This window comes from Melanaphis sacchari, unplaced genomic scaffold (genome assembly GCF_002803265.2).
Source record: "Melanaphis sacchari strain LSU unplaced genomic scaffold, SCAv2.0 Contig43_pilon_pilon, whole genome shotgun sequence".
Lineage (NCBI taxonomy): Eukaryota > Metazoa > Arthropoda > Insecta > Hemiptera > Aphididae > Melanaphis > Melanaphis sacchari.
This window is the reverse complement of record NW_020271284.1, coordinates 2,126,196-2,229,719: the sequence shown is the minus strand read 5'-3', so window position 1 is coordinate 2,229,719 and position 103,524 is coordinate 2,126,196. Positions and strand designations below refer to the sequence as shown.

Here is a 103,524-nt window from a genome sequence, read left to right as displayed (position 1 = left end):
AATAATTATTATTTGGTATTTAATAGTTATCTATCACAAATACCTGATGAACTAATAAAACAAGTAGCAAACATGTACTATATAACAATTTTGTTTAAGAAATGTGAAAATAAAAATATATTTTGTTATCTAATAATTTATAAACTAATAACATATAAAACAAACAACTATGTTTTCAAACATACAATTTACAATAAACTTAATTTTATTTAAATATTATTCTAAAAATGTATTTTCTGAGGAATTTTAAACCTAACTATAGAAAAATAAAATTATTGTATTATAAATTCCTGTTGAAACAATTAATAGGTACTTTTAACATTGTTAATCTCCTTGTAACTATTTGGAATTCTTTCATCCTGATATACCAAAATTATTGACTAAAAATGCAGTCGCTGAGTTAAATGAAAATTTGTCTGTTTAAATGTTAAATTTACTAACTGTAATTCAATAAATTCTATCAACAATAGATTTATAACAGCAATTACGTAAATCGAACGAAGTACACCAGAAAAATATATTTCAGCATAAGTTAATAAATGGTAGTTATTTACAGTATTTAGATAGTTTTATAACTATTAATAATTTATTGGATTAATGAAATAATAAATCAATGTGAAATGCTTATATATCTTTATTATTAATATATATTTATATAATAAATTGAGATGAAATTAATTTAAAATAATTTAAATTAATTAAATAGGTACATAGTTTTATAATTGAAAATTACAATAATTGTATAAAAAATAAATTGATCAATAACATATTGACATAGGTACATGACTTTATACTAAACTAAATTTCAGACTATAGAACAATATATTTTTTTTACATACACAAATTAGGCAAGTTTGTTAACCATGATAATTTTTTTTTTTTATAAATGTTTATGTATGATTTAATTTTTTATAAACTTTACTGCTTCTGACTACCAAATTGCCAATTTTTTATAAAATTATTTTCTTTTAACAATACATATTAGTGTGTGTACCTATTAATATTGGATTTAAGTACCTATTGGACATAATACACGATTGTTAATAGTATGTATAAAAGTAAATAAATATAATTAATTAGAACTTCACTATTTAAATTTATACAGGAAATATATATTTTTAGGGAGATGCTAACGAATTTTACACCAACAAGCCAAATGTATGATTATAAACGTTCCAGTTCACTTGAAATTCTGAAATCGAGGTTAGCGCTGCCGTTCCTGTTACTTTTCGTCGAACTTGACGGCCACCTTTCCGCGGAGGTGTCCGGCTTTTACCCGACCGAACGCTTTTTTCATGTCGGCAAACTCGTAAACGCTGTCGACTGGAACAGTTATCTTCTTCTCAGCGGCTAATTGGGCCAGTTCCGCTATGCCGCGCTCTGCGAGCATAAAAAATCCCCATCGGATCGTGGAGCCTTTGAACACCGCACCTGAACAGACGTTCGGCACAACTAGATCGTACGCGTTCTTCAACATACCGAACACCACTCCATACGAGTCCGTATTATGTAACACAGGACTGCGGAGGGTGATGAATGTAGCCCACGACCAAGGTTTCAACAGCGGCGTGTACGCGCCACCGATATCTTCATATGGTATCCCGGCCGCATCCAAAATCAGGTCGTACCTATAAAATATTATTAATATTACAACGGTAAAAATTAAAGACAAGTTGGTACTGTTCTACTGTACATTAGATATCAAGTGGGTCACTGTAATAGGTGTTTTAAATACTTAAATTTCAATTTCAATGATATATGATACATCATTGTATACGAAAATGATTCAGTCATCCTATATATTACTAAACATTTATATTTCAAATGCTTATAGGTTTGTTAGTAATTTATTGTACTATTGGTAATACGGTATAACTTCACTCAAAATCTAAAATACTGCGTTAACCAATTATTATTTAACAACTATTTTACATAAAACGAACAAAATACAAGTTTAATGCAACAATACAAATAATACAATATAATATAAGTAGTAAGTACCGTATACATAACTACCTAAGTCAACATTTTTCAGTTTATACATAGGTACATAATTTTTATTTTATTTTTTTGCATATACGTCACATTTTGTCGTCTATCATTGGTAAAATTTAACTCATTTTAACAAATTCAAACGATTTTTTATGCCATATTGCAGCATTATTATTAACAATACTCCAGCATTATAAATAAATAATATAAGACATATTAATAATATTTTCATACTTTCCATATTGTTCTAACTGTTTTTGTGCATCTACGGTAGTGTAATCAATGATATTATCTGGTCCAAGTTCTTTCACTAAATTTATGGCATTTGTACTACACGTAGTAGTTACCTAAATAATAGAAAATATAATTAATTAATAATATTTCAAAGTTCAAAGGATATTGTTTTTAAAAATAATTCATTTTAAATTAAATGAAAAAGATATTGCATAATATTAACCAATGGTTTATTTAATTATTTGTATGTTCATTCATTATTTTTAGCTAGCTATTTATGAATCTATTTACTCCGACTTTTGAATTTCTAATTATTACAACTAAAGTTTAAATACATAGTACCTTATAATAAATTGGAAAATAATTGGTTAAAACTTTAAATGGTTACTTACTTCAGAAATCTCTGATATTTTAAATAATTAATGAACTAGGAAGTTATATATTTACAACAGTCTTACAATTTTCAGCGAAAATAAAATTTAATTTTCTTGTAGTAATAATTTTAAGTATAATATTTTTAAAGAAATTTCTACGATTAGGTATTTGATTGAATAAATATTCAATAGGTGTTGTGTATTTATACAACACCTGTACTTAATGAAAATGTAGATTCGTTTTTTTTTTTATCATTTAAAAATTAATAAGAGTAATTTAAGCTGTTCACCAAATTTTTAAATTATTATCTTATAGACATAATATAATTTTAAAAAATGTTTTTGTACTGATAAAAAAAAATAATTAATAATAATACTTAATATAAATAAATTATAAAATATCTTCAGACATAATGACCGAATGATGACGGTGTTTTAATTACTCGCACAAGTTATAAACTCTTACTATTATATAATAATGTGTAGATGTATTATAAATAACATGACAATCAATAAAATATAAATATTTTTTATATCTACACAAAACATATAGTAAAGCATAGGTCCATATTTGGCTGAACAAAAAATATTGAGCTATTATTTATAAATGTTCAAATAAATATATTTTGATGTAGTATTTTTATATTTTTCAAATTAATGTAAATGTAAAAAAAAATATTTATTTTAAAAAAAAGTTGTTAGCCAGTAGTAGCATCAACTCTTATTCTAATAATAACCATAATAATACAATAATGTTTTAATGGTAACTATAGAATTAATTAAACTGAATATTTCCATTGTTTATCTTTATTATATTTAATTGTTTAGTCAATGTTTTAAAATGAATAATTCTTATAATAAATGGAAATGCACGAAAAAAATGTCAAGTCATACTAGAAAATCAATTTGAATGCTTTCCAAAATACAGTGCAAACCACAATAAATTATTACAATATTTTTTCACTCCAAATTCTGGAAAACAAGAAAACATTGATATATCAAAGTATGAGGTAAAACCACTCCTTTTTTTTAAAACTGATTTGATTAAAGAAGTACCAATATCTAATGCATTTCACGAAAACGCAAATAATTCAAATACACCAAAAAATTAATTTAATGAAAGCAATCGAATGGAACAAAAACAAAAATTGAAAAATCCTATTTATGTTAAGTATATAGATAAAATCTCGAAAAATAAATACCTGATTGATTTGAATTAATATCTTTGATTTATAAAAATACGTACATATAATATAAGTTTAGTATAGGTAATAGTACATAATGAATGATTATAAGTTATAACTTATAGTGTCTTATAAACTTAACATAAATTAACATATTATGTAGGTTATTATTATTTTGTAAATTAAGAAATTGATTTTGTTGTTCAATAATGTGATTGGATTTTTTGTAATTTTGTGTATGATTTAGAAAACTGGAACATTCATTTAAATCAAGGATAACTACTATATCTGGATTTTTTGGTTTTTTGATTAGCTTTTTTATTAATAATTTATATAATATATTTTCCAGTTATTTAAGCAAAATATAGAACTATAGAGTGAAGAATATTCTATTTTTAGGATCGTTTGGTTTGTTAATAATTTAAATAATAATTGGTTGAGGTGTTTTTTAAATTGTGAATACTGATTACTAAAATTGATTAGCTAATTAATGGAGACAATATCACGGAATATAACTACTAAAAGGAACTAATATTTTTAGATATTTAATATCATCATTAAGCTGAATTGTAAGATAACTTTTGCTTATCAGCTAAGATTTAAGGCTTCTACTGTGAAAACTAAAAATATAATAGTTACTATCTACCTATTTGTTTGAAGTTTAATATTTCTATCGTTTTATATCATAACTAATTCTAATTTCGCATGCGTCAGACATCAGAATAATATATGTGTTAGTAATCCAATCTCCATGGGTATAAACGAATAAATAATTTATCAACTTATATTACTTTGAGTAATTAATTTCTTTATTACTATTATATTATTATACACTAATTTCGCAAAGAAAAAATAATCTATATTTATAGAAAAAAATTTAATTATTCAAAAAATTCAAATGCTTATAAATAAATAATACAGCTTATATAAAACTTTTTTTTTTAAATTCTAGTAAGAAAAATGTAAGTGAAATCTTGTATCGATTTTTCAAGCATTTATTATTAAAATTAAAATGTTATACATTTTTAATTAAAAAAAATTTTAAAAAACTTAATTAAAATTTATGAAAAAAAAATTCTTTTTTTGATATTTCCAAATTTTAAGAACGACTTATGAAGAACATTGTATAACATTAATAAGTTATTAAAGAAAAAACAATAGTATCGACATAAAAAAAAAAAATGTATAATATTTAAATGTCTATAAAACAAAACAACACGACATAATAGTAAAATTATGGGTTTGCAATATACGAGTACCTAATACCTATTCATGAGTGATCGCTCTATCGTTTTCAAACAATTAGTTGAAGGGTTTAATGATATTTTTTTAATGATTAAACGTTTTAAACTAATATAATAATTAGCTATACCTAATCTATCAAATATTATAAACGTGTGGTGATAATTTAGCCAAGTCGCTACATAATATATAGTGTAATGTCAATTTTTACGCCTATACAGTACCTTGGCGCCCCACGACTTGAGTATCTGTATCGCACTATTACCGACACCGCCGGATCCACCAATAACCAGTACGTTCTTATCGGCAGCGTTTGAAGCATTAAGACCGCCGGCCGACGTCAAGGCGCACCATGTGGTTAGGCCTGTGTACAACAAGCACGCAGCTTCCTCGTAGGACATGTAATCAGGCTTCCTGGCTATCTACAACAGCATAAAAAAATTGTTTTAGTTTATGTTTGGTACTATATCACTATTCAAATTGAAAACAAATATACAGCAGTTGTTTAACACGGGCGAATGGGCGACCGACCATTACCTGAGTTATAGGAACTGTGACAAACTGGGCGTGACAGCCGTGTTGGAAAGGAGCTACGACACCCAAAACGGCGTCACCGATAGCTAGGAGTTCCGAGCCGACTTCGGCTCCTTTTGCAACTACTTCACCAGCAAAATCCCGTCCCAAAGTTATCGGGAACTCGACGGGCCTGAACAGTGATTTTTTTTTTGCCTGCCGGATCCTGCTCAATAGCACTTGACCATAACCCTCTAAGAGTAAAAATCACAATCATTTATATATAATTAAAACACACGCATAATACTATAATAAAGTAAGTTAAAAGTTTAACCAAAGGCTTAAGTTATAGAGTGACTGCGTATAATATAATAATAACTTTATAAAGACGTTACCCCATGTCCCACGATTAACGTGATTTAATTATTTTTTATAATACATAGATTAACTTATTTCAGTAATTTTGTAAAAAATAATGGTTTTATTTTAAGTTATTCAAAACCAGAATATATGTACGTATCATTAATATATAAAATAATATAATATAATAAATAATATAATATATACCTATGGAATTTAAATTTTTAATTTCAAATACTAACATTTACCATATTATTGGAGAAATAAAATCTAACTTTTTAAATTAATTTTTAGTGGCTACTGTTTTGAATAACATATATTTTAAAATCAAAAACCCCCATACCTATATTGAATCATCAAATATGTGATATATTTATTACATGTCAGTTAGCCGCTATAATCGGCTTGAAAACTATTTTGAATCTTAACTCAATTTCCTCATTATATTTTGTTTTTAATGAATTACACTATACTTTTTTATAGTTACGAAAAACTTTTCAGTAAGTGTAAGCCGTAAAAACATAATTAATTGCATAAAATACCAAAATCCAAGAAATTGATAAAATTTAGAAAGAAATTCAGCACACATAAGATCTTTAAAAAGTTTTTAATTTGTTGTTCACCTTTTATTGACATTTGCGACATATGACGTGATACTTCCATTATGTAATTATAATGTATTTAATGTATAGGTATAATATAGTATAAAATAATATGCATTTTTTTTGTGACAAATAATTGAGATTGAACTGACAAACTAACTGCTGTTGATATTATTGTTTTAAGGAATATACTCGTAAAATATGGCGAGGTAGACATTTTATAACCGTAATTCGGCCAACACCAGGCAACACTAGTTAATAAAGTATTAGGTTTAAGTATGACTATATAACATGCACTTCTACTGTCTACTTACCGGCCATGAGCACGTCGATGGGATTGACAGACGATGCTCTAACACGCACCAAAACTTCTTTAGGCCCGAGGGACACGGGTAACTCTGCCTTGTCGTTGAGCACGGCCGAGTCTTCAAACGGTGCGTAAGTGTCGATTTGCCACGCCGTCATTCGATCGGGCCAAGTTCGTACACTGTCAGTGGCAGAAACGTCCGTCTTCGTCATAATATCGTTAATTTCTTATTGGTATTTAAAAACTACAAATAAAGCTTGAGTTGACAGTCGGCGGATGAGCGCTAACCGAACGACAAGTAAGTTTTTCCTTTGGACGAACTATGGGCGAGAAGTCGCACGCTCGCAAACGATACTAACACCGTGATTGTTATTTCACACGGCGGACTGACAGGAAAAATGAATCACGCAACAAATTGTGTTCAGACCGTGGTGGTAGTGGTAGTGACGAAATATCAAGCAAGTAACTATATCATTATAATAACATATTATATTATGGCTATAGGTGTGCCAAGAAACTATGATATTGTAATTATTATAATAAAGCTAGCAGCGCTTGTACCTACAAATTAAGATAAATTTAGTTTCGATAAGTGGCGTCACATTCACATGCGTCTAAGTAGATAATATTAAAGACGAATCAATTTGTATTTTAGACTCAATACTGACTTAAACGTTTAATATTTAATGTTTATGATAAAAAACGAATTATGTACAAGAATATATAACTCTTGGTTACATGGTTTCACCCTATCCCTACTCTACAAATTACAATAATTGTACCTTAACATAAAATAAATACTCACTTTATTATACTCACTTATAGATTATTTATCGCAATATAAAAAGTAACGATAATCGTATTGTTAAAAATGTGTTTATAGAAACATATAAATTAAACACTAAGCATCTAAAATGTTAAAAACAATTATTTATGTTTATAAATATTGTGTTTAAATTTGTGTTATGTAATATTTCGTTATCGTCATTCAATAAAATTTATAGTATTACAATTGTGACAAACCGAACATTAGAGAACAGTTTATAATAAATAATAAAATAAGCATCAAGAAATGAATTACGACAATAAACCTACCTATAACTAATAAGTAATATCTAATAAATAATAATAGGTACCTGTATGGCTACATACGCGTATTTGTAAATACTAAATGTAGTTTTAAAATAAAATCACTTTGCCTATAAAAATTCTAATAATCATAATATTATTCACGTGATCATGTAAATTATACTATTCAAAGCTAGAACGTAGGTAACGCGGATAGACAATTAGATAGGCATTTATTATAGATACATAATATGAGTACCTACTATAAGCCGCTGCAGTCATTAAATAAGATAGGTATTATTTATGATATAATTATTACCAATTAAACTATATAATATATTATTAATTTATACCAATATGTTCATATAGGTATATTATTGAAATTAACATTAAGTACATATTATCATGTACCTATATATAATATAACATGCTTCATTACAATATTTTTATTTCTCGTAAAACTAAATATTACATAATTTTATAATATACCTATAAATTATACTATTGCATTATTTCTTCCGAAATGAATAATGGAAATTGTTTTATAAATAAATCACTATATATTTATTATTTAATTAAAATAATACTGAACTAAATAATGGTTCTTTAAACATGATTTAATGAACCATAATTCTTGATTGGTTCATTACATTAAAAACGTATAAATACAACCTGATATTAAGACGTTAAGTCACAGATAAGCCGATAAGGACAATTTAAATAACAATATTATTCAATAATAATTTACGTTTTATGTAGGTATTAATCTAAAGGTACGATCGTATGGATATTATTTCATAATTATATAATATCTAAACTTATTATAATTTTATGATGTTATTGTCTACATGACTTGACTATTAGCAGTGTATTACAATTGGAGGAAAATTTAAGATAAAAAACGAACTTACATGAAAGTTGAAATGAAAAATCTCCAATCAACGCGATAAATAAAAAAATTCGTTTATTCTGAACTTATACTTTTATTTTTATCAAAGAATAATAATTCAAAATGTATATAATACATTGATATTTGATAACAATTAAGTGTGATAAGATATGTTCAAAGACCGTGGTATGCAAAGTGCATACGAGCAGGGCGCCAGGGCTAATCCGATGACTAAATATATTTATATTTATTTAGCCACGGTTAACAGGATTGAAGAAATACTGTTATTTTTAGAAAAACATTTCTTTAATATGCTTTTGGAACATGTTAATACTATGTTCGTGGTTAGGCGCGAAAGATATATTTTAATTTTTATTCCAAGGTTAATGACAAGGTAAGTGTAATAATATACTCGTATTATGCGTAACTGCATAAATAAATCCATTACTACATTATTAATATTAAATATTGATACCTAAAAACTTATCTAGATCAGCTTAAAATTATTAAAAATTAACCGTGATTTAAAAAAAAAATTACATCCTAAATCTATGATATGTCTAATAAATAGTCCCTTAAAATTCGTATATTACCAAAGTGCAATAATTTATTGTATTATTGTAATATAATAAAAATTAATTAAAATGTTAAGTTACATGAATACTTAGGTACTAATAACTAATTGACTAAAAACCATAAGTACTCACTGAACCATTATTTAAAATTTATTATTTTTTATCGTTGCCCGTTGCAATTCAGAATATATATATTATCAGATAAATGTTTTTATCCAAAATAAATTTTAACCTAAAACTAATATGCCATTATAGTATATACATGTACATGTATACATAGTAATTAATAATGATTTATTCATTCAAGGTATTTATAATTGTAAAATTGATTATTTTATGCAATTTGCATTTTTTTTTTTATTATTATTTAAGAAATTTGAGTAGCAGTTTTGAAATTTAACAAGAAAATTAAACCTAAAGTTATTTATTTTCAACAATTTAAATTTAAATAGTTAAAATAACTTTTTTTATAAAACTAAAAACAATTTAATAATAATATTAACTTTAAAACAAATAATTAGGTTTAACAGTACTAATACTAATTTATTATTATTAGGAATATTTTTCAGAAAAATTATATTCATGAAAATAAATAGATTTTAAGACTATTAACAAATAACAAAATTGTGTATAATGATTGATAAATATTCAATATGGTAAACATCAAAAGAGAATCTAACTATAATAAATAACACTTAATTAGTTAATCTAGCTTTTTCCAAACTAGGTTTATCAAAAGTTATAACAACTTTGCCTCTTAGATGTCCGTCTTGTACTCTTTTGTATGCATCTTTAAGATCTATAAATTTAAAAGTTTTTTCTAGAGGAATTAAAATTTTCTTCTCTTCAGCTAACTTAGCAAGTTCTTTTACACCACACTCAACTGGAATGAAAGCACCCCACCGTATTGTAGAACCTTTGAATACTGCTCCAGATAAAATGTTTGGAACTAGAAAGTCAATTGCATTTTTAACCATGCCTCCCACTAAGCCATATGAATCTGTGTTGTGTAAAATGGGACTGCGAAGTGTAATAAAAGCAGCATAAGACCACTCTTTTAACAAAGGTGTATAAGAACCAATTTTATTATATGATATTCCTGCTGCATCTAAGATTAGATCATACCTGAAATAAAATAAATATGTAATTAGGATTATTATTTTAGTTTTTAGCAGTACCTAGTTGCAACTCAATTAAAAATTAAAAAAATATCAAATAATGTTATAAATACAATAATTCAAACACTACAATACTCTTAACAATGTTTTTAATATTGTTTTTTATATTATTGATATTAGAATTTAAATTCAATATAATTATAATATTAATATGATGTCATACCTGCTGTACTATTGCAGTTTTACTAATGTATAGCATGGAAAATTTTATGTTCAACAAAATCCATTTTATGTTGTTAGCTTTAATATTATACTAAACTTAATCTTTATTAAACTTAAAGACAAGAATTTAATCTAGGGAATCTCATAAGAGTTTAATTAATATTATAATTTTAAAGTGAGTTATAGCTAAGTAAAATAATACAACTTTACGAAATACCCTGTATTATATTATTACCTTTAAATTTGATAAAAAGTAAATTTACTCTAATATTAAAACTAACACAAAATAGATTCTGCTGAACACAAATTAATAACAAATATATTAATAAAATGGAGATAATACATGCATGTATGACATTTTCTTAGTAATAATTTATAAATATAATGTTGTATACACACTTTCCATGTTCTTCTAATTGTTGATTTGCATCTTTAGCTGTATAATCTATAATATTATCAGGTCCAAGACTTTTCACTAAGTTTATTGCAGTTGAATCGCATGTTGTAGTTACCTGAATAAAAATTAAACAGTTAAATAAGAAATATCTTTACTTAAAAAAAATTATAAACATAAATGATACAATACCTTAGCACCCCAATGCTTTAATAATTGTATAGCACAATTACCAACACCTCCAGATCCACCAATGACGAGTACATTTTTGTTGGTAGCTTTCATAACATACAAGCCGCCAACCAATTTCAAAGCAGACCAAGCAGTCATGCCTGTATACAGAAATCCTGCTGCTTCTTCTTTAGTCAAATGATCTGGTTTCTTAGCTACCTAAAAAAACATTGTCAGTCATGAAACACTGGATACTTGTTAAAAACCTATGATTAATATTGTTTTGTACAGTACCAGACCTTCAGGAACAGCGACAAATTCTGAATGACAACCTTGATGAAAGGGAGGCACTACACCCATGACCACATCACCAACATTATAATTCTTGACTTTTACCCCTTTGGCTATGATTTCTCCACAAAAATCACGCCCTAATGTTAGCGGAAACTCAACAGGTTTGTGCAGAGACATATTCTGAGCTTGGCGGATGGTGCTCAACAGTACCTGACCAAAACCCCCTAAAATCCATGAAACGGTGAAAATAATAATAGTATTTTACAAAGGTTACATAGCCACTGAGCTACCCTTTTTTTCCATCACTCACCGGTCATGAGTACGTCGAGTGGGTTGACTGACGAAGCTTTGACACGCACCAACACTTCATTGGCCGCCACCATAGTCGGCGACCGGGCGTTACTGGTTAGTACCAAATCGTCTATGGAACTGTACGAGTGAGCTTGCCAAGCAACCATTTTCGATGCCCAAGCAGTTTCGGTAGTTGTCGTTTTTGACTTGTCATCTGTCGTGGGTATATCAACTGTCATATCGTCGGTGGTGGCGCTATAGCTGGTGTTGAACGTACGACGTCGAATTGTCCGAGCCACGAATGTGTTCCTCGATGGTGAAATTGGAAATGATCGAAAGACCAATCCAAATATTGAATTTGATTTAGACATAATAATATATTATATTATTCGATTTCCGCCAAATTCGTGCTGATGATGCCTCCTCCGGCCGTTATCAAACGGTTATCACACCGGGTGCTATATTATTATAATGATTATTATTATTGTTATTTTTCATTTTCACTATTCACTATTATCAATCGCTCTGATTTCAGCAATTAAAGTCTCTACCTAATAAAAATTAATGAATTCATATAATAATTATATATGATATCAAATAAATAATTTATTACATTTTTTACTTGTTACGTAACCGCAAATAGCCATCAAAGCAATTATTATTAGTTACCCATTACTTTATAGATATCTACTTCCATAAATATTAAAATATTATGTACCTACCACATTTACGGACATAGTGGCGCCTTACTATATATATAAGTTATAACTTAAAAGTTTGCCAAATTGTGTGTAATCAAGAATATTCATAATAGACGTATGATAATATCATAGGTATAGTTACGCAGAAATGAAGACAGAAATAAGTTTTTCTAAGTACAAAAATAATTTTTCCTGATATACTGTGATTATAGTGATTATACTAATAAGGTACCTATGTAGTATATATTATCTAGTGACATTATAAGTTATAACATAACAATGCAATAACAATATAGTTTTCCCAATGTGAATAAGATATCTCAAGTATAAAGTAATTTAAAGTTTAATTAAGTCTTATGTTTTAATGTTTTATTGATACTTTTAAATGTACATAGTATACATTTATTTGTTCATTTTATTAAATATTAGCGTGCTGTCAATATTACTGTATTAAATATTCATTGTGACTTGTGAAAAGTGGACCAATACCACTCTTACTTTCTTCCTCCTCTTATTATGTTTAAAAAAATAATTTATTGAAATATTTATAAGTTGATTAAAACATAATTTTATTGGAATTTAAGCAAATGACTTATCCTTTTTTTTTTTACATATTCATAAATTATTACCTTTTTTTACATGAGCAACAGATAGCAGTATATAATATATTAATATATATGTAATTTCAATAACATTCCTTTGAACCGACCAATAAATCAAATTTAATCCATGAAATTATTTTAAAGTTGATGCATTATGCATAATAGTACTGAATGAGGTATGATGTGTTCCTAATTTCCCATATTAATTACAGATCTGATCGATTTTAATTTTAATTAGTGTGAATAAAGTGTGTGTGTGTATATATATATACCATGTATTTGTAATTCAATGAATTTTGATTATTTTATTATAATAAGAACAGTAAGAACACTTTTAAAAATTATATATTTTCATTTTATGTGTAGATTCACTTTTAAACTCTGATAGTTAACATAAAAGGTTATATGAATTTATTTATTGGTTTCTTTAATCGTGATACTTAATAATTGTATGCTGATGATACAGGTAATAAATACGAAAATAGTGAAATGAGTTTTAATAAAGATTAAATTATTATTTATTTGAACATTAATCAATGTCACTACTCACTAACCTACAAATGTTTTATGCATTTGCTAGTTATAACTTATATTATTGTTTAAAAATTATATACGTTTTAAAATTCAGCAAATTTCCAAAAGGTAAACATTCATTTGCGAATTGCGATCATTGTGTGTACTGCACCTTAAACGTCTGCTGATTATTATTATTCCATCAAACAACGAGTGATGTTTGGTTGGTTATCTTAAGTAGATTTGGTAATACATATTTTCTCTATACCTCCCCTTCAAGGTCCCTATGTCAAAATATAAATGCTTTTACATACACAATTATTTTAAACACGTTTTAACACAAAAAAAAATCCCAATAATAAGTCAACAACAGATTTATAAAATAACATTTTGATAACTTATTGAACAAATACCTTTAAATATTTGATTTTATTAGTTAATTTTTTACTTTATTTTAATTATTTACATAATGTTTGTATACATGTTTTTAATTAGATGTTTACACTGTAAAATCGGGGTTAATTTTAAGAAAATGCTTGCCTCTTGCCTTTATACGATTTTTCAGCGTTTACATTACGTCTGCTATAAATCAGATAATATTATGAGAAAATATATATTTAATTTATATATATTTATTTCATTCAACCAATTTCTAAACATAATTCATTATAAAGGCTCATAAAGACAACGCATAATATAATATCATCTAATTATTTAATCTATTTATAGTATACATTATGATTTATGATAATATGATGTTATAGGCAAATAATTTTTATTAATTAATAAACGAATAGCTATAATAAGTGGGTTTTAAGCAATATTGTTAACTAGGTATTCGAATACAAATATTAAAATATTTTTAAACTATCAGATACGTTTTTATAAATATTTTTGATATTTTTTAAATTTGAAATAATGTAATACAGTGCTTATTTATTAGGTATTGCAATTTAAAAAGAGCAGTTATTTTTATAGATCTAAATTATAAATTATATCTGACTCTGCTATCAGCAGGGTTTGACTTTTAGGTGTATCGTCATAGAGTAGGTTATTAGTTATTACAATGGATGTATTAAAATTGTAATTCAATGATAAATCATTGTATACAAAAAACGATTCTGTAGGTCAGTCTATATTTCTAATGATATTTTATAATTTCTTTACATTACTTAACATGTACCTATTATTAATTTATTTTTATATTAGTAATTAATATGTTGAATTAATTTTTGCTAAAATAACATCTCATATTTTTTTAAATATTTTATCATATATTTTTCGATTTTTATTATTGATATATAAGTCAATACCATCGCTGTACTGTGTAATTAGGATTGTTTGATTATTTTGAAACTCAATTATGAGTTATATGATAATAAAATATGATGTGCAATAACCGTAAGATTTAAATAGTTTAATGGTAGTGGTTAAGTATGTACCTATACAAATAAATAAACCAGAGAAACAACCTAACAAATGTCAAATTGACATCGGTAATAAATTGCTTCTGAAGTGTCCACTTTAGTACTCTACTACATCATTCCAAAAGAATACGAATTTTGAATTAGGTAATAATTTAAACGATGGTAATTTTTTTATTTTCATGAATTGGTTTTACGGTGCTTATTAAAGGGTATATTACTTGTATGGGTTTCATCTCGTACTTATAATAAGCGAAAGGATGAATTATTTAAAACAAAATTACCTATCCAACTGGAGAAGAAGAATGAATACATTGTTTTCTCAAAAATCCATTAAATTTAGAAAGTTAGAAAAACAAACAATTGAATTTTAAGAAGAATAAAACCGTTATTTGTATCAGAATCATGAAATCATGAATTATTAATATAACAACTCTATCAACAAATTCGTACAGAACTATCAATGATTATGATGAAGGCTGAAATAATAGATTTCCCGTTTTGTTGGTATTGTTGGTAATAAATATCTTAACACTTGAAAATTACTAACAAAAATATGTTAAAATTTTGGAACCGACAGGACAAGAATAGTACTAGCTCAAATAAGACTTAAGAGAGATTAATCAGGGGAAAAAAAAAGCTGATAAATAAATGGAAGTTTGATTAAATATTTCATGTCAACGTCTTGCTGAAGGTAAATTAGATATTCCTAATTTCTTAAAGCAAATAGGTCAAAAGTAAAAATATGGTCAAGAGGTATTTTAAAAATAACCTAATATATATTTTTTTAAATTTATATATTTAATGAAATTTATTCAAAATATTTTTCAAGTTATTATTATATATATATGTAGTAATTTTTACAGTGAAATATAAATTTATAAATGCTTCTTTTAACTTTTATTTAATTTATTATAATCAACACATTTTTAATATATTTTTTTTTTTTTTTTGTGACTATTCCATTCATCAATATAATCAAGTACTAACAATAAATATAATTTGCTACCAGAAATCACATTAAAAATTGTAACTTGAAGCATTTTTTCTGCTCTGAAAATGATAAGTGATTAGATGCATACATAAGAAAGAGAATTTAGGGGTTCACTCCTTCTCAAAATGTTAGGAAAATTATTAATTAGGTATGCGTTTTTATAGTCTTAAAGTGGTTCTTGTCAATGAACTTCTTATTATATAAGTATATGAAAATGTAAGACTTTACCCACTTCACACCTGTGAATGTCATGTAAAAGTCAATCATGATAAAAAATTATATATTTTTAAGTAGGTACATTAATTAATCCACTCAAAATCTAAAATGAATCGATACTTTAAAATTTGTATAAGTGAGAGATTACGTGTTAATGGAATACTTAACAAATTTACACCAAAATTGAATAAGCATACTAAATTATTTTATTTTATTTATACCTGTTGTAATTTAATTATGCCCGGGTTAGAATTTATACCTTCTTAAACTTTAGAAAATGGGAATAAAAATGTGTGTATAAAATACGAACTATCTTAGGTAGGAAAACTAGGAACTAATTCGACTATAGCTAGGTAATGGATACCTTTCTAATAAACGGAAACCAACATTCACCTCACCTTATATAAAATACCTAATTTCAAATGGGAAATACTCCTACTGCTCTACTCTATAGTCGCCCAATATTTAATTATATTATCATTATTATCTTCATTTTTCTTGAACACAATTTAAATACACCGCACAGGTGGTGACCTACGATTTAAAATATACGAGCTGCCGTGGTTGGGTTCATCGACTGTCACCTTAACAACATAAAAAAAAACTTAAAATCATAAATGGCTAGCAGTTAGCATCTACATAGACTCTTTAATAGGTAATCAATAAAATATGCTACACTAATCACCTGCTACTTACGCTATAAAAACAAAATGATAAATTACATTATTTAAAAAATAATTACTTATATAACTATTTAAGTAAATAAATGTAACAGTATATACTTATATTTTTCGCATTAATATGTAGCATCAGCTCGTTCAGCTATATTTAAATTACTAGTATAATGAGAGGTAATATATTATTAACATAAATAAAATAACAATAAAAACTACATGCATGTAAGGTTTTTCAAAGTCAACACATTGTAACGACACAGTTAGCAAGCCCGGAATAAAAATCCACCATTAACTATATTCTTTTACACTTAAAATATTTTTAATTATTACTTATTCATTTTTATACATAAAATAATAATTATTTCCTATTAATTAAATATAGCAGTTTATATTTATACTAGAATATTATATTGTATTTAATAATACTTTGAGCAATTAATCAAAAGATTATAATTTTAATTTGTTTATTCAATTCTCAAATACTATTCGGCCATATGGAATCCATAAATTGTTTATAACATGATTGTAAGTTGCAACTACAATAATTATTGTTTGAAGATTAAAATGTGGTTCTGCACACATCTTATTTTTCGTTTGATATGATTCTTTGATAAACAGCTCTAAGGACATTTTCACAGTAATTATGAATGTCATTTGTGTGTCCTTAAACACTCATAATGTTATTTTTTTTATCCAAAACTATGTTTATATAAAATTTGTGTCATTGTATTTGTATAATTGATTACAAAAGTTACAATAGGTAATGATATTGTGGAAGTCATTCAATTAAAATAACATGAGAAAATAAATATACATATAAATATTATTTTAAAGTCTGGCACTATATTTATTGAATTTTAATTAATAAAATACAACTATTTTAGATTAATCATAAAAATTAAACATAATAAAAATATATATTTTAAAGTTCAATAAAATTACTATAACAAATAACTTAATCAATATTTATTAATATAAATTATAATAAATATTGTTAATTGTAGATGGCAAAATCACCAAATGAAAGATCTATGAGTAATAATAATTTAGTTATAAAACAATAATATCCTAAAAAATAATTATAAGGAACTATAATATATTGAAAACACTTTTACTTGGTATATTGGAGTCAACTAAAGCAGTTTTAATTTAACTACAATTATTTATAGTTCTAATTTATACAATATTTAATTAAAAAAACATTGAATATAAAATATACTAACAAATATATATATATTTATCATATCATATTATATTTTGGTTTAGTAGTAATCTATTCAATGTAACGAGTATGGTATGAGTAATTAAATTAAATTAATTATGCTACATTATTATAACATAAAAACATACTATTAAGTGCATTAACGTTCAGTTCATCTATTAGCTCCTTATTTTGATATAACTTGTTGAAAATAGTCATGTTTGAACATTTATAGAAGAACAAATATTCTTACGGTTGTCCTCCAATAATAGGTTCATCAGTAGGATAGTGTACAACAGTTCTCAATCTTCTAGGCACAGCTCTCAATAAGTTATTGTAAATGCACATGCCGATAAGCAACAACAGGAAACCAACAGGCTATAAAGATATAATTTATTATAAATAAACATTAATATATTTTTATTTTTTATTATTTATTAAAGATGAACTATTACTTAACTTAAACACTTTCAATGTGGTACAATTATGATTAAAATAATAAAATACTACCTGAAGTGGATCAAATGTTTGCCAGCCAACAGCTAACGAAAAAATCCAAATGAAAAATGTTCGAACAGAATCCAATACCATCCTAGTAGTTGCAGATATTTCCTTAGCAACACTTACACCGGAAAAGTTGAAATAAGCAATGCTTATTATGTTTCCTGAAAGTAAAACACATAAGAATAACAATATTAGCAATCATAAATTATAATGTATTAATCATAAAAATTTACCTATTAATGCAACCAGAATCCACTTGTTGTTCATTATTTGAATAATAGCTTCTGGAAAATCTTCAATGACTCCACGAGAGTTATTACCAGCAAGCGGGGGACTAACATGGATGTAATAAAATGGTACTAACAGCAAACTCATAATCAGGAATCCAAATACACCTTAAATAAGTAAAATATATAAATATTTTTCATACTTCAATTATAATTTATTATCGCAAGGCTATGCAGAAGATGTAACAGGAGTGAACTGAACACAATAAAGAGGTATTGGTGATGATATCTAAAGGACAAGTGTGAAATATTACATATAAGCAATAGCAGCAATAGCATACCCCACTAACAATTATGTGTTGCATATTGTTGGTATAAATAAAATATAAATAATTACACTTTTTGATTTAATATAAAATACTACTTTTTACTAAAATTGTAACTAATATTCCATATTCAAAATAAACAACCATATCACTTATCTTATTTTATTAAGAGCATCATACTAAAAGTTTATGTTAAATAATAGTTGTTGATAAATTATCATTTATTACTATTAATATATTTTTTTTGAAATTTTATTGAAAGAAATTTTTTTATCTTATGTAGCAATAAAATTTAAGGTAAAAACTTAAATTATACAACAAAGAAATATAAATATACTTTTTATTTAACAAAAAACTTAAAAACTAAAAAATAGGAGGTAAAATTATTTGGTTAGTCATTTTTTTTTTTTTGAGAATACAATGCCGATAGGGACCCAGTCTGTTTCTGCAATGAAGAATAAATCCAGAAATACTTTTAAAAAAATCTAGAAAATAGATCTTTTAAATATTTAGTTTTTATGTTCTTACAATGCACAAAAAGTACCTCTCTATAATAATTATAGAGAGCTACTTTTTAAATTATTTATTATTGATCTGCTTAGGTAATGTGTATATTTGTTATATATATGTGAAAAATATTATTAAGGATAATCAATTATATAGTATAATCAGGCATCATTAAATTATATAGAATAATAATACCTTCCCAACCAACAGCTTGTAAAGGTGGAATATCATTTGTAACAACATATTTCTCTTCGTACACCATTTGGGCAGCTGTTAAAATCTGAGCAGCTAAGATCAACAAGTCACCTAAAAATAAAAGTAAATAATAGATGTGTTATTTGATATTGGAATGTCTTATTTTTCAAAAAGGATCAATATATTCTAGTTTATTACCAATAATTATTTCATTAACAGAGTTTGTTGATGATTTAGATGATGATAATAAGTCTGATGCACCAACTGTTGCTAATCCAATTATTATAGTAAAAATGCCCAACCAATGACGAATAGATACTTGTCGATGAACAAAAATTTTTGAAAATATAGCAGTAAAGATAATTACAGCACCTTTATAAAAAATAAACAATGTATTTTATTGATTATAAATCAAAATCTATTAAGAGTACATTACACTCATATGATGTGTAGTCTCTGTCTTACATATGTGCAACGCAGCAAATTTAAATACTTAATGTTAAATTTAAAAAGAATATTATGAATTTTGTCCGAAAAAGTTTTATTACATACATCTTTTTTTAAAACAATAAAATGTTTTTGAAAAAAAAATTTTGCTTGGACACAATTTAAATTCTTTTCTACAAATTTGGTAATAATTAGATTTGATTTAATATTGACTATAAACTAACTGCAATAAGAATATGTTCTGTACGTGTAAGATAGAAACAACACATCTGATTGAAAATATTATTATATTTTCAGTAATTGTAATGGTGTTATTGTAATATTAAGCTGATTACAATAATACCTCTTAACATTTGAAAACTAGATGCATAAGTCATTGTGAGACCAATGTACATGAGTGTAGTGGCTACCATATCAAACATTGCTGGGACAAAGAATAAAAATGGATTGAAATGTTGGTTGCCTTTAACTATTGGACTGTCCTCAATGGAATACTGTAACGAAAGTGTAATTAAAATTATTTAAAAATTCTATAATTGAAATGTATACTTACTTGTCTTTTTAAATGATATCTATATGCCAATTTGAAGAATAATAGACACAAAAATTCTCCAAAAAACATGGTTAATGATTGAAAAAACGGGTGGTTAAAACTACGTTCCTTATCATCTGAACCTTTAGCTTGAAGTTTATCAGCCCATCTAAACCAATAATTACATAATATAATATTAAACAATATATTCATTTTTGTGGAGAAGAAACATTTTTGAAAAACAACTACTTTATTGAGTGTAAATTTCTGGTTGGTTATATATTAATATATTGATATGAAAAGAGGAATATACATATGAATATATATATTGGGTAAAATTACACATCTATAAATTTTCAAATTAGCCATGGCACTGTAGTTTTTTTACATATAATCTAATACGTGTATGCAGTTCTTACATTTTAACAAACATAAATTAATGTAATTAGATATAATAATATAAACTATTACCGTTTTTAATGAAAGAATACAAACAATAAAATAGTAAATATTTGTTTAAATCATAATATAAAAATTAACTCTTCATTTAATCTTCATACTACATAATTATAGTAGTCAGTATTTGTAGCTTTATGAATAAAATAAAATAGGCGTTATATAAATTATTTATCCCTATACACTTATAGTTTATACGTGGTAATGAATTAGTGTTTAGTAATCTCTATGAATCTAAAAACTGTAATTTTCACTAATATCACAATTTTTTCTATGTTTAGTTCATTATTATTTTTTATATGTGCATTGGATACTTTGTCATTTTGCCATTGTGTAAATAAAACATGTTATAACCTTGTACCATTAGTTCAATGACATGCATAATTATGTAAAAGTTTACATTTAAATAAACTTGATAAAGTAGAAACAGAGTATACATAAATATAACATAACTATAGAAAATCAAAAATAGTCTTCAACATTTAATTAGGTATCAGACTAATTTAAACTATGGAGTATCATTAATGGATGCTTTCTGCTTTCCTCTATTCATGATATTCATGCTATATAATAATAATTATGAACAAGTGCTCAAATACTTTATAATTAAAAACAAATTTTTATATTTTAAGAAATAATAACTCAAATTTACAATTATTATAATTATTTTATGCAATAATAATAATAATAATAAAAAGAAAAATAATCTTTAATTGTAATATTAATTTAGACTTGAAGTAGACATACAAATATGACTATATAAATGAAACAATTTCTTTATTATCAAACTATAAATAGATTAATGCTTTGTCATGTTACATTATATAATATTGTACAAAAAAAAAAAAAAAATAAGTGTACAATTTTTACTTATGAGAAACATTTAAAATATATTATATTGTCTCAAAAATATTTAATAACCTTCAACAAAAAAATTGTTGAGAAAAGTTAACAAATATTACTATAAACTGAACCATAAAGTTGAATTATGTACAATTTCTCATTAAATTGAAAGTTGTACACACATCATGAACAGCAGTACAATTATCATTTAATAACAGGTCAAAAGTCAACCTGAAGCAAATTATCAATTAGCCATTAACTGTGGCACCTAACTCAAGACACCAATACGTTATAAATTAAATATCAAATGATTGATTTACATCTAAATGGTATGTGGGCAAAGCGAACTTAACAGGATTTAAACATAATATGACAGTGATGGGTATGACACTATTTATTAATTAATAACATTGGATTTACTTGACACTGAGCGTATTGATGGATCCAGTAACGACCATTCCGATGGCCAACAAAATTTGATATGATGAGTACATGATTTCTGCGGCGGATACGAATTATAGCAGTTGCAACAGTCAAACAGTCAAATTTGTGTTTCTAACCTGACAGACACAAAGAAAATAATGAAATAAAATTGAAACATTCCAATACACATGTCAGGGCAGAGTAATCTGCGACGCGATAAAAACAATTATATGTCACGTTTTGAACACGATTTTTTTAATCTACCGATTACGAAAAAAAAAATCACGTACGAATAAATGTATCGTAATAATTAATAATACCTACTATGAATCAATTATGGGCACGTACCTTGTATATGTAGAAATCCACTGGAAACCTCGACCCTCGAAGGACGGATCTATTCTGTGTTAGATGTTTACAAGTCAATACTTGAATATTGCTGAGAAGCAGTAGTTTTATAACGTGGACGGTATTTTATCGTTTGTTAGTTGAAACTGATTGTCGTTCAGTGGAACAGTCACAAACGTGTTGTCACGGGGAAATGGATAAACGATGAATAGACAATAGCTTATAGATCTGTAATCACTATAATAATGCGATCCAAGCGTGAGCGGATAAAAAAAAAAAAAACTAAAAACTAAAAACAGAGACAGACTGTTATCATTTAACACAGCTGTTGTAGATATATATTACATAATATTTGTAATGTTATTATTTTTTTATCCACTGTCCGCATGACCTATAATCGGGATTATTACGTTTACGTTCAAGAATGTTTTGGTTCAAGGTCACGGCAACAACGACAAAATGTTATTGTTCCATAAGTAGGTATTTATATGTTGTTAATAATTAATTATTGTGTACTACCTATTTGTAATTGGTTGTTCCGTGTTCGGCCGCTATGGTGTGCCATACAAATAGACCAAATTGTTTGGGGTGACTCAAGTCCCCTATGATATTGATTAAAAAAAAAAAACACATCCCAACTATAGTAACTACACCGTCACAATGTCACACCAACATCCCACATCGCGCACAATTACAGTTTTTATTGACAATTGACATACAATATAATGTAAAAATTATTTTACCTTCATAAACTATATCTATTATTGTTTATTTAACAATTTATTTTTGTTAAACCGTATTAAAACGTTCACCGTCAATTCATAATTTTTATATTTTTTATTAACATCATAGGTATATTTGTTGTTAAATTTCCATTAACCGATGTATAGAACTGACTATAATAACCATATTATTATCATGTTATGATTGTTCGTTTATTATTAATGGTTTTTATTGATTCAGTTTTATTCGAGAAATTTTATTATATTTGTTACACTTATCTTTGTCTTAATTTTAAGACAATCGTGGATCACATTGATGTTTTCGTTCAAAAATTAATAAATACATTCATCTCCTTTTAAAAGATGCCATTTTCTGCAGTCCCAGTAGGCGTCACTGCCCACTGGCCCGTAGAGAAGCAAAAACAGGAGTGTGGCCCTTAGATCATATTATACTGATTTGGCTACGAGACAGAATCATAGCTACTAACCTTAGCAGAGTTCATAAGCGTAGAGATTCCTGATCCTGAACTTGACCCCCTATTTCACGACATTGCATAGTCTACCATGGTTTACGGCCCATGTAGAAAGTAGAAATCTAATTATAAAATCACCACGTATGCTCGACGGTTCGTGCGTCAAGTACGAAGTATCACCCACGTCCACTTTCTGAAAAAGCGCTAATTGCAGATGATGATGGATATTCTCAACATCGAAGGTAGTCTCCATCCGATTACGATTTTATTGTTGAAATGAATAGAGTGAAAATCAATTATCGGTGGGACGTACCGTATAACCCTAGCTACCTATTTTGTTCCGTATTTACATGGCTCGCATTGTCGTGATAGTGCAAAACTCTATAGAAGTACATAAATAAAGACCGCGATCAAGCAGCGTTTGATTTAGAAAACGAGTGGAATGACATCTAAGTATGAAACAGGGCACTATAGTAGTTTTGAAAGTGCTTGATGAATCTTATGCACACCTATCGATTTGAGATTTTTATAACGAAAAAAAAACTAGTAACAAATAACTCTTTACACTGTTTATTACAAAAAAATGAGAATGAAAAGTAACTGATGAATTAAAAATTGTCTTCATGATATACTTATATCCTAACCTTGTCAATAATTAAAAATGACCTAACAAAATACTGTAAGCAGCTAATAAGCATAATATACAAAATATTTCGTTTTTTTTCGACTAAATGGACGCCTAATGGCTATTTGTACAGCAGAATGGAACCCTTTTTTTATTATCAAACTTGTTTTTACATTTAGGAATGACAATGAAATTGATTACCAGTAGCATTTTACAAAAACTAAAAATGACTAGTCTAAGAGAAGAAGAGTCGACCGGCAAGTCACCTTTGAAAGAACAAGAAATTACGATAATCGAAACGATAAAAAGTGGCAGTGGCCATAGGGCGTGTGATGATCGCAGCGATAGTGACTTTAGCGAATGTCCGTTTATGTCGTCCTGACAGCGATGCTCATCTGGCCACCCGAATGTCCATCGACTATATCCGTAGAAGCACTAATCAGAATTGTTCTGCTCCACCTGGTCTAACCTGGTCGTCCTTATTCTCCTGTCACTCGTCGAACTTTTTTTCTAACCTAATCTAACCTTGCCTCTCATCGTTCACAACTTGTCGTTCCTCGTCTCGCAACCCATGGTTTATCTTTTCTAACCACTCATGGTCCATCTTCATAGCCACCCCTGAATCTTCTTCACTTACAACTCATCTCTGTTCACGACGTACCACTGTCCTCAGGTACTGGAATCAGTGGCTTGTGAAAGACAAACCGTATGATCTTTGACAGCGGGAGACGCGACGGCAGTACAGTATATGCATGAGTGGCAGCGACTGCGTTCAGCGCAAGGAATCTATTCGCGTGCTGACGGCCAACAATCTGAAAGAGGCTGTCGCCTTTTGGAAACAATGAACAGTGAATGATTTAAATTATTTTATGACAATACATGGTGATAACGTCACCCTTTTCGATAGGGTGTATAATAATAGGCATTTATCCATTACAGTATAATAATATATATGAATAAATCATTTAACTAATAAAACTGAGCACATGTTTGCAAAACAATGTAGGTACTGTAAAACGCTAAGGTTATAAATTGAATAATAAATTATTATGATATTGTATATATTTAAGTCTAAATAATGCAATTAAAATGTACTTATGTAGTTATTATTTAATTATCTTAACTAACCAACTCACTTGTGCTCTTTAGTGTATTTACTATATTTATAAATATACTGTCAAGAAAAGTACACGTATACAGTAGGTACTAAATTTCATTGTTGACAAACACTTCTGTGTCGTTGAGCATGACAAGAGGTTAAATTATGGTTTTATGGTGAAGGTGCAAAGGATAAAACAATTTAAATCAAATTATATGATACAATATATTGAATCAAAAACAATAATAAATTCAACATTATAATAGTATGAGAAAATTATACAAGGGGTTTAATTAGAATAGTCAGAATTTAGTTTAAAATGTCTGCTATTTGGAGGTTCTGTCAAGAGAGGTTTGACCAGACTATCATCTACGGACTAGAAAAAAATAAAAAGAGTGATTTGTGTCATTTATATATTTACACTAGTATGTAAAATTTTATTTATTTTTAATTTAAAAACAAAATATACTTAAATTTAACTAAGAAATTTATATAAAAATCTTAAAAATAATTATCACTTGTTTTATAATATGAAGAATTATAATAAAGAATCAATTAATTGAAAAAACATAAAAAAAGTATTCTGAATCTATTATCAGAAAAAAAAAATGTTCTTATAAATAACAAAATATATTTTAATATTTAATACTTATAAAAAAAAAGAAAGTAAAGCTGACTTAAGAATATTAAAGATTTAAAGAACTGTACTCTTAACGTATGAAATAAAACTAATAGTTAAATAGAATAATAGTAAATAACTATTTAAATTATTATTCTCTTATGTCATTATTTGGCTCTAATATTGAATTAGATTCATTTCTTTCAAATACTCTTATTAGTTGAGAAAGTGTGATATCATCCCATCTATCAAGCATGGCACCGGAAAATACATTAGTGATGTTTTCTTCAATAGAATCTCGAATAATAAAGTTATGTACAAATGTAGGTCTAAAAAATAATAATAGTAATAAATATTAATATATATTCTTTTATTTTATATTTTATAATTTCAATATAAACATACACATTACAAATTTATACAATATTCATATTGTATAAATGTGTATTATGTTTACCTTTGATGTATGTTATTATAATAATTATTTTAAAAGCAAATGATTTTAATAATAAATAACTATACTTGGTTTGTCCAATTCTATTAATTCTCCCAATGGCTTGAAGCTCATCAGCTTTGTTAATTATTGGCTCCATGAAAAATACTCTAGTTGCTTCAGATAAATTCAATCCTTTTGAACCCAGGCTTAATTTCATTAATAATGCATTTATTTTCTTATTTGACTAATAACAAATAAATATAAAATGTAATACTTAAATATTTTATGATACTTTTTTATTTTCATAATTTTAAATATTTATATACATAGATATAGTATATCAACATTAACATTTATATTTTAATTTTCTACATACTTTAAAATCTCTTAGTGTTTTTTTGTACTTATTTCCTGTTTTTAGTATTCTGAAATTGATCGAATTTTGTTCTAAAGCTTCTCCAAGAAGATTTAATGCTTTATCCCACTAAAGAGAAAAACATGTATTGTTTTTTTAAAAAAAAAATATTCATGCGACACTATATAATATTCTATAAATATAACACTTACATTTGAGAATATTAAGACTTTTACATTTGGATCCTGGGTAATCAATTCCATTAGTTTTAAAGTTACACTTTCTATTTTAGTAGAAAAAGAACCTTTAATTACTATGTTTGACACTTCACCTTCTCGGTTATTTTTTACATAAGATATAGAATCCATTGGGGTATTGTTCCTACACATAGGACAAGCTATATCAAAGGCATCTGAATGATTACACATGGTTGCTAAACACTGGTTACACACACTATGACCACATAATAAGACTGCCCACTGTTAACCAAAAATTAAAATTTAATAATTCTAAAATTACATCTAATTAATTGTGTTATACATACTCCTGCATCACCATTCAAACAACAAATTGGACATGTATCAACTTCAGTAGAGTTTTCTTTTTCTTTTTTTAAATTTTCTAAATAAAGTAATGTGCCAATTTTTTTTTCTAAAACAGATACAGTTACTGGAATATCTGCAGTTAATGCCATCATATTAAAATCCACCTGAAAAAATTGAAATTACTAAATACCAGGCAAATTTATTATGTTAAATCTAATCATGATACATATGTATATACAAATTACTAACATATTGTTCCATAATAACATCATTTTCATCTTCTCTTTTAGACTTTTTTTTAGGTGGACCATCTTCGTCAGTTTCTGTGCCTAAATTATCTCCAAGTCTCAACCTTGACTTAGCCATAACTATTTCATCATGAGCAGAAAGACTATCACTGAGATGAGTCCACAATAGCCGTAAATAACGGAATTCTTTACGTACTAATTCTAGTACTTTTATGTGTTCAGCTGCATCTTCCAAACAGCTTTTATTTATAATTTTAGCCTGTCCATATTGATAGAGTTCTGTAAAATATATTTAACCATGAAGAAGTCTAAACAAATGTAATGTAATAGAACAACTAACTCAAAAGTAAAAATTCTTTTTGAGACATCTTCCAAAGACCTTTACTAGTACTTTCATACATGGTTTCTTCATCTTTTTCTTCAGTCTTATCAATTAGCATATTCTTTTGTTTATTAGAAACACTAAATAATAGAGATTCATATACTTGTAATTCCATTTCAGCTTTACATAATAAACACCTCCTAAATATAAAATCATAATTAAAATAAAGAAAATCATAAAATTAAAAATTATGTATACCTATTTTTTGAATTCCCCTTTTTTGTTTTTAAACGTAAATGACATAATAATGCACTTTGAACTAAATCATTCATAGGTGTTTCTTCTAATTTTTTTAGTATAGATATTGTGTCTATTCTTGCTGTATCTAGGTCAGCAAGCCAAACACCAAGAATATTGTAAACGTCGTTGACAGACTTCAATCTAAATTATATCAAAAATATATAAAGCATTTGTATTATATACATAAAATATAAAACAATACAAACCTATTTGCAATATTTGGAACACCAGGCACGCGATAATCTTCCAACTCCATTTGTACTTTAGCTAAAAAGTCATTAGGAGAAAAAATCCAATCTAACATGTCTGACCACCAGTCTGAATAGCCTAATGTTTTATTCTCAATGGCTTTAGCTACCTTATCCGAATAAAATAGTACAGTTCTACGAGTTGATTCAATCTAACATCAAAAATGAATATATTAGGTATATTTAATAATTTACCTACTAAAATTATATTTATAATTTTCATAAAACAAATAAAAACTGTATTGATATATGATTTTTTTAAATATTAATTTTATTTATTTATTAAATGTTTAATAATTATTTCAGTTAAACAAAATTAATGGTTTATTTATCTTAATTGTTTAACTTGAAACATCGTATAATATTAGCTCTAAACTGTGCACAAAACTGTTAAAAAAAATTGAGCAAGTTGCAAGTATGAAGTGAAACTTCTTTCAGAGTCGTATAATCAAAAGGCACGTGTGTGGGGAATAATACTAATTCAGGGGTACATGGTTTTATGATGTTAACTTATAGGAAATTTTCATGAGATTATGAGAAGAATAATTTAAAAATAAACCTCTGCATGTGCATAGTTAGTAAAAATCAATTTAAATAAATAAAAATCAAGCCAATAAAATTTTTTTTTGTTAAAAATTATTATTTTTACTCAAACAATGAAAACTAAATATTATTTTTGGGGATACTGATATTATTTTCGTTATATCTTTATTAAGATAAATTTAAAAAAAGAGAGAATATAATAATAATATATCATGGAAAATATTATGAAAAATGTTGTTTAGTGAGCCATCTGTTGATAGTTGTAATTACGTGAGCTTGGTGACAGAGTGTATTGGATCCGACATTTTAATAACTTGACCAAATTTTTTTTTCATACTCTCTGTAAAGAAGTTTCACTTCAAAAATAAGCTAAATATTGATGATTTTAAAATTTCTTTACAACTTTTTTTTTATAAATTTTAAAGTTTTAGCCGATCCGTACAAACATTTTGTAATAACTGTCAAAGTATTAAAACCCATGCTGCAACTACTGTTGCCATATAACAGCGAGCTATACTTATAATTATAAAATCTATGGCAGCAATGAAAACTATTTTATTTTTAACTTTTCTAATATTTAGCTCATCATTTACACCAAACACTTAACATTTAAAAACTATGCAAATTGATTAAGTAGAACTTTAGATAAAGCTGCTCAAAAAAATCACCTCAATATAATTATTATATTGGTTAAATTTTTTTTATAATATTATTATGTAAACTTCATTAAAAACTATTTAAGGAATAATTATTAAATTGTATACTTATCACTAACGTTTTGTTTACTAGCATCAAGATATTCTTTTTCAAGTAATTCCATATCTTTTTTTAAGTCTGAATCACTTAATGCATGACTTACGGTTACATTTTCATCAATTACAGTGGCCAAATTATACATAACATGGATTTTCTAAAAAATAGTATGATAAATTAAAAATAGGAAAACATAAAAAACATAAATATATTCTACCTGGCATGTATCTATTTTAAGTTTTTTATCTTTATATTTATCCATTAACCCTAACACTGTCCTATAATGTTCAACAGCGGTGTTTGGTTCTGAACGAATAAGATACAATCCAGCAATAGCATTGTGCTGGGAAACAAGTGAACGTAATACATCATTGCATTCAACACGGCATTTATCTATCATTACATCCATTAATTTTTCCATTGTCATTGTTCCTTTTATTTTTAGAAACTGTCCATTCACAGCCTAAAACACAAAAATAAATTTTATTCAAATCATCAATTTATTTCAATTTCAAACAAATAAAATTACTTGAGGGTGCACACAAGCTTGTCGAAGCTTATATAATGGTCCAATGATAGTAAAAATACTTTTCCTATCAATATTCTTTACTGATATATCTAAGGATGGAAATAACCTTAAAAAACAATAATTTAATAGAATTAACAAATATTTTTAGTAAATATAGGTATTATTTGTACCTTAAATTTAGATACTGACATTAAAACGATTATAATTTTATAAAAATATAAATTTATTAATACTATTAACTATAGAATTTATATTCTATTCTATAATCAATGTTAATACTCAATAACAAAATATATTATAGATATATTACTTTAAACTAATGGCACATAACTATTATAAATTATAGTTACAAAATTAAGGACATTTGGCAAATTGTACATAAAATTTGCTATATATATCTATGACCCTGGAGCACTGATCCTCATTCTCTTTCTGCTATCACTATACAACTATAGTCTATAAAATATGTTTTGACTCAAGATAAGCGTATACACATTATTTTCACAAATATTAACATTTTATATTTAATATACAATATTCTTAATGTTATTACATAATTATGGTATTGAACTTTATGTAGATATATTTAATGGAATTAATGAGTCATACAAAATATTTAATTCTGGAACAAAGGTAAATTTATGATTTAAATGATGGTCAGCAAAAAATATAAGATGGGTTTTATTTTTTCTCGAGTCATAATAAAACTTGGTATTTTTTTTTTTCAGTACTTTTTATTGTAATTTTGATGGTCCTCAGTATTAAATACAGGAAAGAAGGTTAATTAGTCGACTAAATGACCATTAAATCTGCTACAAGTTTTATGATCAAAATAATATACTAAAATATTTTATTCTTAAAATTATAAACTAAATTTAGAAGTATTATAATTATATTAACATGTTAATTTAACACTTCAACTTGATATTACATAACTATACATTAAATTATTACCTGGTTACACAATTAGAAAAAATTGTAGCGCAATCATCATGTTGGCTAAGGTAAAAATATTTTTCAATTTGTGAAAATGTTAGCCAATGCTGTTCACTAGTTAATTTAGGTAAGTTTAATTCTGAATTGACATCTTCTATTGAATTACGCCATATCAATTTTGAAAAACATTCATACATAACTTTTTCTTCACCCTTCATTAGTTGCAGGAACTGTTTACGATGGCAGTAAGGACTTACTTCTAGGAACTTTAAAATACCGTAAAGATCTAAAAAATAAATAAATTATGTTTTAAAAAGTATAATAAGTGTCATATCAGCAATTTTAATTGTACACATTATGCATGGTATAAATATAATATATATTTACTAGTATTGGATTATAATTAGTAGGGACTGTCCATTCACCATAACAACATACTTTTTTTGTTATTTACACTAAGTAGCTATCAATATTTATACCTATTCAATTATGAAGTAGTTATTATTATTCCAATTACAAAAACCAGGTTCTTAAATTGATATAAGTTTTTTAAGTTATATTTTACAGATTCTAAAATCATAAATCCTGTGTTCACAAGCACAATTGGACATATATAGCAACACATATAAAAATGTATTTAATGTTTGAAATAATAATAATGCAATACAATCATTAATATGTGAGTAAACCTGTTCTTGAAGTTAATATATTATTAATGATCATTGGAATAGTAGAATACAAGTTGAAAAATTTATAAAATATAGTATTTAAAAACATAGAGATGGCTGCTAATGACAAATCACAATTTTAAACTCAACAACTGGCTATGCAAATAATTTATGCTATTATTCAACATTCCTAGGTTTTGTTAACCTAAACAAATACATGATATAAAAACGCGTCAGTAATCTATAAATTGTTGCATTGTGCTTATATGTATTTATATTGTATTAAGACCATAGGCATGTACGACTTTGGTCACTGAGTATGCAGTTCATGAAGTGTGTTTACCCTGATTATTAAATGTACATACCATTGCTTTAAAAATATTTATTATTATTACTGCTTTTTATTAGAAAATAACAAGTTTTTCAAATCGATAAATAAAACATATTTTTATTAAGATAAGTTTATTGAAATAAGGATATAATTTCATAAATCTTGTCACATAATTAAGCCATAAAAATTGATTTTACTTATAATATATTTTTATTATTTTTTTTATTCTCCTATTAAATTTAATTTTGGGACTTTAATTACATAAGCTATTTAAAAAAGTGTCTGTCCCAGCCCATAAGGTAAACAAATGCAATGATTAAGATTCTGTATAATTATAATAAGACCACATAATACACATAAGTTATTATTCATATAAATAAATACTTAACATAATACATAAAAATAATGTTATAATATTTAACATACCATTTAGTGATTTTTGTATTGGTGTACCAGTCATAGCCCATTTATGCACAGATCTTAGATTTAATGTCATATCACATACTTTGCTACTTGCACTCTCAATTGCTTGACCTTCATCTAAACATATTCGCCACCATTTAATGCAAGGTAATGGTGACTGAGGATAATTGTATCTTTTTGAATGTCGCAAACGAGTACAATTTTGATTTTCCACATCCTATAACAAATATATTTTTTATTATGTTTAATTATTCTTTACATGAGGTTATTTTATGATAAAAAATGAATGAAACTAATGTAAGTTATATATTTAAATGTATTTATTTTTTTAATTAATTAATTATTTATCTGTATACCTTACTTTTGAGACAATTCTTGTATAATTTATGTTTATATGAACTTCTTTTTAAATATATAAAATTTATTTCTAAGCTCCTATTTATATATATATATTATTCAATGATTATACTTACAACATTTGCAACATAGTTTAAATCTCTAGAAAGAGTAGTATACGAAGTTATGACTATATCATAGTCTCCGAAAGAAAAAGGTTGAATATAACCATCAAAATGCACACCATTATAAACATAAACTTTTAAACCAGGTTTTGCAATATGTTTTTCTATCTATAATTTAAATCCATAATATTAATATCCAATTATTAAAATATAAAACTAAATAGTATATATTACTTCATCAATCCACTGATTCATTATAGACTGTGGTACAACTATCAAAGTAGCTTTACATTGTAGTCTATCATTTAAAATCCAACAATTAGAACACAAGTATGGAACTTCTTGAAATGGTTTTGGCTCAAAATGTACACACTGTGCATGCTGGCCTTTACCACACATTGCACAATACACTAAGATACTTTTAGGTGGTGTTTTCTTGCAATAACATGCAACAATATGAGTATCTTCATCAAAATTACTTTCAGTAGCTTTCTTTGGTACCGTACTCATTTCACTTAGTATATTCTTATACCAATTTTCTAGCATACTACGTGAACTACTTGTTGATTTTTTTTTAAGATCTTTATCATTGGTATATGCTACATATTTACTCGTTGATGGTTTAGATGGGCTTTGAATCGATGGTGTTTTTATACAATCTTTAATCACAATATTTTGATTATAGAACTAAAAAAAAAACAACATTTAAAACATAAAAAACAAGTGAAAAATTTTAAGTTTAATACCTCAGTAGGTGCAGTATTTTCCATGATGCAACATAACATTTCGACAGTTTTTCCTAGACCCATTTCATCAGCTAGAATGCCTCCACTAAATGGAGACCCATCATATTTTACAACTAAAATAAAATATTATAAAAATCAATATACTTATATACAACTAGGCTCGACATAAACACAAAAAAAAACCATACAAAATATGCATAGAAAATTTATAAAATTAAAAAACAAAAATTACTTATAATTCATTATTTTGTAAGCATATTTATATATATCTTGTACATATTTATTTATGTATTTTTAAATATTGAGCAGAACATTAAATATATTAATTTTACAATATCTTTAATTTTATTTAAATGTGTGTGTACACTGTACATAATAGTTCCTAATGTATTCTAAATATAATAATTCTGAATAAAATATCAAATTTAATTGTTATTATTTCAAAAATATAAGCTAAAATACTGATATTAAAAAACCGAGTAAACTATTTTAGAATTTATAATCTACTTAGAAAATGTCTAAAATAAGTTTAGCAAAATAAAAGCAGAAGCAATTATAATTGCAGAAAAGTTAGCTATGACATAATTTACTAAAAAAAATAACAGAAAATTAAAAAAAATGAATAGGCTTATTTTTGCAAGGGAAAGATTATTATGATACACTAATTAAATTATGTAAACATTTTTTGTTATATCAAAAGTTTTCTTCATTCTAAATTAAATATTATATAAAATTATATTGAATATGGAAAATTCTTGCTTACTTCCAAATATGAGTTTTGTTTATTTAATTACAACATAAAAATTAATTTTTAACTCACAATCATTATTTTTTTCTCTATCAATCATCCATTTCACAGCTCTTCGCTGGTAAGATCTAAGTGTTGGAATAACAATCTGAGGTTGTTTAAAGTCATCATTAATGTGCTTATGATAAGTTTTGATAACTTCAAAAAACTTGGCAGCTTGCAAATTATTCATATTTATTTGTCCTGAAAATATTTATAAAACCGTAAAATAGTTTATACTTTTTAAGTTTTAATATATATTATAATATTCATGTATATCAGTTAATATAATAAAAGTAAAAATAAATTTAATTATATTTTATAATTTAATAACCATTTAGTTATGTATGAAAATAAGTATTTCTCTGGATGTATTGTATAAATTAAGAATTAAACAACTAATGTTTAATAGTACCTATCTACAATTTTTTTATTTTATTTTAATTGTATTATTTTGATCTATTAAATAAAATTATAAAAGAAAAAAATATGTGATCAATAATTGAGTTATATAAATATACAAAATACATATTATCTTTCATACATAGTACATATTAAATATTTATCAATTTACTAAAACAAATATTTTTTTCCCAAATTTAAATTTCACATTCAGTATAAAATATATCACTATAATAAAATCTTAATAAATGATTAAAAATATTAAGTAAATATACTCAAGATAATTTGAATTACTTTCAACAAAATCAAGAAACAAGAAACCATGGAACGATTAAGAATCAATAAATATTTCATCTGAGTATAAAATTTAGAAACATAATTCGGATAATGTAATACAATTAAAAACCGACCTAACAAACAATTGATTAATTTCAAACATTTATACTAGTGTACACAAATTATTATATGAAGAACTTGTAATTAAGAGTAAATTATATTAAAATGTCGAGTTAATTATCAAAGTAAAATAAAAAGTATTAGGTATATTTCCAATTTCTATCCAATTATGAAACCGAATAACATTTCAAACATGAATTTAACCAAGATAATGTATGCTTCAGTATGAATTTAAAATACCTACTATGACATTACATCAAATATTTTAAATTCTAAAATTTATTTGTACTTTTAATAAAGAAAAAAGTGAACGAAGTTTCGGGCAAGAAGTAAGAACACTTTATTGGCATATTAATAAAGCTAATCACATAATGTAGACAAATACGCTTATTACACAATAATATTGTACATACATCAAATTTCAGCCAATTTAATCAAGCGGATTATTGAGAATCCAGCCGAAGAGTTTGGTTAGTAGCGAACCCTAACGTACCGAATATCAATATCAACAGACGAAGACCAACAGGACAATACGGTAGATCGGATATTTAGTATTCACATAAGAAGTACTAATTAATAAGGTGCCATTTTATAATACAATTGTACTTTTAAAACGAACGAGAAATAAATAAATATTTAAGATTAAACGAACTCCGTGTACTTATTACAAATCATAGTATTTACTATTTAGTCTTTGCTATACAATTTTGAATTTATATTTTATAAAAACTTATAAAACCTTATCTGATATTCTAATAGCTTTCAAATAAAAATATATATTGAATATTATAAATTTTATTATCTGAAAACTGAGGTATACACAATATTACGATATAGTAAATATCAGATATACCAAGTTTATTGTTGTTTACAGGTTTACGGGGTATAAACAATATCCAGTGTAGGAAAGCTACCCGATCCAAATGTTTTTCAGAGAAACTACACTATTTCTCTGGCCACGAGTGAAAAACCGCGATATTTTGAAAAAAATAATCAATACTAATACCAAATGTTAGATACGCTAATTGAATAATATTAAGGAGTAGATCACTTGCGTAAGTATTCGGCCAGGGCGATCATAAATAAAGGCCCAGCCGCTCAGGTATTACACAAATAGCATTATACCAGCACACATTTCTTAATAGTAATAGCCTGGATAGATAGAATTAGTGGCTCTCTTCTCTCCCAATTATTCAATCATCGTCATTTGGTCTATTTGGTATAATATACAATTAAAAAAAATTTTTGTGTCCTTAATTGTCAAATAAAATATACAATTATTATCGTAAGGCCGAAAATCCTAATAGTCCAGCCAGTCCAGGGGATAATCGCCCACTCGTCCGTCGGCCCAGTCAGCCCCTAAGTAAATGTCATAGAAAGTAAAAAAACTTCAAACTCAAAACTTGTTAGTTTTCTTTTTCTAAACTATATTGACATATTGCATATTTTATCTGATGTGGGTGATAAACTGTTACCGTTTTACCATGTGAAAATTAAAACTCAGTTTTACTTTTATATAATAATTCCAAAACAACTATATGGGTTGGTCCTGTCAAAATCTTGGAAATATCCAGGATTATCATACCTAATGGATAACATTAAATTGAGTCCCGCAAATACTTTTGAGTTATCGGAATTGAGTCCGACCAATATTGCTAAGTTATTCAAGTTAAGTTCCTTTTTTTGATTGTAATAATAAGCATAACGAGTTAATTAATCAAAAAATATTAAAAAGGATATTAAAAAGGTACTTTTTACTTGGTGAATAATTTTTTATCGACAGTTACAGAAAAATACTGAAAAAAATTGAAAATTTGTCATACCTATAAATATTACAAAAATTGTTTAAATTTATTGAAAATGTTATCATAATATAGGTATTGAAAATAATAAATTGGAAATTTCAAGTACATATACTTATATTATTATTTTTTTAAATATAACAAAATATTAAAAATTGTTTGAAGAGAAATAATTATTTTATGGGTGAATATCTAAAAAAAGACTCCATTTTTCACTCGTAACAATTTAATAATTAAGTATTTACTAATTGTGTGTTACCGGATTATAGATAGTTATAATATTTTATCTCTACGGACTCAATTCAAAGATACCTATTAAAATAATAAGCTGAACTCACTTCCCCTATTTAAAAACCGATTAGACTAAGTATTTATTTAATTTTTTTTTATTATACAATTTAAATATTTTTAAAGTTCTACATCGATTTATTACCATGAAATTTATAGAAAAGTATCAGAATTACCTATTTAGGGTAGACATCTAGTTGTGTTATCCGATACTTGGCATTCAATAGAGTAATTATTGAAACTAAGGACTCTATTTTTTAATGTGTACGTGGAAAGAAATTTTATTAAAAAGTTTTGATGATTTTTAGTTTTTTCAGTGAAGTAATGATTGAGGGAATAGTAACTTCTACTTGTTTTGTATTTTGAATATTGAGTTCTTACTTTTTAGTGGAGATTATTGTTTGTTATATTCGACGAAGTAGAGAAAAATGTTGCAAACACCAATGAACAAGTTCTGACAACACCTAAAGCAATCAGAGATTTGAGAAGAGTTTAGCCATGAGCCTCGCACTTGGATTCGTATATACCCATACGGATCTAATTATGGTAGAGATCCCATGCGTCCCGCATTTTACGGAATTGTCTCGTATTTAAATGAAGTGTCCTGGTGTTCAGACAGTAGTTTAAAAATAACACTTTTGTCTTGTATTTTGAATAATCTGTCTCGTATGTACCTTATTTTAAAAATTAAATTTTTTCATAGCATTTAGGTTTTTAAATTTCAGATTATTGATAAATCATAATATCTAAATCAAATGATAATTAATAATAATTATTTTATTATGATTGTATTTAACTTTATTTCATAATATATTTAGTAACTGTGAGGAAAATTAAATGTTACATCAAGGCCAAAATATGTAATTTTAGCTACCAAATGTTTACAAAGAATTTGTATAACAAATATTACATATTTAATTTTATAATATTTTAATTGCTAACATAAGTCCTCTCGCCCCTTCCCCAAATTAACACCAATATAAATTACAAGTATAAATATCATTAAAAATGTCCCGTATTTAAAAAAAATAAATTTGAGATCTCTAAATTATGGTCTTATAAATTGTGAATTAGAAAGAGATTGACAATTTGGATCAGATATAGGAAATAATTACATTAATTGTATTATAAATTATTATAATAGTATACTCCTATTCCTATAGTATATATTATTTTTAATAGCTTTCGATTCAATCAATTCAAGGTATCTACCAAATAAATATAGTTAATAGCCTAAAATTAATCTAAATTTATTGAAAAAGTTATTGTGTAATGTGTATGTGTATAATAAAACAAATAAAGTTTTTAGTTCTCAATAATATTTATGAATTACCTAACTACAACAAAATAAAATCTTTATTTTTAATTAGAATATCAAATTTTACCAGTATTTATAAACTTAAAATAACGCTTATAAAAAACCAAACCAATGTATATTTTTAATATTTAAGTGTCTGGGTTGTTGTAAGAGCGACTTTTAAGGAATCTATTGTATTCAATTTCAAACTTGAACATTAATAATTAAATATATTTTAGAATATAGATATATTTTTAACTACAAAATAATTAGAAACCAAATTTCCATAATTTTGACAGAATGATTACTATAAATGGTAATAAATTGTATACAATATATTTATAATGTATTTACGATATTTTAAAATAACTTTAATATGTACAACATGAGAAAATTTTCATAAAATTCCCAAGCTTTTTACGCTGGAATTTAAAATGTTATGAATATTTAAAGAGAAAAAAATTAAACTTTAATTTCAAATATCTATAAGTACAGATATTTAATTTAAAAATTTTAAATTAATATAATTTATACTGTTTATATTTAGAAAATGTCATTGTATATTATATATTTAAATGTACCTACTTAGAATAATATTATAATTTAAGTAATATCACAGGGTAATAGTGGAAATTTTACTTTAAAATATGAATAATAATTAATAATGTCATATTGTCATGTTCATGTTATTATTGTTATATGACTTTATGTCGTGATTGATTCCTATGCGATAATTTTAATCATTATTTTGATAATATGAACTGATAAAAAATAAGTATTTATCATGGAGTGAACGATTCGTTCGATTTTTGTTCCAAAGGCGGCGCCTATAGTATGTTTGTCTTCAGTGTTGGATTGGATACCTATGAGTGGCGGCCATTGGATGACAGTGATCAAAACTCGATGTTTATAGGTCCTACGAATATAAACAAACAAGGAACCTAACCAGTAACCATATCCGACAGACCGAATAATCCTAACTGATGTGTCTGTTCAGCCTTTAGATTATACGAAATTTAATTCCTGTAAACAAGTAGGTTTTTTTACTAGAATTCCGGGATCAGAATTTATTATTATTTGTAAGCGGCACTACATCCCCTGTGGCTGTCTCCACTAGGCGAAAGTATGCAGCCGGCTAGAGATCGAGAAAAATCCTCAAGCAATGTGGTAATTGAGTTTCTACACATATTTTATCTTCAGAATTTTTTTAAGAAATTTATAAATTTTAGAAACCCAATTACTCATTAAAATTTACATTGGCTGGTCATACCAAAGCCGTGTCGTCAGTGAAATTCAGTCCAAATGGTGAATGGCTTGCGAGTTCATGTAAGTTACTTTCTTGAATTTTAGAGTTTGTATTATATTTTTGATTAGAACTGTATATTGTAATCAATTTCCTACATTAATTACTCAAGAGCAAAATAAAAAGCACTAAAAACATTAGGCTCTATGTTCAAATTATAAATTAGCATCTCTTATCACATAATTTGATTGATTCTTATATTCATTATATGAATGGAATATTGTTTGGTGTTATAAAACTTAATTGCAAATTGTTAATTATATCATTCACTTCTTTAAGATTTATTAAATTTTCAAAAATATATATGCCATATTTGTTTGTTATAATCAAAATAAACAAGTATAATTATGTATTAACTAATATCTGATTTACTAAATTACTAAATTAGATATCGACATACCTCAGACTTCATCATTATTAAAATAAATAATTTGACTTATTTGATAATTATAGTACCCTTTATAATATACTTTATTTTATTGTACACAATATAGTAAAATAGTAAAATTAAAAACTAATGCCAGGTTAAATGACAAATTTAATGGACCAATTATGGGCCACTAAATCGTTTTTAAGAGACTTATATTACTATTATTTCATTATATGTGTGTATATAGAGTAAAAAATGCTAAATAAAATGGTGGGTGTATAATTTTTTTTTGGGCTTATAATAAATGCAAGTATTAAAAATCATATACTTCATTTGAATTAATGAGAAATATGTTTGGTTTCACATACTTCAATAAATATTTTGAAATGTAATTAAGTATATATTTTTTAATTTTAGTTAGGTATATTAAAATTATTTTGATTATTTTATAATATTTTAATTATTATTTATAGCTGCTGACAAATTGATCAAAATTTGGGGTGCTTATGATGGAAAGTTTGAAAAGTCTATTGCTGGACACAAATTGGGAATTAGTGATGTCAGTTGGTCATCAGATAGTCGTCTTTTAGTATCTGCCTCTGATGATAAAACTTTAAAAGTTTGGGAATTAAGTTCGGTAAGAATTTATTTTGTAATTATCATTTATAATCTAATTATGAGCGATTTAAAATAATTCAGTTTTTATTTATTATAAATTGAATATTATACCTGCAAGTGTTTTATCCATCTAACATATCAATACATATTACTTTTAACTGAAACATAGACTCTCCTTACCTGTTTAGTGAACATCATACTTAAACTCTTTTCCTTGTATGCTTAAAATTAGGTTTATCATCAACAAATAAATTTATATATCTAAAAATAGAACTACTTATAAGACACTTAAAAATATTATGGATTTAATGTCTAGTGTGAGCGCTGCTAAAAATGCAAGTTTAAGTTATCAGAATAACACAATAAGTAAAATTAATAACTCTCCACTTAACATTTTAAATCAAATCCTTCACAATGACATGTATTTTACAAATAATTTTTCTTGTGTTTATTTGATTATGAAAACCCACTTATAAGAAATTTTAATATTTTAACTCTTCTTAAAAATCTTACATCCCAGCGACTGAAAATAAAATAATACAGAGATTTTTTGTCTAGGATATATCTTTTATTTTGTTCATTTTTTCTTCTCTTTTCCTTTTCAACTCTCAACCCAAATTTTACTATTAGGTAACTTCTTAAAGACATATTATCTAATTAGTAATTTATCTATATTTTTTTACTATTTTCACATATAAATATATAAATATATAATAAGTACATTCAAATGAATTGTCCTAAGACAAAAGATCTTTGCATTATTTTATTTTCATTCGCCGGGATAAAAATAACAAAATATTATTATTTTTTAGTTTTTATAGATTGTATATTTTCTCTTAGTAATAAAATAATAAATTGTATCTTGTTGAAAAAGATTAAGAAATTAAAATGTACTTCATTAAATTTAATAAATCGTTTAATTATTATTTTAATTTTTTTAGTCAAAATGTGTCAAGACGCTTAAAGGCCATAGTAATTATGTTTTTTGTTGTAATTTTAATCCACAATCAAATTTAATAGCTTCTGGATCTGTAAGTTTTCAATATCTAATAACAATCATTATTCTATTTTTTTTTTTATATAATTTGTTCATTTCTTTAGTTTGATGAAAGTGTACGAATTTGGGAAGTAAAAAGTGGTAAGTGTCTAAAAACACTTCCCGCACATTCTGATCCTGTTAGTGCTGTTCATTTTAATAGAGATGGATCTCTTGTAGTTTCCAGTAGTTACGATGGTTTATGGTAATATTTTTTTTTTAAGTTTATGTATATGTAATATGTATTTTTAAATAATTTATTTTTTACTTTAGTCGTATTTGGGATACTGCCAGTGGTCAATGTTTAAAAACACTGATCGACGATGACAATCCACCAGTTTCATTCGTTAAGTTCTCACCCAACGGAAAATATATTTTGGCAGCCACACTTGATAATACTCTAAAATTATGGGATTACACAAAAGGCAAATGTCTTAAAACTTATGTTGGCCATAAAAATGAAAAATACTGTATATTTGCAAATTTTTCTGTGACGGGTGGAAAGGCAAGTGTTATAATTTTATTTTATTATTAAATATTTATGTTATGCTAATTTTGCTTGTTTGTATCATTATAGTGGATAGTTTCGGGATCTGAAGACAATATGGTATATATTTGGAATTTACAATCAAAAGAAATAGTACAGAAATTACAAGGCCACACAGGTAAACTTTTTTTGAATTTATATTAAAGTTATTATTTTTATTTAATTTTTGCTTTGTTACTTTTTAAACTTAACCATAGTATGTATCTTTTTATGATGTGTTAAGACTCTAGGACATAGTTATTTTATAACATTATGTATATTTTTAAATTTTCTCTACTAAAAAAAGTAAAAACAATCTTGACAAGTAAAAAAGAATTAACAGTTAAAAATTGTTATTTTATTGAAAAATTTTGATTCAAAAATGTCAACTCTTAAAGTCTTAGTTACAAAAAATAATAAAATGTTTAATATGAAACATAAATTATTGATAATATTCAAATTTAATAAAATTAAAAATTGCAACTCTCAGTCAAATGTTTATTTTTCTCTATTAAAGAAATATTTACAAAAATTATTATTTAACTTATAATTAAACAGATAATACAAAAAATGACATAAAGATCATGTATTTTTAAATTTTAAATTCTTTATTAATAATGAAAGCTTTAAAAAAAGATTTCAGGAGGATACCCAAACCTGCATTTGTTCTTATGTTAAAAGTACATTTTATAGAAAATTTATGCAACTACCCTTAATAATCATAATTTTTTTTACAATAATTTGGTTTGTAATAAGTAAAGAGTATTCTTAAATTACTATATTTAATAAACTCAAAACTTGATAAAAAAATTAATATATATTGTAAAATATTTACTTTCAAATAAAAATAATATTCTTCCCATTAAGTTTTATAATAGAATGATTCATTCTATTTTTTAAACTATAAAATTTAAACATGAACTACTGAGCAAACATTTTCTATGACATGTAGTTGCAATAAAAGAACAAAGAAGTGTGCAGTTGTGGTGCTTCCTAAGTATAATGAAATTTTCGGAAGTAAAAAAACAATATTTTAAGTAAAGTTGAGACTGAAAGAAAAAAATAATTAAAAATTTAGCTTATTGAGAGAGTGAGTTAGAAAGGTAATTAGTGATGTAAGTTACACGAGGCTTCATTGTAATTGTAGAGGATATGGTAAACAATTCATTTAATTATAATACCAGTAAATATCATCTAATTTGTTTTAAATTGGTTAACAGATGTAGTTTTGTGTACTTCATGTCATCCAACAGCAAATATTATTGCGTCAGCAGCATTAGAAAATGACAAGACAATAAAACTATGGAAAAGTGATACTTAAAGTTTGATTATTATTTTGTATAATTTGTATAAAGGAAATGGTTATATTCTCCTGCCTTGTGACTGTAGTCTTATTTTCATTGTAACCAACTGTCAAATTATCTACAGTAATAGTAATAGTTAAATTATTATTTTTAGTATTTTTTCTTATTTTTTTGCTCAAGGTTCAAATATTAATAAAAAAAAAAAAAAATTGTATAATTTTATTGTCTTCAAATAAAATAAAAATGATAATTTGCCTTTTATTGAATTATCTACAATGTTCTAAAAATGTATATTGTACAAAGTATGACTGCTTTATCATAAGTAATATATTAAAATCATAAAATTGATTATAATTATAAAATCTATGAAATATTAATAGACTTATATTTTAGTATGTTTTAAATTTAAGTTTTTAAATTTCATATCACTTTAAATTTGTATATCCTAAGATAACGGCTAATTGTTCACTGTCAATAATTTTAATATTAATATTGTCAATAAATATATACAAGTATTAATTCAATTTTAAAATTTACAAATTATTAATATATTGCAGTTCATTTATTTTATACACTATTCATTTAAAATTAAATTATTTTATACTTTTATGAATTGTAATGTATTTATCTGATACATTTAATTATTTTTTTGAAACTTCAATTACATAAGTCTTAACAATAAAAATAAACTGAACTCAAAATGGTGTTTTGAGTACCACTTACATATTTATTTTAATACTTGTTTAAAATATGTTGTAAATCAAAAATTAGTTTTGATGAAATGTATAATAATTAATAAATTGTTAAAATAAAGCATATTCCTATTGTTTTAACTAATATTTCAGTTATTAATAATAATGTAGTTAAAAAAGAAAATTCATTTTGTTAAAAACAGGTTCTGCATAAAAAATTTGTGTTGTGCACTTATTTTTTTTACTCTGTTATTTTGAAAAGTTATTAGTAATTTAACTTACTATAATACCAACTAGAGAAATCACTGAAATTTAAAAATTGAAGCATTATTATTGCTTCAAAAGCTACACAAGGAAAAACTAATTACTTCAATAAATAAAAAAAGTAGCTGTTTTGCTGAATAGCAGTGATTGTCTAAGTAAGTTGTTGTATAGTTGCATTAAACTTTTAATTAAATGATACATTGTTAGAGATTTAAAATGATTCAGAGTAGATAAAATATGAAATGTAAACTATGCTTATTTTTAACTCATTAATTTAATTAATTTTTAGAAAATATAATATAAAGGTCTAAAAGTACGTCCAATTATAATATTTGATTTAATATAACTAACCAAACCATTTGAATTCCTACATAAATTTCTACATTAAATATTGATTTTTTATATGCCCCTAATCCTTGAATGAAGACAAGCTCCTCTATAAAATGCAAAATTAAAAAGTTTTGGTGTTAAATGAAATTTCAACATTGATAGCGTGACTTAGTTTCTATAATATTGTTGAACTTTAATTTCATAGAAATTAGAACTTTTATGTTTTATGTTTGTAAAAAAATATTAAATCATTAAATTTTTTATACTTTTGCTAAAAATATTTTTAACATTTTTTTATAAAACATTTTATAAATTTTTAATTACTAAATAATTTTCTAATTTTAATGATTTTGTTAACATATTTTTAATATTATTTAGTGCAAGTTTTACAATCTTTTTACTGTGGCAAACCTTTCTTTGAATTTAAATTTTTTAGCAACCCTCTACATATATTTTTTTTATACACACATAGATTAATGTTAATAATCAGTATTACGTTTTGTATCTATTGATTTTATTTTTTAATTACTTTACTTTATTATTTAAGGGTTTTAATTTTTGTTTTAGTTTAAATTTTCTATCATATGTTAGCGACCCTAAAAAATTAGGTGGCGATTCCTAGGTTGAGAAACATTGATTAAGTGTATATAAAGAACGATTTTTGATTAACATCTTATATTTAATTTTCAAACTTTTTAACCTAAACTTAACGTTTTTATCAATAATTTAAAAAATAAAGTATTTTAATGGTATTTCTGACCAAAAAATACTTTAAAAAAAACTAAATTTTTGGTTTTTAAATTTTTTGATTGAGTTTAAAAACTTAGACTTGATAAGAATAAATAATATAATATGTTATTACCTTATATGTTTTAGAATATTTTATTAGATATTTTAAAATTAATTTATCTTTTATAAAAAATGAAGATTTCTAGCTACAAGCTAGCCATAATATGATAGAGGAACAATAAAAAATTGACTCTTAATAGTATACTGGGTCTATTTCTTAGTGCTAAGTAAAAATGATTTTTGTTATTTAATAAAATGGTATTTAAGTGTAACTAGGTCAGAATGTAAAATTTCAAAGTTTAAAACAACACAGTAAATTACTTAAAAAAAACCAATTTAACATTTTACAATATAACTTATTTGCATTACGAATAACTAATGAACACTATTGAGTGTTCTTACGTAAAATAATAAAAAGGACATTTTTTTTTTTTACTTAAATTTTTATGTATAAAAAAATCAATTTCCTAATGATTAATATTTTTTTTTTTTTACATTAATTATCTATTTTTTATTATGTATAAATATCAGAACAATTATAAAAATATTGAATAAGTAAAATTTAAAAAAAACAAAATTACTATAACTACTTTCATCTAATGCATATACATTTTGTTAAAGTTTTAATATCATTAAGATAATTCTTAGTAACAATAATCCTTAATTCATTTTATGTAATAATTCAAAAATAATAGTGACATAATTATATAGTTAATTAAGTGTTAAAAACTTATTTCATCATTATATTAAATTTACATACTACTATGTATATCATATTTATAGTAAAGACATGTTTTAGATTTTTTTTGTGACAAAAAAAAGATTTTATTTGTGTTTATTTTTCTTAAGTGTATAAAATAATTTTCAAGAAATGTGAAGAATATGACTCCATTTCATTTATTTTTACTTTGTTTTCCATTGTTGCAGTGCCTAGAAATGTAAAACAAAACATTTTATAATATTAAATTATATTCAAGATAAGTATAAAGTATTAATAAATACTTTTTATTTTTATTTATTAAGTATTGATTAAATTTAAATATTATAAAAAATGTATAACATACAGTATAATAAATTAAATAGTAAAATGTTTATCTAATATTATCACTTATTATTAATAAACAATTATATGTTGTCAACATTTTAATTAATAGTTGAAATTTAAATGCAATTAAACAGTCTTTATGGTATGAGCAAACATTATTTACCTTCCATAAAATGATTAAAAGTACATATTAAAATGAATAATCATAAATTATTAATTAACATAATTGTGATAAAATAATAATAATAGTTATTTTGAAATTTTTATATTCTGACAGTCGTACATTTGATCAATATAATTAAATTACTATTTATAATTTCATTTTAAAATACTTAACAAAAATAATTGAATATCCTAAACCTAAATTGCTTATGTCTTATTAATATTAGTTACACTGTTTAGTTATAAACTAGATACCTATTAAGAATAATACACTTTTACAGTTTTAGAAAGAAAAAAAACATTTTTTATGGTTAACCTCAAACAGAATTTACTGAAATATAATTATAGATATATTTGGATCATAATTTTTTTTTTCAAATTAAAATCGTATTTTCACATAATTTGATAAATATTTTCTTTTTTTTTAAATGTTCATAATATTACATTTCATTACATTGATATTAAATAAAAATAAAAAAATATCTTAAAAAGTATCATCCATATTCCAAAGACAATAATTAAAAGAGAAACTAATAATACATCAAAACATAATAAATGTAATTAAAAAATAATTTTTTTCTTAATTTTATTTTTATTTTATTTTTCATATTTTAATTTTAAAAATAAATAAGAGAATACACATAATATCAATTAGTTTTTTATTTAATTACCACAATTTGTGATTGTAGATTAACATTTTATATTTTTATTAAAATAAACTTAATTCAATTCAATAATATAGTGTTATTTCATTAGACAGTATAATAAAATTTACGGAATGATTAATTTTAATCAATTCATCAAGAAAATAAATATATTATTTACTTACATGTGTTACCAACTAAATTTAAGTAAAATGGTATATGATTCATGCTAATAGAAATTATTTACATATTTTTTTTTGTTTATAAAGCTCGACGTCTACAATTCACAAAGATAATTTTAATTTGTTTTATAGACAAAATTCCATGTAATTTTATTTTATTATAAATATAAAACAAATTAAAACTAAGGTAAAATCAAAGAAAATTTGGCTTTATTCTTTTTTTTATTTTTTTTTATGTTTATTTTCAGTCTTCTTTTATTTTTATTCAAATGGAAGTATAGCTATTTAGATAAATATTTGGTCATCATCTATATTACCATTTCTTAATATATTTAAATTAAAGCAAACATTATTTATGTCTGTAATGCCCTTGTAAATTGTAAAGCCGAGTATAAATAACTAAATGAAAAAATATTATTTTTTATAATTCATCAAGTATGCGACAATCATTACACCACCACTAAGAGCTAATACTCCAATTCCTAAATTTCTCAATGGATAAAACCACGACCTTTTGATTTGTTCCCATTTTTCTTGCTCTTTTTGTTTCCTCTTCATTATTTTTAATTTGTCTGCCATAATTTTTGTTTTTTCTGCCTCTCCTTCAACTTTGTTCTTGTTACGCTCGTCTTTGGTATTTGTTGTATCCATGTGACTAAAATAAAATTAAAAAAAAACCATTTTAATAAAATATTATTTTAAACATGATTAATGAAATTGCATACTCATTAAGCTTAGATAAATCAAGATCTCTAGGAGGTGGTAATGGTGGCGGGGTTGATTCATTTTCATCACTATCAGATTCTGACACCAACGATTCTTCATCATCATAATCTTCTTCATCTTGCTGCCTTAATGATTCCATACGAGGAGGCGGTAAAGGGGGTGCTTCACTACTTAGTTCGCTATCACTACTTTCACAGTCTGATTCGCTTATATTATTCAACAATGAGCCATCTAAACTAGGTAAATTATCCTAAAACAAAGATATATAAATTGTATATTACTATTAACATATTTTTATTAATATTTTTTTATTTTTCAGTTTTTTATACAGTAAGATGTGATTTAAAATTGTTTATACCAAGAAACCTTTTGGACAAATTAAGTAAAAATATATTAAGACTAAATACATACATTTTTAGGACCTATAAAATATAATTAATATTTAATAAATCTTAATTGACTCATTAAAAAATATTAACATAAATTTTTTCTAATTTTTGTTTTATTTTATAAACTTTGTGTCCTAAAAAAATAACTTATTATATATGGCATCAATTTGATTGTTATTAAAGTATTAAAAATACATAATACATTTATTCTCACAGTCTACCTCTATAAAATAATGACTTTTAAGTATTAAAATATTATTTATTAATTTTATTATATTAAAATAAAGAGAACAAAGAAAATGTTATGAAGAAAAAAATAATTAAGCTGGAGATAGTTGAATGAACAATAACTGAAGCTAAATATATTAATTAATATAATTTACCTCATTATCCGCTTCCCAATTTGAATCAAGGGCTTCAATAACACTTTGGTATACAAATCGAAGTTGTTCAGGAGCTTGAACAAGTCCCAACCTACATTTTCTCATTTCCGCAAGTAATGTACGTATATGAACATAATTTAAGCCTTCTGGTGTATTCATCTATATCAAATATATCATTTATATTATGTTTTAAATTTAAATTCAATCACTTATTTTATTTACTTTAACTAGGCAGGTATCTATTAAGCAAAATGTTCCTGAACGTCCTATTCCTGCAGAACAATGAACGACAATTGGCCCATGAGATGGATCAAGACTACCACTACGCCTAACATCTCTTAGAAATCGTAAAAATGGTGTAGGTGTTTTAGGTACTCCAAAATCTGGCCAATCAGTATAATGAAAATGATAAATCTCACGAGATTCTCCAGAATCTAAGTCATTAAGCCTAAAAAAAAAAATTAATAATTTTTTTAAACAAAAAAAACTGATTAATTCTTACTTTAAAACACTTAGTGCATAAAATCCATGATTGATTTTAGAAATAAATTCTACAGATAAACCAACATCATTCCATACAAATTTATCATTATCCTTTTTTTTCTTTGGCCAATATTGATGACATTTAAGCTAAAGAAAAAAAAATGTTAATAATTACAATTAAATAATGAATTGAAACATAATACAAATTATATATTTTACTTTTTTCTTTTCGATAACTTTGTTCAACATTACAATGGCTTTAGAACTTTGTTCCCATACCATAAGCCAAAAATGGGAAGCACTGTTTTCTAAGGGTCCTTGAGTCAGTATATACTGCCTTTCACAATTACATACCTATGTAAACAAAACATAAAAATATATTTATAAATTTATATTTTAACATAAATATAGAATTCATCAATTATGCCAAGCCCCCATTTTTCTTTAAATTATGCATTTCTTCAATTTCTGGATATTGGAGTTTTAAAGTATACTTAAAGACCAAATTTTCATATATTGTTTAAGGAATATTGAGTAACAATTTAAAACTTATGTTTTTCAAATATTGAAATATATATAGAAAAAAATGGTATTTAGTTAGTAGATATGGCAGCAGTGATGATTTGAAAATTTTTGTTCAAAAATTTTATAACTTGTATGATAATTTAAATCAATATAATTAATACAAATATTAAAGATAACTATTTTTATTAATTCTAGTACGCTGATTATCATAAAACATCCATAAAAGGATAAGGATGAATTAAAGAGGGTGCTAAGGAATGACCTCAAAATGTTGAACAGGTACTTTTAAATATGATGACTAAGACCAAAATCTTGAAAAATAATAGAAATTTGTGGATTTTATTTAAAAAAAAAATAGAATAGCAAAAAAAAAAAAAAAAAGGATTGTGGAATAACAATGAACTTATTGCTGAAATTTAAGAATAATTGAAGTTTGAAAGACTATAGTATAAACTAAAAACTTAAAACAGAAATTAGCAAAAACTTGATGGAGAAAAATTATGAGACACTAAATGCTGCAAATAAATGTTATTTCAAGATCAGAAAAACGTTTTCATCCAAATCACTGTAAGACATACAAAGGAGCACTTATATCGAATATACATGTCTGAAGAGAGCTCAATCATTAAGAAAATCGCCAAAAACAATTCGTCAGAAAAAAGAGCAAGATATGAGCCTAAACAGAGATGATATGATACAGTTGAAAGAATTTGAAGAAAATCAACCTGTTACTGGATACGGATGTAGCATTAGATAAAGAGAGGTGGAAAAGTGTGTTGGAACTTGGAAGTGGTGATATAAAAAAGATGGATCAAAAGAGTATTATGATCATGCATAAAAAATTACCCTGTATACTTAGATTCAATAAAAATTTTTTATAATTAATATTTAATATTCCATCCATAAAAAGAAGAGAAGTTTTTCTATGTCGAATAAAGTATAAAATTAAATACTATATTAAAACTATTTGCTGATAAATCAAAATTATTCTATATAAATATTATTCTTACTTGTACAAGATTAGCATTTATGTAAGATACATTTCCTCTTTTTAGGATAATTCTAGTTTCATCATAAGGTGAAACATCTTGATATCTATTTAGTGCCTTATTTTGTGGTTTTTTTGCTTCATCAGATGTTTTCTTAATTTTTGAACTTTCAACTTCAACAAACTAAAAAAAAATTATCAAAATTAAATGATTCTATAGTTATTTTAATTAATATGACTCCCAATTCAAAATTAAGTTAAAACTGTATCATACTATTAATAATAATAAAAAAATTAACTACTAAGATATACTTAAAAAAAATTGAACATAATTAATAGATTAAATGGAATAAATAAAAAAAAATACTAAAGAACATTAGATTTTTTCAAAAAAATTTAGATCTATTGTCTATTTTTAATATAATTATATCGGGAAACATCAAACATGTTTTGTCTTCAGAAAATAATAAGATAGAACAATATTTTATTTTCTGGATTTAAGATTTTTAGCCTTTAATGTGTATTGATTATAGGACATTAATTATTGATCTATGGGTTTTGAATCATTATTCAATATTTTTTTTTATTTTTTTTACTTTACATAAATAACTATAATAATAATAAAATTTGCCAATAATTTAAATTGATTTAATATTGCTAATAACTCTTTGGGGATAAAATATTTTTCTTTAATATTTCTAGGGGAAAAATTGAAATAAATTAAATTTTTAATGAAGATAAAATATTCTGGATTTAATTTATTATATTATGTTTTTTTAAATTTTATACGAGATTAAATATATATATTTACATAGAGTTTATTTATCCAAATACTCCAAGAGTGAAATCAATTCATTTAAAATTAATATTGTAGTTATAATTATTTTTATAATATCCACATGATTATTATTTTTAGTTATTTTAAATTTATTGTACACATTTAAAATTTTTATAATCATATAATTTAATATCATACCACATAAAATAGGAAACATAGATACATTATTTTAAATTACTCTAAAATATAAATTCTTGTTTCTTTTACAAACTAAGATTTTTCAAGACTAACTTTTTCACTTACATTTTCAAATAAAATAGTATATTTTTTTTCAATTAATAATAATGTTTATTTATCTAGAATACCAAACATTTTTGATTAAATGGGAAGTTCACAACCTTTTTTTTTAATTTGATTTTAAACATACTATTAATATTTCTATGTTTATTGTATTTAGTGAGTTTTCTCATTCACAAACTATCAAAGAATATAAATTATAATAATATTGATGTATGGATATGACATTGAATGCAATACATACTAAAATCTATATTAATTTAGTAGTTAATTAAACAATTTAATTTTATTAATAGTATTGTATTTATACAATGAAATAAATAGAATACAATGCATACACATTGAGGCATTATATTGTTTACAGAACATATATCTACTAAATTTACTTACTCTAAACGTAATGTTCCACATATTCTTTGATTCTATGTCATTAAATTCATCTTGTAATCTTTTTTTCACTTGTTGATCGGTATGCATATTGACTTCTTGATAATCTTTAAATAAAATGCAAAATGTTTAATATCTGAATTTTCCTAGTTTTAAGCAAACAAGAAGTGTGTGTACCTTTTGGAAATGACGGTGTAATCTACAAAGAGTTATTAATACTTTAACACTAAATATACAAATTTATATTACAAAAAAATAAATATATTTTTCAAATATAATATTACAATAAATCGTAAAAAAATTTACTAAATAGTAAATTGCAGTTCATAACTAAAACTGCAATCAATATAGTAGTAGATATTCATTTTTTATCAGGACATTCTGCAATAAATGTATTACATTCATGATTGTTATCATCAGTGTTAACTACCACGTAGGACGAAATAACCAACACGAATAATCACTGACGTTTTGTTCTATTTATCGTGGGCGGTCCATTACTCGACTGGCCGGTCCATATTGATATGAATAACTATACAACAACCATGGTTCGGCCCAGAGAGTAATATGGTTCGAGCACAGAAGGTTGTGCGCATATATAAACAGAAAAATAAACATTATGCCAATAAGATAATGGCTCTCCGTTATCTATAAGTTTTATGTTGTTATTATTGCATACTGTTACAGTATTAATACGGTATCTATATCTAACGTCGTAATAATAATAGTAATAATATTCCGTAAGTTGATGTAAATTTATTCAATTGCAAAATTCATTTATTTTTTCAACACCGGATCCGATTCTTCGTTAGACATCGGATTTTCTGTTTAAGTAAGTGTGATCGCTAGACTTATTCCAGTTTGATATTGCTCAGTAGCCTGTGTATAATATATACGTTTATTGTATATATTGTCAATGACCCAATAATTAATACACAATAGTGTCCTAGAGACATCTATTCACGTTTCTCTCCCGTGTCCTCGAAATTACAATGATTGCCACTTTATTCTTTAAACAATAATTTTGATTTCGCAACGGTTTTTTAAGGTTTTTTTACCATTGTGGCATTGGCATCTCACTCTTACTGTAACTTTTGGTAATTTATTGTCAATTCTGGTTTTTAGAATCATTTAAGTGCGTGTGTCGCGTTGTATGGCTCGTAAAAATAAAGAAAACAAAAACATGGCGTTATCGACCATGTTACGGGATGAAGGCGATAGCAGTGAAGAAGACTACCGACGAAAGCGAGATAAAAACAATCAGGTATTTTTTAAATTTTGTATTATGTTTTTCTATGTCTGTATTGATATATATTTTTTAACTTGCTAGGCAGTTAAAAGAAGTCGAGTTAAAAGTAGAATGCGCACTCAGCAAACATTGCAACGTGTAAATCAATTAAAAACTGAGAATGATATACTTGAAGAAAAAATTAAACTTTTAAGTAAAGAACTAGGATTTTTAAAAGAACTTTTCATGGCACAAGCTGGTAAGATTTAAAAATAGAATTATTATAACTTAAATTGATTTTTATTTCATTATGTTTTAGGGACATCACAAATTGAACTCCCCAAATCTGTTGATCTTAAAACATTATTGAGTGATACTACATCAGACATTTTGGATAATGATTTAACAAAACCTCAATCTTCATCATAAGATTAAATTAATTTGTTTTATTTCATGGGCACAGTATATTTTATAAGCAAAAATAATGTTATGAGTCATATTGATTTAATCATTTTTTAAATATTTTTGTCCCATACTTAAAAAAAGATATTTATTTGTTAATATTGATTAGGTTATGGATTTTAAAAAGTTTAAATCATTTTTTTTTTTAATGGTTTCATTTATATTTGTCCAATTGTGTGTATGTTGTGCAATATTTGTATTTATATTTATTTTTTCAAACAATTGTACAATTTGAAAAATAAATTTAATGAATGTTTATTATGTATAATTATTGTAATTTTTGATTTTAACATGCGATGGCCTGAATTGAATAATGGGGACAGTCTTAAGTTCATACAAGAATGGAGAGAGTTGTTGCCTTGTTGATTAGTAATTTCTTATTCTTTTATCATTTTTTTAAATAAATTTATTTCCTAGTCTATAAATATATTTTGACAGTCTCGAAAAATTAGTTCAATATTTTTTTTTAATGACTTGATTAATCTAATTAAAGATTGCTCAAACAACCTCTGTGACTATCATCCATCAAGAACAATCAATATGATGCAAGATTCAATTCCAACAAATCAATATATAAAGTTAAATACTTTTTATCGCACTATTGTGCATAGATTCTTCACTCTATCCAGTGTTTGAGTGAATATGATTTTTTTTAATACTTGTGTCATAGGTCAATTTTTATCAATTGCCTTATAATAATAGATGTTTTATTTATTAAAATGAAAGAGATAGTAACCTTAAAACCAATTATAGTGAAGCAACTTTTTTCTTAAAAATAATAAATTATTAGTTATATACTTGATTAATTGCAATATAAATATTTATTGTTGAACTATTATACAAATAGCACAAGAAAAATACAGCACTTATAATATAATATTTGTATACATTTTCTTCATTATGCAATTAAGGGAATAGTTAATTCATATCAGTTATCTATTTGTATATTACAAAGAGAAAAAAACATTCCACATATTATTTAAATCATTTGATGTGTAAATATGTTGATTATTGACCTATTATAAAATTTAAAGTGGAGTATACTATCTGGTTGATTAAACTAAAGTTTAAAAATTAGACATTAATCAATTAATAATAACTTCAAGTTTAAATGATAGAAGATATTTATTATGTATGATAATTTATTAGTCAGTTTACATCTATACAACAACTATTATTGGTTCTATAATTTTGAGTTAATGTAGGACTCAACATTTTGAGTAAATAATAAGTTATTTTATTCTTTTATAGCATGCTTTTAATTTTAATAACAATAATTATAATGATGATAATATTATAAATTTTTAATTACACCTTAATACTTAAATTAGTAAAATTATATCTCTGCTGATGGCATTGACATGACCTTCTAAAAAGTTACATAATAAGTTTTAGATATTTTTTTTTCCACACATTATAGAAATACAATACATTGTATTATTGAGGTAGAAGTATTGGTGCATAAAGGGAGGCGACTTTAGGTCTTTAGCACCCTCTAAAATATTGTTTATAAAATTGATAATTTATCGAATTACAATTATAATACAGCAACAATTTTTATAATACCTATAACATTTTATTATTTATAATATTGAATTGAATGTGTTGATTTGAATTTAGTGAAAATAAGAAAGCACTACCTCTTCGCCCTAGTTATTTTAAATTTTTTGTACTATACATAATATTATATAACAGTATTTCTTGAAACTTTTTTATCCATGAAACCTTTTTTGATATCTACTTTTAGTGTGGAATCACTACTTTTTTAGCTTTTTAGTTTTTTTTAGGATTATTTACAATAAAAATTATGATTATTTTGTATAATAATTATATTATAAACTATAGAGTAAAGACTATACCTCACATATTATTATTTAATAGAAAAACATTATTTAGCCACTATTAATTTTTAGTTAAATATTTTAAAGTAATTTTCTTGGAAATTTTGAAAACAATTATTTTAGTTTAACAGAACCCCTGGGGTTCTGCAGAACAGTTTAAAAAATGCTGTAATATAATATTTATAACACTATCATATTTTAATCAGTAACCAATATTTAAAAGTAAATAATAACTAATTTTTATAAAATATATTGTGTATTAGGATCAAAAATAATTATATATATTATTATTATTTATAAAATAAATTAAAAATCAAATAACAAAAATTACTTCAAAGTGATTTTATGCTGGGTCTATACCAAGTGTGATTTTTATTTTGTTTCTGTTTTTAAAAACAATTTGTACTATACTATGTGGACCTGAAATTATTAGTTTTTTTTTTTTTTTGTATAAGTGCTTGTGTTTAGGTACTTGATTACATATAGGTAAATAATGGTGTTAGATCCCATTGAGTCACAAATAAACTTAGAAGCTTATAAGCACCCCCTTGTTCAAATGTCTAGTTTCACCAATGAGTAGAGGGATTAAAGTAAACTTTATTTTTTTAATGTCAATAATTTAAACTAATGAGTTACATTATTTATGATTAGGCTTGCCAGATTTTAAAATCACCAAACCGGGATATTATATTAAAATAACCTTATTTTTTTAGTAGGTATGTTAGTATAATTATATGGAAATTATAAATAGATAATCATGTAATGATGTAATGATATTATATACAATAGTATTCCATGTTTCGATATTAAATAATATAATGTTTAAGTTATTTTAGCTCGGCTTCCATTAACCGGGACAAAATTTATAACCGGCCGAGACACCGGGACATGCTGTTAAAACCGAGACGAATGGCAAGCCTATTTATGACAGGTATTTGTGTATTAAATATTATATTTAAATTAAATATATTGAATAATAAACAAGTAGTTGTTTTCAAAATATGTTCATAGCTGTATCTATTGCGTAATCTATAATTTAATTTCAATATAATTGTAAACGCGCATGTTTCTTGAGGTATGCAAGTATCCACTACTTACATACCATACATAGTATAACTAGGTATCGCAATTCACAAATGTGCTGTATAATAAAGAAATAATATATTGGCAAGCCTTAATGCTTATTTAGTTTAATATATGCCAATTCACCAAGCTATCTCTCATTTTAGATTCTTATAGCAAACCGATATATCCTATGCATTAGTTTAACAATGAAGTGCATATATAGTGCGTAATACATTTTTTTCCTGTTTTTGTATAGGTTTTGATTGTTTTATTTAAAAACTGTTCTTAAATCACTTCGATACGGCGAGAGAGGATTGCATTAAAACAACGGAATTATATATAGGTATATCGTATATATCATCATACAGTTATACACATTAATTATTCAATTATATTTTAAACTTTATTTTTGGTTAGCTTGTCAAACCTATCGTTAAATACTGTTGGATATTATTTAGAATTCACAGACTACGAACGCTTGCAAAGAACTATAGTCTCTAGACGTCACTAGCACAAGTTTTTAAGTTCCACAAAGGTTTCTGCATACCACATAAATAGGTATATGCCCATCCTACGTTTTCTACATCTTTCCACCCTATTTGATCGTCATCATGAAAAAATTATATTTTTTCGATATCTGCTCTCTATTGACTTCTCTTCCTTACTTGCGCTAAATATAAAAGTTCCTATTTAAAATACCTAGCCGTAATAATTCTTATATTGTTATTCCCTATTGCTCAACCAATTACTTGAGAAACTAACATTTCACCCCCGGATTATAAGATTTGCCAACGAAAATCTATTATTCCATTTGTAGATTAAGTCGTTTAACGTAATTTAATACACTTACGATTGTTGTTATTCAATCATACTTTGACTTTGTAGGTATATTATAGGTATTTGGCTCACACCTATTATTATTATAAACAATTAAATAACAGAATTATACATATAAAATAAGTTATTATCGGCCTAAAATGAAAAATTGAAAATATATTATTAAATTTAGTTTTATAAAGGTACTGTAATTATAACTTATTAGTTATTAGATTATTATTATTACCTATGTTAATTTTTAATTTAAAAAATCTATTTTTCTGTTTTCTTTTGATAACATATCAATTATATATACATGAAATATATATCTATATATAATATATATCTTTAGCTCTGTGTAATGTGTATCAATGACAGTGAATGATACCTGATTCAGACAGTTTTTCTTTGGTTATTATCGTGAGTATCCGAGATTTTATTCTTATTGGGGACGAAAATCTTCATTCTATTGAAGCTACATCTGACACCCATTGAAAACCTAAATATAATTTTCAGTAGTGAAAATATTAGGTATAGGAAAAATATCGTTGATGCAGTTTTTAAAGCACTTGAAGCTGTAATTTAAGAATATCTGGAACATCCTTTTTGGTTTTCCATTGTTAACTTCTTAGTAAAATTTCTCTTTGTAATTTTTTAATAAAATCTTTTTTACTTACAAATTGATCATTTATGCACTACAATTAATCAAACTATCCCCAAATGGAATCAAAAATTAAAATACCTGATTGTTTCATTATGGCTTATTGTTAAAATCAATATTATTTGAACAAATATTCTTAAATTATACAAGCTTAATGTTTTTATGGTAAATATAGAAATAAATGTAAATCATGTACTTATTAATTATGTAATCTAAAAATGGATTATAGTTGTATTTTGTTTTACGGTAAAATTAAAAATAATTTTTAATTGTATAAGTTTTAAGATTTAGTCTAGGCTGCTGTGATTTTGTAACTATTGGTTTTTTATTTAATTATCTTTAATACTATAATTATTTTTTTACAAGCTATTATCAGCTAAGTAACAATCTTTAAACTTGGTTTTATTACATAATCTAGGTTCAATTAAAATATTTTTTATTGTTCCTGCAGACTATTTGTCTAGATTTTTATTTTTGAAAGAACACGTAGTGTCCGTGTTATTAAAAATATAATAGATGTAACATAAAAAGCAATAATGAGTTACAACTGATTGAATAATATGATAAAAAATTTGTTTTACTTGAAGATTCTCTTTCGTTCCAAATTCCAATCAATTATCTGTAAAAGGATTTCTATGATTTAAGAGAGACTGGATAAAAGTTGTCTCGCTGGCCAGAATTCCTACTCATCTAGTCTAATATTATAATGAATCAAATAAGAGTGTAGAACAAACTTAAATATAAAATTTTATTTAGAACTTAAAAAAGAAAATCATTTCTTTAACTTGACTAAAACTATTCCTAATTGATTTTATTGCGTATTGTATTGAAAATTTCGGAGATAGCCGAAGACGATATTTAGTGTTTCATAGCGACATTTACGAATCTTTATTTTCTTGCTATTTTACCATTTATACCTAATTTACATAATATACATTATGGCTTCGAAAAAAATTTCAACAAATGTGTTTGGAAGGAAGGGGAGGTATAATAAAGTCTAGCTTGTAATTTTTTATAAATGGCAACCTTATGCATAGATAATTACTTGTAGCCTGGAGTAAATTTTGAACGTGGAATTTTGAACGTAGGTACGAGTGGAGAGAAGTAAAAGTAAATACACAAAAATATTATAATACAGGAAAATACCTACAATTTGTTTTAAATTGTGTTGTCAACACGTAAATCCATAATGTTACTATTGATGAGTGATGACAATAGTATATGGTTGTTAAATACCTATGTGATGAGTGTGTTTTTGGGAAATAACTCCTATTGTCCCACCGCCCTGCCCCTTATTAATATAATATTCCTCTTCAGTACTTTTAGTAGGTAAGCTGTTTTTAACGATTTTTTCTTATAAAGTTCAAAAGAAAAACGGAAGTTCTTAAGCTTGATTAATTTTTGACAAAATCTAAATCGTTTATTTCATGGCTTAATATTTATATGGGTATGATCGCAACTTTGTAATAGATACGTAAGTTTGGGAGCCGCATAGACCTTATACTAATAGTAAATATAACTAAAGTAGTCGGCCGCCACTGGCAATGCTATTATCACTTAAATTATTATTAGTTATCAAACAATTTAATTTTCAAATTCTTAATTTATTTTAAGAATTTAATAAAATAATTAACAATAAAATAGATACTGTTATTTAATTATTTACTTGTAAAAATATACATTATTTAAAAGTAATTGGTTATTTGATTTTAATAAGTAATTTAGAAATTATACCTAAATAGGTTATTAGCAAACTATTAGGTTAGAATTATGTCATTAATTTTATTTTTATTTTGAATGATCCCTGGGTTACTTATTAAAATTGTTTTTTGGGTATTGCTTAAAAAATTAATAAATAAATCTAAAATTGTATTCATAAAATACCTTTTATTTAAATCAAATATGTAAAAATCTAATTAATTTATTTACTTGAATATATATGTTTTTTTTTAATTTCTATGTTTTTGTTAAAATATAAAATATAATTTATTTATGTTTTGTTTATCATTCAAATAATTTAATTGTTTAATTCTCCTGAATGATTTCAAATGAACAGTAATATTTGTACAATTTCTTAATCACTATTTAAATTTATACAATTTATATTTTTTCCACAAGCATCAATTCATTTATTACAGTAAGTTTTTTGAAACTCTAAAATACCTTATGTCTGAATGTTCATTATCATTGACTTTATGTTGTGTCCATTTTTACAGTCTTGCTGCACATTGTGACATTTTAATAATTAAATTGACAATTGTTTATGTCAATGCCATAAATTTGCATGAACAATAAAATAAAGACTCAGTGCCAAGATTAACACTCATTGTCGTATATTTAAGTTAATAACTTGAATGCTCTTAATTAGGGATGAGCTGGTTTAATAATTGAATCCAGTTCTTGACAGATTCCCAAAAATGTCTCTTTGGTACTTGATGGTGGTACTTATTAAAAATAATAGGTAAGTATCATATCCACATTATACAATTTTTTTATTTTAATTTTCAGTTATTTTTAAATTAAAAAATAGTATCTACTCGCTATTCATTACAAGTACCTACCTACCTAAAGACATAAAATGAGTGTAGTTTGTACCACATTATTTATTAAATCTTATTTAATAATTAATAGTTAATATAAATTAGCTATAAATTAAAAAAAAAATATTTATTCATTCAAATTTTTATTGAGAAACACCAACATTCTAACTTTGTTTGAGTTTAGTCTGTTTCTATTTTTTTTTTTATCAACAATTAACCCAGACGTTGAAAACATTCTCTCAAAAAAACAGTTCCTGGAGGAGTACAAAGACATTTTAGTAATAACATATTTTTAAGTCTAGAAAAGTTAGTATTCCTTCCTCTTTATTGAAATATGTTAGTATCTACCTGGATTTCTGGATTTATATTTGGATTGTTCAAATAAGATTAGACTTCTTCTTTGACACTTAATTTTGTTTTAAATTATTCTTGAGCATATGAATCTTCTTTCATTATGTTTGCATATCAATTTCACATAATATGGCCAGTATTTATTTCACTTGTTTAAGTTGAAAATAATAAGAACCAGTACCAATACATTTTTTTATGAGAACCAACAATTATCAGTTCCTTTGATTCCTAGAGAACTGGAACCAGCTTATCCCTACTCTTAATTCATACTTATGTATAACAAAATGTAAGCACTTACTAAAATTTTATGATACAAGTTATATTGTGTTTGTTTTTTACTTTTTTTATTTAACACGGGAATTGGATGAGTAAAAATAAATAATGTAATTCAATTTAGTAATAAAAATAATTTTTATGCTACAATTTACAAGAATAACACAATATGTACAAACGTAATTAAAACTAAACTAAATAAAATAAACATGAAATTTTAACTTTCAAGTAATAAATTAAAAATTAATAGTACATAATTGTTATTATTAAATTATAGTCGGATCACTCGGATAACACTCGGAGTAGTCTGTTCAGTGTTCACTGTTGACTGTTATCAATATTAACGGAAGCAGCAAAAGCCGGTGATAAAAATCACTACTAGCTAAGATTTCTATCCATGCTAAATCTTGGAGTAATAGTACGTACACGAACCATAACGAAAATGCATCACAATTCACAATGCTATATTACTCATATATTTAAATATTTTAATATTTAACCGTAGGTAGCTTAATTGTTATAATTAAAAAATTTATAATTGTAGATTAAAAATTTATAAAGAATATTCATACTAGATTTTTCATGACATACCTTTAAAAACATTTAAGATATTTTCGTCCTATTTTTACCAGAGTAGTATTTTTAATGTTCAATGTTCATCGGTATATCTCATAACAGTCATAACTGTCGATTTTAAACGGTCCATACACTATGTACTATGTTAATGAAACATCAAGGTGCAACTTTTAAATTCATATTATATTATGATTTAATGTTCGTTGTTTCAGACAAAAATAAACTACGTTGAAAATGTTCAAATATATCGATTAAAATTAAATGATTCACATTATTTTTATTTTATTTTTTGTATCATTGGTTTGTAGTTTGTTAACATATTGGAGACAGACTATGAAATAACTTAATGACAAACAGGGGTTCTGATTTCAGAAAAAAAAAAATGATTTAACTTAGTAAATTAAATTAACAATGCTCGTTCCAATTGTACTGTCTAGAATTTCGTAATTCACTTTTCTTAAGCGTTACAACATACCCGATTATCTCACAAGATACACATTAAATTTCGAAATTTTTTACGAAAAAGGAGACAAATAATTCAATTATACCTCTATGACTCTATATAATAATTTATTAAAATACTGTTTTAACAAAGTTCACACTATTTACTTGGATAAATTGTACACCAGTCTTATGGTTTTTGGAATCTTAAAACAAATGATGTAGGAACTATATGGTAAATCATAAAGAACTTCTTAAAGGTACTGTAGCTTGTAGTATATAGTATATGAAATTAAGAAAGAATGAAATGGTTTTTTTTAAATTACCAACAAATTTGTTTAAAATGGAAAGACCTATGAGAAGAGGTCTTATTATGTCATAATTAAAACAGAATTATTAGATAGAAGTAAAAAAGTACCATCATATTATTATTTGATTTATAATAATTTGCCTCTGTATTAACAATTGTTTTAAAATATATTAATGTATTACATTGTATTGATTTTTATACTTATCGTTATTTTAATTGCCTTTTTTTTTTTTTTTGAAAAAAAAATGATAAATATAAATAGTTTTAATATATGCGGTTACGCGTATTTATAAAAATACGGCAATTTAAAATCTAAGATAATTTTTTGTTTTGTCCATTGGAATTGTTGAAAAAAGCCGTACATTATTGTTATAGGTTTTTGGACTATGGCATTTATTTTTATATCTACACACGGAGAATTAGACAAAACAATAAAAAATAAATAAATAGAATTGTTCAATAGTGAGTAAATAATTAGAGAAAATACCAGAAAATGGTTCATTCAAACAAGAAATAATTGGTGGAAAATAACTGTTCGTATTTATTTTTAATGAACGTAGTAATTGTATCGCATTAAACACGATGCTCGTTCCCAACTTAGTAACATGGTGTAAATATTACCTACCGTCTGCATTATCGTAAAACAGGACAGTGTAAAAGGTGTTTTTCCACAACGCGTGGCTCGGTGAACTTTTCACGGCAGATTTATTAAACCGAGCCAATACACTATACCAGTAATGTATTTAGGGGGGGAAAGGGCGCCAATAGATTTTTGCACCTAGGACATCAAAATTGTAAATATACTTCTGCATTATGCTCGACATAACACGAGCTTACATCATTCTCACGTCACGAGATTGGGCGAATTACGTACTTATCCAAGCCAATCCTGAATCCAAGCTTCCTATTACAAGTATTTTAATTAAGCGGTTAAATTTTATAATTCAAAGTGAAGTGCTCTAGATCAAACACAAATTGTTGCTTGCATAGCTGTGTATTTTAAACAATCGTACTTAGTTAAAACTTAAAAGAAAAACCAACTATAAACAAAATAAATAGGGAAGAATATATTGCGGTTTTCATATAGTATGCGATCTACTGGCAAACGCGTTCTACCGGCTGCTGTAGGATGCGGTCTACCTGTGGTTTTATATAGGCTTAAGTTTATTTTTAATAGATGCATTTTAATCTTTTTCTTCGTTCAACACTTTATCTTTATTGCTTTATACACAGATAACAATACTTTGACATTTTGTAAAAGTATAGGCCATAGGGGCTCAATAACTCAGTACGTCATTTATTGCGCGACAACACAATTTATATTTTATATACTCAATATGTTGGCAAAAGATTTTTATTTAATTATTAGTAGTATGACGAATCAACCACAAGTTTTTTAATTGGCAAAAATCTTGTGGCAAATAATGAAAATTCCGAATGTATTAAGTGTGGAAGTGCTATGAATTTATACCTACGTAAGGAGAGAGGTAAGGAAAAGAGAATTTTACGTTGTAAGAGAAAGGGATGACAAACAACACAAAGCTTAAGGTAAGAAAATTATTTTCTTATATTCTATCCTATTCATTTGGCGTATTTTATCATAATTGTCTAACACCGTATGTGACTGGATGAATTTGTGTCGGGATATACCAGTGAAAATATTCGAAAAACATAATAAATTTGGAGGACCTGATATTATCATACAAGTCGATGAATGTTTGTTAAGAGGATCTAGAAAAAATCATAAAGGTAATTTATATTTTATAATTGAATACATAATAAAATACAATTTTATATTGAACATTAAATATAAAATATTATAAATCATCATTATGTTGTTACAGGTCGATATCTACTTGCAGATTTGACGAGTGAAAACATCGAAGACAAAAATGACGACCCTCTTGAAAATGGAAGAAGAAATTATGGTAGACGAATGGACGGTCCTTAGGTGTTTGGATTATGTGACGATAGTGAGACACGATATTTTGTTGTCGAAAAGCGGGACAAGCAAACTTTGCATGACATTATTAAAAGAGAGGTTATATTGGGTTCTATTATACACTCTGATGGGTGGCCAGCATTATAATGGGATAGCCCAATATGGTTATACGCATAGTACAGTTAACCACAGCGAAAATGTTGTTGATCCACTTACACAAGCGCACATTCAACGGATCGAAAGTTTATGGAGACCATTATGCTTAAAAGTAGTTAAAAATATGTGTGGTACAAGTCCTGATCTCCTATCAAGGTAAAATTATTATAAGTTATGTATAATAAATTTAACGTAATACGTATGATACAATGATACATATTATTGCAGGTATCTCATAGAAACACGGTGGCGTGGAATAAATAAATCAGATTTATTTAATTCATTTTTGAGGGATATAGCGGAAGTTTTTGTATAACATTATTACATTATATTTATTTATATTCATTGACAACAATTTTTTTGACAAACGAATTTTTAATTATTAATTTTTTACTAGGTATTACTACTACAATAATTATACCATAATATTATGATATCATTTTTAATTTATTTATTTGCGGTAGACCGCATACTATATTTGTAAATCATCGGTAGACCGCATACTATACTCGTAAATTCACCGGTAGACCGCATACTATATGACAGCCGATATTGCATTGAACACAAAATTCGTCTCCAATGTGTTGTAACAGAACATTACAGTAAATAGTGGTGACAAAAATTTTTTTGATAGCGATACAAGAAAAAAAACAAGATATCACCCACACATTATATTTGCTCAATGTTGAGTGTTGACTTACCATAGTAGGAACTACACCACTCCTAAAGAGTAAATGAATACATTTTTATGGCGTATTGGTTCAACTAAAAATTCGTATTTAATACTTATACTTCGACAAAAATATTTTTTTATAATATATATATATATATATTTTTAATAAGTGATGTAAGGTACTTACTGAATTTAAAAGGGCTAAAAAATTATTACTTTTCAATTAGAATTACGTTTCTCATAAGTATATCTTACATAAAACTATGAAGCTTGAAAATATATTAAAAAAGGTATGCACATTTTTTTATTGATATTTCAGTTTCAAATTTTAATTATTTTGTTGTAATTCCAAAAATATTCGCAGCAACTTGAAATACATTTTGCTAATACGTGTATTAATTATTTTACATAATTAAATAATAACATTCAGATTAATATAAATCTATTTATAGTTTATAATAATTTCACGTTGATATTTATATTATGGACAAGAATTCTAAAGAGGCGAATTCATATTGTTTACTATCGCTTACCCAAAGACAATAATAATTGAAAATTTTTTGGAAATATTTGAACTAAAAAAAAATTCAAATATATTTTATGTTTGTTTTATTTTTATTGCTTAGATATGATTTCATCATACTTTTATGGTATTAAATAATATAAAATGATTTAACAGTGTAGCCGTACTACACAATATTTTCAGGTTACGTATCACCTAGATCCCGCGACAAGTAGATCCCCATACGTCAACTAGATCCCTTCCTGCATTTAGATCATGTTCGTCGTTCACCTATTTTTCTTGATGGTGATGTTTTTCAACTTCAATAAAATCATCTTACATCACATTTTCTACATGACTATATAACACTTGTGATCAATAAAATAAGATCAAATTCCGCTTCTAACGGCCTAAAAAATAAATTGCATGATTAAATGGCCACAGACGCAAAAGTTGCTACTTTAACACGTGTAGAGATTATTCACGTTTTTTTGAAAATGTATGTATTATTTTGAAGAACCATGACCTACTATAAATATTATACTTATGTGCATAATTATATATTTTATAAATAAACTTATTATAAATAAGTTAAAAAAATATTATTTAATTAAATATTATAATGTATAATGTATGTAATATATATTATATATTCAGTGTTAATATGTCTTATAATCATATTTTTTAAATAATAGAAGTATAAACAACCCTATCAAGTATAAACTTATAAACTTATATTATCATCTACTACTAAAGGTTTTCAAATTTATTCATCTAATAATTTATTAAGGTATGCTCATTACGTTTTTAAGAATCTGCCATAAAAACATTTTTAATGAAGCTATATATGAATATAATTTATTTTATAACTTCAATGATTAATTCTGATGCTAATTCATTCTCTCTTGTTGGATGCTCACTAATCATACAAACGAATTAAATATAAATATAATATGAAACGCATTTTATTGCAAAAATGTGTAATTACAGATAAAATTTAAAAAAAAAAAACGTAAGGTGTCTAAATTTTAATAATTATGTATGCTGTATTATAATACATGTCACATTGAGAGCTAATATTTTTTATAATATAATAACTTATAAGTTATGTAATTACTAATACATTTTGATTCATAATACAGGTGCTTGTATGTCTTCATTTTCATTTCAAATTTATGTTATTTAATGAATAGAAAAATGAAAGTAGATGTAAGTACTTTACATAGAAATTGAGTATCAGATTTATTATTTAGATTCGAATTAAAAGAGTACTAAGTAAAAACTAACAAACTAAAGATTTTAGAATGTTAATCTTTTAATGAACAATATTGATATAGTGATAACGGATTGACTAATTATCTATACAATAAAAAAAAAAATCTTTATGAAATATATACACATATATTAATGTGTAATTTTACGAGTTATGCAATTTATATTAAGTCATGGTAAAAAAGGAAAAAACATCCTTACACTACGCGAGTTAAAGTTAATGAGCTATATTTTTACAACCTCAGTACCTATGCATTGATGGTATAGCATCGCATTTAAAAGAAATTTACTTTAGTTTACCCAAGACTAAGCAATAAATAATCAAATTATTAAAACAATAAACATATCATATGTAACAGATAATATCTGTTTATATATTATATAAAAACCAATTTTAAATAATAATAATATTAATCTTTTTTTTGTTTTGTTTTTATATTTTACAAGTTTTACATAAATATACATTTTTATAATAAGTTAAATACGTAATGTAGTAAATCTAGTATCACTAGTATCACTAGATCAGTAGTTCCTAATCGGTGGTACGCAAAGACATTTTTTTAAGTAGGTAATATTTTTTTTTCACAATAATACTATTCAATAATAATTGGTTTATTTGATATTATTTATTTTTTTTATTAATATCTTTATAAATCTAAAATCAAATCTACATAAATCATAGACGGATCTAGAGGAAAGATCTGGGGAGAGGCAAAAATTTTTTTATATAGGTATTTTATTCATAATTTAAAATTTCTGTCATAATAATAGTTATAGATAATTAATGTGAAAAATTAATTAATGATTATTTAATATAATATAATATTTATAAATAAAATAATAAAATCTAAATGTCTATTTACATTTTCGTTTTTTCCGATAAATAATATATAAATATATTCACCTTGTATAATATATTATTAGAGGTATATGTGATTCCAAATATAGTAATATTAGGATCCGTAGAATTATAAAAATAATTTGAGAAATAATATGTCTGGGGAGGGCTCTAGGCCTCTCTTGGATCTGTTTCTGACATAAATCTTTATTAAAAAAAAAAAGGCATCTTGGCATTTTTTAATCTCGTCTTATTCATTAATGAAAATAAATTCTCCCTGGAGAAAGATTTAAATGCTGACATCTTGAAACACTTAGAAGCACTCTAGAATCAAAATAAATGTTTCATAATAATTTTTGAAGATTACTCAAAGAAAATTGGATTAGGAACTTTTCGTATGACCCTTCTGACAAAGAAATCTCAGAATACACGGAAAACAAAGATTCACTCATGTATATGATAAGTGGTAGCTGAATGAATGACGCATTTGAAGACTAATCGCTGATTTCATTTTGGACGTCAACAAAAATCAAATACCCATTTCTTTTCAACTAAGCATTACAATATTTAACCCCATTTGTCACTACTTATTTGTGTGAAAAATATTTTCTGAACTGTTGTACTAAAAAAAATAAGTAGATTTGATATTCGAAGTGATTTACGAGTGAAAATAAGCTCTAGTTAATTTGATATTGATGTTCTTGATTTACTTCAAAATTAAGATTTTTACTTTTATGGATATCAAACAATAATAAAATATATATTTAAAAAAAATTGATTCTCTTAATTTAGTTTTAGAATTATAGTGGTACGCGTGTTGATCATAAAAGTGACAAGTGGTACACATTACTCGGTGATGAAAAGAAACCCTTACACTAGATAGCATCACAGTCGCAAAATAGGTACCTACCTACTGATACAATTTTGTGACTGGTGTCCCACTCTTTCCTTGTTTATAACGTCCAGTTTTATGAAGTAGTTCCTTGTTAGAATATATCAATCATGAACATATTATTTTATTAAGAGAAGAAGAGTATAGTGTTTTATTGTGATAAGTGATAACTAATAAAAAAAATATTTGAAATTGATAATTATAAGCATTAATTTATTTTTGTTTTTTTCACAAAAAAAATATTAAGATACAATTTTTAAGCATTTTTTTTTTTTATTATTATTAAATCGTTCATAAAATCTATACGTAGAATACAAATCCAAGAGAAGATGTTTAATCCCATCGCTCACTCTAAAATATGCTCTATATGTGTGGCTGTATAACTACAATAAATCCAGTCTATGGCGTTTAAGCCGCATTAGAAAGTCACTAAAGAACTAATAACAACAATATATATATAATTAATTATTTAATTAATGCGATGTTTTCGAAAAAAAAATTCAATCTAGTACGTATTACTTATAGTACAACAAATTACTATAAGAATAATATAAAAATATCCTAATTAATATAGTCTTGACAGATTGCCCAGCTCAGAATCGTTTTCCGTTATGTATATTTAGTGAGTGATGAGCTGTTTAATGGCGAAGTAGACACTTACTAAAGATATTGTAGACCGAATTCCCTAATATTTTTCTTCTTAAATGATGAATTTATTTAAGTTTTGTTTCTTTGAAACTTTCAAATAAAGTCAAGGGCCATTTGCCATATTTATTATCAACAAAATATTCCTTTTTTTTGTGTCATTTATTTGTATTGTCTTGTAATGGTGTCAATTTCTTTACAGATTCTAAGCAAAGCGATTTGACAACGATGTTTTTATTTATTTATTTTTGTCTATTTATAAAATGAGTACCTAGTTAAAAAATGCTTAAATTTTTATATTCAAGGCTGGTTCTTAATATAAAATTAATTTAATATAACTTACTCACTTTTTTTATTATATTTAAAAACTTCATATGCTTTCTTATATAACACTTTATTTTGTATAATGTTATGAACAATTGTATTACTATTTATTCTTTAGGAATAAGTGATTAGTATAACAAATTATTTAAAAAAAAATATATTTTACAAATTATATAGATAGCAATAATATTTTATTATCATTTTACTTAAGTTTAAAATATCTAGATGATATTTATTTATTTTTTTTATCATGAATTGTGAATCGGATTATTCATCTTCTTTGACTCAAAGTTAGGTTAGGTTATTTTGTTAAATTTTTCAGGCCACATTGTATATATATATATGTGTGTGTGTGTGTATGTGTGTGTGTGTGTGCGTGTGTGTGTGTACTATTCGTGTATTTTCAATATATATTATTTTAAAACTAAGTAAAATAAAAACAAACTGTACCTATAGATACATACCTATTTTTACTACACGTAATAAACGTGTTTAAGTTTCTTTCTAATTTGCAAAAAAAATCGACGTTTACAATTTTTAAAAATATGGTAATAAACTCTTTACTCATATCGAGCAGATATGCAGACAGCCCTTTTTTCTGTAGGTATAGACGTATAGTCACCCCGCAAACACTGCACAGCCGCAAATCAGACCGGGTCAACTGGAATCATCGTCTTCCCCCAAATTTTGCTGTATTGATCGGAATATTATAGTGAATACATTGTACGTTCCGAGCCAATAAAGTAACAGCAACATCGAATTATTTACTTCAGCCCTTACATCTGTATCTACCTACTAACTAAATAGTAATTTTTTTAATATATAAAATAGACTATATATGTATTTTAACATCATATACATAACTATGATTATTATAATAGTATAATATAATTATGTGTATAATAAAATATAATATTCTTTTTATGTATTAATGATATGACAGTCTCTTAATTTTTCTGAGATAATCTCTATGACTATAAGATTATACTAACGCTATTTTTCATAAGTTATTTTGTTATTAGTAATTATTACCCTTAAAGTTGAAGATTAAAGATTTTTTTTCAACTACTTATCGTGTTTACTAATTCCAAAAAAGAAACCACATCAGTGTACAATTAATACATTGCTCTGTTCAAAATCTAAAATATTTTTTTTAGGAAGTATCTTATTGTTAATGATTAACGTTTTTGATTCCTGGAAATACATAATATATAATTTATGAAAATGACTATTTTTGTAGCATCTTCAAATGATATGGATACATCATACGCCACCTAACCACCAATAATTTTCAACTATATCTATATATTAATTTAAATTTTAAAATGTATTACAGATTATTTAAATGAATTATATCTATAGTAGAATGTTATCAAAATGATGCTATTTAATATTTAGACGTTTATCTATGTAATCAAACAAAATCATTGAAATTATAATAGATCTTTATCGGACTCCCGGCAGATTATTTATAATATAACAAATTATTATATAATATAACTATATGTTATTTTCAATAAATATTTAAGTCTGACTACGTACAACCAATATTTTTATGTAGACACCAAACAATATGAAATATATGTATAGCTGTAACAGTATATTTATGTCATTAGTTACTAGTTAGGTATTGATACAGTGTAAAAAGCTGATAAGTAGGTACTTAGTAGGTATGAAGAAAACTATAGACTACTCATTATTATATACTTTATCATCACATCAATATAGGTATGATAAATTATATTAAGAATATATATATATATATATATTTATAATATTTATAGAATTCCAATTTTTTACACTACGGATTTCAAGCTTTTAACAGTACCTACCCAACTAATAGACAATGACTAATATTAATATTATTATAATTTAAAAGATGAGTATTGAGTTTTATCGATTAAAGTAATATTAGTACCTTAAGTACCAAATCCCTGTAAATTATTTTTTATTTTTCACATAATTTAAAATATGATTAAAGCTTTATTTTTTTAACAGAAAATATTAATTAACATTATTATTTAGGTATTAGGTAATTTTTATAGCATATACTTACTTATTATATGGTATAATTAATAGTGCTTTTATACTTTGTACCATAAACTAAGGTATAATAAAATTAATTAAATTAAGTCGTGCTTTATAGTATCTAATTTGCCATGTTTGGTTATTGCCTTGTTGTTTGATCGTTGTCTATTTTCTTATTATCCTGCATAATATTATTGATTATTATACCTATTATATTCGGAATTTCGAGAAAAGCTAATATTATTCACGGCGTAATGTCGCGTGGGGAAAGTGTTTCACACGACATATTGTCTACAGTCCATCAATTACCATAAAGCAACATCAATAATTTCTGCGCACAGCATGACCCGGGTTGGAGAATCAGGGCACACACTGCGCAGTGTTCCTGGTCATACGTTTGAAATCCGATTGCTTGATGCCCTGATATTTTATATTTTTGATAAACAACATGGCGTCATTTATTGTCCGGTACTCATGACTGCAACAAGTCGTGTCCCGTTTTAACTTATTTTAGATCGTTGTTTGGTGTTTCGCGTTTGAAAAAAAAAAAAAAAAAAAAACGTGAGTTCAGGTTAATGTTACATATTTATTGGTTCGTTTTATCTTAGCAATTTTATTTTTAAATGGTGATCTGAGGGGTGTCAGATCAGTGTTTTTAAATGATTCAGAAATGAATGTCTGACTCCGGTATTGGGCCACACGTACCTACTACTTACTTAAATTATTTTTCTTTATTGCAACAATAATTTTTAAGTACTATGTTGAATAATACATCGAATTATTTAATTAATATTATTAATATCCCAAAACGTGTACTAGTTTTTAAAAATATTAAATTCTAATGATTGGTCGCATACGATATTTACTTATGTAGTATTGTACTCGCAAAATTAATTTTGTAATAATTTATAAAAGAGATTAAATAACTATAGCTACTTGGTTAAAATTTATTTAATAGTCGTCATGTGTTTTATCACATTTTTATTTTAGATTATTGTGTGCTATTTAAACTGACTTTGATTTGTGAGCGATACAAAACATTGGAGAATGCCTAAACGAGGAAAAGAGCCGAGACCATCGAGTCGTCATTCTGGTGGTCGTTTTTCACCACCATCACAACCACTACGGCAATCTAGAAATGATTATCCAATTGCAGGATCTTCACGTTCAACGTAAATATATTCAAAATACTCGTACCTTTTTTATTTAAATTTTTATTATTATTGCTTTAAGTATAGGTAATTTTATATATTTAACAACAATGTTTTATTAAAATTGTAGAATTAGTTTTATATTTATATTTGAACATAGTTATTAGCTAATTTTTTTATTGTCTTCTATTAATTAATATTATAGAATTGATAAAATATTCTAGTTGGGAAATTATCTAGTCCTAGAGATGTAGAATTTGTTATAACAAAATTTGTGTTGATATTTGTGATTTATTTATTTATTATTTATAATGAAATCTTAAGTCACAAGATGTAAGCATTATTTTTATATTTGAAGTGAACTTGTTTGGAATTTATAATGTATTGGTACATTTAAAAATATAGGTATAAATTAAATTCATAACTGTTAAGTGATAATATATTAAATATAATTTTGCATGTTTAGATAATATAAATTAATTTTATAGCAAAATTTATTTTGTTTAAGAAAACTTGAAAATTTTATTTATTACAAAAAACTATTTTTTACTTTATTTATAATACTAATATTTTTACAAATATTAGTTTTTTATATTTATAAATTTTTTAATCTGTTTTAAGTTTAAAATAACTAAAATTGATTGCTAGTATTAATTAATAGATGGTATGCAGTCATCTTAAGAAAATTTCAAATGTATTTGCTTGGTGTTATTTGTGTTTGAATTTGAAATATGTGTTCAATTACTTCATTACTTTGAATATAAACACAAATACTTTTTAAAAACATTCAAAATACTTTACTAGTACCTTTTTTTTAATTCAACAATTTTATTATTGAAGTATTAGCATGTTTATCACATAAAGATACCTATTAAACTTCTTTTTTAATATTTAAATTAAATGATTATTACATACTTTACAAAATAAATACAGCAATTTCAAATGTCACATATTATTATATAGTTGTTATTTAATGTGGTCTAGTTAAACTTTTTTTAGTTAGGTATAATAATCAGTTATTCTGTTATCTGATTATTTAATAACATTTTATTTATATTTAGCCCCAACATAGGCTAATATTTTAGAAGCAAAAGTTAACATAGTATAAAGTATTCAAACTTTTTCATCCCTTAGCTCCTTTTTGTCTTCACAATATTTTTCTCCCAAATTATTAATAGCATTTATATTTATACACATTCAACTAGTTGTGTGTATTTCATTATTGTTTCTATTATTACATTATTACATTAATTTTATTTTCCTGTCTTTTTGCTATGGCTCCTTTATCAACTCACACAATGCCTCTGGTAGCTGAGATACACAGTTTGAATACATTTGATATAGTAACTAAGACATAGTAGTATAATAATAAAACAAAACAAAAAAAAAACTTGTAGTATTTTGGAATAAAAATAAGAAGATAAAGTATTGAATTTGTCAAAAAGTATAACACTTAACAAGTCTGATGGCATGAAAGAGCTTGGATTTTGAAATTGCTTATTTATAATGCCATCATGAAATCATTATTATTTATGTGATATTTTTGAGACCAACATTATTCTAGTTTCCTTGAGATAACTTGAGATACTTTTGGATTGTCACTTGAACTAGTTGATTTGAGAGGGGGTATAACAAGTTTGAAATGTAAACATCAGGAGTGTTCCACTGCCACATCAGAGACCAGAGGAATATTGAGATCTTTGTGTAGAATCAAATTGATCAAAGATGAATTGCCCATGAGTACTCTACTCAACTCTGATTGCTTGGTATTGGGTATACTGTATAGTCTGTATAATACTGAATAAAATTAATTTAAAAAATATATAAACAACATATTTATATAATAATGCTTTTGCTAGTGATGTATCCATCATGTCCTGCTGGTAGTTAGGGACAAAGAAAATTGAAGTGTCAATATGGTAGTATAGTTGAAAAAAATAAACATTTTTTTTTTTTAAAGTTTTTTTGTTTTTTTTGTTATATTCAAAAAATGCTAATCATATGGATTTGAAATATTCCATTATAAGTTAAATTATAATTTTCTATATTCATAAAAATTTAAAATTATAATAATTATAATATAATAATTTAAAATAAAATTATAATCAAATCAGTATGACTTTTTAATAAAAAAATTCTATACTTATTTAAAAAAGAATTTCTCAAACATCTCTTTAGTAATGCTTGTACTCAATTTTCATAACTTGTAGTTTTTCTTTTGTTTAAGAAAATATGTACTACATATCTAGCATATACTTAAAGTTATTATATAATTGTTAATCAATAATTATAGGAATGCTGGTTTAGAACTAAATAAATTTTACTATAGTACATACATATAATTTTTATCAATTATATAAATTGTATATCATCTTAAAAATCAGTTTTTGGTTGTAAGAATTTAAACTAAAGATAAAATACTACTTCTGAATCAGTGTAATTTTTTTTTATTTAATATCATAATTCTTGTAAATTATTTTCAAAAGTTTTAGATTATTTAAAATCAAAAATATTTATTTTAATAATATTTATTTTTTGAAACCAATTTTTTTTTAAATATTTATTTTTATCTTTTATTTTGTTTAATATTATCAGTTGGATATTATTATCATTGTACTAAAGCACTAAGTCATAAAAATTGTGACAACAATTGTATAATTATGTTTTTAAAACCTGAGTTGAGTTTAATACAAACTAAAATTTTGTATTTTATGAAATTTGTAATAATTATTACTGAAATTTGTTAATTATTAAAAAGTTGTAGTAAAAAGTAGTTACTGATTGATATTTGTATAGGTGTGATTCTACTTCTGGAAGAAGATCACCTCATACCAAAGATAATATCAAAAAATCTAATGGAAACTTACATCCTGGAAATTCTTCTACTAACAGAATACATATGTTAGTAAATTATTTTAAACATTAAGGGGTTTTTTGTTTACACTAAACTTAATATTATGTGTCACTTTAGGAATGTAAATAGTAGTCCAATCATATTGACTGATGACGATGATGACGATGACAATGTTTATAAGAATTTAGATACTTCTGTGAATTTATTTCGAGAAAATGGAAATAAATCAAAACCTGACTCAGGCGAAGGTGCAAGTCTTGTGAAACATTACGTACCTTCTACTGATAGGTATGGATTATATATGATAATATTGTGTGTTAAATGAGTGTGTAATATCTTAAATTAAATGCTAAAATCATAAACAAAATATTAGTAAAATATTTTTTATAATCAAATGAACCATTATGAAATAAAAACCTAAATATTATGTTAATACTTAAACAATTTAAATTAAGTATCTAAAGTATAACGTAAAAAATCATACAAGTATCATATTTCATGCATCAGCACAGTAATCATTTTTATATATGATTGTTATTCATGTATGATGTATAGTAACTATTATTTAAATTTTGAACCCTACTAAAATTTAAGAAATTTCTAGGTTTACTGGAAAAATTATTTATTTTTTTTTAATTTGAGTACCTATGTAGATTGTGGATATACTTTATTTAATTTCCTATTCACCTAATCTAACATCTGAAAAAAAATATATTAATACATATTATATTTTATAATAAAAAAATACAATTTAAACAATAAAGTAAATTTTAAACATACTAAAATTTAGAGATTATGGAATATAATAATTTTGTTATTTTTAAATTATTCAATTTTGTATGGGTAGTTAATAATTTTTGGATAATTCTATAAACAATTTGGAGATATCTATTTATATAATATCAAATTTGCATTAAAAAATTAAAATTGCATTATAACAAATATTTTTGATGCTTATTTAATAACTTTTATATCAAAGTCTGTTTATAACTTCAGATAATTAATTTAATGAATAAAAAATAAATTAGAACCTCTGACTTAAGTATTTGTTATTTGTACTTATTATTATTCTACTATAGGTACTATATTTTAAAATTTAAATCTATGATTAATATCAAAATATCATTAATAACTTCTTAGGTGATCCTGTTTTAACATTATAAAATGGAGTCTGAATACCTAAACTATTGTACATGGACAAATTTTACTGAACCCACAAACTAAACTTATAATTAAATAATAGTCTACTTATTTAATCTTATTATTATTTAATTTTTTTATTGGATTTCATGAAATTAAATGTTAGAGTTAACATTAGTGAAGATAGATCAGATTTAAATAGAAATTACATTTTATTTTTTGATAAATATTGTATTTGTTAATCTTAACTTGAAGTTTAAGTGTTAGAAAATATTACATGACTCATTTAAATATGCAATAACTTTTATAGTTATTAGAGCTACAGAACTGAGTTTTTTCAAGTATAGTCTATTTATATTACAAATTTTCTAAGTTAATTTTTTTTGAATAAATAAATTGTTTATATTTAAGTAATTATAATGAGTACATGTTGAAAAGTTTGAATTACTGATATTTTTTAGATTTTATATTTATTTATTTATGTATAATAAATGGGATAAGCTTTTGTAAAATACAGTAGTGTAATGACAATAAAATTTATTATTATAGTATCGGTAATTAACGTGATATTATAAAAATTAATAAACGAATTTAAATACAATTATAAAATAATATTAACTTAATTAGATAAATAATAATAATAAATTTGCAATTTAATTAAAAATGAAATATTTGTATATTATAATTAAAAACACTATGTGATAAAGAAAAAGTCTATATAATCCATGATTTTATTAGTTAATGTTAATTATAAAAATATTGAAAAATATACAAAGGTTTTGAATGTTAAAATAATCAGAAATTGACTAATTTGTTCATATATTATAATACTTTTTTGAAAACCTTTTTGTTATTACGCTATATTAAAGTTAAAAGAACAAATACTGTGTTGTCTGTGATGTGTAAGCACAACATTGGTTATTTTAATATTTTATGGAAAACTAATTTGCTATTGGTGGCTTATATTAATGTAATTTTTACTGATGTCTTGATATAATAAGATATATAAGATGATAATTAATTTATTGAATCTTATTTTAATTGAAAATTTAAACTTGTAATCATGTGATATTTATACATTAAATTTAAGCATAAGAGTTTCTAGTTGTTAAATGGGGATAATGGTTTTTATTTCTTTTTAGTTCATGATAATATATACTTTTGAAGTAGTAAAAAATAATATTGTAATATATAAAAATATGTGTGTGATTATTATATTTATATATACATATTTATTAATAGATATCATTCATCACAAAATGCTCCTGAAAAACCAGTGTTTAGAGGACCAGAAACTGATGTATTGCATGGTATGGGAAATGACAAATTAAAAGTTATTCGAGTTCAAATGATACGATCATCTGATTCTCAACAAAATGATTCATTTCGTAAAGCTTATGTAGTTGAAGATTCAGTGGCTGGAAATAGATCAACAGGTAGGTGATATTTATGATAATAAAGGCATTTTTCAACTGCAAAAAGTTAATAAATAAATTTAATATTTTAATGTTTACACTCACAAAAAATTACAGTAAACTTTTTAAAATCCTTAATTAATGAATAACATTGGTTCTTTAAAAATAATGTTATTATTTTATAACTTAATATTTATTATCATTAAAATTATAACTTTAAAACAAAGAAAGTATGATTTATTGCATTTTTTTTAATTGATTTTTTTTTTTTGTTTTTAATATTCAAATTTTATTGCTTTATTACATTTTTTTTTTGCACTTATATTCAATCCAAATTTTTACATTAATTTTTTTGTGTTATTTTATAATTTAAATATTCTAAAAACAGTATACAATATATTGTAAAGATATAGATATGTGGTTAATCATGGCCTGTTAACCAAATCTATCATCATATTATAATAACTGCCCCGCAGAAATATTCTATATAGAGCTACATATTGTCTTGCACTTCATTATCTATTTAAATTATATTTCTTATGTATGTGAATTAAACTTTGGTTAATTGGTAATTTACAGACAACATGTCATTTTTTTTTATACTTGTCTCCATGCGCTTTGTTGCCTGTAAAAAATAAAACTTTTGTAGTTTTTAAAACTTATTTCTTCATTAACTGACATTGTTAACTTCTGACTGATCCGTGGATCAAGCAGTGGTTGCTTGTGCTATTACTTAGTTTTTACTTAGTGTTCTTTCTGACTTTCATTTTGCTCAGCTCCCGAGGATCATAGTATGATGTTCAGTAACTTATAACTTTCCATAATAATTGGGCTATCAAATGCAAAAAAAAAAAATGTTTAATTCAACTAATAATTCCAAAGGTTAGCGTGTTCAAATTTTTCAGTTTCATTATATTAGTACAGATTAAAATCAAGCCATTAAGGGAACAATACAAATATTATTGTTAAATATATTCTTACACAATACTCTATCTAATACCCTACTAATTTAAAGAATATTTTTAATTCTTTGGCCACAGAGAATTTATTTATTTTTTTGGCCTGCAGTATAAATATTTACCCACAATTTAAAAAATTGATTTATTATAATTTTTGATATATTACAGTATAAATAATTCATTAAATTAATTATCTTTGTTCCTTTCAGGAAATACTTTTTAGCTTAGAACCTAAATTTAATACTTTTGGTAAGAGATTACAATTGTTTTATTGTTAACAAAATGGAAAGTGGATTATTATTTTCTAATGCTGAAGTCACCCAAAATATTTAATTAGTTTATATGATATCAAGTATATTTTCTACAAACAAAATTCCATATTATAGTATGATGATTTATTACATTGCATTAAGTCTTCCAGATACACATGTTTAAAATATACTAATGTATATAAATATATACATTAATATATAAATGTATTTAAATTATGATAATTATATTTTGAAGTTTATATACTTTATTTAAAGTTAAGAGCCCTATTCAAGTTATTTCAGATATTACAATACACAGCTATTGATGAATACAAAAAGTAATGTGTACTATTAAAAAAAAACAAATTAATTTTTTTTTACCAGTTTTATTTAAATATAAATAATTATTCTTTAGTTATTTACAATAAAGAATAATCAAAGATTCAAAAAGTTTTATGTTGCATGAAAATGCATCTATATCTAAAGAAGAAATGCAAAGTGTATTGATAAAATAATTATTTTATTAATCTTTTATAATCTTAAATTTTTAATTGGTTTTTATATTTTTGTAATTTTTGTTAAGAAATCATATAATTTAAAATTAAACATTTAAAATAATTTTTATCAATATAATATAATTATAATTTATCACTTATTATTTGCAATGTACATTTTAATAGTAAATTACCTTTTTATTAATTAGTGTGAAATAACTTATATTTCTCATGTAAGTAATTTTTTAATTTAAATTGAATTATTTCATAATTATTTTTATATATCAATTCTAAATCAACTTGTTATTATTTATACATATTATATATTTTTTATAAAGAAATTTTGTTCAACACATACTTTTGATATTTAATTTAATTTTAAATTTCAAAGTTATAAATTATTTTTATGAATTGATTCTTAATATACATATTTATATCAATTATTTAAAAATTATTAAATCTAAATAAAAAATCATTTCTAAACAAAAATCTCAAGAAGACATTTACAACCTGTTTGTATGAATTTATAGTTTTAGTTTATTGCAGATCTTATTGAAATTTTATTTTATTGTGGACGAATGTGTATGAATACAAATAATTTTGTTTCCTTGAAGATCTTATTATTATTTCTATTGATGAAATATTGACAATAAAATACATGCTATAAAAAGACACAAATATACATAGTAAAAACCGTTGATATTTTCTTATGACACAAGTTTAATAATTGTAGACAAATAGGTTTGAACAATATAATTGCATTCATTAAGATTCCCCTATTCTATTTTTAATGATATAATTTATAATACTTTCAGTAAATATATTATGTTGAGACAATGATAATAATAAATAATACTTGATTGGGAAAGCAATAGGAACCAGATCCTAAAAATGTCGTTAATCCAATACTACAAATGAATATTCACTAAACATTATTAATTAAAAAAAAAAAAAAAAACATTTAGAAAACATTTATTAGTGACTAACATGCTTTTTCAATAAATAATTGTTTTTAGCTGCTCAGTGCTTTAGCGTCCATTTTGTATTCATTTCAAAATTTATCAGCATGATATTCTGTATAAAGATGATAGAAGTGATTGTCATTTGAGGAAATAATTTTTTTTTAAATAATTGGTTTCTTATATAATTCTTTTGAATAAATAAACAATTTATTTCCATTCGTTTTTTGATTTTTACAATTAAACTTTGAAAATTGGTCTTTTTAGTGCCTTATCCTATATATAAAAAAAACACTAAATCATATAATATGCTGAGCAATGGTGCAGATTGTCAATGGTCATTAACGATAATAATAATAATAATAAAAATTCCAATTGATTAATAATCATTATTATATTTTCATTAAGATTATATTTTATTATACTTTTGGTAGTTATTTTTATTAATAAATGTTTATTTTAATAGTTCAATGATTCTCTTATAAGTTAACAAATGTATACATAATTATTTATTTATGTTAGTTTAATTATAGCATGTTTGAAATTAGTCATATTAAATTATAAATTATGGTTAAGTTAATAAAAATAATAGATAGTTTAATAGATAAAAATAATAACATTTAGATTGAAAAAAAGTTTCTTTAAGAGAATTATGAAGTATATAAAATATTTATAAATTAATTGATTATAAAATAATTATTAATAAATAAAATATAGCTATCTATACCTACATTTATTTTATTTTATATATCTTTAAAAATTATTAAGTTGAAGTTAAGTGGAAATCAAGTAAAAACACTATAAAATATTGTAAGTTGTACCAAAAGTACATTTAAAAAGTTAATTAACCAGTTTAAATGTTTTTTTAAGTTTTATTTATTTTTATTTTATAATACACCATTAGTAAATAGTACAACTATTTTAGTTTGCATTGACATATAGAATATGCAACTATATTTAAATTAATATAATCAATACTTATTTAATTTATAGTTATTTATTTCAAAGGTCCATAACTGTTCTATGATAATTAAAAATCACAGTTTACTTTTAATGGTGTGTTTTTATAAATTTTAAATTAATTTAATAAATAAATAAAAATTTTATTATCATAATAACTAATTGTTAAGAACTAGTATTATATTTATTTTTTATCATGTTAAATATCTTGTGTAACAATTAGTTTTATATTTATTTTTTTAACCAATTAGAATAATTAAATAATTGTAGTTTATATCAATGTTTTAACAAAATTAACTATTTTTTATTACTTGAAATAAATACATTTTTGTTAATTTTATTAAATAGTGTATATTGCAGCGGTTTCCAAACTGTGAGGTGTAACTCCTGGGAGGTACAAGCACTTAATAGGGGAAGGAAGATTTAAATATTGATATTTATAAATACACTTATAAAAAAATTTTGTTTTATTTAAGAAGGGAAGCATGGCATTCTTTTATTTTTTGGGGATGTGTGAACCAAAACAGTTTGGGAACCACTGGTATATTGTAAAGTTTTGAAAAGAGTATTTTCATTTTATTATTTATTTTTACTAATATTTTATGTTACCTGATTGTTTCTATCATTTTCAAATTTCAAAGTATTAGTTAATATAATTATAATAACATTTCTAAATAGCTTAATGTATTAGTGGAAGAAAATAATTTGAAAATGTTTCAAATATGTTGATTTTATTCTTTTAATTATATGAATTGTAATTTTTCATCAAAATTTCCAAATGTTTTAATCAGTTAAACTGAAAAATATAATATTACTATAATCAAATTTAGTTAATTTTATAAATTTATAAAAAATTAAATTTATATTGATACCATTTTTATTTAATTGCAAATAACAGTCTATAATAAAATATGAAAATTAATTTAAAACTAATTCTAAGTATTTGTTAAAAAAATAATATTTAATGAATGTTTCATCTCAAAATATCAATAATTTATTTTGTATTTACATTTGTACATTACTTAAATATTAGATTATTATTTTATCAAATATTTATTAAATGTATGAGAATATATGAGTATTATTTTTCACTGTATTATAATCGGTTGTTGCTAACTTTTCATAATATAACTCATACATGAAATATATACTCATAAAAAAAAAATATATATATGAAATTCTCAATAATAATGTAATACCTATTATGTAATTGTGATTGATAATAGTTCTTACTCATAGATACATAATTTTTTTTCGAATTAACATCTGATTAATTTAAATTATTTACTTGGTTACCTATTTTCATATGAATATTTGTATTTAAATTTTTAAGTTATTACTAATTAGTATTCTATTTAAAATTATTTGCCTTAATTCATTAATTATCATGTATATTTATTTTATAACTATAATATTATATATTATATCAATCTATAATAATCTAGGAAATATTTCTGTTATTTGGCATGCACCATAAAATTCATAATGTGTTGATTGTTGTCAATAAATTACTATTCAATCGAGATAATTATAGCCACAATTGTTTTATTTAATATATTTCTTAAAGATGGAATTTTGAAAATTGAGGTAAGACAATTTGCACCTTTGGTTTAGTGAAAATTATTTGGCTAATAAATTAGTAAGACATAATGAAACTGTCTTAAGGTTTAACTATATAATTTTTAATTATGTTACTAGTATAGTTTGATATCATCTTTTTCATTTTAGGTCATGACTTGTTATATATATATAATTTTTTTTAGATTCTGAGCGGAGTGATGAATTAATTGATTTTACAATTTATTTTTATTTTGACGTGTATACACATAAGTAGTTAAAAAAATGCATCAAAACTTTGAAAGTAGTTCCTGATAATAAAAAAAAATGGATTTGTACTTTAGACAGGTCTAAGGTCTTTTTTCAAAATATTTATTAATTTTAAGATATTACCTATTTATATTCTGTTCTAAGGTATTGTGTATTGACTAAAAAGTTAATAACAATAATATGATAAATCCAATGCTTTTGTCAATAATTAAAAAAAACCTAATGTAATATTAATGTTAAAATTAATTTAATAATTTTTTGTAAAGAAAAAAATATGATAATAATAATATACTTAATTTTTTTTTTTTGCATATGGCGCTTATGTCCGGGAGTAGGCCCGAAAGCCTAGTTCAGACGCACCTGTAGGTTTCTGCCATGCCCGGGTGGGGGGCGGCGGCTTCTCTCTTCAGACACCGTAACTGCCTGAAGAGTGACGCCACCCATGTCCAAGATTCGAACCGGTGACGGTGCGCGACGCAACCGACGTCTTAATACGCTCGGCCACTTCATAATGATATAGCCTGACAAACTGTCTCCGCTCAGAATTATTTTTTGTACATAATGATTCATTGATATATCATTGAATTCAAATTTAACATACCTATAATAGTAACCCACACACATAGGCGTATATTTAATTGAATTTTAGGGGAGGGGCTTAAATCTTTCTTTGCATTGTTACAAAATTGAATTGGTTCAATAATTTGGGGAGGCCAAACCCTCCAATCTCCGCTTATGCCCACACTACACTTTCAGTTGAGTGGTACCTGCTAGTCTACATTTTTTAATTAATTTCATTTTTTTAGCCAGCTAGGTTCTCTATTGTATATAGGTAATCAATAAATTTCAGATTTGCTCTAATAGTTTTTGCTAATATTTGTGTTGCCACAAATGTTGTAAAAAATTATAAATTAAACACTTATTCGCAAAATTTAATGGCACAAAATTTTCACTATTTTATTATAAGTAAATAATAAATTTACAATAATTTAGAAATTTTTATTTAATTTGGAATCATAGATAATAATCATCAAGATTTTGAAGAACGGCAAGTTCATTTCAATCAAAATAATCAACAGATACTTTATGATAATGGTATGTCAGAATAATTTGGCATTAAATAAACAATTTTTTTTTTAAAAATTTTATAATTTGTGTTTGGATTTTTATGGTGAACATTTATATTTTAGATAAGAATTATGGAATAATTCATCCTTTGAGTCCAACCAGATTAATGTCTCGTGATCAAAGTTTATCCCCACTTGTTAATATGGTTCGTCCGCCATCTCCTCCATTACCTTATTCTCCTGAATGTGATCATTTCAATTCTGACAACAATATGTTACGCAGAGATAGATCAAAGCACTCTCCAGAAAGAAATCTTCATGATCGTCCACCAAGGACAGAACATTTTTTGGAACAGTAAATAATTGCACCTTGATTAATATTGCATGCTTGTGAAATTTACATTTATGATATTTTTTAGACTTAAGATGGAAAACTTTTCTTCTGGCCCTCCTCCAGAACCTAGATCACCAGAAATGCAACGTTTTAGACCAGGTGATCACAATAGACATCGTATGAAGGATGACCCGATTCATTATGAAGAACGTCCCAGACATAGTGGATCTCCTGTATATTTTGAGAATCATTATCAGTACAACAGAAGTATGTCACCTAATAACAGACCATTTTCTCCTAATCATGAACAACAATTACCAATTACTCCACCGTCATTACGTGAGCTTTCTTCACCTTTGAGAGATCGTCCACCACACCCCAATGAGCGTCCTCGAAGAAGACGCACACCACCACCTAGACGGGATCGTTCAAGAGAAAGACGACGTCGCATTTCACCTAGAAGAAGAACACCACCACCTGTTCGTTCACCTATGAAGCGTAGAGGTTAGTATACAGTTAGTAAAAATGGTAATCATAGTTCATTCAATTTTTAAAAATGTATTAATAATTTTTTTTTATTCTTATTCTATGTTAACTATTTATAATGTATATACTGTAGGTGAGTTTAACCATTAGTTATAAATACTAGTATTTATAATTAATGATATAAGATAAATGCCAATCCGTTTTAGTTATACCATTAAATTTACTCGTTAATCATAAATATCTTCATGAATTGGATAAAAATAAAATGATTCTATTTGTCGGATTCTAATTTGCAATTGTATAAGTGGTAGAACCATAGAACTGATATAATTTATCTTTTTATGAATTTTACATTTTTAATTTAATTAATAATTTTATAAATATATTAAAATATTATCAATTCCACTAATTTTTAATGTTGTGTACTGTGTTGTATTATTAGAGAATGGTAAAAAACGAGGGCCTAATAAAAATCTGGAAGCACGAAAACGAGAAGCCAAAGAAAGAAAAAGACGATCTCAATCCAAACCAAAACCTGCAGCACAACAAGTAATTATACTTTAAAATAGTAATTGTTTAAATGAATTTATACTATATTTTTTAGGAACATCAGCAACAAAATTCATTCCAGCAACCTCCACCACAGCCTATGTATCCGCCACCACCCCCACCTGGAGTTGTTCGAATGCCACCGAGACCTTTCCCTCCAGGACCCATGATGATTCCATTACGACCACCTCCCCCCTTTCCACCACCAATGGGAGCATGGAGGCCACCACGTCCACCAATGCAAGCGCCTCCTTCTGGTTGGCCATATCCACGTAAGTTTCATAACTCAATAACTATTTATTTATAATAAACCATATCCTTTTAAATGTCTCATCAAAATAATAGGTAGATTTTGAAGTTAAAATATGCAATAAATAAGAGTATCTAGCTGATATATATATGGTAGATTGCAGAAGTCTTCTTCATTATAGTTTACTTAAAATTTATGAATTATGGTCCTTAAAGTGTATTATAATATTTTTGTGCAACATAGCACTTCTCTAACATTAACTATGATAAACAATGAAGATTTTAACAGTTGGTTAATAGATTTTTAATTATTATCACTAAATTTCTGAACGTCATTGGTATTGCGTTAGCGTAATAAATAAATCAAAGTTTTTTTCTTGTATATAGTTTTCAGTAAAAGCTCATAAGTCAACGTTTTATTTAACATACTATTGTAATTTATTATTGATTAAATTGAGTGAAACAAATTTAGAAGTAATTGATGAGACATATCTCACTTGATACCATTAAAATAGAAAAAAATTTAGTGTTGTGCATAGGAATTTCATCATTATCATCATCATCATGCAGCTGCACAACTCTTGGTAATTTTAGCTGCTATTCTCAAAGATCTTTAATCATGGCCCTATATTCTTTCTATCCAATCAATTACTTTCAATCTCTCTAGATCTTATCATATTTCATCCATTAATTTTTTCCTTGGTCTGCTTCTTAGTCTTCTTCTTGTTGATTACCATTCAAATGATGTTCCAACTTCATTAGTTTTTTCTTTTTTCATTTGGTTTTGATCACATCCTAAACTATTAGATTCTCTTTTCTTTTACACTAATTTTTAATCAAAGTACTCAGTACTCAGTTTTTCTCATTTCCACATTTATTTTTTTATAACACATATTTAGTATGTTATAAATTTGATTGTATACTGTACTAGGTACTTTATTATCAAAGTTTCTTAGTTTTTGTTCAATTTTCATTTCAATACTCAACATCCATAAATTGATGTTAATCTTACAATAGCCATATATAATTCATAGATGTATTTCTATTCCTATGAATCTTTGATTTGAAGTAATTAATTGGTGTAAAAAATACCTTTTCCTTTTTTAGTAGCCAACTGATTATATCAGTGCTCAAGTTACTATCCTAATTACTTGAAACATTATACTTCCTCAAACACATAATCCTCCACCGTTAGCTTTTCTATTACTTTTATTTTTTCTTCATTTAGTTTCTATAAATTTTTTTTTGTTTCATGGATGAATGTTAATAATTTATAGTTACTATAATTTTCTTATTTTCTCCAACTAGTTTCAGATCATCTAAAACTTCCAACATCCAAAAATATGGTTTTGCTAATATTACTGCAAGTCTGTTACTTTCTATATTAAACATAACTTTTTCAAATGCTATCAATATTTATAACAATGTATCACCTTGTTTAGCTCAATCATAACTTGTAACTCATCAGATACTATACAGTCCTCTCTTACTTGATATTTGGCTTGTCCATACACATTTTTGTCAGTAAAATAATTTTAAAAAAACCAAACTTTTGTCATATACTTTTATACTTTTTTTGTTTTCTTAGACATGTATCAGTGTTTGATAAATCACAACTAAAAAATCATAGGGTTTAAGTATTTAAATTATATTTGAAATGAATTGTTAATAAATGAGAAAAAAGTTTAAATAATATATTTTATGTACCTTTTTATTTTTTACAAAATTATATAAAATACTAATAACTTTTATTAAACTGAAAATAATTTTAATTATCCAAACTGTAATATATGCTATTTATCTGTATAATAATTAATAATTTTAATTTTAAATTATTATTTTTCATAATTCTTTGGCTTATTAGTTATTTAACTTTTCTTTAGTAACTAATTTGTTTTTATATTTGGTGGTACTTATTTGTTATCACCCCGTCACCAGGTAATCATTTGTTGTACCTTAATATATTTTATAACACTACAAAACTTTCAAATAATGGTAAATAATTATTATAATAAATTAGTAAACAACTAATAATTCATAGTAACATGTAAAAAATAAGATAGTTTTATAAATATTCTTAAATGTCACACATTTTATTCATTCTAACAACAATTTTTGTTGTAAAAATTGAATACCAATATTAAATATTGCAAGAAATAATTCATTTTTAACAATGTTTTAAAATAAGTGTGAACTTGAAATTACAACTATGTGCAATATAGTGACAAGCCAAAAACATACCAACATTATTAACATAATTAAGTATAATTTTAAATATCTTTTTCCTTAAATATAATATGACATACCAAATAACCTAAGTATAAGATATTGTAAAAATGCAAATATATTGATTATGAATATCAATATTTTAGATTTTAAATTCAAGACTGTTGACATAAGATCACCTAGTAGCAGGGTAATACATGTTATATAGGTTGGTGACAAAGCGATAACAAATAAGTAGCTATTTGACTTAGTGCTGATTATAGTTAGGATGTACAGTTTTTTTTTTAATCTAATTGATTTTCAACGTCAAATACATTTAATTATATTTACTTTTATTTGATGAAGCATTGTTAGTATAACACTATCACTAATACCAATGATGACTTACATTTTGTTAAAAGATATAGCACTTTATATTTTCATATAAAATCTTAAACTTTAAAAGGATAATTTATTTATAAATTAATTTATCATTTTAATAGTTTTTTTTTATTGCTTAAATTCTAGTAAAAGGTTTATATTAATACTTAATTATACTTGCATGTTAATTTTATCATCATTACATTCCTAATATATAAATAAATATTATTTAACTGTTTTTACAATTTATCTATTATCTTGGTAGAGAATGTCATACGAATATGTATATTAAATTCTTTTATAGTTCGATGAAAAAATATATATTAAGCATGCTAATAATATTCTTTTATTCATATTTTTTTTTAGAAGTAAATTAAAATTCATCGGTTTGAATATTATATTTATAGTCGAAAATATATTATGTATAGTGTTTAAAAAAAAAAATCTATAAATAAATAATAAAACTATTTTTTTAAATCTTATAAAAATATTTAAAATAATTTATTATGGGACTTTTCCACATACTTTTACATTTCTATATACAAATTTTATAATTTTAAATTCTTTTTTTTTTTTTACTTGTTCTTATGATAAAAAAATGTATCAAAAGAGTATGACTATTTTGTACACAAATTTTCCCATTGGGACTTGATCGTGGTTGTGGTGGGTCAGACTAGTTTGAATTTCTACAAAATTATATTCGTGTACAAATAGTTAGTCATTGTATGTTAAATGAAAGTCGAAAATTCATTTCAATATTTTGAAAATTATTTTTTAATTGTTGGGTTATTTTGATATATTTTTATTTTTATCTTTGTGTTTTATTTGTTAAATTAGTTATGTATAATTTTCTATTTTTTAATTTATGTTTGTTCTATTTCCATTTTGACAAATTAATGGTAAATATGAGATTAAAATTAATAATCGATTAAATTCCATCAACTTAATATAACTAGTAATTCCTAGGCTTAATATTGATTGATTAAATATGCTTCACCAACAAAAACATGATATTGCAGTTAACTGGCATACATTTACAGGCTGTGTTTACAAATATTTATCTTTGATTAATGTTAAAACTTAATAAAAAAAACTTAAGCTTACTAAATCAGATTATGTTATTAGTTTTACTATTTATATTTATTATGTCAACTTTTAACAAACACTATTGTGAACACGGTCTTATTTTTAGTTATTAGGTTTAATTTAATACTATTTACAACACCCAGCCAAGTTAATCACTAATGTAAAAATATGCTAGTGATAAAACAAAGTGTGTAAACATATTTTGGCTGTACATTTCATTTCTTCTAGTTTTGAATGTTATTTTAATATTTTAAATATTTTTACAGGCCCAAGGCCATTCTACTTCCCCTACTAAATGGAGTGGCTACGAATATTTAGATTTTAATATTTTTTAACTGTGTGTATTTCAAACAATTTTGAGTTCAATAATAAAACAATTCCCAGATAATTAATGTTTTAATAATACTTAAAATCATACTTCTATTGATATTAAATTATTTATAATTATAATAACTATGTTTTAATCTTACATACTCAATATTTATTTAAACTTTTATTATTATACTTATTATTGTGATCTTAAAAACAAAAATTAATAATCAAATTAAATATTTCAGTTAAAAGAGCTGAAAATTAGATTTACAGTTACTTTTTAATTGTATTTCAATTGAAATTACTTAATTTTAGCAAACGTATTTGTTATTTAATAATTTCACAAAAATAGAGTGATGTGATTAAATTATATGAATGTATAATTAAAAGATTCATCATTAATTTTGTGATATAAAATTAAATTAACAGTATATGTGTTATATGTGTGTGACATTATTATATAGAACATTAATAAACAAAAAAAAATACCAAGTTTAGTATTTTAAAATTTTACAGAATCTAATGTGTATAAGTCTCTAAAATAATATATTTATTATGTTTTCAAAAATGTTAGCATGACATCCAATTATTATATTTGTAAGTTAGATAAATAAGTTGATAAAAATCTTAAACTATTATTAAATTTAAATTCACACGTGTAAATCAATTTCTTTTTCAATAGAATCATTAAAAAATGAAAACATTTTTCTGGAAATGAATTTTAATTATTTAAGTAAAAATATAAATATTTTTTAATTTAATAAGAATTATTTAAAAAAAAGAATATATTACATTAAATTTGAATATTGTCGTACCCAACCATTAAATTTGTTTTTCAATACTTGATGTAATATTATTTAGTAAACTAGTAAACATAAATTATTTGTATTATTATAATATATTATATAAACAGGATTATTCAATTAAAATTACAATAATTGGCTTATTAAAGTAGATTAAGAAATTTTCAATGGAGTTTTCTTCATTGGTTTAGTATTCAATTTGAGTGATCCTATTTATATTTTGACAAATATTTATGCTGTTTTAATTGTTAATACAATTTATTCTGCATGATTTAAACTTATTTTACTTGTAAGTTAAATAGATAATTTCTTTATTAATAAATGTTAACTTGTGTGAAATTAGGTAACTCTTGTTTGATTGCTGCAGTATCACAAATATCTTAAATATTAACCAAAACGTCTTAAATAGCACAAAATATATATTTTCATTCACGTGCAAAATCAAATTTTAAAATCATCACATCACAATTCGAGTTTAAAAGTTAATTATTCATTATTATTGTAGATATAAATGTATCACCTAAGACATAAATGTTGACATCATCGACACCGAGAACAATTATTACGTCATGATTTAGTCTCGGTGTCATGAGGCATATACTGCCATAAATAAATGTTAAAATGGCTTTTGAGTAACAGAGAAGATCGGTATCCATAGATGGTCAACAAAATAAGATGTTTGCTGCACACAAACATAAATAAATAAACACACGTGACTCCGTTTTGCAGGAAATCAATAATATATGTAATTGTCATTGTAAAAACCGCCGCTATACGGTTTATTAGTCGATGTGGAATATCGATTATTTTTTCTTGCATGTAAAGATGTTCTTTTCAATTAAGGCGGCCAATAGTTAATTACGAGTGGTGTTGTACAAATGTGTGTGCCTTGCAGCCTACAACAGTACAGTAAGAATATCAAGTGATACGCACGCACACCTGCCGAGCATTACATTCGCTTCGCTCTCGATTTTTGTAGGATTACGCGTACTTTATACCAAACTCCAGACAAAAATTAATATTATTTCTTTTTAAATTATCATTAAGTCTTATAATTTATTGTATCACTTATATCGTTTATCAAATTAAAAAAAATCATCGATTATATTTGAAGTACATAGATTCTGAAACCCCTAACACGTCATGGATGAAGAGTTAGTGAATGACTACTACAAGACTTTAAGGACTAAAATAAGAACGTGAAGACGAAGATAAAGAAACGCGATCGACAACTAGCGATTTCTATTGTCGAAGTACCTATATGTAGTATAAATTCATGGTCGGATTTAGGTGGAACTTTTTAACGAGCTATTAAATTTGATAATAAAAAGTAATCAACTCTCTAAATTTTATAAACAAAAGTATGAAAATGTTTTCATGTGCACATTTTGTTAATTTATAATTAAGTATTTATATTAAATTAATTATTTTGCAGTTTTTTCCCTCCCAATTAAGAATTTAAAAAATTAGTAAATACAATATACATGATGTTAAATTAAATTAAGTTTCTTTACAAATTGTTTTTTTTTTTTCACTTTCTTGAAAGGTAACTCCAGAAGCGTGCTATTTAAATCCGACGATTATAATGAATTTCAGAATATAATCATTGCTGTGGAATCTTTGCCATTTCTAAATTTTATAGAATATCACCGGTTCTGATTTACATCGAATAATTTAATCAAAGAATAGTATAACAGGTAAAACACGCAAGCGTGTAAATAATAATACCCTCCCACCATCATCAGCACGTCCTGAATTTCACAGCTTTAAATAATTTGATCATGATAAATTGGCATTCGGATATTTTGGAGGTTACAGGTAGTGATGGAAACGATTTGTTTTAAATGATCGTTCGTCGTTGTACAAAATATAATTTGTACGTACAAAATTTGTACTTAATAATATTTATTGTTACTGTCACTAAATACTTTTATATTTTAATTATATTTCACTATAATATGTGTATACATTATATTTTTTTTTTTTACCATGACAACGCCGTCTACGTTTTAAGAAAATTAAATAAAAATAAATATTAAGCAATATAGCATTGCTACACGTATTTTTATTGTTTTTCATTAAATTTTATCTAAATACATTTATTTGTCTAATAATAATGTTAAATCCATACAAGTAACATGTTATTACTTTTATTTACTTTTAATTCAAGTACTTAACATTAAATTATCTTGAAATATATACAAACCATTAAAATAATATTTTACCGTCATCCAATCGCTACAGATTTACGTATAATATATATGTCACATTCATATATCGAGCTTTTCAAGAAATTTATACTTATTTTACAAACTTCAACGCTCGATCGTTTTTTTTGTGTAATTTTTATTTATTTATTTTTTTACACTGCTTATTAGTAACTTTTCCTTCGAGAAATAATCATCGAAAACTAGCATTTTTTATTTAATTGAGTATAACAAAATATTAAATATACTAACATTAAGGTGTAAATTAGCAATTTTTTTTTTTTTTTGTTATTTGGACAATGATAATAATAAAGTCTAGAATTGAAGGAATGTTATAAACAATTGATATACCTTAACTAATGCAATTAAAATTTAAAATTTAAGTAAATAATTAATCATCAATCTGCTTAACAAATTTAATATGACATTATAATGAACTTTAATGTTTCACATAATTTTATACACTAAATTTATATCTTAATATTAGTATATTATTTAATTATACCAACACAATATTATTTCCCAAGGGTTACCGTAGAAGTAACTGCCAAGCAGCCATAGTCCTCCATTTATTTTTTAAGTATAAGTATGTCTGCGTATAATTTAGGTACAATATCACATTTATTACGTATATAATCAATTGCCTACACTCAAGTATAATAATTTATAAAATACTACCGTATTAGTATTACCCGACTACGCTCGGATAACAATTATTTGTCTTTCTATCGTTTTCCATATTGCTTTAGTTGAAGTATATAATACAAACATGGTAATATAACAACGGTTAATTTTGCAATTTTTTATTTTTTGATTATGATTATATTTTTGATGTAAACACAACAAGTTTCGACGAATGCTTAAAAGTCAGTGTAAATTTAATATTGTTATGATTGAAATTCGTCTTAACGTGTTTCCATAAAAAAATATGTCCAGAATTAAATAAGTAATCATCTGTAATTGTGTTCACGAGTATTTTTTTTTTTTTTTTTAATATATTTGTAAAAAAATGTATGTGACTGCATATTTTTACTAATTTTATTATTATAATAGAAGTACAATCTGTTTGACTGTAACCAATGATATTCATTAAATTAAATAACAATATACTCGATTTTTATAAGTCATAACTAAATGTACTTACATGGAGGTGTTGATCCACTCTATAGTAACTTATAAGGGGTGAACAAATGAACTTTTAACACCCTCGGCGAATCTCGACGAATTGATTGTTATAACTTAATTGAAACTGTATCAAAGTTTTTGAATATAATGTAGACAAATAATCAAAGATGTATTCGTTTGAAGTATATTAATCAATAGATTTATAGAATAATTTTTTTTCTATACTTATGATAAAAATATTTTTTCATAACCGTTTCAGGAAATTTCACTACCTAATAAATTATTTGAAATGTAATATAGAAGGCTTAATTTTCTGATAACATTTGTTTACCTTACATGAACTTAAATAACCACTAACACGTAAGAATCGAAAATCATGAAATTAATACCTAGGTGTCCATTTTGTGAATATTTCGATTACACTATGTGGATACGACATATAGTTGCGATACTGGTAAGTACACATCATGTAATATATCATTATACAAACTTGTAAGTACCTTGTGGTGCTTATCTACCTATTTTTTTAGTAACATTTACTATTTTTAGTACGAAAACAGCTTAAATTAATTTTTAAAGTATAAATATCTTTTAGCAGCTAGTACTATTTATAATCAGTAATAACTTAATGTAAAATTCGTATATAAATTTTGGTCAATTGTCAACTGTATGAAAAAAAATCCAGATTAGCATAGCAAGACGTTAAACAAGCATGTAAAATATAGTATAAAAAAATTATAGTATAATTAAATTATTCAAACGAAAACAAATGTTCTCACTTATAGGTGGAACTAGAGATTTTTATTTGATTTGGGCCACTTTTCTTGATCAATTCAGATACATGATGCTTATAAATTGTGGGAGGAGGAGGTTACAAATTTTTGATATCATTTTTTAAGAAACTCATTTGTTTTATTTGTATACTCTGTTGTATATTTGTGTTAAGTATTTATGATTTTTTTTATTTAAAAATTAAATTTTAATATTTTATAAATCAGAGAATATTTATAAAACCAAACGAAGATCATATGGAACTATTTTTTAAGATTTTTCGATGACCTCATCGACGTCGATATTTTTTGTCATAATATATTATATATTCTGTTTCTAGTGGTATGATGCTTAATTTTAACAAGTATACCATTAATAATAGTACCTTCACTACTAAACTGGTGACTATTTAAGATGAGCAAAGAGATTAATAAAATTTAAATGAAATATTAATATTATTTGTATGCTTTCTGTTATATTAAATTTTCAAAAAATAAATACTATGTACAGAATTTTAAATACTTCTGATAATAATTTTAGCTAGATTATAATTGATTATTGTTTAATTAAGAAATAAATCATGATATTTATTTTGAACATTTTTACTTATTTTAAAATATATTTTTTGTGATTTTATTTATTATTTACGTATTGTATATTATGTCCATTTAATATATTATATTATGTACAGTGAATATTAATATGGGACAAAATTGCCTAGGTCAAGGCTCAGTTGGTTCACGCCGTAGTTTCACCTATATTTTCACTCGTATTTATGTAGAATGTTTGTAATGCCACTAAATGCAGGTAAGGAAGAATAAATATCACTCGTGGTTATAAATTATAATAAAAATTCGATAAGTGTAAATCACTTATCTATGTATCACAGTTTTAAAGTAAATATGTTTTGTTCCTACTGCGCTGTGTTGAGTGAATCATAAAGTTGGTACTCAATAGTCAATACTATAATTAATTGGCAAGAACATTTTTACAAAAATATAGACTTGTGTGGGTTTAAATTCGTAGGTACCTACTACCTAACACATTAGTAAATACTTACATTTTAATGTGAAAATTTTGTCACTTATTGCAAATTATGGCAGTATAAAGCAATTAATTTTTCGGTTAATTTATTAATACAAATGTTAAATACAACATAATATATACATCTAACACTATTATATAGATAATGCTAAAATAATTTTTTTACTTAACTCATTTTAACAGAAGAAAAGGTTTTTATTGTGATATCACCAGTTTTTAATTCTTTTTTTTTCAAATACATATTTATCATGTACTTTAAAATTTTAATGTAGATATAGTTATATTATTACACACAACTGCACGACTACTTTAAAGACTAATTACAAATTCTAAAGCTGTGTTTTAAAACTGATGTTCTTCAAAATCCAAAGATTCCACGAAGAGTTTAGGGAAAAATAAATTAGTAAACAACATTTGCAACATCCAATTTTAATAATAAATGAAAAATAATCCTTTTTTCGTTGGGACGGAAAAAATGAGGACTTCACAAAATGTTAAAATTTCAAAAAGTTTTCTGAATAAAAAAAAGTATTGGGAAATATTGAGTTTATGACGGTTGCACAAATATCTATTGTTCTGTTCCACCTTCTACCTTTAGTGGGGGGTGGAAATATTTATTATGGAAATTCGGAATGATCCGTAGTTAGTTTTAGGTATACCTATAATCTATATGGGTCACTGTGCCGTTGGGGTTCATTATCTGATTCTAAATTATAAATTTCAACATTTTTCTTCATAACTCCATTATAGTTATCAATACAAATAAAATCTTAACAAAAGTATACTTTTCACAATATTTTAATGTATATTTGAAATAAATAGATTTAGTGATCTGTTAATTAATGTACAACAAAAAACAAAATAGAAAATTGTTAAAATGGACTGCAAATTCTACTTCCAGGTATGTTACCAGCTCAATTGAGCGAGCCGAAGGATATTATACATTTTGTAAAATAATAAGAATTTTGTAGGTATGTTGTGATATAATGTATTCTAAATTATAATTAAAATCGAAGTTAATAAAAATATTAATTACCTACTAAATGAATTACCTAACTAGGTATCTAGTTGCGAACATATTATATACCTAGGTACATAAAATTATACGAGTATATAAACTAGATAATTAAAATAATTTTTTATCTTATGAAATGTTACTTTGCTTTAGTCCCAAGTTATGTTTCTATTTTTTTTTTTATTAATATTCATAAATCATTAAATAGAAGTTACTAATTTAAAGTTAAATTAATAATTTGTACACATCTTTAAAACGTAAAAAATATATACTTATATATATATGATCAGGTACATAAGAAGTTGCATTATAGGTCATAAATTAATAATTTTTGAGAAGTAATGTCTTAATAGCTTAGGTTCTATTTTAACTATAGTTAATTTCTTCCGGATAACCTTTGAATATTCATTAATTAATGAACCAATTAGATACAGCTCATTGTAGTAGATTATGTTTTAATTTCTGTCAATAATCAAAAGCTTTATAAAGTTGATAAAACACTTAATTTATTTAATATGACTACAAATAATCAACAACCACGAACTTACATAGGTATATCTCAACTTTTTAATTTAATACATGATTTATATGTTATAAAACTGGATATGTAAATCAATGTTTAAGCTTAAGGTCGTTAACCTAGGTAACTTCTTGTTTGCACTTTTTCTTTTTTCCTTTTCTCACAGATATACGGATTTAGTCACTCTTGTTTTACACTTCCATATGCTCTATTATTCCGCTTTGCATCCGTTTCCTCACCTTTTCCCCTGCATTTACTTCCATGTAAATTTTCTTTGCTTACCTTTGTGTCATCTCTCATCGTACTACGATTGAACTATATCAAATCGTTCTCTCATATTTTAGTATAACATGTACCCTTGACAAATTAATTTATTTTATTCTCCCTAGTCATTGATATATCTATTTTAGCATTCTCACGTCTACCGTTTATTATACACTTATAACATTGCCTTACTTCTACTAAACTAGTATTACTAGTGACGTGGTGAACTTGAAATTTTTTAGAGGCTTGTCTGATATTCCAATTCCACCTACCTATCTAAATTTGGTAAAGGTATTTACTATCATATTATTAACTACTTAAAAAATACTAGTTAATTTCGAGGACAAACGAATATGCAGTTAGTGACTCCGCCTACCAAGTGTGATTACACACGAGATAGTTTTCAAACACTAATAGGAATATTTAAAAATATACTTATTTTATTATTTTTGTTTAATATTTTCGTAAAAGTATATTGATAAATTTTTTTTAAGTACCTGTTAAATTAATTAAAATTAATTTTCAACCAGTATATACATGTATAAAGAAATGTAATCGTATAAGTTTGAAATACATGTACTTTTAAGGTGTGAACGTTACTTTAAATATCTGCAGGTTTTTTAATTAACCGACGGTTGAGTTACTAACTACACATTTGTTTGGCCTCAACTATTATACTATATTTTTATCTATTAGCTATTATTCATGCACCCACTACTCCTTAAATCTCAGTGACGATTACTTCTCAATTACGCCTTCACAAAGCCACTATCCTAACCTTTTTGTTCATCACCCTTTTATATGCCAAACATTCTAAAAATATTTTTCCTCGTCTTAGTCAACTCTTTCACTTCTAATTTTCTTTCATCGTACCTGGTTATCGAAAAAAAATTTTAAAAATTGCTAAGAGAACATCAGACCTGACATTGCGAATGTCCTAATTTGCATCTAGACTTTATTGATAGCTAAAGTAGTATTATACTAGCAATCATAATAAAAATAATTGAAATGTCGTGGATAATATAAATCTCCTAATTAATTTTTAATATTAAAAGGAAAAATAATGGTACACCTCCAGAAAAAAAATAAAATAAAGTTCTGCGGTTCTGCCTAATATATATTTCAATTATAGGGCATGCTTTATAAATTAATTAAATATTAACAAAACAATCCATAGTATCATGTCTGAATCAGAATTAACTACAAGATTTTAAAAATCTTTGAAAAACTTCAAAATTAAAATTACCCAGATTTCCTTATATATAAGACTAAATTCTCAACTGAGCTCATATTTGCTGTTAATATTCACCATAATATTGAATATTATATTAAATATTCTCATATTTACCTTTCTGAATTAAAACGCAACCATAAAAAATAATAAATGTTCATCAATACATACATACTAATATTTTTCTTGTCTAAAGAGGTTAAAAACTTAGTTTAGATTCTAAGAACAACGCTATGGAGCAAGAAAAGCTTAGTACCTACTTAACTACTTTGTGGCTCGAAAAAAAGTGTAATAATAATTTGGACCAAGTGATTAAAAATTTTGATTGTGATTCTATATTTGAATTTGTTGAAAAAGGACGTCGTGTTTCAACTCAATATAAATAATAAAAAATTGTTTGTTTTTTATTAATACTATACCTAATAACATTGATTTTAGAATCAATGCTTATAAAGGTTTTACTGCTACAATCAGAGCTTGATTTGGAAAAAAATAGAAGGGGAACTCATCTGATGTTTGATAAATGAGCGTTCCACACAAAATTAACCGTCACATTACCGTGGGGGCAAATAGAAGGGGTACGCTAAAAAAAATTAAAAAAGAAGGGGAACTCCGTCCCCCCACGTCCCCCTCAAATTAAGCACTGGCTACAATCATTCAAAATATATTTATTATTTAAAGAAATGTATGAGAAAATATATAGTTTAAAGGAAAGATTTTATTTAAGAAGTTGAATTATTAGTGTGTTGGAAATTGTAGGTTGAGAATATGCCTCTACACTACCAGAAATTGGGCCGAATTTACGTGACTTAATTCCGTCCAATAGTATAGCGATCATTTTGAAAGAATAAAAATTTTATTTCAAATTTTGTTACTGAATTGGCCGTAGCTATTAAAAAAGCAAATTTACTGATACAATTTAAAAAACAATTGAGAACTAAAAACCTATCTGATAGATAGTATTAGTAATGTAGAAAAATCTAAAGGTAAACTAGAAAAAACTCAAACACATATGAGAAAAATAGTCAAAAATAAATTTGCCAATATGATTGAAAAAATTCTGAATTCCAATCTAATAAAATTGTCAGATATTTTAATAGAAAATATCAACCAAGATCTCTAGTCATTGAATTCATTCCTTCTGATATACCTAACCTAGTAAATATGAATTACGCCTCTATTTATTACATCTAATGACGTGGAAGCTCTTTTTTAGTCAACTATACAAGAGTATTAAACCGTTGAAATTTTTTATTAGGAAATCTTCAACAATATGTTGTTTCTCATTGCTTTGTTTTTGAATAATACTCATAGTTTTTTATATCTACATAATTTTTAATATTAATACATATCTATTTAGCATCTTTTTTCCATATTTTAAGAAAAATTGATATTTTTATTTCAATTAAGTCTATTCCCTACTCATCAGAAAATAACTGATTCATGTGATTGGTACATGTGTATCATACCTTAATAGAATTAAATTTAAATTGAAAAATAATTACTAATTAGCTTATAGTTTTTTTACATCATGCAATTTTCAACATATTTAAACAAATTATAATTTTTTATTATCACGAATTCATTAAAATATAGGTACCGGCTAGGAGTGGACAACTGGTATGTATAAGTACCTCACGTCTTACCTATATTTGTAAAATATTAATAATTGTTGAATTTAAAATGACTTACAAACATCATATGTATGTATTTATAACACAATTATTATTTATTTGTATAAGTATATTATATTTTATTCTTAAGCCAAAGGTCCAGAGCACAGCGAAATTACAATAACATTTGGGTTGCTCATTCTTGCGTATTTTATGCATTGAGCGTTTAGAAATAAAATATGCATCTACGTCACACTGGTAATACATTGTCCATGACAAAAAATCAATGAATATTTATTTTAAGTTAAAAAAGTGAATTAAAGTCCCCCAGAAAAAGAAAAATCATATGAATCTTTCGTAAATTTAGCTATATCAGTAGAAAGCAGATGTGCAGTTACCGAAAGAATAGCTTTAATCATCTGTGTTTATGGACAGTGTGATGCAATGATCACACATAGGGGCGGATAGGCCCACCGGCAAAGTCCCGGTGCGCCCCCTTCCAATGTACAGACGTACAGTAGAGTAAATTTTTCAAGATTGAATCCATAGGGATTTTAACATTTAGGACCTTATATTTATTTTTATTTAGCGTCTTAGCACTATGTAAAAAAATTATATTAATTTAGTTTGGTGGTTTACCCCATAAGGCATAAATAAATTGTTATTAGAAACATTATTATTATTATTGTTATTATATTGCTTATTTGTCGTCACAACGAGCACGACGTAAAACGGCTTAAACGCCTTAAACCAATTATAGAACAAAAATAATATACACTCGCGATGGTCGACGATAACGTCATAATTATTATGAAATCGTATTATACGAGTCGAACCACGTAAATAATTAGATATCTATTTTTAAATATTTGCTT

General features: G+C 24.7%; 8 protein-coding genes, 1 long non-coding RNA gene and 1 pseudogene across 13 annotated transcripts; 5 read left to right on the top strand and 5 right to left on the bottom strand.

The window, feature by feature from the left end:
• Positions 1-763: 763 nt before the first annotated feature.
• Positions 764-8,889, bottom strand: LOC112597684 (reticulon-4-interacting protein 1 homolog, mitochondrial-like). The gene is made up of 6 exons (XM_025343847.1): positions 8,788-8,889; positions 6,816-7,274; positions 5,564-5,793; positions 5,251-5,448; positions 2,227-2,339; positions 764-1,628 (listed from the first exon to the last, which is right to left on the bottom strand). The coding sequence occupies exons 2-6, from the start codon at positions 7,018-7,020 to the stop codon at positions 1,223-1,225; spliced, it is 1,152 nt and encodes a 383-aa protein (XP_025199632.1). The 5' UTR covers positions 7,021-7,274; positions 8,788-8,889; the 3' UTR covers positions 764-1,222.
• Positions 8,890-9,946: 1,057 nt separating this feature from the next.
• Positions 9,947-12,276, bottom strand: LOC112597747 (reticulon-4-interacting protein 1 homolog, mitochondrial-like). Its single transcript, XM_025343931.1, has 5 exons — positions 11,850-12,276; positions 11,540-11,763; positions 11,267-11,464; positions 11,080-11,192; positions 9,947-10,465 (listed from the first exon to the last, which is right to left on the bottom strand). Exons 1-5 carry the CDS (start codon positions 12,199-12,201, stop codon positions 10,036-10,038), a joined length of 1,317 nt encoding a protein of 438 aa, XP_025199716.1. The 5' UTR covers positions 12,202-12,276; the 3' UTR covers positions 9,947-10,035.
• A 5,916-nt stretch (positions 12,277-18,192) lies between these two features.
• On the bottom strand, positions 18,193-23,191 carry LOC112597842 (solute carrier family 35 member F6). Its single transcript, XM_025344071.1, has 9 exons — positions 22,967-23,191; positions 22,616-22,755; positions 20,918-21,065; positions 20,708-20,858; positions 20,116-20,289; positions 19,918-20,028; positions 18,896-19,057; positions 18,669-18,823; positions 18,193-18,536 (listed from the first exon to the last, which is right to left on the bottom strand). Exons 2-9 carry the CDS (start codon positions 22,687-22,689, stop codon positions 18,408-18,410), a joined length of 1,104 nt encoding a protein of 367 aa, XP_025199856.1. The 5' UTR covers positions 22,690-22,755; positions 22,967-23,191; the 3' UTR covers positions 18,193-18,407.
• A 3,400-nt stretch (positions 23,192-26,591) lies between these two features.
• On the bottom strand, positions 26,592-36,682 carry LOC112597734 (E3 ubiquitin-protein ligase SHPRH). Of its 2 annotated transcripts, none has more exons than XM_025343914.1 (19): positions 36,347-36,682; positions 35,169-35,339; positions 34,349-34,461; positions 33,837-34,289; positions 33,615-33,770; positions 33,145-33,358; positions 31,738-32,005; positions 30,784-30,889; positions 30,472-30,717; positions 30,277-30,411; positions 28,917-29,110; positions 28,669-28,851; positions 28,429-28,610; positions 28,090-28,367; positions 27,840-28,004; positions 27,508-27,774; positions 27,317-27,424; positions 27,027-27,184; positions 26,592-26,833 (listed from the first exon to the last, which is right to left on the bottom strand). In XM_025343914.1, exons 2-19 carry the CDS (start codon positions 35,326-35,328, stop codon positions 26,656-26,658), a joined length of 3,564 nt encoding a protein of 1,187 aa, XP_025199699.1. In that variant the 5' UTR covers positions 35,329-35,339; positions 36,347-36,682; the 3' UTR covers positions 26,592-26,655. The 2 variants fall into 2 exon arrangements, with proteins under 2 accessions (XP_025199699.1, XP_025199700.1); XM_025343915.1 differs by having other exon boundaries at positions 36,427-36,682.
• A 3,507-nt stretch (positions 36,683-40,189) lies between these two features.
• Positions 40,190-44,674, top strand: LOC112597724 (protein will die slowly). The gene is made up of 8 exons (XM_025343899.1): positions 40,190-40,487; positions 40,550-40,646; positions 41,467-41,630; positions 42,553-42,642; positions 42,713-42,852; positions 42,921-43,152; positions 43,225-43,312; positions 44,394-44,674. The coding sequence occupies exons 1-8, from the start codon at positions 40,446-40,448 to the stop codon at positions 44,492-44,494; spliced, it is 954 nt and encodes a 317-aa protein (XP_025199684.1). The 5' UTR covers positions 40,190-40,445; the 3' UTR covers positions 44,495-44,674.
• Positions 44,675-48,942: 4,268 nt separating this feature from the next.
• On the bottom strand, positions 48,943-53,842 carry LOC112597756 (tyrosine-protein phosphatase non-receptor type 2). Its single transcript, XM_025343945.1, has 9 exons — positions 53,719-53,842; positions 53,545-53,648; positions 52,102-52,263; positions 50,786-50,920; positions 50,586-50,713; positions 50,306-50,531; positions 50,084-50,242; positions 49,311-49,561; positions 48,943-49,240 (listed from the first exon to the last, which is right to left on the bottom strand). The coding sequence occupies exons 2-9, from the start codon at positions 53,629-53,631 to the stop codon at positions 49,000-49,002; spliced, it is 1,389 nt and encodes a 462-aa protein (XP_025199730.1). The 5' UTR covers positions 53,632-53,648; positions 53,719-53,842; the 3' UTR covers positions 48,943-48,999.
• A 296-nt stretch (positions 53,843-54,138) lies between these two features.
• Positions 54,139-55,270, top strand: LOC112597798 (CCAAT/enhancer-binding protein gamma). The gene is made up of 4 exons (XM_025344017.1): positions 54,139-54,373; positions 54,667-54,805; positions 54,872-55,028; positions 55,089-55,270. The coding sequence occupies exons 2-4, from the start codon at positions 54,695-54,697 to the stop codon at positions 55,196-55,198; spliced, it is 378 nt and encodes a 125-aa protein (XP_025199802.1). The 5' UTR covers positions 54,139-54,373; positions 54,667-54,694; the 3' UTR covers positions 55,199-55,270.
• Positions 55,271-58,315: 3,045 nt separating this feature from the next.
• Positions 58,316-63,294, top strand: LOC112597812. The gene is made up of 3 exons (XR_003114858.1): positions 58,316-58,480; positions 58,555-58,695; positions 63,056-63,294. It is a non-coding gene; the product is annotated as an uncharacterized LOC112597812 (long non-coding RNA).
• A 1,946-nt stretch (positions 63,295-65,240) lies between these two features.
• LOC112597806 lies at positions 65,241-66,519 on the top strand (annotated as a pseudogene).
• A 7,280-nt stretch (positions 66,520-73,799) lies between these two features.
• LOC112597676 (serine/arginine repetitive matrix protein 1-like) lies at positions 73,800-92,125 on the top strand. 4 transcript variants are annotated; one of them, XM_025343832.1, is made up of 11 exons: positions 73,800-73,938; positions 74,368-74,549; positions 77,325-77,429; positions 77,500-77,670; positions 79,765-79,958; positions 86,408-86,482; positions 86,578-86,809; positions 86,874-87,292; positions 87,717-87,823; positions 87,879-88,095; positions 92,011-92,125. In XM_025343832.1, exons 2-11 carry the CDS (start codon positions 74,425-74,427, stop codon positions 92,037-92,039), a joined length of 1,674 nt encoding a protein of 557 aa, XP_025199617.1. In that variant the 5' UTR covers positions 73,800-73,938; positions 74,368-74,424; the 3' UTR covers positions 92,040-92,125. The 4 variants fall into 4 exon arrangements, with proteins under 4 accessions (XP_025199617.1, XP_025199618.1, XP_025199619.1 ...); XM_025343833.1 differs by having other exon boundaries at positions 73,800-73,948; XM_025343834.1 differs by having other exon boundaries at positions 73,802-73,938; positions 87,888-88,095.
• The last annotated feature ends 11,399 nt before the right edge of the window (positions 92,126-103,524 follow it).

Bases quoted from the DNA above. Each gene is read 5' to 3' on its own strand.
- LOC112597684 (XM_025343847.1), bottom strand. From the start codon at position 7,020: ATGACGAAGACGGACGTTTCTGCCACTGACAGTGTACGAACTTGGCCC. The intron at 5,794-6,815 runs GTAAGTAGACAG...TTTTACTCTTAG, and splicing joins CATCGACGTGCTCATGGCCG to AGGGTTATGGTCAAGTGCTA. The intron at 5,449-5,563 runs GTAATGGTCGGT...ATGCTGTTGTAG, and splicing joins TCACAGTTCCTATAACTCAG to ATAGCCAGGAAGCCTGATTA.
- LOC112597747 (XM_025343931.1), bottom strand. From the start codon at position 12,201: ATGTCTAAATCAAATTCAATATTTGGATTGGTCTTTCGATCATTTCCA. The intron at 11,764-11,849 runs GTGAGTGATGGA...CATGGATTTTAG, and splicing joins ACTCGACGTACTCATGACCG to GGGGTTTTGGTCAGGTACTG. The intron at 10,466-11,079 runs GTGTGTATACAA...ATTTTATTTCAG, and splicing joins CAATTAGAAGAACATGGAAA to GTATGATCTAATCTTAGATG.
- LOC112597842 (XM_025344071.1), bottom strand. From the start codon at position 22,689: ATGTACTCATCATATCAAATTTTGTTGGCCATCGGAATGGTCGTTACT. The intron at 20,290-20,707 runs GTATTATTGTAA...TTTTTTATAAAG, and splicing joins TAGTTTTCAAATGTTAAGAG to GTGCTGTAATTATCTTTACT. The intron at 18,537-18,668 runs GTAGTATTTTAT...ATATCTTTATAG, and splicing joins AAACATTTGATCCACTTCAG to CCTGTTGGTTTCCTGTTGTT.
- LOC112597734 (XM_025343914.1), bottom strand. From the start codon at position 35,328: ATGAATAATTTGCAAGCTGCCAAGTTTTTTGAAGTTATCAAAACTTAT. The intron at 30,718-30,783 runs GTAATTTTATTT...TTTGTGTTTTAG, and splicing joins AAGCTTGTGTGCACCCTCAA to GCTGTGAATGGACAGTTTCT. The intron at 28,852-28,916 runs GTTTGTATTGTT...GATATAATTTAG, and splicing joins GTTCCAAATATTGCAAATAG to ATTGAAGTCTGTCAACGACG.
- LOC112597724 (XM_025343899.1), top strand. From the start codon at position 40,446: ATGCAGCCGGCTAGAGATCGAGAAAAATCCTCAAGCAATGTG. The intron at 40,647-41,466 runs GTAAGTTACTTT...TATTATTTATAG, and splicing joins TGAATGGCTTGCGAGTTCAT to CTGCTGACAAATTGATCAAA. The intron at 42,853-42,920 runs GTAATATTTTTT...TTTTTACTTTAG, and splicing joins AGTAGTTACGATGGTTTATG to TCGTATTTGGGATACTGCCA.
- LOC112597756 (XM_025343945.1), bottom strand. From the start codon at position 53,631: ATGCATACCGATCAACAAGTGAAAAAAAGATTACAAGATGAATTTAAT. The intron at 50,921-52,101 runs GTAAGAATAATA...TTGTTTACATAG, and splicing joins TAAATGCTAATCTTGTACAA to GTATGTAATTGTGAAAGGCA. The intron at 49,562-50,083 runs GTAAATTATATT...TCTTTGTTTTAG, and splicing joins ATTGGGAAGCGGATAATGAG to GATAATTTACCTAGTTTAGA.
- LOC112597798 (XM_025344017.1), top strand. From the start codon at position 54,695: ATGGCTCGTAAAAATAAAGAAAACAAAAACATGGCGTTATCGACCATG. The intron at 54,806-54,871 runs GTATTTTTTAAA...TTAACTTGCTAG, and splicing joins AGCGAGATAAAAACAATCAG to GCAGTTAAAAGAAGTCGAGT. The intron at 55,029-55,088 runs GTAAGATTTAAA...ATTATGTTTTAG, and splicing joins ACTTTTCATGGCACAAGCTG to GGACATCACAAATTGAACTC.
- LOC112597676 (XM_025343832.1), top strand. From the start codon at position 74,425: ATGCCTAAACGAGGAAAAGAGCCGAGACCATCGAGTCGTCATTCTGGT. The intron at 77,430-77,499 runs GTTAGTAAATTA...GTGTCACTTTAG, and splicing joins TCTACTAACAGAATACATAT to GAATGTAAATAGTAGTCCAA. The intron at 87,293-87,716 runs GTTAGTATACAG...TTGTATTATTAG, and splicing joins TTCACCTATGAAGCGTAGAG to AGAATGGTAAAAAACGAGGG.